This window comes from Engraulis encrasicolus, chromosome 11, assembly GCF_034702125.1.
Source record: "Engraulis encrasicolus isolate BLACKSEA-1 chromosome 11, IST_EnEncr_1.0, whole genome shotgun sequence".
In the NCBI taxonomy this organism is placed as follows: Eukaryota; Metazoa; Chordata; class Actinopteri; order Clupeiformes; family Engraulidae; genus Engraulis; species Engraulis encrasicolus.
Genome location: NC_085867.1, coordinates 47839900 through 47983596, shown reverse-complemented (window position 1 = coordinate 47983596; position 143697 = coordinate 47839900). Strand labels below are relative to the sequence as shown.

Below are 143697 nucleotides of genomic sequence, written 5' to 3'. Positions count from 1 at the left end.
CACATATACACGCACGCAAGCGCACGCACACGCACACACACACACACACACGTTGAAGCTGTGTCTGCATACAAGGTGATTGCCTTGCAGCCTTAAGATTTGAAAACACCTGTCAGAGAAGTAGAACTGCAGCCTTCCTGCGCTACTGTAGTAGGCTAGGTCTTTATGCTATTTCACGACTGCTTCCAGAGTCATCTTTTTAGGACTATTATTTGTGTGTGTGTGTGTGTGTGTGTGTGTGTGTGTGTGTGTGTGTGTGTGTGTGTGTGTGTGTGTGTGTGTGTGTGTGTGTGTGTGTGTGTGTGTGTGTGTGTGTGTGTGTGTGTGTGTGGTGATGTTTCGGTCTTAAAGGCCTTGTTATACCCTACAGAACCGGACAAAATTCACCTTTCCGGTCCACACGTTGCTCCCGGAGCTTGCGTTTATACCTCCGTCCGTAATGCGGACGTTCACAAGAAATCCTCTAGAGGATTCAATAGCGGTATTGAGTCGTATTAAATTGCCGCGGGTTCGACAGACATGGCGTCTATTGTCAGGGCCATCATGGAGTGAAGACCAGACCACAGAGCTGTAACAACTCTCTTACCTCTTCTCTTTCCTCCTCTCTTCTCCTCTCTCCTCTCCTCTCCTCTCCTCTCTCCTCCTCCTCTCCTCTCCAACCTCCTGACCCAATGCTCCCCCTCCAGAAGGTTCTGCTCTGCCGCAGCCTGACTCTCTGATCACTAGCGCTGATTAAATCAGGACTCTGCATTGGAGCTCCGCTGAAAACAGTTGGGGCCTCTATGATGGCAGCGACCCGTGTTCTCTCTCTCTGGCAGCAACTCGTGTCTTCTCTCTCCTTCTCTCTCTGGACTCTGGCCTTGTTTCTTCCTGACTCTTCTCCAAGAGAACTGTGAACATGAAATGACATCCCCTCCCACTCCTCACCCGTGATTGATTGTTAATATTCAGACATAAAACATGCAGATATACGCACATACTTTTACCCCCCTTAATTACTTTTTAACATTGAGTTCTGCCGGTAGTGAGCCATAAGTGCTTCTATTGGACCCGAAGTGAAGTGGATGTGAGGCTTTTAAGCCTTGGGGTGTCAAGTCCGAGACCACCTCTGGCATGAAAAGGGTTAATCTCTTCAGGTCTCGTTCTGTTATTTTTTTAAGCATTGCCTATGTGGTTGTACAAGAAAAAGAAAGAACAATGTTATCAGTTTTCAGTGATGGAAGATTGTGTTTTGTTGTGGAAAAAAAAGGCTTGCAGGTAGGGCTACAACGATTAGTCGACTAATAGTGACTAATCGACTATAAAAAATTGCCGACAAGAATTTTCTTTGTCGACTAATCGCTTCATTCAATTCAATGCTCTCTTACTTACTTTACTAATGCTTTATTACTTTACTGAAACCTAAAATTGCCCAGCATGTATGAATTGGACGTTGTATCTTGGAGTAAATTAGCTACTATCATGATTTAAAGCTCATTGTGAGCAGTAAGAATTTTTTCCTTCCCTCCGCTCAAGGCCGGGAAGGGTTGTCGGAGGTTGGAGCAAGACATTTTTTTCCACGACTAATCGTGACTAATCGTGACTAATCGTGACTAGAGCTATCGATTAGTCTACTATTAAAATAATCATTAGTTGCAGCCCTACTTGCAGGTCATAGATCCCTATCAAATGTTCGAACAGATACATTACCTTCTCTGCATTTCAAAGAATGTTGCCTATTGTCAATCAGTTCTATGTATTTATTTATTTAACCTTCTTCAGTGTCTGGCCCGAGGGTCCTTCCAAACTACAGGTCTGGACTGGAAGCCAGAGCAAACAACTATTTCTAGGGATGCACGATGTATCGGCCTTAACATCGGTATCGGACGATATTTGACATGTTTCAACACATCGGTCCGATGGGTAAAACTGGGCCGATATTAACGCTGATGGTTTTTTTTATATGTTACGGTTCTTAATCTTATTGGTTCTGATATGTTTTTTAACATAAGATTGGACTTGACAGTGACTTTCACTGTTTGTCTTCTAGTTTGTCTCTATTTTTGCATCTATTTTTTTCACAGGGAGTTAAAACGTGCTTTGGAATTAGAAGATGACATTCAAAATTCATTTTTCATTATCTGTCTGAATTAAATTGTATCTTTGTTTCCCCCCAAAATATACAGTATAAAACATTATCGGCCAAAACCGCATTATCAATATCGGATATCGGTATCGGCCAATTTTTTTCACATCGTGCATCCCTAACTCTTTCTTCTCCACCTGGGTCACGACATGAAGTAGACCACAAAGAAAGCCTCACTGTTTTTCATCTGTTCGAGGGCAGCCGCACTGCACGCTCCACCACAAATCTTGTATCTATGGAGTGGAAAAGCGTGACACGCAGACAAATATTTCTGCCTATGCTATCTTCAGTGTCTGTCTGTTTGTCAGGCCTTCCCACTAAATCAATGCAGGATTTTTGGTAGAGAGTGTGTTTTTTTCTCTCTAACAAATGTACCAATTCAGTTGCTCACGCCCACAGTCTTTTCTCTTTTATTAGCTGGAGCTGAGTGCACTTCCTCAAAAAACTGTCATTATTGGTTACCTAGTCCAACCAGTGAACGCAGAGGAGAAATATCTGCTGCAACCTTCAGTGAACAGCTTTTTTAAAAAAATAATATCACCCAAACACCTTGCTTGAATTTAATGTTTTTTCCTTTGATTGTGAAGCCCCCTGCCATCAGTGCTATCTGGCAGGGCAACCGGTGCTAACAAAGATGGATGTCAGTGAATATAAATCTTGCCCCTCCAGTCCCACCCCCTAAATTACGATGTAATGGATGAGCCAATTCTGCTCCCTTCCCCTCTGCTTCAGCACAGGACAACTGACCAGTGGTGTCAAAAGTAAAAGGAAAAGGGAAAAAAAAGAACACAATTTCCTTCCGACATTTGAATATCCAGCAGACCTGTGTAATTGTCTTATGATCAGCTACATTTGTGCTGGTTGGATCAAATTTGTGGTGGGTTCTTGTTAGGTTTGTAGTGCTTATCAGTAACAAGACATTCAATCCACCTCATTAGATATAATTCAAGTGAATGGTGTAACAGCTATGTAATATCATGTGCTAGTTTAGTACTTACACCACAAGTTTACTTTTACTTTTGCTTTTGACAACTCTGTAAAATTGAAAGAAAAATGTCTGCACAATTCAACCCCCTTCGTGTTTTTTTAATAATAGGCCAAGCTTTCGGTCTACTGGCCTTCCTCAGGTCAGTAGACCGAAAGCTTGGCCTATTATTAAAAAGAACACAAAGGGGATTTAAGTGTGCAGACATTTTTCTTTCAATTTTACACAGTTTTTGTTTATGTTTGGCACCTCTTAATCCAAAGTGCGGTGTGATCCGGTTCAACACAGATTGCTTTTGACACCTCTGCAACTTCCCCTTGTTGACCCCCCCCCATCGGCTTCCCTGTACCTCTGGTCCACACGTGTTGGTCTATGTAGGAGGCCACCGTCATGCTGTCCAGTCGCACTGCATCTGGAGTCCTCCATGGCTCCTTCACATCCACCTTCCTCCACAGCCTCTCAATCTGACAACAAAGATGAAGACGCATCTCAGTCAATATGACAATCTGTAGATTACTTCTTTAGTTTACTTGGAAGAAGCCAGATGTTTTCCAAAAGCTTCCTCTGAGACCCTTTCGGGCCGGGATGTCAAACTCAGTAATTTTATTTGACCAGCAAGATCATTTATGTGGATCATGGTTGGCCCACATACTGTATATAGCATAACAAGACTTGAACATGAAATTTGGTGTCACAAGAATATCAGTGGTAGCCTGGCTCTCACGCAGACCCTTCGTGCTTCGTGCATCTTCGTTAAACTTCATGAGATGTGAGAACCAGGTTATATCAGTGGGCCCAGGCCAATGAAACAGCTCATACTCATATGGAAAACAATGTGCAGGCACATTTTACAGTAACTATCAGTGGTGCTCAAACTGTGGTACGCGTACCACTGGTGGTACTTGAGACATCTCTGGTGGTACTTGGAAGAATTCATTTTTTGTGCATTGATTTGAAGGCCAATGAAGTTGTTGCCGTCAAAAATGTCTCTTTGATCTCACATTTTGTAATATTGAACTGTATGAATCTGGAAACATAATGCAGAATAATGCTAGGCAAGCAAGACATTTAAAAACAAACTTGCACTGAATGTGACTGTAGCTGTTGATGCCGTAGTGAACCTCTCCTGTATTGACTGGCAAAAGTGAATATGGAAGGCCTTTGCTGCGATATTCTAATGTTGGTTGTCAAGGTGGTACTCGGAGAGCTCAATATCTTCTCGGGTGGTGCTTCACACAAAAAGTTTGAGAACCACTGACCTAAGCTTATATGATGGGAAAGAGTGTGTGTGAAATTTAACCATGGGTATTAAGTGTATGCATGCACAATTTTAGTCCATTTTTTAAATGAAATATTGAGTTTAGACCGCAACTTCGTTCCAGATTTTGCTTTTGGCCATCACTCAATTTGAGTTTGACACCCCTGCTTTAGGGGCTTCTCCACAGAAACAAACTGAAGAACCCCCAGAGGATATTTGAGTTTTCATAACTAAAGAAGTAAACAACAGCAGCCTCAAATTTCTACTTATTTATTCACACATGAACTTTCGGGCTAAGCGCTCTTCCTTGGTGTGTAATGCCAATTGCCTTTGCATCTTTAATGTATTTCAATGAACAATTTATGTGAGATTTAACACCTGGTAAAAATGGAATAAAATGTTATAATAATAAACAAGTGAGAGCATGTTATTTCCAAACACAATTCAATTGCATAATACTGTGTTAACCCTATCCAGACTGGGGGGGGGGCTAAAAGTGCCCGCACCAACTTTGATGTTGTATAATTCCTTAACGACTTAAGCTATGACTACGAAACTTTGTGACTTTTCCTGACATTTAGTTGGCTACAGTTAGGTACCGAAAGATTAGGTTTATCATTTTTTCTGTTGCCATGGCAACGGTTTTCTGACAGGTATGTCTGACCAAAAATCACTTAACCATATCTATGACGCCATATATTTTCATATTTTTTCGTTGTTTCCATTAGCATCCGACAACTTTGTGAGCATTTAAGTGGTTTGAAGCATAAAATCATTAAAATTTAAGTGCATTACCTAAATTTGTTGGAAAATCCATTATGGCGAGATTTTGGACATAATAACATAATGATGTCATAATGACGTCATAATAATAGATAATTACACAAAAATTATGTCATTCATAGATGTCCATATGTAGATCATCTCCCCCAAGTTTCGTAGTCATACTGTATTCCGTTCATGAGTTATGAGGGGGGGGTCTGAATAGGGTTAAGGTGGTAATAACAGGGTACCCTTTTATCTATGCGTGTAATTAATCATTAATAATGACTCAGGTGTACAGGTTGAAGGATGATGACAAGAGATTGTAAGTTCTTTTGAGTCCATGAAGTCCATGAAGGTCTAATGTCAGGGCCACAGGGGTGTGTGCCTTACTGCGTCCAGAGTTGACTAGTAGAGAGTGTTGAGGGAGTGACTGAGAAAAACCCCAAAGAAGTTCAAACATTGCTGACTATTGCAGGGCTTGACACTGGCACCTGCCAGCCAGCCAAATGCTGGTAAAACTTGGCTGTGGCTAGTAACAATTTGACATATCAGAATAGCATATATTCTGCATTTTACGACTTGTGCATCAATTGTTTCTATTTGAGTTCAAGAAAAAGATCAGTTACTCAGTTTCTATTTGTTTAATTTATTTCCATGTAGAAAGCTATACACTCGTCTGCTTGCTTTAACACCTCATCTTCTGAGCTAAGATAAACAGTGTCATGATGAAGAAAAAAAAAATTCAAATTTGTGGCTAGTAGAATAGCTGGATGGCTAGTGACTCAGGAAAACCACTAGCCACATGGCAGGCAAGCGAAAAAGTTAGTGTAAAGCCCTGCTGACTAGAGACATATCTGCTATCTAACATCCCTTGTTGTCAGTCTAACATAACATCCTGTCAATCTGGCATTAAATCCTGTCAGTCTGATGTCACATCCTGCTATTCTGACATCCGAACCGTTCATTAAGACAATGTGATATGTGACCTCAAAATCCTGCAATCTGAACTCTGAACATCATTCACGGGAGGGCGGCTACTGTGTAAGTTCTGCCAGGAAGATTCACATCAGTTCGGCTGACATCAATGCTCTCACTAACCAATCAGTGTCTCCCTTTCATCAACTGGCATCTCTCACATCATCATCATCATCTCATACATATCGTCATGGCACGCTGGTTGGAAATTCGCTGTACGTCACCAACAAATCCTTTCTCTCTCATCCAATAGATTGTCTCTTAAAAAATATCATGTCTCACTCTGCTTTCTAGCGTAAGCCGACTTTGACGCCACCTCCGCCCCTCCGCTGTCACCAGGTGGTTCCTGTCTGCAAAGTGAGTAGGCTACGTCTGCTAACCTCCCGCCCAGTGGTGTAGTTTACGTAGAACGCAGGTATACGGAGTATACCCACTTCATAATTTTAGGGGCTTCAGTATACCCACTTAAAATTGATTGATCCATTGTTTAGAATAGCATAAATATATACAGTATACCCACTTCAAAAAAATGCTCAAATATACAGTATACCCACTTCAAAAAAGTAGACTACACCACTGCTCCCGTCCAAATACAAATAGAAGTCTCATGGTAGAAGTGAAAGGCACACTAAAGGTCAATCTCGTTGGATATTGTACACCAACATTAAAAATTGCAGTGTTAATTCAACAAATAGCGGGTACTCTTGTATTTACTCAAATATGTTCTACTTTTCTATTTTTGTTCCATTCTTGGAATTATTTTAGTCAAGTTCATTTCTGCATCCTGTCTGTTGTAATGTGATGTGTGCTGCTACCTTGGCCAGGGCTCACTTTAAAAAGGGATACAGTATTTACCTTCATCTCAATGTGATTTTACAGTAAATACAGTATTTACCTTCATCTCAATGTGATTTTGTTTCCCTCTGGTTCAACAAAGGTAAAATAAATATTTTTAAAAAACAACCTCTGGGACAAAATAGACTCTCTAAAAGATGTTAAATTCACTATCTAAATGTTAAATGTATTACTGCATCTTTTACCGTGCCCCATCAGACAGTCTCTGCCTTGAACCCATCCCACACATTCTAAAGAAAATAGTCCTAAAGGCGCCTGGGGAGCAGTGTGAGTAGAGGGGATGGTGTCGTCGTGCACAACACAACTCTGTCAGGGCAGGAAGCAGACCTGCAAACTCATCAAATAAAAAAAGGAGACAGTGTACAGCGGGGGTTCTATTTCTATTCACGTGAATGACCTAATTGGCCGGAAAAAAGGTGACTGTCACCAAAAGGTGACAAGTTTGCAGGAAGTAGGACAGTGTTGACATCAGTCATCACAAATTTTTTCATGCCTCAACCCTTTCTCACGCCCAATACATCAATATATGACGCCAAGTGTATATTAATGATCAGGCATCGATATATATGATGCTTCCCCTTTTGCAAGGTCAGATTGCCTAGACCAAAACCTACCCTTAAACTTAACTATTACTGAAATATATAATTATGCTTGTCACAGTGGCAGCCTTTCGCACCACTTCGACACAAGGAGGGTACCTTTGGCATGATATACTGTATTAAGGCTTGATCAAAGAGGGTGGAGTAATAAAGAGGCTTCGAAACCCGCCCACCCAATGCAAAAGTGTGTGCTCAAGTTGGGTCTCCTAAGGGGGCGTTGTCCCCTCCTTCTTCTTCTATTTTTGAGGTGTTTGCAGGAGAAGTGAGCTACCGCCATCTATAGTGCAAAGGGGACTCCATTAATTCTCAACCTGAGGACTCCGAAGGTCTCCTAACCGAAGGTCTCCTAAAGGGGCGTTCACCCGACAGAAAGTGGATACCAGAAATGAACTAGAATGACTTATCTCTGTCTAGAGTATCTCTGGCTTGATTATGGTGTTGTATTATCCTGGTTCTTCACCAGACCTCTGTGTGTGTAAGTGTATAGCTCTGGAGCCCCCTGGTGGAGCCACACACACACACACACACACTCACAGCTCGCATTGAGGAGTCACGGGCAGATTAAACTATATTGACTCTTGAGAGATGAACAGAAAACGTTTTTTGAAGGAATTTGTTTGTTCGTTTGAATGACTGATAAAGCCATGCCTTCTGAAAATTGTGTGTGTGCCAAATTGTGTGTCAGACTCGGATTGTGTAGCGAGTCGCGACCTGACACCACCTTGTTGTCAGCTATGGTGTTAAAAAAAAGAATAACACCACATGCCCAAGACCTGACATTCTATTGACTTAATGCAACACCTTACAATCTTTAAGCACGGCTTATTTGAGTCGCTCTCCTTTTGAAACCGTACCCTCTTTGTAACTGTACATCGAATCAGTGTGGCATATGCTGAGGCAACATACAGAGAAGCAGCAGCATATACAAACACTCAATTTTCTCACCAAGAATGGGGCTGTCTCATGTAACATTCACAACATACCTCACCATCCCTGTTAAGGACAGGACATTCAATGGCAACATGGCTATTTGCTCGTGCAAGAGAAAGGCACGATGTACAATTGAATGAAAAGACCCGGCATGTGCATCAAAAAGGGACAGAAAATTACTCCCTTCTGTAGAAAATAGCACAAAGGATGAAAGGATGAAAGATACAATGCTAAGCACTGTGCATTAGGCTGTGCATTCACTTAGGCCAAACCTTGGCAAAGAGTCTCTGTCTTGCTACCATGCATTTTGAAAAATGTTTGCAGTGCATTGAGAGTGCAATTTATCCAAACAGATCAAAGACTCAGAATAATTGAGTAACAAAAGGAATAGTGGTTTCAATTGACACCAATCCAAGATGCAGTTACTGGGGTTAAGTGCAGACAGATCTGAACTATACATTTCTATATAAACAGACTGAAGAGGTTAAGTCCATTTAATTGTCTCTTACAACATTATTCTGTATATCTCGGATATCTACACAATTAATGAGCTCACTTACATGCACTGGGTATTCTGGTTTCAAACTAAACATGTTCAGTATTCCGTTTAAAACAAGTTCCGGAATATTCTGTTCGATGTGTACAACGGTCAGCAACCAGAATATCTCTCCAAACATGGCCACATTCTGAATGAATAAAGGGTTTACATGACTCATACGCAAACCAAATACTGCCACAATTCCGTTCCAAATATATTGTAAATGTGCTCTACTGGCAATATTTTACGAATGTACAGGTGAACATATATTTTTCATTGTGCTGGACAGTGACACGGTCTGCTCTCTTGACCTCATCATCAGTCTGCCAACGCCCCCTTAGTATTAAAAAATAAAATGGGCTAATGCCCCCCAGTGGCAAATAAGCACCACCCCCTCTCAGCTGTATTCCAGGGGTGATGGTGAAAAAAAATCCTGAGCCTGAACTTTTTCCCCTGCTCTAACGACGACAAGATACTGCATAGTGACGTAACGTAGGCCTATTTTGACACATTATTCAAACATTTAATAGCCTGTGTATGACCATTATTCAAGCCTGATAGTAGAAGAAAACCCTGAACCTGCAACACTTTCTGAGATAAGAATAACCTAATGGCTAATTAGTATCAATGTTTTTATTTTTGCAAACTCTGTCAAGCCTGAAATCAGGCATGAAGCGTGAATACTATCAGCCCTGGTATTCTTCTCAACACCGCCTAGGGCTCCCCAACGCCCCCAGGGGGGCTGTAGCACCCCCGTTGAGAAACCCTAATTTAGGCCTTGAAGAAGTCCTTTTTGGCTTAGACAGTTCTGCAGTGAAAAGGAGTGGGATAGACAGGATGGCCCATGTCATTGTGATTGCAAAAATATTACTGCATAATTTCGTGGGAGCCTTGAGAAAAGATGAAGCCCCAGGGTCCTCCTTGGTGATATTAATCCATGCCTGCGTGGGCCTACAGTGAGCAATTTAGGACATTTCCCCCCTCACAAAGCCTTGCCGTTACACACGAGCAAAATCTTTGAGGCTGATTTTCAAAGGTGACAATCCTACTTTCAGAACGTCACAACAACAAGATTTCACACATTTCATCCGAAAAGTATTTCAGCCCGCTGAACGGATTCTCCAAATGAGTTGGGAAATGAGTGCCTACAACTGGTGTTAAGTGTACCTAACTTACTTGCAGGTAGAAAAAAAACACCTTTTTTCACTTTTTGAAGCAATTCTGATGGTTGTGGAGCTCTGTAGACCATTAGTGAATCTTCCTCCCAACATCTTAAAAAAACATGTATTTGGCTGAGCCTATGACGAGGCTTTTAGTCACTTGGTAACCCGACCGGCTCCAGATCAGTGCTCACAGATGCACACAGATCAGGGGTGCATTTCTAAAAAGTGTAGCTTCACATCTCCACTTCAACTCCATGAACTGTAACCAATAACCTGTCTAAATAAAGTAAAATAAATTAATAATAAATAACTGTCGCTTTGGATAAAAAACATCAGCTAAGTGTAATGTAATGTAATGAAAGTAACCGTGTCCACTTTACCCTGATGTCCTGTTGGGCATAGTACAGTGGTTCCCAAACTTGTTTCCCTGCGCACTCCCTTTTACATTTCAGTGTGCTTCGCGCACCCCCTAAGCGAATGTTGCACAACCGCACATTTTGACCAAAGTCATTTCCAATAGACCTTTGATTTTTTCTACCATCATGGAATTTGTTGCATGACAAGTCTATGAGTTATACATTACACTTAAAGATGGATCCTTCAAGCATATAATTCACCAAACAACATGTAATGTTCATTAATTCTGTATAAAAACACACATCTCAGCCAGTACTCTATTCAGCTTGCGCACCCCCTTGTGCACGCACCCCAGTTTGGGAAACCCTGGCATACTGTATCTACTGTATGCAACCTACTACCAAATCACCAGTGCAATTAGAGATAGAAGTGGAGAACTGCATGTTAGTAACAGAACACGTGGGCGAACTCTACATACAGAGGTTGGGTTGGGGTGATGCAGCATGCTACACAGCAAGTCCTTCCACTCATCATTCAATATATAGCAACTGCTACATTGCACAACACTGTGTTATAACAAAGTATCCTTTTATCTACACGCAACTAATCATTTAGATCTCAGGTTGAAGGATGAGGACGAGTGTTTGTAGGTTCTTTTGAGTGAAGTCCATAGAGGTCTGATGTCAGGGCCATGGGAGATTGTGATTTACCATGCACAGAGTTAAATAGGGAGAGTCCTCCACAATGAGTGCGTTTATATGTAGTTCAGTATCTCGAATATGAGGCATATCCTGGTTATGATCATATTCGGGATAAGGTGTTTATATGAGCACAGAACGTTATATCCCAGTCTACATTCTTGGCCGTTATAGAATTCTCTTCAAATGTGTGTAGCCTGGATACCAGCAACAGCGTTCTATGGGAAGCCCCTGTATTCGGGATAAGGTGTGTACATGCGTCAGTATCCCGGCTTCTTTCGGGAATACTCCACCGGTCCTAGCATATCCCGATTTGTTTATAATATGCTGAAACGCAAATTCGGGATACTGAACTGCATGTACCCACTCAATGGCAACATATACTTAAGTCAAGTAACTGAGGAAAAACTGCAAATAAGTTCAAACTCTGTTGACTAGAAAGATGTCTACTTTCTATGGAACTGTCCTACTTGTTGACAATTGGGAGCTGTTCGCATGGCACAGAGCAGCTTAAGTTACAAGGGTTACTCTGCAGGGAATCAGATACATATGGAACTTATCAGCACAGGTTTTAGAATAGAATAGAATAGAATAGAATAGAATATCAGAATCAGTCATGGGTAAGCGATCAAGTGTAGCGTGAGGTTTGCCAGTTTGATTCCCGACCCGCCCATCCTCTTCCATGACTGAGGTGGGTGAGCATAGTAATCTGAGCATGACCCATGGTATGTGGGTACTGTGGGTGAGCATGATAACCTGGTAGGTACCGTGAATGGTAACATGGTACCGTCCCACCGCACTGATCCTTTGGAGTGCCACTTGGGCATGCCCCCTTGACGGTGAGGCCAGGGCCGGATCAAGATGGGCTGGGGCCCCTAGGCTACGGGTTACCAGAGGCCCCAGCAAAAGGCAAATCTAGTATCAAAATTACATAGGCAGCGTCATAATTCCAAGATAGGAATTTTAAGAATAACAAATTTGCAGCTGGGGGATGGGATTGGCTGGCAGGTTGGCTGGCTAGCCAGTGTGTTAATGGATGAGGCATACATGCCATTTCGTTCTGTGAGTTTTAGAGTGCTGTGCCACAATAAATGGGAGCTTCCCAGATGGTGAATATAATAGAATAAAACAGAATAGATGGCATTCATTAGAGTATTCACATTTTAAAATCCTCCATTGACTTTCCATGGTAAATTAGTCATACGAGATAACCACTAACTCAAAAATCACTAGTTTTATATTTCCCACAATATTGACTCAAAGCATGCACAGTCTGATTTCACACTGAGTGACCCACATGTTGCTGTCCATGCTTTGTAGGCTACACTCTGTCTGCTTTCGTGATAGTTTCTTTCCCCCCCACGCAGCAGTTTGCATAATTATGTTACCTTCCATGTGGACTGCAGGAAGTCTAGCAAAACCAGCGGGGAGTATGATGGGAGACTGGTGGTGTAGGTGCTTATCTTGGCGTTGGGACCCCCCATATGGTGCACCTTCTTGCCAAGGGTGTATTGTGGGTATGCAACCAATCCGAGCTCCTCAATGAGTTGCATCACGTGGGTTTGTGAACTGGAAAAGAGCATTAGAGGAGGGAGTGCAAACTGTGAAGGTAGCCTACACAACTAAGGTAGGCCTAAGTGTTCGGTTAACACTAGACGAAGATATCTATGGTAACATTCTGAGCAATTCAGACTTTACAACACTGATGATGCTTGATTTGTAGCATAAACTGTGAGATGCGGTCACTGACGGACAACTAGGCTATTTTTGTTGTGTATCAACATTTGTTAGGCTACGCAATTTGTCAGCTCCTCCTCTTCGACTTTCCAAGAACAAACAAGTCTGAACTTCAGGTTCAATTAAAACCAGGGTGTCTACAGGTTTGACCAGTTGAAAATTAAGACATTATAAGACTTTTCCATGCCATTTTCCCCCAAAAATTAAGACCAGATTACAAGATCATGCACAAGAAAATCCAATTGGTTATTTTACATCACTGGTTAACACCCCATAAAAACGTCAAAGTCTAATCGGGGCAGTCATGAGTAATCAGTTAGGGCAGCAGAATTGTATCACAAAGGTTGCCGGTTCGACTCCTGACACGCCAGGTTGGTGGGGGGAGTAATTAACCAGTGCTCTCCCCCATCCTCCTCCATGACTGAGGTACCCTGAGCATGGTACCGTCCCGCCGCGCTGCTGGGCGCCATTGCGGGGGTGAGGCATAAATGCAATATCGTTGTGTGCAGTGAACTCTTCTGTACTGAGGAGTGCTGTGTCACAATGACAATGGGAGTTGGAGTTTCCCTGTTGAGGTTTCACTAATTGGCCTTGATTATGAAGATGATTACATTACATATCAGATGCTTTGTCCAAGTCTGCTTTGGTCTGTTTGCTTGGTTGGGTTCATTTTGCATGCTTTGCTCCTACCAAGCAGGGCTAACACAGAGCCCTTATGAAAAAAATATATAATTGCATTATAAAAAAACAGTTTCACTGTACTGATATTGCAGTTTTAACTTAGACAGTGAATGCAATGGTTTTGACACAAAAACACTGCAATTCTTTGCATAAGGGGAGTGACACTTGTAGGCTCGTAACTTTCATTTTGCATAACTGATTGATCAATTTAGCAAGCTTAGGAAGGTTGCAAAAGTCATGTGATATTTAAGGTAATGGTCTCATCCAGATCACCAAAGGAGCCAAAACTCACTATGAACGTTCGTGAAGACTTTACGAAAGGCGTGAGATCGGGCGTGAGATCGAGATCGACCAGCCATTGTTATTTAGCAATCTATCAGCACTTAAGAAACAGGGGGTACCTAGAGGTGTGAATGTAGATTAAAACATGCCATTGCTGGTAGCCATGTCAAATTTGTAGCCAAAGTTAACATTTGAATGGAATTGGAATGAATATGTGACAACATTTTGTGCTCGGCGCCAACAGTTAGCTAAAAAACTAACATTGCATAAACAGCTCTAGCAGTTCGCTAAAATTATTATGTCAGCAAACACTTGAGTTTGCCTACTCAGACCTGAACTCATTTAGTCAAAATCCAAAATGTATAACACGTTATTATCTTACTCTTAGCGTAATCTCAGGTACTTGTGGATTGAAGCACATAGTTCCAGAAACTCTTCAACAATGTCAGAAAGTAATGAGATGATGTTTTGTTTACTAAGCAATTATTTTGAACGGGACAAGGCTCTGCGCTAGAGCTCTATCTATGCGGACTGAAGGAGACTGCCTTGCCGCTGCGCGAGTCTCCTCCTTGGGGAGATGGAACACAGATGAGCCACGCACGCGACTTTATCAGTCATGGAAAAATACTGTGACAACACGGGTGACGAAATTATTCCTCCCTAAATTAAGCCCCGCAAATTTAAGACATTTGGTTTGAAATTTTAAGGCAAAATAAGACTGTTCAAGGACCCGCGGGCAAAACGCACGTTGTCTATTTCATGGCTTAATTTAAAACTGGATTGTCATCCATAACATCAATACCTGGCAACCCACTGCCCTCCTAAATCCCAGCGATCAACTCCTCCAGACGCCGGGACGTCCTGCGTCAAAGTGCGTCCTCCAACTCGATCTAGACACAGAAATTGAATTACAATATAGGCTACCGTAGCGAACATAATAAATACGCGATGTGAAACGAAATCGACGCTGTAAGACAAAGAGTGAAACAAAGGGACAAAGAATAACCTTTTCCTTCCAGTATCAAAAGTTTCAAGTTCGCATCTCTCTTCAAAAGGTGGTTGGCTGCACTAAGTCCTGATAGTCCAGCACCAACGATTATAATGTCATATGCCATGTCTTGAATTTGCTATTAAAATGTCAAGAAAACGGCAAAAGAGCGCCACAACCAGAAGAGAGTTTACAGTAAGTTGATCACCAACGAATACACAGATTTCCCGGCCGTCACTATGGTAACAACTGAGCATGGAAGGGGCAGGAAGCCGCGCAGTTCACTATGTTTTCTATTGACGCTGTGGATAATTTGTCTGAAAAGTGGAATTATGCTTGGCTTGATTATAGGCTTGATTGTAGGGTTGTATTAGCCTGGTTCTTCACCAGACCTCTCTGTGTGTAAGTGTAGCTCTAGAGCCCCCTGGTGGAGCTACACACGCACACGGTCTGGAACACTGGAGGAATGCATGTCTCTCCAGCCAGAATTGACAGAACATTTATTGCAGGGCTATTCAATTGGAGGCCCGAGGGCCACATGCGGCCCAGATGCACATGCGGCCCAGGCATGGCCCCCAAGTGAAGCAGTATACATTTCAGTTTTGCTAAGGCAGTAGCCTACTACACATTATTTGCTTGTGAATCTTCTGCTTGTTCTGCTTCTGCTTAACATTCACATTCAGGTTAGAGGAACATGTTTAAAATGTGTTTGTGGACTACTGATTTTAAGTGTCATTTCAGTGGTCGTAATGTTTGAAAATGTGTGGCCCGAGTGCAGTTCTTGGTTTCGAAATATGGCCCAGATGAAATTCTAATTGAATAGCCCTGATTTATTGCTTCAATATCAATGGCAGCTAGCTGGCATTGAGGAGTCACAGGACAGATTATAGACTACTGTATTTTGACTGTTGAGAGATCAACAGAAAAATTTTTGAAGGAATTTGTTTGTTTGGGTGAATGATAAAGCCATGCATTGCCTTCTGAAAAGTATGTGTGCCATAGGCCTATTGTGTCAGACTCAGACTGTGTAGCAAGTCACGACCTGACACCACCTTGTTGTCAGCTATGGCGTTAGAAACTGTACAACACCACATAAGACCTGCCATTTAATGCAACACCTTACAATCTTTAAGCACAGCTTATTTGAGTCGCTCTCCTTTTGAAACCGTACCCTCATTGTAACTCTACATCGGATCAGTGTGGTATATGCTGAGGCAACATACAGAGAAGCAGCAGCATATACAAAGACTCAATTTTCTCACCAAGAATGGGGCTTTCTCATGTAACATTCACAACATACCTCACCATCCCTGTTAAGGACAGGACATTCAATTTCAACATGTCTATTTGCTCGTGCAAGAGAAAGGCACAATGTGCAATTGAATGAAAAGGTCCATGTGAATCAAAAAGGGAAAATTACTCACTTTTGTAGAAAATAGCAGAAAGGATGAAGGGAAATATACAATCAGGGGTGAATTAATGAACGGGCCTACCGGGCCCAGGCCCAGGCCCAGGGGGCCAGAGGCCCCAAGGGGCCAGACCAACTTGGCCCGGTAGCCACGACACAAAACCAGCCTTCAAAACTACCTTCGCAATAATAATCTTTCCAAGGTGCTTCATGTGCCAGCCAATATACAATGAACTGGGATAGTCCCATAGGGATGGCACAATGGGGGCAAAGGGCCAGATGCCCCAAGGGGCCAGGCCAACTTGGCCCCGCAGCCACAACCCAAACTGGCCTTCAAAACCACCTTCAAAAGCACCATAATCTTTCCAAGTTGCTTCATGTGCCAACCAATATAGTGTACAATGAACTGTTATAGTCCCATAGGCCAAGTCAGGTCCGAGGGTGGAGGGGCCCAAGGGGGCCAAGTTGAGAAACCCTAATTTAGGCCTTGAAGAAGTCCTTTTTGGCTTAGACAGTTGTGCTGTGAAAAGGAATGGGATAGACAGGATGGTCCATGTCATTGTGATTGCAAAAATATTACTGCATAATTTCGTGGGAGCATTGAGAAAAGATGTAGCCCCAGGGTCCTCCTTGGTGATATTAATCCATGCCTGCGTGGGCCTACAGTGAGCAATTTAGCATATTTCCCCCCTCACAAAGCCTTGCCGTTCCACACGAGCAAAATCTTTGAGGCTGATTTTCAAAGGTGACAATCCTACCTTCAGAACGTCACAACAACAAGATTTCACATATTTCATCCGAAAAGTATTTCAGCCTGCTGAACTGATTCTCCAAATGAGTTAGGAAATTAGTGCCTACAACTGGTGTTAAGTGTACCTACTTGCAGGTAGAATAAAAAAAAACTTTGAAGCAATTCTGATGGTTTTCAGGTCGTGAAGCTCTGTATAAGACCATTAATGAATCTTCCTCCCAACATATTAAAAAAAAAAACCTGTATTTGGCTGAGCCAATGACGAGGCCTTTAGTCACTTGGTAACACCACCGGCTCCAGATCAGAGCTGACAGATTCACACAGATCAGGGGTGCATTTCTCAAAAGAGTAGCTGTTAGCCAGTTAGCAACTTGGGTAGTTGCCAAAGGGAAATCGCATTGTAAACAACAATTAGGTAAGGAAGTAGGTAAGGAAGTTAGCAACTACGCTTTTGAGAAATGCACCCCAGATCACAGGTTTCAGTCTGTGGGTGGACTGCACAGGCAGATGTCAGTTACAGCAGGATAGTTTGGTGAATTCACCCAAGGGCCTGACTACGTCTGAGTATGATGAGTCAATGAGGGTTTTTTTTCCTATGTTGGTTCATTGTTTAACAACCTCAACTCAAAAGGGTAAATAGAATAATTTTAACAAAATCAGCGGGATGGGTCTGGGAAATGTACGTATAAGAGGTAGTAAATGAGGCAAACCCTAATCTGGCCCTAATATGGACAGACGCTCAGCTCTACGAAGGCACGGTTTTCCTCACATGTCATTTTATGGCAGTCATGGGTGAGCGGTTAGGGCGTCAGACTTGCATCCCAGAGGTTGCTGGTTCGACTCCCGACCCGCCAGGTTGGTGGGGGGAGTAATCAACCAGTGCTCTCCCCCATCCTCCTCCATGACTGAGGTACCCTAAGCATGGTACCGTCCCACCGCACTACTCCCCATGGGGCGCCACTGAGGGCTGCCCCCTTGCACGGGTGAGGCATAAATGCAATTTCGTTGTGTGCAGTGTGCAGTGTTCACTTGTGTGCTGTGGAGTGCTGTGTCACAATGACAATGGGAGTTGGAGTTTCCCAATGGGCTTTCACTTTTTTTTCTTTCACTTTGGAGAAACCACTTGTTTGACATTGCTAATATCAACTCAGAGATTTGCAAATACAGTTGAAATTGCAAAATTTCTGCAAAACAACTGTCGCGTTCCATTTTTTTTCCTCTTCTATACTACAATTTGACTATAGTATCACTGGAAATGCCGCAACCCTGATTGGTTCAGCTGACTGGCAGTTCGGGAGCAGGGCAAATCTAAAAATCCACCAAGATCCACGGGTAGCTCGTGAAGCTGAACGAAAACACGCAGATATGGTGAGAGCCATGTTAGTTTAGTACTGCACCATTGGGGATCATTACCTCCGCCAAGGACGTTATGTTTTCGCTTGCGTTGGATTGTCTGTTTGTTTGTTTGTATGTCTGTTTGTCCGTCAGCAGGATAACTAAAAAAAATCACAGATTTGTTTGAAACTTTGTGGAGTTGCTGGAAATGACAAAAAGAACAAGTGATTAAATTTTATCCAGATCCAGGATTTTTTAAAAGATTCTTCACCATTGCGGGATAGGGCGAATTTTTACGCTCTAGTTTCTAACTCCACAGAAAGAAGGCAGAAAGACTTAAAAACACTTTCTGAGTTCATTTCTAGTTCAAAATAGGACAGAGTCTATCCTCAAATCTAGAGTTCTCAACATGAGAGTCTTTTATTCCTGTTTGAATAGATGGGGAGTTGGCCGATGTTGAAGAGGCAGTTTGAACGACAGCAGTTTGGTCCCACCTGAAGCCCTCAGCTATCTGAACTGTGTGATGGCAGACTAAACTTTCCATTCAACTTTCCGTTCAAGTCTGGCTTTCCAGGCTATAAATTGGCTCTGTCTTGTCATCACTTTTCATCATGCAGCCATGGGGCAGCCGTGGCCAAATGGTTACAGGGGTGCTCTTAAGATAAGAGGGTTGCAGGTTCGATTCCCATGCTTACCTCTGTCTACACATCTAGCCATAGCTGACGAACCATTGAGCAAGGCACCTAACTTCACATCTCCACTTGAACTCCATGGACTGTAACCAATAACCTGTCTAAATAAAATAAAATAAATGAATAATATAAATAACTGTTGCTTTGGATAAAAAAAACATCTGTTAAGCGTAATGCAATGCAAGTAACTGTGTCCACTTTACAACTGATGTCCTGTTGGGCGTTTTATATATATGCTGTACCTACTGTATGTAACCTACTACCAAATCACCAGTGAAATTAGAGATAGAAGTGGAGAACTACACATTAGGGCTGCACAGTTAATCGAAAATAATCGAAAATCGTGATAAATTAGGGAAATCGAAATAAAATTTTAATCGTGATTTAATCGTGACGCGTCCTTGAAGACAGAACATACTGACAGGCTGGTGTTTCTGACCAGAAATCTGTCCACCTAAGTTTCATACCATTGCCTTTACATAATTATTACAAATCATTTTATTTTGCTCATCCCGTATATAGTTCATTCTTGGTTATATTTCATCTTGTTCTAATGTTAAAAAAAAATCTGCAAAAAAATAAATTATCGTGATTAATAATCGTGATTACGATTTTGACCAAAATAATCGTGATTATGATTTTTTCCATAATCCTGCAGCCCTACTACACGTTGGTAAAACACATGGGTGAAATGGTGGGGGTGATGCAGCATGCTATAGTAAGTCCTTCCACTCATCATTCAATATATAACAACTGCTACATTGCGTAACATTGTGTTATAACCAAGTACCCTTTTATCTACACGCAACTAATCATGTACGTCTCAGGTCTGTGGGTTGAAGGATGAGGATGAGTGTTTGTAAGTTCTTTTGAGTAAAGTCCACAGAGGTCTGATGTCAGGGCCCCGGTAGATTGTGATTTACCATGCACAGAGTTGAATAGGGAGGGTCCACAATGACCACATATTGAAGTCAAGTCAGTGTAATGTGTGGAGCCACATCTATACTTATTTTCCATCACTGTCCACACAACACGAGGCCATTCCACATTTGTAGGGGCACGAAATCGGTCAGTGTCATGATTTGTGCAGGCTTTATGAAGTTGTGTGAAGCGGTGGGAGCTGAGAGAGAAAGTGGAATGTTATCGACCAACACAGCACTATACGTCCATGTGTGCGGTGTGTGCCTGAGGGCACTCATCACTAAAGCCTCCAAAAAGAGATGGGTTTTAAGGTGTTGTTGTCAAGGCATACTTTGCACTGCCTGCCATAGGCTCTGATACTCAATTGTGAATCTGAGGAAGACCGAATGCCGTTGAATGAATGAATAAAAAGAAGAAAATAACTTAAAGAGGAAAAAATACAAAGGAGTGTGCGAACCTTTTTTCCAAAATATAAGCGGTTAGGGTGTCTTGTAGGCCAAAGGTTGCCGGTTCGAGTCCCAAGGGTTGGTTGGTGGGGGGAGTAAGCAACCAGTGCTCACCCCCATCCTCCTCCATGACTGAGGTACCCTGAGCTTGGTACCGTCCCGCCGCACTGCTCCCTAGGGGCGCCATTGAGGGCTGCCCCCTTGCACGGGTGAGGCATAAATGCTAATTCGTTCTGTGCAGTGTTCACTTGTGTGCTGTGGAGTGCTGTGTCATAACTAGACTGCCTGTGCAGTCGCCTTCGACTGCTTAAGGTATATCCCCGAAACGCGACGCTTCCAGTCCCCCATCATTCCTACCACTCCCGTCCACCATTTCGTAAACGTATATACAGACGTGACATGACGCGCATAGGCTTAAAACCAAACGACTATTGTGAAAATGAAGCAAAAAATGGGGCAAATGGTAATACTGTTTTAATGGTTCAGTGGATATACCACATTAGGTACAGTGTAATAACCAGTGTAACAATATTTAATACAATGTAATTTTTTTACTTACATCATATGTTTGTGCGTAAGTGGTATTACATGGTATTGCATATTGTTACACTGGTATTACACTATATTACATGGTATTGCATACTGTTACACTCGTTACTACACTGTACCTGATATTGCATATTGTTACACTGGTATTACACTAGTATTAAATGGTATTAAATATTGTTACATTGGTTATTACACTGTACCTAATATGGTAGATTCACTGAAATGGTGAACCATTAAAATAATGTGTTACCGGGCAAATCAATCCACCCAGTCAGAAGTTATGTGCCAAATGAAAATTCCGCCATTTTGAAAGTGTTGTCTTCCAAACTCGAATCAGTTCATGAACCTACCCTAGAGCATTCACACACAAAATCTGGGACAAATCCATCCAACCGGTCAGTAGTTATGGGCCAAACAATAATTCGGCCATCTTGAATTCAGCCATCTTGAAAGTGTTGACCTCCAAACTCGAATCAGTTCATGAACCTACCCTAGAGCATTCACACACCAAATCTGGGACAAATCCATCCACCAGGTCAGAAGTTATGGACCAAACAAAAATTCGGCCATCTTGAATTCAGCCATCTTGAAAGTGTTGACCTCCCAACTCGACTCAGTTCATGAACCTACCCTAGAGCATTCACACACCAAATCTGGGACAAATCCATCCACCCGGTCAGAAGTTATGGACCAAACAAAAATTCGGCCATCTTGAATTCAGCCATTTTGAAAGTGTTGACCTCCAAACTCGAATCAGTTCATGAACCTGTCCTGGAGCATTCACCCAAAAAATCTGGGACAAATCCAAACATCCGTTCAAAAGTTATCGCGTTAACACGAAAGACCTTACGCGGCGGACGCGGCGGCGGACGCGGCGGACGCGGACGCGGCGGCGGCGCACGCAAAACCATTACATCCCCGACGCTCCGCGTTTCGGGGATATAATGACAATGGGAGTTGGGGTTTCCCAGTTGGGCTTTCACAAAATAAGAGTGCTGTGCCACAATAAATGGGAGCTTCCCGAGTGGTGAATATAACAGAACAAAACAGAATAGAATAGTAGCCTTCATTATAGGAAGGAGTATGTTGACATTTAAATCTCCATTAACTTTCCATGGTGAATTAGTCATACGAGAAAAGCACTAACTCAAAAATCAGTTTTGTATTTCCCACAATATTGACTCAAAAGCTTGCACAGAAGTCTGCTTGCACACTGAGTGACCCATATTTTGCTATTCATGCTTTGTAGGCTAGACTCTGTCTGCTTTCGTGATTTTCCCCACACAGTTTTTAGCAAGGCGTCATAGGCCTACTGTGCATATGTTACCTTCCATAGGAACTGCAGGAAGTCTAGCAGAATCAGCGGTGAGTATAATGGGGTACTGGTGGTGTAGGTGCTTATCTTGGCGTTGGGACCCCCCATATGGTGCACCTTCTTGCCAAGGGTGTACTGTGGGTATGCAACCAATCCCAGCTCCTCAATGAGTTGCATCACGTGGGTTTGTGAACTGGAAAAGAGCATTAGAGGAGGGAGCAAACTGTGAATGTATAGGCCTACACAACTAAGGTAGACCTTCAGTAAACACTAGTCGAAGAGAGCTATGGTAACATTCTGAGCAATTCAAACTTCACAACACTGATGATGCTTGATTTGTAGCATAGTTCTAAACTGTGAGATGCGGTCACTGACGGACCACTGTTTTTGTTGTGCAACAACACATTTGTTACGCAATTTGTCGGCTCCACCTCTTTGACTTTCCAAGAACAAACAAGTCTGAACGTCAGGTTCAATTAAAACACACGTAGCCTACCTAATGGCTTAAAATAAAGCTGGGCTGTCAATAACATAAATACCTGGCAACCCACTGCCCTCCGAAATCCCAGCGATCAACTCCTCCAGACGCCGGGACGTCCTGCGTCAAAGTGCGTCCTCCAACTCGATCTACACGCAGAATTACAATTTACTGTAGCGAACATAATGAATACGCGATGCGAAACAAAATCGATGCATTAGACAAAGAGTGAAACAAAGGCACAAACGACTAACCCTTTCCTTCTAGTATCAAAAGTTTCAAGTTCGCATCTCTCTTCAATAGGTGGTTGGCTGCACTTAGTCCTGATAGTCCAGCACCAACGATGATAATGTCATACGCCATGTCTTGAAAATTCAAGAAAATTGCAACATGCGTCAACAGAGCGCCACAAATGTTTAGCCACAGAACTGAACTGAACCTTTATGGTTTTAAATAGGCCTACCCAAACACCTGGACTATCAACACTGTTGTGCTGGACTTTGGAGTGGCCAGCGCGATAACCGGAAGAGTTTATAGTTGATTACCAACGAATAGGCTACGGAGACATTTCCTCCGTAGACCCCGGTGTGATGTGTGATCAGGGGGGTGTCGTGCAGGAGGGTATGTCACCAGGGCACCATGTAGGTCTAAATAGGGGGCCCACATACAGTCCAATTTACGAAGATAAAAGGCTCCTTGGGGGTCCATTGGAGCTGATTGTACATGGGCCCAAAATGTGCTGCTAGGCTACGCCCCTGTTTAATACTGTAAAATAGGACCTACTGAAAAAAAGGTTGAGATGTAGGCCTAGCCGGTGTTCATTCAATCTATGCAATTATTAATTTCTCTTGACAATTCAAAAACAGTAGGCCTACGAATTAATACTCATAGGCCTACCACAATCCATATAGCCTACATCAGAAAAGTTTTATATTATTAATGGCTTCCGAAAAACACATCTTAGAGCTGAATGGACTCTTTGAAATTCGAAGTTTGAATTCTGGGCAGTACAGTAAATGCAAATGTTGTACTGTGTGCAAAGGATATGATGAACAGTCTCTGATCCTGATGTCCTTGGATATTAGAACTGGTTGTGTCTGACATCTACTGGACTGCTATTGCAACCACTCATATTTTTTTTTTTAATAATCTAATCTGTAATGTATGAACCCCTTTGCGCAGAACCTCAGTTAGGCTATAATCTAATTGACACCAAAATTGTAATGATCAAGTCATAGCAATGTTGTTATGCTGTAGTTGAGTCTTTTCGAGGAAGAGCGAATAGGCCCGCAGACTATTTCAGAACGTGTGTTGTGTGTGGGTGTGAGCACGTATGGACACTTCTGCGTGCTCACAGTCAGAGACGATTGTAGGGTCAGGTGGCGCCCCAAGTGAAAATGCAAAAGAATGAACGTTTGAACCAAAATCGCTACTACTGTGGTAAAGTATGGCCTGCTATTCACTATCTAGGGGCTTGGGGGCCCCAAGCAGCTGCCTGCCTTGCCTAGTGGCCAAGATGCACCTCTGCTCACAGTAGGCCTACGTGTATTGCAGCATTAACTACGATGCTGTTGATGCAATCTTGAGTTACAACTTTGTATCTTCGAACACACACCCAGGGCCGCTGCTAATGTTTTGGAGGCCCTAAGCATAACTGGTCAGGAGCCACACACACACACTGATATGAGGGGGAGGGTACATTTGAGTACACTTTAAAGGCCTACATTTAAGATGTCTGTATCCCAGAAACAACAGAAACATTTATGTGGTTGTCATGCAACTTTGTCCTGATGGTTTCCCGACATCTGTGCAGGTGTGTGCCCCCAATGAACAGTCACTTTCATTGGCACTGACTGACACACAGCCAAAAGTCCCCTTCAAGTCGCCATGAACACACTTTAACCAGCATACGTCATGAACGCAGGTCGTTAAAAACTACCATCCTGTAATGCCATGTAGGGTGGATTGCCCTAATGTGGGCCATTTTTGGGTTTTCGGACTTCTGAAGACTATTACAATGTCAAGACAACACATTAAATCCACATCCAATACATTTTTGGAATCCTCCAGGGGTGCCCTCATAAAATCAAGAGAAAAAAATGCAGATATTGTTTTCATAAAAGAAATTATACAGGTATTAGTGCTCTTAGTGCCCAAGCATCTCAGAGCATGAGCGACTTCCTAATGTGGGACAGTCATTGTCCTAAAGTGGGACAGTGAAATGTAATGTTAAATTTAATGCAAGACACTGTAAAGTCAATGTTAAATGTTTTAAACCATGGTGTACCTTCACAAATAATGGTAAACAACTAAACAAGTAGCATAATTCTCTCAAAACTATTTATTTTTGACATCAGCCATCGTTTCATTGAAAACTGTGCAATTCATCAACAAAATGGGATTACAAGTTAAGGTAGTCTTTTAAAGGTATATTGTCTTTCTAAAGTTTAGAAAATGTTTTTTTTTTACTTCAAGCTTAATGTTTTGTGTTTGCACGCGCGTGCGCGTGCGTGTGTCATATTGAGACATCCCCCTTACACACACACACACACACACACACACACACACACACACACACACACACACACACACACACACACACACACACACACAAAACCTAGGGATGCACCGATACCACTTTTTTGAAACCGATACAAGTACGAGTACATTAATGTGTGTACTTGCCGATACTGAGTACCGATACCGATACCTTTTACCACCAAAATACAATGAAAATAAATGCATGGCCTTGTTTTTTTCCACCTGTGATATTTTTATTGTTCATTTCCATGTAGATTTAAATGTTAGTAAATGTATGAGGTGGCACTTTTTTCCCATGCTGCTTTCAATTCCACAGAACATGACAAGATTTTGCATTGTTTTGAGTAATAGTAGTACTCGTAGCTGGTATCGGCAAGTGCTTGACGAGTACGAGTATAATGAGCAGTATCAGGTGCCGACACCGATACCAGTATCGGTATCGGTGCATCCCTAACAAAACCTTAGAGATATCCCTTGCCCTCAACTTTAATCCTTTCAAATATCACTTGACCTTAAATATATGCAACTATAATACAGTTTAACACTGTAAAACATCATTTTCACCATGTAAATTACCACTGTTATTGCATAAACCAGTGTCCCACATTAGGCAAATCATGCCGTCCCACATTAGGACACCACCTGTCCTAAAGTGGGACAGTAAGAAAATCAATCTAAAACCAAATATAAAGTGTAAATATCCAACATTTTACATTATTTTATAATGAACAAACATTTCATAAATACATCAGAATCAAAAGTTGCATGGATGTATTGATATTAATGATTTTATACCCTTAACACTAATTTAGTCAAAACTCTATGTCATTGGCCTTTTGGATGGTTTCACAGCAGGTGCTTCTTGTTTGATGATTGCCCCACCCTAATTTTTTATTGGATAGTTAAAATGTAAACTTATTTTGGTCACATGGTAGTAGAGCTTTGCTTTTACCATAGTTTCACTGACATTCATTAGTTTAGGGAGGAGCCAGAGCCCCTGAAGCTTAGGTGTCCCACATTAGGCAGTGGCCCACATGAGGGCAATCCACCCTATGTGGGTGGTGGGCTGTGGTGGATATGCACTTGTATGTATGTATGTATGTATGTATGTATGTATGTATGTATGTATGTGTTTATTGTTGTTTTTGTTTTTTGTTTTTTTGGCGTCATGTGTATCAGTGTTGTGTGTATGTGGCAGCTATGTATGTCCAAGACAAATTTCCTTCGGGACCATTAAAAGAATCTTGAATCTTGAATCTTGACTTGTCAACCCTGTGGAGCCTTGGACATTACTCCATGTAATGGGCTCCTCCAATTTACCTGATAAAGAAGACTGTGCTGTGTGATGTGTAGGCATGCAGCAGGCCTATAAAATACACCAAGTTCACCACCAGATGGCGGTAAATCACTAGTCTTTGCAGAGCCGTGGACGTAAACACGAAATCGTCATCCTTCCGGATGTGACGTTTGTTATTTCACAATGTGGTGGTGGAGGTTTGCTTCGTCTTGCTAACGTTTGGACAGTTTGAGACGGACAGAGCATTCGACGGGAATATTAACCGCTGGAATCATTTCATATTTTAATAGTTAAGTTTAGACAGATAGGTTTGAGGTAAAACTTAAGTTTCCCAGCATTTACAACGCTGGTCTTTGGCCTTGTGTTGTTAGCTTGCCAAGCGCAACAATGGAGGGAGCTCTGGTGAAGACTGACAAATCCGACTCCTCACTAGCTCTGGCAATCAGAAAACCCACAGAGGAAGAGAAGAAATCAAAAAGAAAAGTTCTTGATGAAGAGCAGTACATTGATGTAAGATGTCAAGTTTTAATTGTTTTATGACGTTGTGGTATCTGTACTGAACGACAGGAAACTATTCGTTTGTCCGCTAAGCTTATGAAGTTGACATGCGTCATAGGCTACGCTAGTTATTTCCACGCAGTCTCGTCCTTGATGATCATCATTACCAATATCAATTGTAGTTTGTGAGATGGTATTAAATTGTGCTTCACTGCCACATGCCATAGGGTGTGATTCTAAGAGTTCTGAACATGATTCTAAACGTAATCTATTCAATGCTTGTGAACCTACTTGGATGATGGAGAGAAGTAGAGTATAGATGCCTCTTATTTCATCCCTACGGGAAGCAGGCCGTTCAGCAGCACACATACACCACCCGTTTCACCAATCCCATACTCATAACATTTACACACATGTGCATACATGCATTCACAACTATCAAGGTAGAGGGCCCTTCAAGTTCAAGAATCTTAATAGGCGTGAGATTGAGTACACAGTTATCAAGTAAAGTAATGTGATTCTCAGTTCAGTTAGTGCTAAAGTGTGTACGGTGTTCTGCTAGATGTCAGAAATGTGCCTTAATCTAAACAAATTGGCGTATGCATGTTCAATTGGTTTTGCTTCTTTGGCGTCCAGGGTTTGGAGAAGATCATCACGCGAGACTTCTTTCCAGATGTGTCGAAGCTGCAAGCTCAAAAGGACTACCTCGAAGCTGAGGAACATGGGGATTTGGAGAAGATGCGAGAAATTGCCATCAAATACGGATCGGTTTCAAACCGATCTACCCCGCGCGTCAATATGCCATGTAAGTTCCAGAAAAGAAGGGCTGGTTTGTTTACATTAAGTTCAACCATAGGTGCCAGTGTTGTGCTCAAAATCGACTGCCTGCCAGAAAACGACTGACTTCAGACTGCCCCCTTGTAACTCTGGACTAGAGTTAGCTATACCAAAGTCACTGTACATACACCTGGCACCCTCCACTATCACCCCATACATTTTGGCGAGTATTGCCCTTTGCAATCCTGGCTTACAGGGCACAGTCACATTCTCGCAACGCCTTGCAAGAATGTGACTGCCCCCTGTATGTCAGGATTGCGAAGGGCAATACTCTCCAACATTTCTGAGATGACAGTGGGGGTTGGCAGGTGTATGTATAGTGAATTTGAAGCAGCTGACCCTCTGTAGTCCAGAGTTACAGGGGGACAGTCTATGAAGTCAGTCGTTTTTCTGGCAGGCAGTCGCTTTTGCACACAAAGGTGGATGCAATGGTGCATTTGCATCCCCACTTTTGGGCTCCCTAAAGAAGGCTTTCTCGACTTTTACTACAAACAAACAAATGAATGAGTGCAGCATCAGTAGCATTGTAAAGGAATAAAGAATTCAGAAAAAAATGCACCACCACTTGTTCCGGCGTCCTTGAATACAACGCATGGCTTGTTCAGCAAGACCATGTTTCTCATCGTCTGAGGAAGATCCCACTAGTGTATCGAAACAATGCAGTTTAAAAAGCAATTAAAGGTACACTGTGCAGGAATTGGCAAAAAAGGTACTGCAACTATGCTGCTCATTGAAACTGCAGCTTACTGCCAAATTTGATCTTTTCATGAAAGTTTACGAAGTAATAAACTAATATTTTCTAGTATGGCCCAAGTGCAGTCATGTTTGCATCTAAAAATGGCTATTTTTGGAAATTCAAAATGGCGGACCATGGAGAAGATCCCCCTTTTCATGTAAGAACAGTGCAATTTTTCCAGTCATAATGAATACTTAGAATTTGGTGGTGGTGGTGGTGAGTATCCATGAAAAAGGTAACATTAGTGAATGGTTAGCATGAATTCTTGAAATAAACAACTAAAAATCTTGCACAGTGTCCCTTTAAGTATATTTTTTCGAGGTTATGGACAGTGTGCCATCCACTCTCTCACACTAGCTTATTCTATACATCATTAGAAAATTCATGAAAATACACCCTGGAGATCCATTTATTTTCCTGAGTAGAGGAACGTATTGATGTCAAATCTGTAGAGAACTGATAGTCATCCGTTGTCATGCGATGTCCGTTTGCTTATGTCTTCTTGGTTGTTTGATTGGCTGATTGTTGGCTGTTGTGGTTCTTTCCAGATGTGACGCCTTCCTCATTTGAAACTCCAGTGGGCGGGCCTTCATCCCCGTCATCCTCTGTTGGCAAAGGCAGATCTGGAATGAAAGGAGATTATGGTGAGATAGTAGGCTAGGTCTTGGTGTAAAGGAATCAGGCTATATTACGGTCGCTTCCAGCAAAATCTTTTTTTTTGTGGTACTATTAGGGTCAAAGACGTGCAAAATGAAATTGTCATTCAGTGTAACGGATACCTTCTGCTGACTGTAACTGTAAAAAACATGACTCTTTTTATTTATTTATTTTTTCCAGTGAATTCATGAAAGCCTCGGCTGTCATCCATTCACTTGAAACAATTTAAAAATCATGGGTTTTTTTTACCGTTGCAGTCAGCAGAAGGTATCCGTTACACTGAATGGCAATTCCATTTTGCACGTCTTTGACCCATTATTACTGTCTTTTGTGTGCGGGTGTGTGTGCACTTTCTCACATGAGCCCCGGGCATGTGGTGCCGTGTGGCAATCTCCAGAGCTGGTGTGGGAATGTGTATGTATGTGTATTTGGAAAGCGCTTTGAGACAACTTCATTGTTGTGATGCTGTGCTATGTAAATACATGTTGTATTGTATTGTATTGTAAGATGTTTCAGAATTAAGGTGCCACATAGTTCATCAAGGTTTACCTAATGCATGCACGTAATAATTGTGATTGGTCCAATGGTGATGTCCCAAGTTTGTTTTATGTGGTTTGTCGTGTTTGAGGTGACATTTTTTAACAGCATCCTTTCTGTCAATGTCGCATTAACCCATTTTAGCCTAAGCCCTTTTTGGGAAAAGGTGCCCTCTGTCTATTAAAACCTAACTATCTCAGTCTCTGAAGCACAGAAAAACATGAAATAAGTTGCATTTCATTTTTCACTAGAATGTGTTCAATCAGCTCTAACATACCCACATTTATAATAAAACAGCTCAAATCTCAAGAACTTGAATGCAGCGTATATGTCGCTCCAGGACACAATGGGTTAATGAATAATGCTAATTAAAATGACAAATAAAAGTAACAACGATTTTATTGTCATGTTCAGGAGCGCTATATAAAACCAATCTATTATTATTATTATTATTATTATTATTATTATTATTATTATTATTTAACTATGGCTTGTGTTTGACCTTAATGAATAATGCTAATTAAAATGACAAATAACAGTAATAAGGATTTCATTGTCGTGCTCAGGGCTGAAGGACGGCGAGAAAGAGGAGGAGAAGGAGCTGCCGTCCCTGGACCGCTTCCTAGCCAAGAACACCAGCGAAGACAACGCCTCCTTCGAGCAGATCATGGAGCTGGCCAGGGACAAGGAGAAGCTGCGGCACGCCTGGCTCTACGAGGCGGAGGAGGAGTTCCAACAGGTGCCTATTAGACCGCCCACCTAGCCCAGTCCCTCAAGGCTATAGTTTTGGTAGCCAGGCTGTGCCCTCCCTAGTGACTAAACACTTTCAGCGTTGCAACTAGTCAGGTCAAGAGCAATGCACGTAGAATTCTAAGTTCCACAAAAATACGGGAACTCCTCCCACTTTGTCGGTAAGCAAACAACCGTAAGCAAACCAAGGGAGACGGGTCAACCATGCCGTTTGGGAAATGTTAATTGTTATGCTCTTGGTCAGACCAAGTCTCGAAGAGATTTGAACGTTGATGATAATCAGGCTAATAGTTTGGTTCCATTTGCCCTGGAGCGCTTTCCAATAGGCCGACTCCCGTCCTCAGCCTGTGCTTGTGGCCTCGCGTTTTGCTGACGCCTCGTCTCTGCGGAGAAAGCAATAAAGTTTCCCCGCTGTCGGCCTAGCCTCAACAACTTTTGGGAGACAACTTTTGCTAATGAGAAAATGACACTAGAATTACACTTTTGCATGATATGGAATTAAACATCTGTCGTCTGTGATGTCATCACGAGGCCACAAGCAGGCGAGGGAGGACGGGAGTCTGCATATTAGAAGAACCCCAGGAGTGCGTTCCAATATGCGACCTTGCCTCCTCCACTTGTGCTTGTCTCCTCGTCCTGCCTCCTGGCCCCTCCTCCGTGGAGAAAACGATAAAGTTCCCCAGCTGTCAGCCCAGCCACAACAACTTTTGAGGGACTGTTTTTCATTTACCATCCCAATTGCAAATGAGAAAAAGACTATACAATTGAGCTTTTGCAAGATATTGAAATATAATGCTGTTGTCAGTGATGTCATCATTACTTCCTGGTATCAGGAGACAAGCACAAGTGGAGGAGGCAAGGTCGCATATTGTAACGCACTCCTCGTGTATGTGAATCTCATGATGAGGTATACCTGACTGTGAGACAGGGGAGCAGTTCCAACAGGTGCTCATTGGACTGCCTACCTATTCCAATCCCTCAAGGCTATACATACAGTAGGTTTCTTGGATACAAACATTCTAGCAACTTCCTGTGTGCGTACGCAGCTGAGCATCCTTCTGCAGTCTCTGATTGTTTGGAAACGGATGTCACTCAAAAAAGGCTCTAATGTGACTGGCTGCTTAGCGTCTTGCACCCTCCTCACAGCGCAAATGTCTGAAGATGGGGAAGCCTATCTATAGGTTGCAATTTTGTCCAGATGTTACAATATATCACACTTTATAAAAAGATTCACTATTGCATTTCACTGTCAGTTGTCAGAGGGACACAGGCATGTCTTTCGGTTTCTGTCTCAAAAACTGTCGGCATGTGTTAGTCCGTGTCTTCCAAAAGTAGTGTAGGTGATGCGCGCACATCCAGTAAAACTGGATCAAACAAACGTGCGTAAAAAAATGTATTGAACACAACGTTTCGACCTCAAGTGGTCTTCGTCGAAACGTTGTGTTCAATAAATCGGTGAGCAGCAACAGTGTGCAGATTTTTCTTTCTTCTGTTAATCCGTGTTTCCACCCACTCCTTACTGTAAACCCTTCAGTATATTTCTGTACCGTACAGATTCAGTAGTAGAATGCTTTTCTTCTTATTTGCGCCTTGCATTCTGTTATGGTTGGAAGTGCAGAGAAATTTGATTCCAGAAGTGACTGTAGCCTCACATCATGGTATTGTTATCCTTCAAAGCGCCATGAAGAGAACCTGGCACTACCTTCATCGGAGCAACAGGCCATCGAGTGCACCAAGGCAGGACTCGAAACATGGGTCTACAAGGCCAAGAACGCCCTCATGTATTATCCTGAAGGTAAGCATTCATTTGACGCATGCATACTTTTTTTTGTCTTGTTAATTTTCTATACTCCGTGGCCTAGCGGTTAGAGAGTTGGTCTTTCAATCAAGGGGTTGCAGGTTCGAATCCCCCCTGACCTCTCCCTACATCTCCACCCATGGCTGAAGTGCCCTTGAGCAAGGCACCTAACCCCACACTGCTCCAGGGACTGTAATCAATACCCTCACAAATAATAACTAAGTCGCTTTGAAAAACTGAAAGCGTTAGCTAAGTGCAATGTAATATAATGTAATGTAATGTAATACTGTATCATTGGGGTCTACTCACGTCAGTCCTCCATAACATAAGCTTTGTAACACAACAATACAAGGTAGTAAATGTACCAGGTAGTAGTTACAAGGTAATAGTAATCATACTTTTGTGTAATAAAAAGTGTATAATGTATGACTGTTGCCCATGTAATTACAACACTAGAACATGATCTTATTTTATATTTATACTTGTACTTAAAGCTCTTCTAGGGACAGGCATTGGAAATTATTTTTTTGGCTATAAACGCTATGGTGCTTGCTGTTTGGCTGTTATACTACATGCTATATATTTGTCCCTACCAAATAAAACTTGACTAACTTATCTTTATATTTTGTATTTACCGGTATACACAAGTTTTATACACAAGTGTTTCCAATGTAGTTGCCCAGGTAGATTCCCTCTAATAGTGTTTCTACTTCTACTTCGTACATCTCAGTGAAAACAGTAGGGATATGGAATAGTATCCCTGTAAATATTAGGCAAAGCAATACGCTTAGTAGTTTTAAATCAGGTCTTAAGAAATGGCTCAAAGCGGGGCAGCACTGTGGACATTTTTAGTCATTGAGCTTGTGTTTTGTGTCTTGTTGTTTATTTTATCATATATCTGGTGTGTTTTGTTGTAGTACTTGGTTTTTTTAACTATGTACTTGGCCTATTTGCAAATAGTGCACCCATTGTATTATTGTCACATTTTTGTATCATTATTAATTTTAATCCCTTTTTATCTTAACACCTTCCTGTCCAGGGACTGCAGATGAAAATTAGCCTTAGGACTATAATCTGGCTCAATTTTATGTTGTGCACTGTCCCTGTTAAATAAACAGTAAATGAAATGAAAATCTCTGCTTGTATAATAGGTGTGAAAGAGGACGATTCTGTCTTCAAGAAGCCGCGGGAGGTGGTCCACAAGAACACCCGGTTCCTGGGAGACCCCTTCAGTAAAACCCTCAACAAGACCCAGATTCAGCAGGCTGCTGCTCTCAACGCACAGGTACACAACAGTGTTGCCAGATTGGGCTGTTTCCCGCCCAATTGGGCTGCTTAGGATGGCCGTGTGCGGGTAAAAATGGCATTTAGCAGAAAAACCGGAGTATGTATGAGTGAATTAGGAGTTGTTCATCAAGCATGGTCTAAACTACCTGTCAGTACATAGCTACATGGCGTCCCTGTGTGTGCATTGAGTACAGTGTACCTGTCTGTGCCGTGAGCACAACACACTTGAATGGAATTGAAAATAACATCCTTTCAATGAATCCAAAATCTACAAGAATCCCGCCCAATTCTATTGAAGTCTATGGCAAAAATTGGGTTTTCAATTTTCAATTTTTCAATTCCATTCAAGTGTGTTGTACTCAATGCACAGACGGGTACACTGTACTCAATGCACACACAGGGACGCCATGTAGCTATGTACTGACAGGTAGTTTAGACCATGCTTGATGAACAACTCCTAATTCACTCATGCATACTAGTTACGTTTTTTTTCTAGATTCAACCCATGTTAGCCTGATCACTCATATATGTTGTTTGACCTTTGGTGCCTGGAGACACATATACGCTGCATTCAGGTCTCTTGAGATTTTCGCTTTTTTAATAAAAATGTGGGTATGTTACAGCTGAGTCAGAGGCATCAGAGGCTAAGATATTTAGTGTTTTTATAGGCTGAGGGCAACTTTCCCAAGGCATTCAGCAGGTGTTTTTTGCAGGTGCTTCAGGCACCAATGGGTTAAGTCTGCATCACTTGGATGACTAATTGGCGTATAATATTTGTCCATGTTGTGTTTTTCTCATCCCAGTACAAACAAGGCAAGGTTGGGCCTGATGGGAAAGACCTGCTTCCACATGAGTCTCCTCAAATGAATGGCTATAGCTACGTTGGAACTCCCTCACCAGCACCTGGTATGGACTGTAGTTTTTTATTCTAATTATAACAAATGGTCTGTTTTAATGTCTTCTGTTTTGTTTTTTGGGGTGGTGGGAGGGGGGTTAATATGTTTTTTTCTTTTTATTCTAATTATTTAATGTTTTGTTTTTCTCTGACTTATTTATTTCATGTGAAGGAAGCACATTGAATTGCATTGGTGTCTGAAATGTGCTATGCTATACAAATACAATTTTAACTTGACTTGACTTGTATTCTCATCCACACACTTATGCCTGATGCCCCCATCCCTTATTCCTTAGCCTCATGTCCATGCATGGAAATTGAGACCTGGCTGTGGTATATAAAAATGTTCAAATTCAGAATAATCTTTATTGTGAAGGTGCTTCTAAAGTAGCGCTTGTTTGTGTGGCTGGAATTAAGCAGACACATCATTACATGGCATTTACGAGATACTTTTGTACTATTTGAGCAGCTTACAAAGAGCACAAACATGGCAAAATACAGAGGGTGGTATAATATACTGCTGTCCTCTACATGCCCCACCCTCTGTATTTTGGACATTGGTACTCTTTGTTTTGTTTGGTACCGCCTATATTGGTACAAAGAATACCAATGTCCAAATCGTGGGAGGCCTACACAATATTCAGGCATGACGAGTTTGTGCATTGGGCTATGGATGAGCAGAGTTCATTTTGTGCATATGAATTTCTGCTGTGCAGAACACCTCTGCTGTTATCCCTTGATTTAGATGTCATGCTGACTAGTATTAAGACCCCTGTAACACAGGTCGCTGTATACCTACCTACTGTATGTGACCTCGGTCTACGTTTTGCTCTAGGTGTGGCCGACTCTCCACTCATGACATGGGGTGAGATTGAGAGTACACCGTTTCGTCTGGAAGGTTCTGACACTCCTTACATAGAAAGAAATCACGGCCCTTCCTTCAAGGTAAGATACATCTTCTTTCTGCTGGTCTGGTTGATGTCAACCCTTGCACTATAGCATGTTTGACTCTCTAATATCAAATTGTAGTTGGCATCAACACATACTAGCTTTTGCATGTGTATGTCATTTAAATGTCTGCTTCAAAAAAGTAATTAGAAATATACTTAAAATGGGGTGCTGTACCTATAGCCCCTTTAAAGAAGCCTGTACATGGTAAACCAATAGATTAAAGCAGGACATCAATAAATATCTCACTATGATAAATAAGATGCAACGACATTAATTTGTCCATGTACAGCAGACAGGGCCATTTCAGATGGTGGGGTAGGCTTTTTAAGTGGTGATATTCAAAAAGCAACTTAACCGGCCCGATGCCGGCGACCCAGGTTCGATTCCGGCCTGGGTCCTTTGCTGACCCTTCCCTGTCTGTCTCTCCCAAAAAAAAGGTGTCCTGTCTCTCTCTCTCTACTGTCATGTCACTAGGAAAGTCTAAAAAGACCCCCCAAAAAGTTTTGTTTTTTTTTTTATTTTAAAAAAAGAAAAGAAAAAAAATAACTTAACCAATATGCACACCCACAGATTCCAGAGCCAGGAAGAAGAGAGCGTCTGGGGTTGAAAATGGCCAACGAGGCAGCAGCCAAGAACCGATTAAAGAAACAAGAGGCACTGCGCAAGGTCACCGAAAACCTGGCTAGGTGAGACATGCTCACTGTCAGTTTGTCAACTGGTATTTGTTCCAAGTACAGATAACATGCCCTGCCCCTACACATCTGTGTTTGTGTACACAATCAGCCATTGATGATTTCCCTGCCTGCCTGGTAGTGACCACTGCCACAGACTGGGTTTCTCTGCTTCCACAATATATAACTCAGAAGGTGAAAAAGTGGATCGCACTCGGGTTCGTTTGTCTACACTTCTGCTGCTATGTAAATAATAAAAAAGAAGAAAAGAAGAACCAGAGTGCGATACACTTTTTCACCTTCCAAGTTATTCAACTGGAGACGCACCACACGGAAGAGCGCGGTGTATCTGAACTACTACAATATATAACTCACCAAACAATCCATGTGCAACTAGGGACATTCAATTTGACTTACTATTGCATTATAGACAAATAAAAAAGGAACAATTAGCCTAGCATGATATTGACACTTTTACACGTTTTCCAGCATGCTTTTGCAGGGCTTTTTGTGTAAACCAGGAGAGGGGAACCTTTTTCATTCGAGGGGCCACTTCAAATTCCTTGAAAGGGCCATAAAACTCCTCAGAGGGCCGTACAACGAACACAAGCTAGGATTTCCCCCTGCACTTTTGGCCTATATTGAATGAAGGCAGCCACCTTTAAAATAGAACCCACCTTCTCTAGGTCCCCTGCATACAGTGCCCTCCATAATTATTGGCACCCCTGGTTGAGATGTGTTAAAAGCCTTAAAATAAATTCAGTGTTTATTGCAGAAGAATACTGTCTCACTGAAAATTGTAGGAAAATGTAGCCTTCAACTCAAATGAATTGTAAGAAAATAAAAAAATCCCTGACTGAAAAATAATTATTTTTCATTAAATCACCTGTTCCACAATTATTGGCACCCTTAACAATTCCCAGGAAATACATATAATTGAAGCATTTCTGTCATTTCTACAGTAGTTTACAAAGTTTACCAGAGTATGTAGGAACATTTAATTAGTAATTCATCACTTCCTGTTTCCCTGGGGTATAAATATGACGTGACACCGAGGCCATTTCTCTTATCCACTCTTAAACATGGGAAAGACAAAGGAACACAGCATACAAGTGAGGCAGATGTGCGTCGACCTTCACAGGTCAGGCAGAGGCTACAAGAAGATTGCCACTCAACTGCAGCTGCCCATATCCACTGTGAGAGGAATAATTAAGAAGTTCAAAACAACTGGAACAGTGGTAAACAAGCCTGGACGAGGACCCAAGTTTATTTTGCCACCACGCACAGTGAGGAGGATGGTAAGAGAAATCAAAAGATCTCCAAAGCTCACTGTTACAGAATTACAACAAATGGTAGCATCCTGGGGTCACAAAGTCTCCAAATCAACCATCAGGCGCTGTCTACATGCCAACAAGCTGTTTGGGAGGCATGCACGGAGAAAACCTTTCCTCACTCACAATCATAAACGCAAGCGTCTGGAGTTCGCCAAGCGGTATTGGGGCTTCAACTGGGACCGTGTGCTTTGGTCAGATGAGACCAAGATTGAGATTTTTGGCAAAAAACACTCTAAGTGGGTCTGGCGTACCACGAAAGATGCGCATGCTGAAAAGCACCTCATACCCACTGTGAAGTATGGGGGTGGGTCAGTGATGCTGTGGGGCTGTTTCGCTTCCAAAGGCCCTGGGAACCTTGTTAGGGTGCATGGCATCATGAATGCTTTGAAATACCAGGACATTTTAAATCAAAATCTGTTGCCCTCTGCCCGAAAGCTGAAGATGGGTCGTCACTGGGTCTTTCAGCAAGACAATGACCCTAAACATATGGCCAAATCTACACAGAAATGGTTCACCAGACACAAAATCAAGCTCCTCCCATGGCCATCTCAGTCCCCAGACCTCAACCCCATTGAGAACCTGTGGGGTGAGCTGAAGAGGAGAGTACAGAGGAGAGGACCCAGGTCTCTGGATGATTTAGAGAGATTCTGCAAAGAGGAATGGCTGAAGATCCCTCTTTCTGTCTTTTCCCATCTTGTGAAACATTATAGGAGAAGATTAGGCAGTCCCTCCAGTTTTTCGCGATTCAGCGATCGCGTGGATTCATGCAAATTCAATGATATTCCGCATAATTTCACGATGCCGCGTAATTCCTGTAAAGCCGCATTTTTCCCGCAAAATTTCAACATTCTGTGCAGTTTATTGATTTATATTTTCGTCAAAAAAAAATAAAAATGTGACTACAATACCACCGGAGACGGAAACCAATACGAAGCATTTTTGTTAATATGTCACTGAAACATTGAAAAAGAATTGCCTGCTATTTCGGAAGTCGCGACCCTCATCTCAGCTGTTCCGCGTCTCTCCTCCCCTCCCTCACACATAGGCTACACGCAGGCGTCGGTGCTGCACACTCATGACCTTTTTTTTTAACAGCAGTAGCCTACTTTTCAGTGCAATCCTGGGTGGACAAAGTATTGTTGCCCATTTATCCATGACGAAGAAGTGTATGCAGTCATGAAATAGTGGCGGTACTGTCGCACAGTAGCAAACATCTTACGTTAGGCTACATTTTTGCGGAACTTCTCCACTCTCCCCTGTCGCTTTCATGAGAATGCTACCCGACGGTCGTTGTCTGATCTTTTTTCAATGTTCGCTAATGTTTGTAATTTAAGGGTCTATGTCTATGCGTAGGCACAAGCCTTCTGATAACAATCACTGTAGTGCCGATCGCAAAGGTTTCGTAAGTGTGGAGTTTTGCAACTTGTTTCAGTCAAGGACACCGAGATAGGAAGTGAACGGCCCTTCCACGCTTTCACTGTGTTATTGCAATAAAGTCTTGCGAATCCATGCAACCATGCACACAACCATGTCAACGAGAGCGTGTATGCCATCACAACTTTGCATCAAGCAAATAATATGCAACAGCTTGCAATACGAGCACGAGAGAGAGAGAGAGAGAGAGAGAGAGAGAGAGAGAGAGAGAGAGAGAGAGAGAGAGAGAGAGACGCGTCTTCCAACAGGTGACATTGTAACGCTTCCATACAGCCTGGCTACTGTACCCCGCGACGCTCTTCATTAGGCCTAGTGGTAGGCTATACCCACAAGTATTTTTTCATAACGCGCTGTCCCGTTTTCCCCCGAAGTCGTTCTAAAATATCGACAGAGATTTATGAGTGTCGCGGCCATGATTTTTTTTTTACACATTGGACGCACTGGCTAATAAGACGCTCTGACAGTTTTTGACAATATTTTATTATTCTATTATATAGGAAGTGTGTTTCTGAATCAATCTCTCTCTTTTGTCTTAAGCCTGCTTAGACTGATTGTGGTTTTCAGTTACCAAAAAAACCCAGAAAGGGATGCAAAATCTTTGCAAAAAATGAGAGAATGCCGCAAAATCTTTGCAAAAAATGAGAAAATGCCGCCACAAAATCAGGCATTTTGACCGCAAAAATCACAAAATCCCAGTGCAAAATCCTGGAGGGACTGATTAGGTGCTGTTTTGTTGGCAAAAGGGGGTTGTACAAAATATTAACACCAGGGGTGCTAATAATTGTGACACACATTATTTGATGTCAAACAATTATTTCTTTATGTGGGATTTTTTCCCACTGAATAAATGCACTTGTATTGAAGGTTGGATTTTTCTCTTTTTTTCCATTAAGGTCCCATATTATTTAGAAAAAAAAAAAAATAATTGGAAGCTAAAAAACACATCTCAACCAGGGGTGCCAATAATTATGGAGGGCACTGTATAATGTAATTGTATTGAAAATGTAATTTCTAAGATTCCTTTACAAAATATTTCATAATTCATGTGAAGCTGCATAACATTCAAATTAAATTGGGAGCCGGATAGAACAGCTTTACGGCCCTTGAGACATAGGTTCCACACCTTTGGTGTAAACAGTATCAGATAAGTAACCCTGATGTTTTTCTTATTACCCTCCTTACAGTCTAACACCAAAGGGCTTGACCCCGGCCGCCCTGTCGCCGGCCCTGCAGAAGCTGGTCAACCGCTCCTCCAGCAAGTACACGGACAAAGCCCTCCGCGCCAGCTACACGCCCTCCCCTTCACACCGGGGCTCCGGCTCCAAGACACCACTGGGTGGACCCCTTACCCCACACGGCACCCCGACACCTTCCAAGGCCCGCACTCCGGCATCGCAAGATCCCGCCTCCATCACAGACGACCTTCTGCAGCTGCCTAAGAGGAGGAAAGCTGCTTCTGACTTCTTTTAAAAGAGCAGTATGTGACGTCTGTCTGTACTACTGCCCAGGCAATGAGAGACTAAAGCCAAAACTGGACTCTGAGCAAGCGATTTGTCTAAAACATTGCTGGAATGTGGCGTTGTGGCAATGTAGAACGAGACCTGATGGTCTTATCTGGAAGGCAGCCTCACTTGCCATGTGTGGCAAATGTCTCAACAGAACTGTCTGAGGAACAATGTTGTCCGCAGCAACCGATTGGATAGAAACTGTGGTTTGAGTGAACAGACTCCTTCTCCTCCTCTGAAACTGTAGAACACCTGAATGTCTTGGTGGATAGAGGTGTCCACTGAGTTCAGATTAAGAAAAATAAGTTGCAACGTGTTATGGGCAAAACCCTTCTGTATGTATGTTATTTTAGTGGGATATTTACGGAAAATATCTCTTTGAAAGGTTTTTTGTTTAATATGTACTTCGAGTACTTTCTACACATAAGTGTTTTTAAGTACTTGAGTACTTTAAGTAATTTATATTCCTTTGTTTTAAGATTTTATTTCATTTAGTTATTTTATCATTTTTGCTCAGCATATACAGTATATTTGACAAGAACTTGTTTTGACTATTGTAAAAGATGACTTATCTTTACAGTAGAGTGATTTTCATTAAATGGATGATTGTCTGTAACATTGTATGAGTGAAAGCTGTGTGTCTTTTTTTTACCATCACGTCACATTGCCAGCAGCATCGGTCTTAGTGGAGGTGGAAGGTCCATCATGGTTCTCATGGTCCTTGGCTGAGGAAGAGGCAGGAGCGGCATCGGCTGGAGTGGCATTGGCTGGAGGAGAGGCCGTAGAGGCGGCGTCTGCCTCCGTCTTCTTCTCGTGTTTGCCTCCCTTGGACGTGGACGGCCTGTCCTGATGTCTGCCGTGCTCGCCGTGCTTCCCCAGCCACTGGTGCTCCATGATGGAGCAGATGTCCAGTCTCCGCTTGACATCCGGGTGCAGGATCTTGTAGATCATGTCCTTGCATTCGCCAGGGACGTGCCTCGATCGAGGGAAGTCCACCCGGTGCTCCTTCTGAATCCGAAGCATCCTTTTGATGTTGGAGTCGTCGTAGGGCATGGAGCCGCAGACCATGACAAACAAGATCACGCCCATGCTCCAGATGTCGTACATCTTGGGGTTGTATGGTATGCCCTGTAAGACCTCAGGGGCAGCATAGGCTGCAGATCCACAAAATGTTTTGCTCAGTTCCATCTTCCCAGTGTCGTCGTAGACAATGCGCCTTGTGAAGCCAAAGTCTGATACTTTCAAATTGAAGTCTTTGTCCAGGAGCAAGTTCTCGCACTTCAGATCTCGGTGCACGATGTCTTGGTCGTGCATGTATTTGATTGCAGCCGTCAGCTGTTTGAAAAGTTTCCTCGCAAAATCTTCAGGTAATGCGCCCCTGCTCTTGACGAACTCCAGCAAGTCTCCCTGCACGCCGAGCTCCATGACGATGAATACTTTTCCATCTGACGTTTCGAAAATTTTGAAAATTTTAATGATGCTTGGGTGGCTTAGGGCTGCCTGGATTTCCAGTTCTCTTGGCAAGAATTTTTCCAAGAAATCGGGTGCTGCCTTTTTCCTGTTGATTATCTTAACCGCCACATTCGTCTTTAGACGTTCTGAATAAGCGGACTTCACTTTTCCATAGGACCCGTCCCCTAATACATTGCCCAATACGTAGCCGCACTTCTTCAGAACCACAGACTCGTCCATCGCTGAGCACCTGCGTTGATGGGCAGGCTGGGTTTTACTTGCCATGCATTGTGCGCGCCGTTTTACCTGACAAAATGTTTAGATTGTGGTGATGGTATTACATGTCTGTTACGGCTTCAATTAATTTCCCCGCAGGGCAATATTTGACGTGACGCTCTCCGCACCAAGTTTAGGCCTACTTGCCTACCCGACGTCATAAAAGATAATACCAGAGATGGTCCATTATGAATTAAAAGAATCTTTGATAATACTATTCCAAGCGTCATAATATTCGCTGCAGAATGTGTAGAATCCGAATGTGCAGAGCCTAAACAAATGCAAAGTCTTTTTTATAAAGTATTTATCAGTTTAAGTGTTGTGGATGTGTGTTTTTAATTTTGTTTTCATCTTTCTGTAGGCCCTTCTGTTCTATTCTCAAAAGGAATGCAAACGTTGGCCAAATATTGTATATTAGCCTGATGTGCGTAAACAGCGGGTTTAAATTGCATTGAATGGTTGACAACAGCAGTTGAACGTTAGACAGCTTTTGACACTCCTGAATAACAGTCAATTCCACACCATGTGTAAGAAAGTTGTTTTACCGGATAGTGGTTGTATGTGTGTGTGTGTGGGGGGGGAGTTCTTCAACATCTATTTGCTTTACATTGGGCGGTAGCCAGTCGCTCAGCTATGCGGTCGAAGAACATAGGGTTTAAGTTATTGTAGGCTGTCATAAAACTGCCATTGTCCAGTGTAAAAAAGTGTGTCATATAATAAGCTGTGCCAGAGAGTAGTACAGTATGACAAGATAGAGGAGCGCAGCAGCACATTGTATTTACATTTGATCTAAGTTCCATTCACATTTCCAATCATCACACACTGTTTTAGTGACCAATGAGCATCCTTAGTTAACCCACCTCGGAGAAAAATCACAAACTCACAATTGAGAAATCAGAATTCTGACCTAAAAGTTAAAATATGTATTTATTTACATTAAGTTCACGTGTTTCATAGAACACATTGCTCCACATATCATAGAACCTCTCTGCTACATCACTTCCACTCTGAAAAAGCAACAATGTATCACAAAATATCGAAACGATAGCATGAATCTGTAACCCCGCCCTGTCTGTACACTGATTGGTTGCCCAGCGTGTTTGGGATTGTTGTGATGAGGGAACGGAGCCATCTTGTTTTATTTCTGTTCGTGGGTATGTTAGGCAGGTTAGTTCTCTCACATGAGCTTCGCGGGTATCAAATTATGTAGTAGTCTAGTAGTTCGTTTGTACCTATATGTGTTTACAGTTGTAGTAGTTGCACTATGAGCCACGTTTTCTGTCTACGAGGAAATCGTGTATATAGCTAGCTAGCTAGGCCTCCCGTTGCTCGATCTAGGCGAGGGTGTGCTAGCTCCGTATTCTCGGTTTATTTTCTTTCTATGTGGGTTAACTACTATGAATGGAGGATAAATGTGGCCGAAGGCTGACAGCAGCAGTTTCGTCCTTGTCCTGTCTCTCCTGTTTGTTTTGACCCTAACGGATCCACCACGGACAGGTAAGCGCGTCTGGATATAACACTATTTTGACTGTTGGTGTGAGCTGTGGGCAAGTGAACGAACAAGGATCCAGACAACAACAGCTTGCTGGGTTTGCTACTTAGCTAGCTGGCTAGCGATTATCTGCGCTCCAAACATTGTTTTGTTGTTGTGCATACACCATAAGGGCAAATAGCAAGTGCAATGCTGCCTATTAATAAGACAAACCTAAACAGTTTAATAAGTCAAGTATTGGGACTCCGTCAAGTTGTAAGCTATTGTTGCTGGTAGGGGGGCATAGGCCTTGAATGGGACTTGGCCTGCTCTGGTTTCCCCTTTGAACACTGCCTCGGCCGAGATTTACTCGCGCGCCCATGCAAAGGAGCGCCGAATCTAAACGCATAGACCAAAAGTACAGATGTTTTAACATTTTATTTTTTTACTAAGATGGCATTCATGTATATCACACGGTCATAATAATGAACAGAACGACTCGTCTAGATCAAGCAGCCTAGAGCTCTAGCCTGATTTTTAGCCGCTCGGTTTTTAATCCTTTCGTAGGCTGCGCAGTAAATGCACTTGGAAGGGGATCGTGGCAGGCAGCACAGCAGTTGGAAGGCAAGGAGTCCGGTGTCTGCTCTGTTGCGCTTGGAGAAATGAGATGATCTCAGGAATAACATGCTTCTGCCCAAATTCCATGTAGAGCAGAATAAGTTGTTTGCATTTTATCTAAATTTAATAGACACACATCCTAGGCAATAAGTTACGTCGTTGCATGATTGCCAAGCTTCCTCTATTCTCAGAACTATGCAATTACCACTCAAAGTTAAGATAGGACCATTGCGTGTAGGCTGACTGAAAAGAAGACCCTGTTTTGCATTGCTTTGTTTAGAGAAGTGATTGAGTGTTTTGATCTCCTTCACTGAAAGGCGGTTGTTCATTCCGAGATTAGACCTGTCTGTAGAGTAGCAGGTGGTAGTAGCACGGGTGAAGCTTAGTCTGTGTGGCTTTGGGGTCTGCACCACCAGTTAGTGGGGTTAAACAACCATTGGTAATCTGAACACTGCGACGCCGTGCTAAATTTAAACCTGGGCGCATGGCGACACGGGGTAGCCCTGTTTGCGCTGTCAAGTTACGGAGGCTGCAGCCCCTCTCTGAGTGACAGCTCTGGAGAGGTGTTCACGAGCGAGGGCAGCTCGAGTTCCCCAAACGATTTGGGATGCCTTTCCACCCAGCACTTTCTGTTTGAAAGTTGTGATTCAAGGTTTCGAATTTGTTTTGATTTAGTATTTTAATGCATACACAGATTTCATGTGGTGGCAACTGTTGAAAAGTGCAGTGGGAAAAAAACACAATTTTAGAAGCTCTCGGTTAGTTTTAAAAGTAATCAGTTGCAACATGTCCCAACCAGAACAGCAACAAACCGGGTTGAAGTGTTTGACTAACTCACTATTGAATGTTTTACACATAATGACACACTACCTAAGCCTGACCCCAAAAAAAGCTGTCAATATAATGAGGCCTGTAGGTTGGCCACTGGGGCTGTCCGAGACTTTGTAGCTGGTTCGTCCTGGAAAATGAGAGTCATGGGACATGCAGTACGTAATTGGCCCTCAGCAGCACCCTGCCAAGCCGAAGCAGGCCAGGCCAGGCCAGTGCAAGGCAGCGTAGTGGCCTTTGCTTGGCCCGTGTTTATGAAGTGGCAGTGGCACAGTGTCATGTGATGTGAATGACACACAAAAGTAGCAGAGATGTCAACTTCGATTCCCAGGGCCTTGAGAACGGTGGCAGGCTATGAGGGCTGTCTTCCTGTTTCTGTTACACTGAAGAATCATCTAGCCATGTCTAAAACTAAAGGCAGGCTTTGTGGAGGTGGCAGTTGTGGTGCTATGTAATTCTCCATAATTGACGAAGGTCTTTAATGCATTAGCACACGAAATAAAGGCTTGTTTTCACTGTTTAAAACACCTGAATGCCTGAACCTGGGTTGTTTTCCTTCTTGTTTGTTCAACATGACTAGCAGTAATATCAGTAGTGCTCTACCACCTTTTCTTTTCATCCACGAGAAGTGTTTCAAAGCAGAGAGAAGTGTTTTAGAGCAGAGAGAAGCGTTTCAGAGCAGAGAGAAGTGTTTCAGAGCAGAGAGAAGTGTTTCAGAGCAGAGAGAAGTGTTTCAGAGCAGAGAGAAGTGTTTCAGAGCAGAGAGAAGGGTTTCAAAGCAGCCGGGTCAGCGCGGTGGCCCAGCAGCCACTTGCTTCCTCCACCGGCTCGACTGGGTGCGAGTGTAGGGCTGCTGGGTTGCAGCAACGGGTGTCTTAAACCGTGGGTGGTCTCTCACAGACGTGATGGAGTTTGTGATGAGATGGTACTGGACAGGTGGTGGCCTGAACAGGGCCTTCAAGGGAACCCCCCTCGAGTCACCCCATCCCATCCCACCCTACACCCCACCCATGCTGAGCGGACCCCCTGCATGGCTAAGCTTTAAGGCAAATGGGACAGACACCCAAATAAATACCCGCCCGCCTGCCACTACACATTAACAACTCCCTAGGTGGCCAGGGATTTTGTCAAAGGCTGCATTCCAATACTAGGCAGTCGTGTGTGTGTGTGTGTGTGTGTGTGTGTGTGTGTGTGTGTGTGTGTGTGTGTGTGTGTGTGTGTGTGTGTGTGTGTGTGTGTGTGTGTGTGTGTGTGTGTGTGTGTGTGTGTGTGTGTGTGTGTGTGTGTGTGTGGTCTGTGTGCGCGCGGGTGTTTTGGGGTTTTGGCTTCTAGTTAAGGCTTCACCTGTTTGTGTGCTTCATTGCAGGCCCTCGGCTAGCGTTGGCCAGGCTACTGTCAGGTAAGCTGCTCTCCCTCTAAACCCAACCCCACCTAACCTTCCCTTCCCTTACCTCTCCTTCCCCATCCTAGTGTAGAGAGTGTTGGGACCTGCATGCCTTTAAAGTGATGGTTCGGAGTAGATTCACCCTAATGCCATTTGAACCGTGACATCTATCCAGTAGTCCATTACCGCTTGTACTAAGCTATTCGGAATAACTCGGTAACTCGGCTAATGTTCTCCCAAGGTAGAAATCACTTCGGGTGGACTACTGGATGGATGTCACGGTTCAAATGGCATTAGGGTGAATCTACTCTGAACCATCACTTTTAGATCGACTGTCAAAAAGTGTGCTGTTCACTTCATATAGAAGCATGTTTTGCGATGTGAACTCTACCAACGATTTTCTCCTACAGCACAAGCCTTAAAGGTGCACTGTGTAATATTTTTAGTAGTTTATTTCAGGAATGAATGCTGCCCATTCACAAATGTTAAGCTTAGCTTACCTATTTTTTTACGAATACTTACTACCATCATCAGATTCTAAGTATTCATTATGACATTATGGGAAAATTGCACTTTTCATATATGAAAAGGGGGATCTCCATGTCCGCCATTTTGGATTTCCACAAGTAGACTTTTTTTTTTATGCTGCAAGACGTACGGTACTTGTCATACTACTAAAATATTACTTTGTTAATAGTTTATTACTTTGTAAATATTCATGAAAAGATTCCATTGGGTAATAGGCAGCACAGTGTCAATGAACAGCTTAGAACAGTGATTCCCAACCTATGGGCCGGGGACCACTGGTGGGCCCTGAATGTATTCCAAGTGGGCCTCGAAATCATTTTCCAAAAATATGAATCATATTTTTTTGGTATGTGTTGTTGTTGATTTATTTGAGTTTTATTCTTAATTGGGTCAGAGGTGGGCCCCGAACATTTTTGACAATTTCGAGTGGGCCCCAAGTTGAAAAAGGTTGGGAATCCCTGGCATAGAAGATACAGTGCACCTTCAAGGTGGGGTTGTTGAAAAGCATGCAGTCCCCCACCCTCATTGAGGGTGGCTGCACGCTTTTCAATATAGAGAAGCATGTTGTGTGAGTGTGAAATGAACTCTACCCGCCGCACAACCACATTGTTAAGTGTTTTGTGTCCTACTTGTCCCACCTCATCACAGTCTAGAGTTAATAGGCATGGCGAAGTGAAACAGACCAATAACATACCTGTGACCTTCTTCAATGGGAAAACTCATTCTAGGTGTTCAGTTCACTTTACTACTAGCGCCCTGTTACTCATTGCGCTGCTCGCGAGCCGACGGCTGACTTGGCGGCTCGCAAGGTTATAGCAAAAAATAGCATAAAATATTATATTATATTATAGCTGCCGCTCCATGCAGCTCTCCTCCTGATTTTTTTCTTCTAATGTGGCTCTTGACGAAAAAAATAGTGAGTATCACTGTACTAGCATATTGTGTGTCAAGACAACGCCACCTGTCCGCCTTGATTAGACTAGATTAGATTCATTATTGTCCCCATTGGGGTATTTTTTTTCACATCAGACGGTCAGTTCCATCAGGTTAGATCTTTGTGGTGCAGATCTAATTTACAACACATGTAGACAGCATCCTCAGACAACTCCTCAGACATCCATATACAGTACAGATACACAAATATCCATATACACTCCTATACGCTTCTCCCTTCTTCCTTGCGTGTTGTGGGTGTGGCTCGTGTCCTAAGGTGGGCTGTCAAAAACTCTGCATGCCATTTAACCCATTGTGTCCTGGAGTGACATATACGCTGCATTCAGGTATTTGAGATTTTAGCTGTTTTATTAAAATGTGGGTAAGTTAGAGCTGAATGAACACATTCTAGTGCAAAATTAAGGTTCTAAAGCTTTTAAATGCAACTTATTTCATGTTTGTATGTGCTTCGGAGCATATTTAGGATTTAATAGGCAGAGGGCACCCTTTCCCAAAAAGGGCTTAGGACAAAATGGGTTAACAGGCATGAGCACATAGACACGGGAAGAGAGCTCCACTGACGACCACATTCTGCTTTCATAGTCATGTTACATTTTATAGCGTTTGGAGGTTGGGGTTGGGGTACATCCACAAAGCAGTTATCCAGGTGCCAGACAAAAAAGTGGTAAACAGTGTGATGAAGTGGTTAGCACACTGGGTATTAGGTCCAAAAATATCAACTTATAAACTTTAAAATATAAACAGGCGTTTGTAAAAAAATGAAATAAAGTTTAGAAGTTAATATTTTTGGCGCTAATACCCAGTGTTGCGGACCACTTCATCACACATATTACATTTTATAGAAATTAAAGACACCTGGCGGCTCGTTGACTGACTGACGGACTTTAGGCTTGCGCGTTGCAGGAAAGTGGCTCAGTGGGGAAGCAGCACTTTCAAAGCGTTTAACTAAATGCACTCAGACAGGTGCTCCTCTCAGCCCCCTCGAGTCTACTGAGCATCTTGGTTAATTTTGCATGAATGTCTTGGCCAGGCAGCCCTCAGCAGAGCAGAGCAGAGCAGAACACACACACACACACACACACACACACACACACACACACACACACACACACACACACACACACACACACACACACACACACACACATCAGAGCAGACACACACACACACAGCAGAGCAGAGCAGAGCCGAGCAGGGACTACACGTGTTGTTTGTCAAGTAGGATCGAGCCGCCAGAACAGCATGTGATTAAAACTCTCCATTCCGCTGTGTGTGTGTGTGTGTGTGTGTGCGCGTGTGTGTGTGTGTGTGTGTGTGTGTGTGTGTGTGTGTGTGTGTGTGTGTGTGTGTGTGTGTGCGTGTGTGTGTGAGACTATGAGAGAGAGAGAGAGAGAGAGAGAGGTGTGTGTATGTGTGAGAGAGAGAGTTCTTTTTTCCTTCTTTTTACTCTTCACACTCTCCGCATTTCTCCGCCTGCTTGATATCTAACTGGAAGAGCATGATCTGTTCCCAGTCTAATATCCAGCTCTGCACCCTCGCCCATTAGCTGATCAAAGGGCCCTGCAGCAGCGTGTCATTAATGAGATGTGTTGGGTACGGGCAGAGAAGCTGAAAGTGAGGGGTAAAGGGGTCAGTTGTCTAGGGCCCAGGTTAGAGAGAGACACAGCCCAGAATTGGGTCCTCATAACATTGTATGTATTGAGTTCAGGGCCCTTAAACATGTCGTAACTGGACCTGGCCAAAACTATCAGTGGCCCTAGTTATAGTCTCGCCAGAGAATCGTATATGAGAGTGAGATAAAGCAGGCGGGTTCTTTTCTGGTATCCACTTTACGTCGGGTGAACGCCCCTTTAGGAGACCTTCGATTAGGAGACCTTCGGAGTCTTGAGGTAGAGAATAAATGGAGTCCCCTTAGTGCTGTAGATGGCGGTAGCGCACGTCTTGTGCAAAAATCACGAAAAGAGAAGAAGAAGGAGGGACAACGCCCCCTTAGGAGACCAAATTTTGAGCACACGATTTTGCATTGAGTGGGCGTGTTTCGATTCCTCTTATTATATCCAACCTCTTTGGTCTCGCTCTCTCTCACTAATAGGAGTGAAAGGCCTGTGCGATAACCGAATTCCCGCTACCCAGACGTGTTCAGTAGGGTAGGTCTCATCACCAGGAATTTCTCTGTGGTAGGCCTGGGCTATGCGATAACATTCCCCAAATGGGTGCAGCTGACAATAGGCTGAGAGACCTGAGATAAATTGCAAATACAGGAAAAGTGCAATGAAAAAAAATGTGTAGTGAAAGTGAAAAGGATATAGGGTTATTCCATGTTAATTCCTGACTGCTTACAATGGGCCAAGACCAAAGATAAATGAACAAACGCTAGCAATGCACAGTGAAATGTCATTCAGCTTGGTCTTCATCATTAGACCCAAGGTAGTGGGTTTTTACGCCAAATGATGCATTCATGAATAAAGTCCCAAAATAGCCCCTGAAGTCTACATTTTTAAGAAAATTGCCATTTTTCCAACCCTGGTGCTCATTTCTGTCTGTGTGTACCGTTATCAAGTACACCAGGTTATTCCTTTTGATCAATGTGGGTCGGAGGGCTGTGAAGGCCATCATTTGTTGCCTCTCCAGACAGAAATGCTTAGCCGTCTGAGGCAGCGGAGTGGAGCGGAGTCGTCTAGAGTGTGTGCTGTCTTTTGAGGACAGGTGGTGGCATAGATCACAGTTGATGACTGCTGGTGTTTCCCAAGCTGCTGTGTGTCTGTGTCTGTCTGTGTGTCTGTGTCTGTGTCTGTGTCTGTGTTTGTGTTTGCGCGCGCGTGTCCTTACGGCGAAGGTCGATGCTGGCTTGTCACCAAGTCCATGCTGCTCTCTGCTCGAGGAATTCCACCCCCCTGACAGGGGTCACGTCAGACTGATACACATGGGCGCACGTGCACGCACACACACACACACACACACACACACACACACACACACACACACACACACACACACACAGACTGTACTGAGGCATTAACCCTCACAGATGCACTACACACACACACAGACATGCACACAGCTTTAATAATACTAATCAATCTCAGTCTTGTCTGCTAGCCTGTGCTGTGACCATATCTGGTGGTGGGCTACAGGAGGCCCATGCTTGCTTCCAGTCTGACCCCTGGCAGTATGGGGCACCTAAGTCACGCCCTCTACTTCCTGGTTCATGGGGCAGACAGTTGCAATAAAATGAATGGAAGTGAATGAGGCGAGTGGTGGTGGACTTCTGGTGCATAAGTGAAGGTCCAAGGTTTGGATTGTTGTCGAAAAACCACTCATTTCAAGCCCAGTAATTATTTTTTGACTCCCTCTGCCCCATGAACCAGGAAGTAGAGGGCGTGACTTAGGTGCCCCATACCCAGTCTCTTTCCCCAAGGATCGGGTCACACCTGCAGCCCCAAACCAAACGTAGCCTTAGCATGCAGCACCACACTGGCTTTCCTTCCACATGACCGAGCCTGTCAGGGTAGCTGGTGATTTTATAAATCATATTCCCCCCCCCCTCCAGTCTTCATTATCAAAGCAGCAGGGAGGGAGGGACGGAGGAAGAGAAGGAAACTGGGAAGGAAGGAAAAAGAAAGGAAGGAAGGAAGGAAGGAAGAAAGAAGAAGATGAAAGAGAAGAGGGAGAGAGAAGATGAAAGAGAAGAGGGAGAGAGAAAAAGAAAAATAGGTAGAGAGAAAATGAATGAATGATGTGAAGAAAGAAGATAGGCCAGGATGGAATGAGAGAGAGACAGACAGACAGACAGACAAGGAAGGAGAGAGACACAGAGACAGAGTGAACTGGAGGCGAGGAGGCGAGGGGGGGCGTGTTGCAGACATGGCTTTAGCTGAGCTGTGGGCTTTCATGTGCTTGATTACACCCTGCTGCGCCCTGAAGCAGCCTGCAGAATACTAGGCCTTGATCAGTCACTCTAGCAGGCTTCAAACCATTCGCTTCGTAGTAAGTTCATTTCAGCCTTAAACTGTTTCCAAAATTATTTCCACTGTCTGTGAACTTTCAACAGGCTGAACAGCATTTCTGAATTCCCTTGGCAATGCCTGCACAGGTTATGAGATTACTGAGGTTATTATGACTGCGAGGGGCTAGCCCCATACAGCGCCCCAAGGGAAAGCAGTGCGGCAGGACTAGGGATGCAAATTATCGATGAATTAATTAATCATTAGTTGATAGCCTTATTGATCGACTTAAGATTAATTGATAAGTGGCGTTTTCCCTCAGAAATCTTAATGTTTCTCGAAAAAAAAAATCTAAATCTAAACATTTTAATTAAAAATTGAGATACAATACCACATTTACATTAGTTCAATTTCAATTCTTCAATCCAAATGTGTTTTAAATATTCCCACTATTCACACCCCTCTTCACACACACTCTTCACATGCCCATTTCACCTGGGTCTCTTGTAGGTTGAATTGTCGATTTATTGCGATTAATGTTTTTTAATTGATTAACGCATTGATCGATTAAAGTCGATTAATGGATTAATCATTTGCATCCCTAGGCAGGACTGTACCATGCTCAGGTAACCTCAGTCTTGGAGGAGGATGTACCCATCCCCCCGATGTCCCCGTCTTAGAAAGAAGGAGAAAAGAGGCCTTAACCTACATATTGTCTTTCTTTCTTAAACTAACTGACCCACTTCTGAAACATCTAAAAACTCCTTTAGTTAGTTAGTCAGAGGTGCCCTGATGACTTGGTATTGTCTCTCATGGTGAAGCAACTTTTGGGTTCGAGATGAGAACTAGACGTGTTATAAATGTATGCCTTTTCAGTCATGACACTAGGGCAGCACGATTATGGAAAAAATCATAACACGATTATTTTGGTCAAAATCGTTATCACGATTATTGAATTTCGCAGATTTTTTGGGAAATTATTACAAGATGAAATATAACCAAGAATGAATTATATACGGGATGAGCAAAATAAAATGAGTTGTAATAATTATGTAAAGGCAATAGCATGAAACTTAGGTGGACAGATTTCTGGCCAGAAACACCAGCCTGTCAATATGTTCTGGCTTCAAGGACGCTCTCAAAGGTAGGTCACTATTGCCACGATTAAATCACGATTAAAATTTCGACTTCGATTTCACTAATTTATCACAATTTTCGATTATTTTCGATTAATTGTGCAGCCCTACACGATTATTATTAGATCATTTCGCTGTTTTTCTTTAATAAGCGGCGTTTCGGTACTAGACCTTCATCAGGCAATCTCCCCTTGCTGAGTGACCCCTGGGCCATCGCCGACGCACCTGCCAGTTGAGGTGTGCGGGGGGAAAAAACCAAGTATGACACTGTAGATGGAATTGAGTAGAATAATAGTGATGTATGAACAATACCACCCCCAAAATCTAATCACAAAACGAGAACCGTCTTCTGACGGTTGAATGTTGTCATGAAGTAAAGTGTAATTACATGGTTTCATGACAGCTGTAAAATAATTGACTTCTTAGTACAGTTATTTAGTTTATTTAATTTTTGTAATCCCACCCTAATTATTTTCCCTCTCCCTGTTTTCCCATGCTCATTATAGAAACCACAACATTGCACTTAGCTGACGCTTTCATTTTATTCAAAGCGACTTACAACTATTATTTTTTAGGGCATTGGTTACAGTCCCTGGAGCAATGTGGGGTTAGGTGCCTAGCCTAGCCATGGATGGAGATGTAGGGAAAGGTCAGGGGGGATTCGAACCGGGAACCACTAGATTGGAAGACCAACTCTCTAACCACTAGGCCACGGCTGCCTCAACATGCTCTACTGTCGGCTTTGATTGTCTTTTTCTGCTTGACATATGTAAGGTATATTTGGAGTGCAAAATGGCTACATTAAAAACTTTCTTTTGGTATTTTTTTATTTCCTATGACAGAAAACTAGAGGCAAACACAAGAAATGTGCGTCTGGGTGTGAGTGAAATGAGAGAATCTGTTGACGGTGGTTGGCTAGCTACAACCCTAGGCCACACCAATTTAATTTGTTGGTTCTCGGATTCGCCTCTTGTATTTTGTAACAAAATGGAAAAAAAAAATCAGTTTCAATACCCCAAAAAATGAAATCGCTAAAAAAAAAACCGAAGACTGCATGTTTTCATGAACGGGGAGGTGTCTCTTTAGTAGTTGGAGGTCATGTGACATAGAGAACCAATAAAACCACTCCTTTCAACATGCCGATTACGACTAGCGAATCAGGAAACGTGTTACATTCAAACATTTACAGACAAACATGCAATGGCAAGTTGAAGCCCCTGTGGCTTAGCAGTAGCAGCGGTGAAACACAGTATTGCTCTTAGTGGAATTAGTAGAGTGGGATAGCAGTTTTAAAAAAGAAAAACAACAACTATTCAACTGTTCATCATCTCAGTTTATTCAAACCAGATTAATATAATAATTGCCCTGTGAGCTAATTTTGTGCCTGGTCTATTTGGCTGCCTTAATTCCCTTCTACACTGTCCTTCTCCATGTCCAGGTGTTTGCCTGTCTTGCACCTTCCTTTGGAGGTCCATGTGAGGCTGATATACAGGTGGTATAACCACACGACTAATTTTTTTTTTTTTTTCGCCCTCTCGCTTCAACTTTTTCCTGAAAAAATCAGAGAACCAACAAATTAAATTGGTGTGGCCCTAGTATTAGACATCCTTCTGCAACCTAAACAGTGTTTCCCACAGAAATTTTGAAAACTATGGGGGCAGCCGGGATTTTTTTTGTCGGGGGGAGGGGGGGGGGGGGGGGGGGTCTTTTCACGGGCCTTTTAGGGGGGTGGGGGTATATGTAGATGCAAAATGGCAAAACAATGAGTACAGTATGACGTTGGCGCATGGAGAAACTATAGGCCTAGGCCTACATTTCAGCCATTTATATTTTGAGAAATAAGGCACATGCAAGGGTCTATGTAATGAAAAAAATAATAAAACAAAATAGGAGCAGAGATAAGAATTTAAGATTGCTGTGAAATTGTTAACGCATAAACAAAAAGGGTCTAAGAGGGTAGCTATGCCTTTTCCCCACACACACATTCTACATGAGGGGTGCTGGTCACAGGGCCAGTTTTTCAAAATTCCTCCCATTAAAAGGGCTGAACAACATATTACACATTTATGTCTATATTCACATTCATTACACATTCATTTCTATATGCAGCCCGATGTCTCCTCTGCCTTGTCAATGAAGGCCTGTCACCACCTAACTCATTACAACTGTAAAACAAAGCCTGGGGAGTGTTAGTAAACTCATCCCAACTGTCCCTTCTCGGAAGGTTTTTTTTTTATTGCTCCCAAACCCAAGTTAACTACGACTTGACAAGGCTTTTGATCCCTCTCTCTTTCAAGCACTTGTGGTTTTCTCTATAGGATGTATTTACTCCAGGAGGAAAATGCGAAGGAAATCGTAATTGAAATCGCTTTTAACAAACACGGAAATCGTTAAAAAAAAAAAGATAAAAAAAATAAATAATTTTTTTTATTTTTTTTTTTTTTTTAATTTTTTTTACATTTTCGGAAACTATGGCGGTCAAATTTAAACTATGGCGGTGCGCCATAGTTCCCTCAATGTATGGGAAACACTGCTAAATATGATCAATTTGAATGCAATTGAATGTTTAGGATGCCGTCTGAGTTGAAATAAGTTTATACATTATTATACTGTCTTGCATTGATTAGGTTCAGTGTATGTAATAACATGTAACTATGTAATTGCACAGTATCATACAGTTATGTGTACAGTGTACATTACATATTGATACCTTTAATTACACTGAAATACACTGTGGCCTGTGATAAAGTGTTGCCTAAAATAATAATACATGTTATTTATTAGATGTTCTCCAATATACTAACAACATCTTTGTTTGTTGTTATTGTTGTGTGTGTGCGTGTTTGCACGCGTGATTGTGTGTGTCTGTGTCTGTGTGTGTGCGCGCGCGCGTGTGTGTGTGCGCGCGTGCGTGCGCGCGTGTGTGTGTGTGTGTGTGTGTGTGTGTGTGTGTGTGTGTGTGTGTGTGTGTAGAGCTGCGCTGCAGCCCTGGGCAGTTCGCCTGCCGCAGTGGGAAGATGCAGTGCATCCCGCTCGCCTGGCAATGCGACGGCTGGACCGCCTGCGACGACAAGAGCGACGAGATGGACTGCCCTCGTAAGTAGAAGCACGCGCACGCACGCACACACACACACACACACACACACACACACACACAAGCCAAGTCAAGCAACGAGATGGACTGCCCTAGGTAGACCGAAACATACATACATACACACACACACACACACACACACACACATGCGCACGCACACACACACGCACACATACACGCACACGCAAGTCAAGCAACGAGATGGACTGCCCTCGTAAGTAGAAACACACACACACATACAAGCCAAGCAACAAGATGGACTGCCCTAAGTAGCCCGAAACATACATACATACACACACACTCACACACACGAGCGCACACACACACATACAAGCCAAGCAACAAGATGGACTGCCCTAAGTAGCCCGAAACATACATACATACATACACACACACACACACACACACACACGAGCGCACACACACACACATACAAGCCAAGCAACAAGATGGACTGCCCTAAGTAGCCCGAAACATACACACACACACACACACACACATACAAGCCAAGCAACAAGATGGACTGCCCTAAGTAGCCCGAAACATACACACACACACAAGCGCACACACACGCACGCAAGCCAAGCGACGAGATGGACTGCCCCTGAAAGTAGCTTGCCGCAACACATCAAGGTGGCCCACTGCTACGACATATGGACACTCTGTTTCAGACACACACAAACACGGGCAAGCATATACATATGCATACACAGGCGTGCGGGCGCGCACACACACACACACACACACACACACACACACACACACACACACACACACACACACACACACACACATACATTCACACCCACACAATCACACACACACCAAGTTAATACATGCCCATTCGCGTTGCCCTATCTAAAAAAGCCCCCACTTGATACAGGCAGCCTCATAGTGTGTTGCTTCTCACATGCGCATGCAACATGTTTGCGTGCTGACAAACAAATGCATAACAGAGACCTCTTCTGAGTTTAAACAGATACACACACACACACGCTAATCAGGAACCTACACACACACACACACACACACACACACACACACACACACACACACACACACACACACACACACACACACACACACACACACACACACACACACACACACACACACACACACACACACACACACACACAAATCCACTGTGTAGAAGGGCCTCATTGGCTTCAAGCTTGCTTGTTGATGTGCAGGTTGACAAATGCTGACTGTGCCATTTTGTGATTCGCCAACATGTCTCCAAAAGGCCAAAACAGATCTTTCCTGTTAAACCTTGCCATTTCCAACTAAACATAGCCAACACAGAAGCACAGAATGTTATTTTTGAGTCCGGGTAGCACAATGTGTCGCTTCCCCCTTTTTACAAACAGTTCACTTCCCCAGTACACTGTGACCTCCTGGCCTACAATCTCTTGTTTTCCCTAACCTGCTCCTGCATATATACCAGACAGGCAGTCTTCCTACACAATTATTGAAGGTGTGTGTGTGCGTGCGTGCGTGCGTGCGTGCGTGCGTGCGTGCGTGCGTGCGTGCGTGCGTGCGTGCGTGCGTGCGTGTGTGTGTGTCAGGTAACCTCAATCCAGAAGTAAATATATGCACCTGATTTCTACTGGAGTATTGAGAAAGCGATTTGATTTCTTCGCTCCTAAAAATATAGGGTAATCAATGATCTGTTTGCAAGGTCTTACTGGCACATATTTTCTTCTCTGAGCAGTTCTTCTCACCGTAAAGTGGGTGACAACAAAAACAGTTCTCATGTGGACCACAACCAATCAAACAGTTCTCATGAGGACTCACCACAACCAATCAAACCTCAACACAAAAAGGAGGCCTAGCATGCCAAAATCACACAAGACAACCACACACGGTCATGTGCGCACACACACACACACACACACACACACACACACACACACACACACACACACACACACACACACACACACACACACACACACACTCCTGGTCTGACCCCTTGGCTGTGGAGTGTGGTCTGATTAGGCAAATTAAGCCACCCGATTTACTCGCCATGTGATGCATGTTGTCTCGCAGCCGCGTTCTTGTGACCGAGCTTACACACACACACACACACACACACACACACACACACACACACACACACACACACACACACACACACACACACACAGAGGCCGTCCATGGGGATGAAACATTAAAGCTTCTCCTGAGCCCCAGTCAATTGAAAAAGTGTTTTTTGTTTGTTTGTTTTTTTGTATCTTTTCAGTAGCCCCAGTCTCAGACAGCTCTTTAGCTTGTGAGAAATACACACCAAACACAAACTGAGCAACACTCCATAGCTCTCTGCAGTCTAGACTGTAGTGAAGTCCTTGAAGGTCTCATGGTGAAACTACCTCACCGAAGTGCCAAGATGAAGTAGCAGTCTGGCAACTCGGCCAGCTCTCAGCTCCCAAGTCTTGTTTTCTATTATATATGGTGTCATTTGCCTACTCCTCTGCTCTTTTCCTGAGCCCTTGGCATTATCTTTGGCCAAAAATGTTGAAAGGAAAAAAAAGTTGTGAATATTGTCCAGACTTTTTAAGACGGGCTCAAACTACACGACTAGAGATTATGTGTCCGATTTTGACGTCGGGGTGCACCGCACACTAGAAGAGAATCGCAACTGTCAATCTTATCGCTGCTCGCAGCCACAGAGGGGTGGGAGACGTGACGCCTTGTTTTTTCGTAACATTGGTTAAAAACCTACAAAACTGTTATTTTCCTTTAAAAAACAAATGTCAATGAAAGAAGATGTGGTACATTATGTTTCATATTAGTCTTAGATGAGAAGAAACATTTTTGTTAAGATTTATGTAAAGGTTTATATGTCAAATTTCCTGCGGTGTGACTGTAACATTAATGAAACAATATATAATAATATATATATAAATTAACCAACAACATTTTGAATAATGTATGAAGCATTTGGCATGATTGCATAAATCTTAACTTTAGATTAAGATATGTGAATGTGGAAAAAAACTCAAGACAGTAATATTAACTACAAGTTCAATTTCGTAACACAAATTGCGTCCTGTGGGGTGACATGTATGTCAATGTTTGTGAATGGGCAGCTGCAAGGCCAACTACAAGGGTCTTAAAGACTGGCTCCTAACCAGTCAGTACCTCAGTTATTGGAGAGTGCTGTAGAAGTTTAAGGTGACTCTTAACCTCTTAATATGTCTTCATATTGCAATCTTTCTGTCACGCAATGCTTAGGTTCATTTTATGGTGTCCTGTGGTGTGACTGCTCTTATAGGAGGAAAACAAGTTTTTTTATTAATGAAAACACATATTAAGATTAAACACAATATCATTATCAAGTTAGCATGAGCTCAGATGTCAGTCATGTATACAAAAGGATTAAAATGACCATAATGCAGTGAATTCCCTGTGGTGTGACTCCATTTTCCTGCGGTGTGACATGCCTATGCTATGTGTTGATGCAGGACACATTTTCCCAAAAATGGCAAAAATAAGGTGAAATTCCACAGACCACTAAGTGCTTTATTTTTTTCTATTTTTTTCCAATTTTTATCCATCATTTTTTTCAGGAATTTGAAAAACTTTTTTTTTTTTTTGCGTTACGCCCTTAAACGTCAACCACCCAGAGACAATGCCCGACGTTCTATTTCCAGTCGCAAATATCAAACAGTGTTTGATTTCTACGACTTGCGATCGGCGACTCTTTGAGCTGCTAAAGTTCTATCTTAGAACGTCGCACACGACGAGGAAATCTTCCCCGACAATGGCTTGCGATGGTCCTGGGGGGTAACGTTCCAGCGATGGTCGTAAGGGCGGTTTTCAGCCGAGAATCGGGCCGATAGTCGCATAGTTTGAGCCTGGCTTTACGAATTTGTCTTTTTTTTTTCTAGTTTTCCAGTTTCCTAAACTTGTTTGACCCAGGTGTGTACACACACACACACACAAACACACACACACACATACACACACGGAGAGAAGCCATATTAACTATTAACCACTCTCCACTCCTCCCTTTCTCTCCGCAGCTGTGAAGGAGGAGCGCTATCGCTATGGTAACGGCTATGAGCAGGTGGAAGACGTGATGGGGGTGGCCCAGCCGGTACGCTTCAACAGTGAGTATCATCTTCCTCCTATTCCTCTCTTCCTCCTCATCCTCCTCTTCCTCCTCATCCTCCTCTTATTCCTCCTCATCCTCCTCCTCTTCCTCCTCATCCTCCTCCTTTTCCTCCTCTCATCCTCCTCTTCCTCCACATCCTCCTCCTCTTCCTCCTATTCCTCCTCTCTTTTCTGCTCTTCCTCCTCATCCTCCTCCTCTTCCTCCTCTCTTTTCTGCTCTTCCTCCTCATCCTCCTCCTATTCCTCCTCTCTTTTCTGCTCTTCCTCCCCCTCTTCCTTGTCATCCTCCTCCCCTTTCCCCTTCTCTTGTGCGCCTCGTCTCCCTCTCCCTCCTACTCTTTGTTGTCGCCTTCCTCTTCCCCATCCTCTTACCCCCTCCTCATCTTGCTCTTCCACCTCTTCCTTCTTGTCCTCCTCTATCATCTTCCTCCTATTCCTCCTCTCTTTTCTGCTCTTCCTCCTCGTCCTCCTCCCCTTTAGCCTTCTGTTGTCTGCCTCATCCTCCTCCTCCTCTTCACCCTCCTCATCTTGCTCTTCCACCTCTTCCTTCTTGTCCTACTCTTCGTCCTCCTATTTCTTGTCCTCCTTCTCTTCCTCCTCTCATCCTCATGTTCATCTTTTCCTTCTTTCTTTTCCTCTTCCCCCCCTTTACCCTTCTCTTGTGCGCCTCATCTTCCTCTCCCTCCTACTCTTCGCTATCCTTCCTCCTCCTATTTCTTGTCCTCCCTCTCATCCTCCTTTTCCTCTTCTTTCCTCTTCCTCCACCTCTTTCTTCTTCTCCTACCCTTAAGGTGCCGGTATGCTTGCTGTGAGCTGTAAATTACGCGCGTCACCGCGAGCAACCGGCATCACATGCTTGTTTCAAAAGCAGTTGACCAAGACGCAAAATACTGGCGGACAATGAGACGCTCTTAAAAGTTGATGCCATTGTCGTTTTCATATCAAGCACACGCGTGGAACTGCGCAGTCTATCTTACGATCGCCCCCAGCGAGTTTGAAGATAGCCTATTGCACCTGACGCACGCATTTGGCTGCCGTGTCCAACGCGCGCGAAATTGACATTAAATACGCATGTTAACGCGTTCATGAACGAATCGTGCACGCGCTCGCGTATCTTGCAGCAAGCATACCGGCACCTTAACTCCTCTCTTCAATTGCAGTGCATGCTGCTATTTAATAGGCTTGGATTAAAGTTTCAGAAAACTCTCAGATTAACTGAACGGTAGCAAAACAGGAAGAGAGCCAAGCCAATGTTATTGTGACCCTGGCGATTTGTGTTCTCGGAAATGTGCTAAGCCGACCGTATTTATGGGCCCTTGTTTTTCCCAGGCTGAGCCAATTTATTGAGCGATTATATCTGGAAAGGCCAATAACTCCTTTTGAGTGGCAAAGCCTGGGCTGACTGTTTGTGTCCCACAGAAGTGTGTCAGGTGGTGCCCCCAGATGTCCTCACTTGGTGTTGTAAACATGGGAGAGAAAGGCAGGAATTGAATTCAGTACATGTCCTGTCTTCACCGAAGTTTTGTGTTGTGGTCTCAGACTATAGGGCTCATGTTACATGATGTACGACTCAATAAGACATATTTAGCTGATTGAATAAAAAAAAAGTTGTGCGTGTCTTTTTGTATGCGCCTTTCTTTCTTTCTTTCTCTCTTACTTAAACACCATTTTTCTTACTTTTGCATTTTATTTTTGGAAATGACTGATATTATGAATGATATTTTGGGAACAAACTTTTAAACCTACATGTATATAAAATACATTTTGCCATGCAATGCCCAATACATCCATGGATTTGGAACTTTCGGGGAATTTTTTCTAAGTCATTTTGCAACGTCTTCCGGTTTCAGTAAACGCACACCGTTTGAGGTGCGTACGGCAGACAATTAGACTCAACTTGAAAAAGAATGGTCGTCACACACTCAGAACTTCATGCAGTTACATTTAATAAGCAGTTACATTTAATAAGACCAACATCTTCAAGATGACCCTGATGAAGGCGTAAGCCGAAACGTTGGTTTTATTAAATATAACTGCATGAAGTTCTGAGTGTGCGACGACCATTCTTTTCCAAGCTAACTCATTTTGTAACCGAGCTCTTCAATGTTGTGTGTGTGTGTGTGTGTGTGTGTGTGTGTGTGTGTGTGTGTGTGTGTGTGTGTGTGTGTGTGTGTGTGTGTGTGTGTGTGTGTGTGTGTGTGTGTGTGTGTGTTCTCCACCTCCAGAGAAGTGTCCGAGCGGCTGGCACCACTACGAGAAGACGGCCAGCTGCTACAAGGTGTACCTGCGCAACGAGAACTACTGGCAGGCCGTGGACACCTGCCAGAAGGTGAACGGCTCGCTGGCCACCTTCGTCACCAACGAGGAGCTGCAGTTCATCCTCAAGATCGAGGTGGACTTCGACGACAAGGTCTGCGGACGCAAGGACCAGTGCAAGTGAGTCATTTTTATTATTTTATTAAAGGATCCCCATTAGCTTATGCCGTAGCAATTGGCTAGTCTTCCTGGGGTCCTAATTCCAAACACATGTATCACATGTCAGATTAATACCCATACAAATAGACATGCCTTGCAAAATGTGGTTGTTCGTTCATTTACTCGTTTTTGGAGGAGAAAACCAACGCACACCAGAGATTTCGGGGAGCAGGTAGCTTGCAGGTACTTGTTCACCTCAGAGGGGAAGATACCGCATGCTCTTGTCCATCCAATGCAGAATTTTATTAACCCATTTTGTCCTAAGCCCTTTTTGGGAAAGGGTGCCCACTGCCTATTAAATCCTAAATATCTCAGCCTCCAAAGCACATACAAACATGAAATAAGTTCAATATAAAAGCTAGGACCCTCGTTTTGCCTTAGAATGTGTTCATTCAGCTCTAACTTACCCACATTTTTAATAAAACAGCTCAAATCTCAAAATCCTGAATGCAGCGTATATGTGTTTCCAGGACACAATGAGTTAAACAAGTAACGTTTCGGACACTGTGGCCTTTCTTAAGTTTAAACTGCCCCTCTGAGATCATTCATTTACTCAGCCAGTTTTGACTGACTGACTGACTGCCACAGAACTGGGTCATTTCCAATCCTGCGTCTTGAGCTGGACAATGTTTTGCACAAACTGTAGGGAACAAACAATTTCTTTGGTAAAGTTAACGCACCCTGAAAAGTTCTCATCTCTGTGAAAGGCCAGTTACATTTTTATTAAGTGTGTGTGCGTGTGTGTGCTTGCGTGCGTGTGCGTGCGTGCGCGTGTGTGTGTGCGTATGTGGTGTTGTCTCCAGGTTCTGGGTGGGCTACCAGTATGTCATCACCAATCAGAACCACTCCATCGAGGGACGATGGGAAGTGGCTTTGGCTTACAAAGGTGAGTGACCCCCTAGTTAACATGTAGTCTGACATAGCTCAAGTACACAGTATCATGTGGAAGAGGCCATATGTAGGTCATTGACATATTTTTGGAGCAGACGTCAAGGTAGTGTAATCACAACTGTACAATCCACTACTATACGAACTAAATTATTTTTTGGTTTTGTTACTGGATTATCTAAAAAGCATATTCATTGATTTTATATTAATTACCAATTATTTATTTAAAAAGTATATTCATTGATTGTATATTAACTACCAATGATTTATTTCCTAATTATAAATTATTATTTTATTTTATTTATTCAGTAAGGACATTAGTTGCGGTTGCTTGGCCAGATGTGGTGGCATCACCTGACCTATTTATTTGATGTATTGTATTACCTTAGAGCAGGGGTGGGCAACTTTCATGATAAGCAGGGCCACATTTTTTCATCGTCACCATCGGAGGGCCACATGACCAGGGATCAGACTGTAACTTGCAGAGTTCGAGGAAATTACAAGGGACCACGGACAGTAGTGTTCTGGAAAATCTAGTCATTATTTATTTATTTCTTTAATTATGTTTTATCTAAGGGCCACACTGAGTGAGGAGGCGGGCCGCATGTGGCCCCCGGGCCTCCAGTTGCCCATCCCTGGCCTATAGGCTAGCAGAAATATGATGTCTCGGTAACACTTTATTTTAGGGATACATCTATTAGCACCAATACATACAATGTATCTATATAAGTAACTTTTAAGGCATGTACAAAGCAAAATCAAACATTTGTTAGGCATGTATTCGCAAATGTCTTGTTCATGCACAATAAGGGATTTATTACCAATTTAACCTTAGTAAGGACCTAGAAGGCCTTAGCGTTTGCTTAGTACATGCCTTACAAGTTACTTATGCAGGCATTAACATTGTATGTATTAGTGCTAATAGATGTATCCCTAAAATAAAGTGTTACAGATGTCTCTTATAAAATGTCATGTATACATGTATTCTAATGGCGTTTCGTTGTTGTTCTTCTTCCCTGCGTGTCGTGTGTGTGTGTGTGTGTGTGTGTGTGTGTGTGTGTGTGTGCGTGTGTGCGTGTGTGTGTGTGTGTGTGTGTGTGTGTGTGTGTGTGTGCGTGTGCGTGTGCGTGTGCGTGTGCGTGTGCGTGTGCGTGTGCGTGTGCGCGTGCGCGTGCGCGTGCGTGTGCGTGTGCGCGTGCGCGTGTGCGCGCGTGTGTGTGTGTGCGCAGTGAGTGAGCGCGGTGGTCCTCCAGTGCCGCCGGGCTCCATGCAGGTGTTCCTGCCCCCCGAGGGCCTCGCCAGCCTGGGGGGAGAGGAGGCGCTGCCCCCCCAGGACAACGTCTTCTGTGCCCAGCTGCAGCGCTTCCAGATGAAGAGCATGAACGAGCGCGGCCTGCACAGCTGGCACGCCGAGAACTGCTACAAGAAGTTCCCCTTCCTCTGCAAGCGGAGTACGTTGTGGTTGTTGAATATGTTGTTGATGATGATGATGTTGATGTTGATGTTATTGGTGGTGGTGGTGGTGGTGGTTCTTTGCCTTTCGATTGAAATCCTGCGCCTACTCCTCATTCCATCTTTTCATCTCTCTGTCTCTGTCTCTCTTTCTCTCATGTCTCGCTCCATCTCTCACCATCACTTGCTCCCCATACTCTCTCTCACTCTCTCTCTCTCTCTCTCTCTCTCTCTCTCTCTCTCTCTCTGGCGCTCTACCCCCCCATACTTGATCCTTTCCCAGAAATCTTATTGCGTCCTCTAATCTTTCATCGTCATCTCTCCTCTGTGCTTGTCCTGCGTGTTTGTCTTTTTAAACCCCTCCTCCTCCTCCTCATCCACTAACATCCACATCATTTCCTGTTGTGTTTTTGCCTGCGTTTGCTTTCTCCACTCCCCTTTGTGCCCAGAGTGTTATCTCGCCTCACAAAGTGCAAAGAAACAAAACAAATAAAAGCCACTGTGAGTGTGGTGTGATGTGGTAATCGCTCTGAATGACACAGCCAAGTACAGTATTGGTTTTGTACAAATTCCTGGTGCATGTTGTTGTTCTTCTTCTTAGATTGTCCCAGTTAGGGCTGTAACGATACACTCAACTCACGATTCGGTTCGTATCATGATTTTTGACCTACGGTTCGATACACCCCATGATTTCAGAATTGAAAAAGTTATGAAATAAAATTATGAATAAAAACTATGATACTTTGTAAGTAGAACAGGTTACAAGAGGCTACTAATAATTTTAAAAAGTGTAAATATAATAATGATAATGATTTGAAGCTTGGAAACATTATCACATCACATCATGTGGTTGTTTTCTGGACTGATTTGTAACAAAACTTTGAATGGGTGTATCGTAGGGCTGCACAATTAATCGAAAAATAATCAAAATCGTGATAAAATAGTGAAATCGAACTCATGATTTTAATCGTGATTTAATCGTGGCAATAGTGACCTACTTTTGATAGCGTCCTTGAAGTCAGAACATACTGACAGGCTGGTGTTTCTGGCCAGAAATCTGTCCATCTAAGTTTCATGCTATTGCCTTTATATAATTATTACAATTCATTTTATTTTTCTCATATCGTATATAATTAATTCTTGGTTATATTTCATCTTGTTATAATTCTCAAAAAAATCTGCAAAAATCAATAATCGTGATTAATAATCGTGATTATGATTTTGACCAAAATAATCGTGATTATGATTTTTTCCATAATCGTGCAGCCCTAGAGTATCGCGATATTGCCTCTTTGTATCACGATACAGTATCATGACTCTGTGTATCACGATTTCTCTGTTCGATAGAATATCGTTACAGCCCTAGTAACCAGTCCATGGGCGGTTCTAGACGGGGGCCAGGGTAGCCAGGCAGTGCCCTCCTCCTAGTGACGCAACAGCTTCAGCTTGGCAATTTATGTGTCCCACCCCCAATAATTTTGGTCTAGAACCGGCCCTGTCCAAGTCTACAGTGTGTGTGTAAAAGATGCCAAGGGAGGCATTGTTGTCTTTAGTGTTTTGTGGCTATGTGCCAGCCTCCTAACCCTCTGCTGTGTGTGTGTGTGTGTGTGTGTGCGCGTGTGTGTGTGTGTGTGTGTGTGTGTGTGTGTGTGCGTGTGCGTGCGCGTGTGTGTGTGTATGTGTGTGTGTGTGTGTGCGTGTGCGTGCGCGTGTGTGTGTGTATACCTGTGTGTGTGTGTGTGTGTGCGCGCGTGTCTGTGCGTGCACGTATGTGTGCTTGTGTGTGTGTGTCTGTGCGTGCGTGTGCGTGCTCGTCTGTGCCCCCCCACTCCAGGGCAGACGTGCGTGGACATCAAGGACCAGGTGGTGAACGAATTTTGGTCTAGAACCGGCCCTGTCCAAGTCTACAGTGTGTGTGTGTAAAAGATGCCAAGGGAGGCATTGTTGTCTTTAGTGTTTTGTGGCTATGTGCCAGCCTCCTAACCCTCTGCTGTGTGCGTGTGCGTGTGCGTGTGTGTGTGTGTGTATACTGTGTGTGTGTGTGTGTGTGTGTGCGTGTGCGTGCGCGTGTGTGTGTGTATGCGTGCGTGTGTGTGTGTGTGTGTGTGTGTGTGTGTGTGTGTGTGCGTGTGCGTGCGCGTGCGCGTGTGTGTGTGTATACCGGCGTGTGTGTGTGTGTGTGTGTGTGTGTGTGTGTGTGTGTGTCTGTGCGTGCGTGTGCGTGCTCGTCTGTGCCCCCCCACTCCAGGGCAGACGTGCGTGGACATCAAGGACCAGGTGGTGAACGAGGGCTACTACTTCACCCCCAAAGGGGACGACCCCTGCCTGAGCTGCACCTGCCACGACGGGGAGCCCGAGATGTGCGTGGCGGCCCTGTGCGAGCGCCCCCAGGGGTGCCAACACTTCCGCAAGGACCCCAAGGAGTGCTGCAAGTTCACCTGCCTTGACCCTGGTACGGACAAACACACACACACACACACACACACACACACACACACACACACACACACACACACACACACACATACACATACGCATACACATACGCAAGGGCCCAAAGGAGTGCTGCAAGTTCACCTGCCTCGACCCCGGTATGGACAACTCTTTACTGTACAATACACACACACACACACACACACACACACACACAGACCCCAAGGAGTGCTGCAAGTTCACCTGCCTCGACCCCGGTATGGACAACTCTTTACTGTACAATACACACACACACACACACACACACACACACAGACCCCAAGGAGTGCTGCAAGTTCACCTGCCTCGACCCCGGTATGGACTGGCTTGCACGCACACACTGTGATCGAAACACACACGCAAAAGAAAACAGAAATGCTCTCATGCATAGAGCAGAACACAAATTTCCGTGCACACCAACACACACACACACACACACACACACACACACACACACACACACACACACACACACACACACACACACACACACACACACACACACACACACACACACACACACACACACAACAACACGCCTGAAAAATAAATTATTTATAATCAGACCAAAACATGAAAAACACGCACACGTCATACCATGCATCCACAGACGTCATCAATGCAGTGACTCATCATCATCTCTCTCTCTCTCTCTCTCTCTCTCTCTCTCTCTCTCTCTCTCTCTCTCTCTCTCTCTCTCTCTCTCTCTCTCTCTCTCTCTCTCTCTCTCTCTCTCTCTCTCCCTGCACAAGAGGTCTTTCAGAACTAGATAAGTGTTTAATATGTGTGTTGTCATTTTTAACCTGTGTCTCCTTATTTCACCCCCTCTATCAATCTGACTCTCTCTCTCCTTCTCTCCTTCTCTCTCTCTCCTTCTCTCTCTCTCTCTCTCTCTCTCTCTCTCTCTCTCTCTCTCTCTCTCTCTCTCTCTCTCTCTCTCTCTCTCTCTCTCTCTCTCTCTCCATCATGTTCCCCTTTCATTCTCTTTCTGTCCATCTCACCCCCCTTTCTTAATAGACGTAGTGTCTTGTATGAATGTGGTGAACTGGTGAGGCTATTCATGAAATGACTGTTCAAATTGATCTCCCCCTTAGTGGTGTGGATCGGCACTGCCCTCACGATCCGATTCGATCATGATTCGGGAGGTAGCAATTCGATTCGATTCTATGCGTTCCGATCCGATTCAATTCTACAATGCATTGCAATGCATTACATTTCTACTGAAAGCAAAGCAAATGTTTAATCAGTCATGATGAGGCAATACAAGTAGTCAGATACTGAGCAACAATGTATTGGCTGTTTTCTGTATCAGTCTGTATCAGTCTTGCAATGTTTTGACGTGCTTTTATTTAATTTAACATTCATTTGCTCCCGAAATATCCTTAAACAAGTATTATATTTGGTGATCAAAAATGTGCAGAAACCCCTGGGGATATGTCTGATATCACTCATTAATATTTCTTCCATTTCTTTCTCTCTCTCCGCTCTCTCTTCCTCCCTCCCTCCCGGCCTGTAGATGGCAGTAGTCTGTTTGACTCCATGGCCAGTGGGATGCGTCTGATCGTGAGCTGCATCTCCTCCTTCCTCATCCTCTCCCTGCTGCTCTTCATGGTGCACCGGCTCCGGCAGAGGCGCCGCGAGCGCATCGAGACCCTCATCGGAGGCAACCGTAAGACACACACACACACACACACGCACACGCACACGCACACGCACAAGCACAACAGCGCATCGAGACCCTCATCGTAGGCAACCGTAAGACACACACACACACACACTTCTGAGGACGGTTTTTTCCCACAGCACTAAGACCCTTGAACCATATACGGGCTGTTGACCCAGTTTTGACTCTGGCCTGGGTCTCTCTCTCCACCCCCCCCCCCCCCCTTTATCGTCCCCTGGAGGGCAGTCGTTCATATCGAGAAGATTGGAATGGCTGTAATGTGAATATGGCTCAGTAAAGTTTGAAGTTCGTTTAAAAACTTGTGTTGTCTTTGTACTCTAACGTTAGCCACAGCTCGTTGTGTTATTGTTTTTTAACCCTTTCCTTCCTGCTTCTCTCCACCACGTCAACCCGGGCGTGTGTGTGTGTGTGTGTGTGTGTGTGTGTGTGTGTGTGTGTGTGTGTGTGTGTGTGTGTGTGTGTGTGTGTGTGTGTGTGTGTGTGTGTGTGTGTGTGTGTGTGTGTGTGTGTGTGTGTGTGTGTGTGTGTTAATTAATTAACCCTTATTCCCTCCTTTTCTCTCTCTCGCTCTAGTCCACCACTTCAACCTGGGCCGGCGCGTGCCCGGGTTCGACTACGGCCCGGACGCCTTCGGCACGGGCCTGACGCCGCTGCACCTGTCGGACGACGGCGAGGGCGGGGCCTTCCACTTCCAGGAGCCGCCACCCCCCTACGCGGCCTACAAGTACCCAGACATCCAGCACCCCGACGACCCCCCGCCCCCCTACGAGGCCTCCATCAACCCCGACTCACTGCTCTACGTCGACCTGGGTGAGGACACACACACACACGCATACAGTATACACATATACATCCAGCACTCCGACGACCCCCCCGCCCCCCTACGAGGCCTCGATTAACCCCGACTCACTGCTCTACGTCGACCTGGGTGAGTACCAGGGCTTGACACTGGCACCTGCAAACCGGCCAAATGCTGGTAAAACTTGGCTGTGGCTGGTAACAATTTCAGTGTCACTAGCCAATTTGGCAGTTAGCTTATCCTATGATATGACATATCAGAATAGCGTATATTCTGCACTTTGCCCCTTGTGTATCAATTGTTTGACTTAAAGGTCAAGAAGAAGCTCAGTTACTCAGTTTCTATTTGTTTGCTTTATTTCCATGCACTCATCTTCTTGCTTTAAAGATGGCCTCTCAACGTCATTTAATTAATATTGCCGTGTTCCCCATTGTTATTGAATGTGTTACGCGTTGGTCCTGTTTTAAAAAACGTTCTGGTTGCTTTGTTTCAAGACGTTTTTGCAAGCTGGCAAGGTGGCTTGTGGAGAAACGAGAGAGTGTTCCGTGTTTCTCGTGGAAATGCGTCTCTGATTGGCTCACTCCTCCTGCTCTCGAAGAAACGCGTCTCTGATTGGCTCAGTCCTCCAGTTCTTGGAGAGAATGTAATGGGAAACAGAGTCGCCACTTCCCCGGGTGGTACTGCACTATAGGGGCGCCAGCGGAGGCGTGCAGGCTCCATTCAGGGCTGTGCTCTTTCGACAGCGACCCCTAGGCTTGCTGCAGGCACGGAGCAACCAGAGTGAGCTGGCTTTATGTATGAGGCTTTGCGCTGTGTGTGTACCTGAGAGTAGCAACCAGCTGATAGCTAAGCTAAGCTATGTTTCGGGCCACCAGACGTTGCTTGTTTTGAAAACAAGCAGAAAAAAATTACTCGACATGTTTTTAGATAAATGGGTCGATATAATCCTTTGTGGGCAACGCCTGCTTTCGACGTCACGAAGCACAGAAAGGCTTTCGTGATTCGCTCGTTTCTCTGCATTATTTATGTAAATTGGGAAACACCGGGAAACACAGCCAGGAGAGTTGACGCACCGCTATGAGAGCCTTGCAAGTGAGTTTAACTTGGGGTGACCGTCCGATCTTCGAAAGGAGTGAGTAAAACTGAGTTTTATCGGAAGTTGGCCTTTAAGCACCTCATCTTCTGAGGTGTCAAGATTTAAAAAAAAAAAAAAAAATCAAATTTGTGGCTAGTACAATAGCTGGATGGCTAGTGACTCGGTAAAACCACTAGCCACAGTGGCCAGCAAGCGAAAAAGTTAATGTCAAGCCCTGGTGAGTACACACACACACACACACACACACACACACACACACACACACACACACACACACACACACACACACACACACACACACACGCATACAGTATACACATATACATCCAGCACCCCAACGACCCCCCCACTCGTCGACCTGGGTAAACGATCACATACTGTACATACACATACACATACACATACACATACACATACACATACACATACACCCCCCTACGAGGCATCTGTTAACCCCCACTCACTGCTATACGTCGACCTGGGTGAGTGCACACAGACACAGGCAACCTGCAGTGTTGCCAGGTTGGGTGGTTTCCGGCCCAATGGGGCTGCTTAGGATGACCGTCTGCGGGTAAAAAGGGCTTTTCCTGCAGATCTATGGCCATAGAAATCAGTAAAATTTATTAGAATAGAATTGGGCAGGATTTAGTGCCTTCAGACGGGTTTTGAACATTTTTTTGTGCTGGAAATCATCAGTCTCATCTGGCAACCTCCTCTATGTGAACATAGATCAGTGCATGTGGACTTACACTAGCATGTGTATTGATGAAGAGTACACACACACAAAGAGCCTTGTCCATATTGACTGTGTGAGCCATGTCCTGTGGTTAGTCGATACTTATGTCAATACAGGTGAACTAGAGACTTACTCTCTCTCTCTCTCTCTCTCTTTCTCTCTTTCTCTCTTTCTCTCTCTCTCTCTCTCTCTCTCTCTCTCTCTCTCTCTCTCTCTCTCTCTCGTTCTTTCTTTCTTTTTCTCTCTCTCTCTCTCTCTCTCTCTCTCTCTCTCTCTCTCTCTCTCTCTCTCTCTCTCTCTCTCTCTCTCTCCCTCTCCCCCTCTCCCTTCCTCTCTCTCTCTCTCTCTCTCTCTCTCTCTCTCTCTCTCTCTCTCTCTCTCTCTCTCCCCCTCTCCCTTCGTCTCTCTCTCTCTATATCTCTCTCCATCTCTATCTCTCCCCTCTCCAGCGAGGAACGGTATGCCGGTGAGCATGGTGGCTATGGGCATGACTGATCCAGTCGATGACCATCACCACCACCACCACCATCACATGGCCATGTCCCCCCCTCCCCCGCCGCTGCCCCCTCCTCCGCCCCCCCAGGAGCGAGAGGACTCCATCGACAGCAGCACCTTCCTGGTGGGGCCCGACACCCCCACCGAGGGCCAGCCACCCCACCCCGACCACGACCCCCATAACCACCACCACCACCAGCAGCATCACCACCACAACCAGGGCCCCCCAGGGGACGACACCCCCGACAGCCCGGACTGCAGCAGTGCCCCCACCCTCAGCACGGTGGTATAGACCCCACCACCACCACCCAACAACCACCGCCACCCAACTACCACCACCCTCCCCAGGAGCGAAGGAGTGAGAGGACGAGTGATGGAGAGAGGTGGGGGATGGGGTGGATGGGGGGAGCAACAGACAAGAGCAACACGAGTGATGAGAGAAGATGAATTGAAAACAAAGGAAAAGGGTGATGGGAGGACGGGAGGGTGGGATTGAAGAATGAAAGGAGGAGAGGAAGAGGCTTTATTAAGAAAATAAGATGATGTGAAATTTTCAAAAAGGATAACACGATGAAGATCATGTGAAGAAATAAGCACCATTTTTTTTGCTCTCGTCATCCAGAATTCAGATGGAAAACTTGAGCCAACGGTGCGAAAAGGAGACCCTGGAATCTTTAGAGACACTAAAAGAGGAGAGATGGTGATGTGCCATTGGACGAAAACGAGCTGTGGGTGGAGCCTGGCATCAAGGGCACACTGGAATGAAAGGACCCAGAGTGTGTATGTGTGTCTTTGTGTGTATGCAATTCTGTGTGTGTGTGTGTGTGTGAATATGAGTTAGTGTGGGTGTGTGTGTGTGTATGTGAAAATGAGTTAGTGTGGGTGTGTGGGTGTGTATGCAAGTTTGTGTGTGTGTGTATATGCAAGTTTGTGTGTGTATGTGAATGGGTTTGTGTGTGTGCTCTGCGCGTTTGCCCCAGGCACGGCAGAAGGCGTGTGTTTTAATTCCTCTTGTACAGAGCACAGGGACTTTTGTGAACAGACTAACTGGCGAGATCGAGACGGTATCTGGCCGCCACCACAGCAGAACAGAGGAGGGCCGCGCGCGCGTCATGCTTCTCCGCTTTTTCTGCGCGACTCTTTTTGACCTTTTGTCATCTCGCTAACGCAACAACAGCAGCTTGTGCTGGACATGGTTCTGGTTTTGTTTGTGCTACGGCAGTGATTCTCAAAGTGTGGTCCGGGGACCACTGGTGGTCCGCGACAGAGCTCAGGTGGTCCGCGAGGGGATTTCTGCTTTTCCAAGACACACTAGCAGAAGGCTATATTTGTAACATTATTACAAAGCCAAACATGTCTGAAGTCATATGTTCACCACAATAAGACAGGCTTGTAAATGTAAATAAAAACGAAGTGATCTGCATCAAATTTAGCGATGTCGAATTGGCACTTGTCAACTGTCAATTCAGTTGACACGTGGTCCCTGAACATTTTTGTTGGGACAAAGTGGTCCTCGGTCTAAGAAAGTTTGAGAATCACTGTGCTACAGTCTCCCTTCAGCGTCCCGGGACCTGTACTTAGAAACTGGTTGAGGAGTAAATCAGGTTAAATTAGGAGGTAAATCATCTAATAGAAGAGCCTGGAGTCCTGCAGGCTCTTCTATTAGATGATTTACCTCTGAACTTGACCTGGTTTACTCCTCAACCAGCTTCTTAGTACATCTCTCTGCTCCACTGAAAAGAAGGAAACTCAAAAACACAAAAAAAAACTTTTTCCTGTAAATATTGGACTCCAAAACTTCCCTGTCTTGTTTTTTTGTGGCTCACTTTTTATTTTTTGTTTTGTCTTTTTTTTTAATTGTTTTTTTTTCTTCCTGTTCAGCTTATTTCACCAACGCAGAGATGGCTGGAAGGCGTACTTTTTACAGTGTGTGGAGATTTTAATGAGGACAGCGACTGTTGGTCGTCACAGCATCAGCTGACACACACACATGCATACACACACGCACACGCACACACACACACACAGACAGATGACCCGCTTCGCAGCTGTTGTGACCTTTTGACCTTGATCCATTATCTCAGGTCACCACGTTGTCACCCGCTGTGGCATAGTGTGACATCGTCATCGTCATGACGCGAGGACCCTAATGACAGTTTTGTTGTCACATTTGGAAGCCCACCTGGTGTGACATCATTATAGTGAGTTCTGCAGATGAGATCAGCAGACGTTGAGGACAGTCTTTTGTCACACGTTTTTTTTCTGTGTTGCGTTAAACGTGTGACACAAATGATAACGGTACTACAGATGACCCCCCCCACACACACACACACACACACACACACACACACACACACACACACACACACACACACACACACACACACACACAGTCACACACCACTAGCCCCCCCCCCCTTCTCAAACATGCTCCCCTGGATTGCTGTCTGTCTTTGAGTTTTCCTCGCTTATTTTTTGTGTTTTGCTTTAAAAAAAAAATTCTTGCATATATACTATATTGCCATTTTGGACTCTTAACGGTACTACAAGCACCCCTTGTGGTGAGCCATGTCTGTCTGTCTGTCTGTCTGTCTGTCTGTCTGTGCGTCTGTCTGTCTGTCTGTCTGTGCGTCTGTCTGTCTGTCTGCCAGGCCATATTCATGGACCTGGAGTTCTGGTATGGAGCAGTGCCTCTCTCACACATACCCTGTCTCACCCTCTCTCTCTCTCTCTTTCTCTCTCTCACACATACCCTGTCTCACCCCCTCTCTTTATCTCTCTCTCTCTCTCTCTCTCTCTCTCTCTCTCTCTCTCTCTCTCTCTCGCTCTCTCTCTCTCTCTCACACAGACCTCTCTCTTGCTCTCAAAACATCACAGAACACACAAACATTTTTTTTCATATTCACTGCAGTTAAAAAACAAAACAAAACAAAACAAGAAACTCAGTGCTACGGAGACTAATGCTCACATCAGCCAACCAGTCAGAGCTCTCCCGTGCCAGGATGGGCTGGCGTGATTGGTCAGCACAGACGAGAGGCGTTTTTTTGTGACATAACGGCGTCATCAGCCATTGAAGGACTGGTGCCATAAAGCTCACATTTAAAGAAATAATAATGTACGCACGGGTGTCCGAATGAGTGAGCCTGTGTGTTTGTTTTTGTGCGTTTGTTGTTAATGTATCATGTTTTTCTTTTTAGTGTTTTTCACGTGTTTTGTGTTTTATTCTTTTTAGTTTTTAATTATTCTTTTTTTTTTTTAGTTCGACTTCATCAAACGTATGCAGACATGCAGCAATGACCTCTTCGACTCTCCTTTCCTTTTTGACTGTATGCATTTTGACAAGAGCATGTATTTGCAAAACATTAAAAAAAGGCTATAGTGGGTTACTATTTTTTCTTTGTTCCTTCCTTTTTTCCTCTTCTGTGTTTTTTTTTTTTGCACATGCCTCATTCGCGATGCTTTTTTTTTCTTTTAGCTTTCAGCTATTTGCTTGCTAGCCGCTAAGGCTAGGGCTCAGTCAACGGCTCTGAGGAATGATTGAGGAAGTTGCTTTCTCTGCCTCTTCAAAATAAAAGCCATTGATTGGCACTGCAGCTTTTAAATATGGGTTGATTATTACCTGCATGTATATTGGTCATCAAGCAAGCTGAAATTGCTTTCACCCCCTTTCTGGCCCATCCCAACAGCTTGGATAAGCTGAAAAGCCAGATCCAGAGCCGTCTAATAAGAGAGTTGTGTCAACCGGGGACCAGGAAGTCAGTTGCTGATGTGATTCGCGTAGATTAAAATGTTTCTAAACGTAACTTTCTGTTCGCTGGGGACTAACACAACCATTACATACCAAGCAAAGATTAAGTGCAAATGAATTACATTTACCTTTGCCACATTTTCTGTGTTCTACTGCCACCTCCTGGAACTAAGTAACTACTTCTATTGGAGCTAAAGTCAATGGTGATTTACTGTACATGTAAAACGCTCCGTGAGGTTCCATGGGAGCTGCCATTGCTGTGGAAAGATGGGACCATTGAGGTCTATGGGAGTGACGCGACGCTCTTATTAGACGGCTCTAGCCCAATCCTACTCCAATGGGAACGGATGCCGGCAAACACAAGGTTGGCATGGAATGTTCTGCAAGCCTCCCTCCCTTGTAGGGTTACCACCCGTCCCTTGAAATACAGAATCGTCCCTTATTTGGAAGTCAAGCCCCTTACTTTTTCCTATTTTTTCCTTAAAGTTCCTTATTTTCATGAACAGCTAAGGCTGAAATGTGCCACAATTTGGTTAAAATGCAGGAAATTGCATATTTAAAAATACGTTCTTTTCTGGGGGAGGACCCCCAGACCCCCGCAACAATCAAGTGTCCCTTCTTTTCATTTCTGAAAGGTGGCAACTCTACTCCCTTACATCTCAAAGAGATACACACGTATTGACTGAACTGAGCCAGTTGCCCTGAATTCAGCTCACTGAGTGCGTCTTAATATGCAACCTTGCCTCCTCCACTTGCCTCCTCCACTTGCTTCTCGTCATGATGACATCACTGACAACAGCATTATATTTCAATATCTTGCAAAAGCTCAATTGTAGAGTCTTTTTCTCTTTTGCAATTGGGATGGTGAATGAAAAACAGTCCCTCAAAAGTTGTTGTGGCTAGGCTGACAGCTGGGAAACTTTATCGTTTTCTCCACGGAGGAGGGGCCAGGAGGCGGGACGAGGAGACAAGCGCAAGTGGAGGAGGCAAGGTCGCATATTAAGACGCACTCACTGAGTAGCAACTTCTTACTCCCATAGCGGAGTTCTGATGTCAGTGAAAGCAAGCCCACCTGGGAAACTCCAACTCCCATTGTCATTGTGACACAGCACTCCACAGCACACACGTGTTCACTGCACACTGCACACAACGATGGCAGTGGGGGGCAGCCCCCAATGGCGCCCCAAGGGAGCAGTGCGGTAGGACGATACCATGCTCAGGGTACCCTCGGTCATGGAGGAGGATGGGGGAGAGCACTGACTCAGATTTCTCTCTCTCTCTCTCTCTCTCTCTCTCTCTCTCTCTCTCTCTCTCTCTCTCTCTCTCTCTCTCTCTCTCTCTCTCCCTCTTTCTCCCTCTTCCCCTGCACTCTGGCACCTGAATGCCAGGTTTTTGGGCCTATACCAGGAGTTCCCAACCTTTTTCAACTTGGGGCCCACTTAAAATTGTCAAAAATGTTCGGGGCCCACCTCTGACCCAATTAAGAATAAAACTCAAATAAATCAACAGCAACATACGCCAAAATATGATTATTATTTTTAGAAAATGATTTCAAGGCCCACTTGGAATACCTTCCACCAGTGGGCCCCGACCCATAGTTTGAGAATCACTGGCCTATACGATAGGATGATGAGGGGGTGGTTGAAGCTGCCGTGTCAAGATCATGAACTTGTAACTGGGTGTGAAAAGCACCCCTGAATGGACTTTGCTGCCCTCTATGGGCTGTGTGCAGTATGTTTGGGAAAACAGACTGTCCCTCTAGTCCAAATCAGAGCCGCGGGATCTTTCTAATGTGCGAACTCCTGTTCCCTCCCGTGCTCACTTGCCTCCTTGTGGCCTTGTGATGACGTCACCGACAGAATTGTATTTCAATATCTCGTAAAAGCTCAACTCTAATGTCATTTTCTCATTTGCTAAGGGGATGGTGAATGAAGAGTTGTCCCAAAAGATGTTGTTGTAGCCAGGCTGACAGTGGGGAAACTTTATTGTTTTCTCCACGGAGGTGAGAACACGAGGCCACAAGCACAGACCAAGGATGGGAGTCTGCATATTAGAAATAACCCCAAGTGTGTTTTCTATAGAGTGGCTCAAGGAAACCATGTGTCTTGAAGTCACCAACCTGCATTGGTCATAAAAAACAAGGATGAAATGAGAGGACCTCTAAACAAAAGGCTAACTAAACTGAATACTGTCTTCTAATTTTTTGTATTATTATTATTTTCCCTACCAGCAACATTCTGTGACTTCAAATAATATGGCACTGACTTGATGGCAGGGAAAGTCTTATTGAACTACACCAGAATTATGACATTACCACCTTGTTAAGTGTATCACCCCATGGACACCCAACCCACCTTCCCTGGCTTACACTCCCCACAGAGGAGGCCTCATTTCTGGGCTTGGTCTGTGTCATGCCCTGGCACTCTCAGAACTGACTTGGTCCCCTAATGCAGTGGTTCTTAACCTGGGGTGCGGGCACCGCCTGGGGGTGCGCCAGAGATTTCAGGGGGTGCGCAGAATTTTGTTTGTGTTGAGGTTATGACCAAAATTCTGCTTGCAAACATTATAATTAGGCCAACTCAAGACCAAATTAAAACATGGTTTGGTCCCCATGTAAAGTCATTGAAGTATTGATTAATGTATCAAACAAGAGTCATTGTACTTAATCACTTAAATCTTTTTTTTTTAGTGCGTACACGTGTAGAAGTTTTGGTTGAGGGTGCGCAGCTTGTCTTGGGCACAGGTAAGGGGGTGCTTTAAAGGTACACTGTGCAGGAAATGATCAAGAAGGGTATTGCAACTATGCTGTGAATTGAAACTGTGTTGCCTATTGCCAAATTTGATCTTTTCATAAAAGTTTACGAAGTAATAAACAAATATTTATGTCCCAAGTACAGTGATTTTTGCAGCTAAAAATGGCTATTTCTGGAAATTCAAAATGGCGGACCATGGAGAAGATCCCGGTTTTCATGTAAGAAAAGTGCATTTTTTTAAGTCAAAATGAATACTTAGAATTTTACGGTGGTGGTAAGTATTCATGAGAAAGGTAACATTAGTGAATGAGAAGCATGAATTCTGGAAATAAGCAACTAAAAATCTCACACAGTGTCCCTTTAAGAAAACAAAGGCTAAGAACCACTGCCCTAATGCACACCAGTCCAGAGACAGAACCCAATGGACCCCTCTCTTCTCTTCCTTTGGCTGCATATGCAAAAGCTTCGTCGAGTAGTTAATTCATTTTTCATTTGTTTTTGATAAGACTATGGTGGCGCAAGATACTTTCAAGGGGGGCGGGGGGATGAGTTTTTAAAAATCGTTTTCATGTAGAATGCAGGCAGTAACTGGATTTTTTTTATGTTGATTTTACATTAGGCATTTTTTAAATGGTGGGTTTTTTTTGTTTGTTTGTTTGCTTTTGCTTTTTTGCAGGGAGGCTTTTCAGTTTTGTTTTGAAGTAGATGTAAATCTAATCAAATGCCAAATAAATTGTATCATGAATAATGTTGTGGCTGATGTTTTCTATTTAACACGCATGCAAGAACGAGATAAAATGAAACTGTCGGAAACTGCATTAGTATTAACTTTGACAGCCAATATGCCTGCGGGTTTGTGCCGCACAGCATGGACATTGTGCGGCTGATGAGAGAGCATCTTTGGTCCACACACTGGTAGGTTGCCCACATCAGATGTGTTATTTTCTGTCAACAGGGGGCGCTAAATCTCTGGCACTGACCTCTCGACAAGTTCGTCCAAATGCCAAGGAACGTGCCCAACTTGCCTTGACCAGGCTATATTGTGGGGTAACACTACCCCAGAGATTCAGTAACCTCTCAGACTTAAACTGGATTGTTTTAAAAGAGCCGTCCTATACCGCATCCAAATGTCAACGTGCCCAAATGCATCAGGGGGGAATCCCACACAGGAGAAAGTTAAAGGTCAGTCCCTTCAATCCTAAAGGATTTCCCTTCGGACCTCCGTGTAGATTACAATCATAACAGAAAGTTTAATCCTCTTTTGAAAGTCTGCCCACAAACCCCGAATTATGTCTCGAAATTTAAGCGCTAGGCGGCGGCCTATGGTGGCCTGATAATGAAAGGCTCCAAGTTTACATATGGGTCAGTGAACGCTCCAAACAGGCTTTGTTAGTGGCTCAGCCTGAGAAAGGGTACCGGGAGTATCACATGAAAACGGGTAGCGTGAATAACTTGGACCGGAGCCAGAGCGCGTTCCGAGTTGGAGTGGCACGACCCCCTCTTCTCTCGGTGTGTAGGGGCCGCTGGCACCAGCACGCACAAGTGCCCATGGAGGGGGGACACAGCATCCTCTCCATCGCTCTATCCAGCAGCAGCTGCAACTCTATTTAAACACGTTTGCCTGCTGTACAGTACTTCCATGCGTTCATTTGCTTATTTACAAGAGAGGAAGAGGATTTAGCGCTTAATTATAATGAGTGTTTCAGTCACTGCGCTTTTAATTATTTGTCTGGCTGCGTCAACGACCTCGGGTGAGTGATGGCAAATAATGGACATGGTGTGGATACAGTGATTTGTGTTTGAAATGCGAACAGAACATTTCCTCGAGAATGACTTCTTGAAATAGGCCACGTGTTTTTTTAATTGGCTTGTCCGTTACATAACAATTGAATGTAATCTCATGTTCTTCTTCAGAATATTGCTATGATGAAGGACACTGTGGTAAGTAACCAATTGGACAACAGTTTGTGTTTTTCTTGCTTCATTTTTTTCCATTCAAGATGTATTTAAATTACATTTTAATTGGGCAATTAATTAATTAATGAAAGTGTATGACTGTTATCTGTGCAGAGGCGCATCTTGCCACCAGGCAAGGTAGGCAGCCGCTTGGGGCCCCCAAGCCCCTAGGTAGTGGATAACAGCCCACACTTTACCACAGTAGTTGGTTCAAATGTTCATTATTTTGCATTTTCGCTTGGGGCCCCACCTGACCCTAAAATCAATGGTTTGGTGAGACAGACTCCTACGCCTGGGGGGACAACTACCCCGCCTGCCACCCCCTCCTGGAGGCGCACCACTCGCCCATCAACCTGGACTACGAGGTGACCCGGGACGAGGAGCTGGAGCAGCTGGAGCTGGAGGGCTTCGACTTGGTGCAGAAGGGCCAGTGGAAATTACGCAACGATGGACACTCAGGTAAACTGGGACCAAACTGATGGGAATAATCAGTTCCCAATCTGGGCTAGACCCGAAACGTTTGTCACCTGTCTGTCGGTTGTATTTACTTTTTTCGGCTTTGTTTAATACAGTTAAAGCATTCAGCTCCAGTGTGCGACTCCTTTCTTCCTTTTCACTCAGGTAAAAAGGACAGTCAGGGCAGGGGCAGACAAGACTGGAATAATCATTATGTTAAAGTCCTACCAAATATATTCCTTCTGCCCAGGGGTCTCCTACTCTTACAGGGGGTAACGTGTGACTGAGTCAACAGGGGGGGGGGGGGGGGGGGGGGGGGGGGGGGGGGGGGGGGGGGGGAGGGGGGGGGGGGGGGGGGGGGGGGGGGGGGGGGNGGGGGGGGGGGGGGGGGGGGGGGGGGGGTGGGCATGTATGTAGGGGGGTCCATTGGGGTCCATTGGAGCGGGTATACAGTACAATTTTCTGCTACGCTTCTGCTTCTGCCTGTGCTGAGAACATATCCCTACAGTCTACTTGCCCGCCCATAGGGCCCTATAGTGAACCCGGAAATGTTTGGTACCCCAAAGTTTTTTGATGGAAATGTGTAGTAGGCCTATAGGTCCCCAGTACATAGAAAATGCCGGATGCTACTTTGTAGATGTTGAGCATTTTTTTTTATTAGCATAAATTAGCGTAATCGCTAATTAGGGTTGAAGTGCAGGACTGTCCTGCACCTTTCCATGGGGTGGACACCATCCTCCTCCTCCTCAACTGGACATCACTAATAATAACTGTAAGTCATCAACCTGTCTGAAGGGATGTGGTGATCGGTATCAGTTGGTTCGTTAGACTGGCTGGAGCGAGTACAGCATGAGGTTTTTACTTTCTGAATCCCGAGATGCCTCTCCCTGTGAACGGACAGCATTCATAAAATGCTTTTCCACGCCGTTGAACAATCAGAGCGCTTTACAATGTAGGCTATGTATTCACCCACTCACTCACATTCACACACCAATGGCAGATTTGGAGATTGCATTGGGGGGCTGCCCCCTTGCACGGGTGAGGCATAAATGCAATTTCCGTTGTGTGCAGTGTGCAGTGTGAACACTTGTGTACTGTGGAGTGTTGTGTCACAATGACAATGGGAGTTGGGAGTTCCCAGTTGGGCTTTCTTTTTTATTACCACTTGGAGCAATTTGGGGTTATTTTGCTTGCTCAGGGACACTTTGATGAGGTCAGGTAGGCAGAGTGGGGCTCGAACCAGCAACCTTCTGCTAGCCAAGCAGGCTCATCTCCTCTACCACCTGAATCTGATGGGAGCTGTGCAGTGGGGGTGCTGTGACTGGTGACTGGCACCATACCCCAACAAGGGAGGACAAATGCCAGTCATTCATACTTGCATACAGAGACATACTCATACTGTACTACAATGGCATATATTTGTTTTCATTCATTTGTTTGTTCATTCGTTCATTCTCTCTCTCTCTCTCTCTCTCTCTCTCTCTCTCTCTCTCTCTCTCTCTCTCTCTCTCTCTCTCTCTCCGTTTTGTCTCTTCTCTCTCTTTCTCTGTGGAAGGCAAGCAGAGCTACCAGTATCCCTGTAAATTGCCCACCGTTACTCTACTTTTGCACTTTAGTTACTTTTGCCAAAATAAATATGGATTTGGCGATTTACAGTGTAAATGAAGCTTTTGAGTCATGACTCTTTCACCTGCCATCCGAGGTGTTTCAGCAGCATGCAGACTAAAAACTAACAGTATTGTATTGTACAGTAAGGTATTGTAACTTAAGTTGCTAGCACTATACAGTACAGGCCAAAAGTATGGACTCACCTTCTCATTTAATTAATTCTCTTTGTTTTTGTGGCTTTTTAAATTATTTCTGTGCATGAACACATGCATATTTTTTTGCTTAACAAAAAAATGAAAATATATAAAAAATAAAAACAATTATTTAAAAAATATCATAAAATGCCAAACAGTGACTTCAACACAGCAAAACTGAGGGCCCCACATGTTTCAACAAGCTTATTTTTCTGTCTATTTTCAAGTAAAAATACCCAGTCATTCGAGTCCATTTTAATTTATACAAGCAATACAAGACAGATTTTCTTGATCTGATAATAGGTCACTTGGTCAGCATAGCTGGTTATCTAGGTGAAACAGTGATACAAAAAGTAACAGTAAAAGTGAAAAACCTTGCCACATATTCCCTCCTACACAGTTTTGACCTCTCCAAGTAACTGGCTCCATATCATATCAAGAAAATGTCTGAAAAATGTTTGTATTGGCAAGTGTTTAAAACTAGGTTTTATGTCTAAAAAATCCAGTTCTACAAATTCTAGTGAGTTATTGGAGGACTTTAATGTTCAATAAGGATTGACATTACTGTCTGGGCATTTTTATTTGAAAATAGACCAAAAAAAAGCTTATCGAAATGTGTGGGGCAATCAGTTGTGCCGTGTCGACGTCAGGTGGCTGTCATTGCTGTTGGACAACAGCTAGAATTATATTTTTTGGTAAGTACGTAATTCTCCATGTGTTCATGCACAGTTTTGATGCCCTGCATGAAAATACACAATGAAAATCCACGAAAATAAAGAGAATGCATAAATGAGAAGGTGAGTCCATACTTTTGGCCTGTACTGTATATATGCTGTAATGTAAGGCGTTACATTGGGGGAAAGCTGTACTATAATATTAGGCCTACAGGTGCTACAGGTGTAGTGGGTGCGGTGCGCAGGGATACGCAGTCCACCCACTTCTCCTCAAGTGAGATTAAAAACAAATCTTCTGCCCATGTTTGCATACAAAAAGGAATGATCACATAGCAGTATTGCAGGTAATTGACCAAACAGATGAAAACGGAGAAGCAATGACGGTAGATTAAGGACAGTTGGGGGGCTTGACATGATAAGTTGCCTAATTATTTGATGACGTTAAAAATCGCGTACCCCTACTACACCACTGTGCATTACAGCAAAAAGTAATGCACTACAGTAATAAATTACTTTTGTAATGTGTTACTCCCAACACTGATACTGGATGGATGTGTGTGTTTCCTGCTGTGGTGTGATGCTAGTGATTCTGGATGTGGGCAGGGGCATGACGGTGAGTGGAGGAGGCCTGCCAGGCACCTACATCACCCAGCAGCTGCACTTCCACTGGGGGAGCCTGGCCAACAACGGCTCCGAACACACCATACACACACACAGGTTCCCAATGGAGGTGAGTATACTACACACACACATACACACACACACACACACACACACACACACACACACACACACACACACACACACACACACACACACACACAGGTTCCCAATGGAGGTGAGTATACTGCACACACACACACACACACACACACACACACACACACACACACACACACACACACACACACACACACACACACACACACACACACACACACACACATACACACACACACACACACACACACACACACCATACACACTCACAGGTTCCCAATGGAGGTGAGTATACTACACACACACACACACACACACACACACACACATACACACACACACACACACACACACACACACACACCATACACACTCACAGGTTCCCAATGGAGGTGAGTATACTACACACACACACACACACACACACACACACACACACACACACACACACACACACACACACACACACACACACACACACACACACACACACACACACACACACACACACACAGGTTCCCAATGGAGGTGAGTCAGTGTATATTGTGAAAAGCACAGGCAGGTAGACAGACAAAACAGATACGTACATAGATTGGCTACACCTGACACTGCCGGAGGATTTAAAAAAGAGAATGCACAACATATGAAGCCTGAAATAGCAATGAAAACACACACACACACACACACACACACACACACACACACACACACACACACACACACACAGTGAGAGAGAGAGAGAGATTGTGATTTGTGGAAGATATCGCCTCGTTATTCTTAGGTTTTTTAACATTCCCACTCAAATCGCATGTAAACTGAAGAGGTACACTGTGTAAGATTTTGAGTTGTTTATTTCCAGAATTCATGCTGCCCATTCACTAATGTTGCCATTTTTTATGAATACTTCCCACCACCATCAATTCTAAGTATTCATTATGACTGGAAAAATTGCATTTTTCGCACATGAAAAGGGGGATCTTCTCCATGGTCCGCCATTTTGAATTTCCAGAAATAGCCATTTTTAGCTGCAATAAATGACTGTACTTGGGCCATACTAGAAAATATTAGTTTATTACTCAGTAAACCTTCATGAAAAGATCAAATTTGACAATAGGCACAGTATAATAGCCCAGTTTCAATGAGCAGCATAGTTGCAGTATCTCTCTTGACCATTTCCTGCACAGTGTCCCTTTAAGGACAGCGCTCTCAGATTTTTACTTACTTTTACACCAAAAGTGTTTCAGGCACCAGGGCCGTGACCCCTCTTCATTTTGTATTTCTGTGACTCTCATTCATGTACCATTATCATTTAGCCTGATAAACCAGCCTAAATGTGAGACCGGAGTAATTTAGTCTGACCCCGATGAACGATACCTCCGAAGATTGTTGATGAGAACAATCTGTTTTTTTTTTCAAACCGTGCCCGCGCACTGACCAATCGGCGATCTTTGCCGTTGATGTGCTTTCCCAACGGTGTTGCGAGATTCGTCGTCACTCCCTCAAAACCCTGCCCGCTTTGATTCAAAACAAATCTCTGCGTTGTGATTGGGTTTGCCAGACTCAGGGCACAGTGTTCAAAACGTTCTCAGATCCGAGGCCAGACCCACTCGCAGCTGAAAAAATTTCATCGTCCCAGCGGGTGGCGCTGGTTTACCAGGCTAATTATCATTCATCATGTACCAACATGTGGTTTGTATCTCCAGATGCACATAGTGAATATGAAGTCCAACCACCCCAACATGAGCAGCGCCATGGAGGACCCATCAGGCCTGGCCGTCCTGGCTGTCTTTATTGATGTAAGCTGGAGTAGTGGAACAAGTGTGTATGTGTGTGTGTATGTGTGTGTGTCTGTGTCTGTGTGTGTGTGTGTGTGTGTGTGTGTGTGTGTGTGTGTGTGTGTGTGTGTGTGTTGTTTTGATGTCTGGGGATCAATCGACATGGAATATTTCTTGGGACATACATTTTGTCTTTGGACTACATAACGTAGACCTATCATCTTCAAAGGACTAATATATCTTTGTATAGTTACTTCCACAAAGCTGGTGGGCCATGTTCATTCTTTTATGAGATTATCTCTGTGTGTGCCTTGGAATTTGTATTTTTGTGTTTGTAAATGAGCAAAAAACGTCTTTTTTTTTTTTTTTACTTCGGGTGTAACAGTCAGGAGTGGGGAGTTAGGATTATTTTATGGGTCTGGCACTGACAGCTAATCCTTTGAGGGTTATTGGATTGATGTTGCCTTGCTAAAGTTGTAATCTTTCATGAGTTTTGGTGTGGTGTGTACCTTGCAAGCTTAATAAACATGTTTAATAAACTGGGAGCAGCAACAGTGTGCGGACCTTCTTTCTTTTCTTGTTTCATCGTGTTTAAGTCCGGCACCTGTTTTATCTGGATGTGCGCGGTCTCCAAAACGCTACTGTACCCTGCAAGCTTACCATCAATACATCAGACTTAGTATAGTTTAGAGCACAATACATTTCTTTACTAAATGCTGTCCTGTTTTGCTCTTTAATGTCTGACCTATCTACAGTATGTCTGCACATGGGACAGTGAGATATGTCATTTGGATTCCTTTGTATGTATGTCTAGCACCTGCGAAAAAAAAAATGACCAACAAAGCTGACTTTGACTCTTGTCTGTTTCCAGGTAACAGATGATGGGAAATACATGGAGAATACCAACTTCATCCCTATCATCAAGGCTCTGTCATCAGTAGCCCATAAAGGTATGTAGACAGCACGCCGGTAGCAGGAACGCAGCCGTTCAAAGTAGAGGTGCACCGAAATAAAAATTTGTGGCCGAAACTGAAACGGAATAATAATTCATCTCTTGGCCGAATACCGAATACCGAAACCGAAACCAAAACCAAAACCGAATGTTAAAATTCAGTCAAAATTTATCAAAAGTAAGATTTTTCACTATTTTTATATATTACGGGTTGTAGGGAATGGATCGCACTCAATTTTTCTTCTTTCTTGTGGTTTTATTTTATTTTAACTTTGCAGGGACTGACATTGTCATGTCAGTCCCTGCAAAGTTAAAATAAAATAAAACCACAAGAAAGAAGAAAAATTGAGTGCGATCCATTCCCTACTACTAGATTACTTCAGAGACGCACCAACAAGACGGAAGAGCGCGGTGTGTGAAAGATAACCATATATTACGGGTTACAATAAATCTGCTGACATGATTTAGAAAGAAAATAAATGTGTATTTGAAGTCTTCAAATGTTAGAGTAGAACTGAAAATAGCTTAGTTCCTGCCCATTTTCATTCAGCCACTCAATTGAGTTTCGGCCGAAAAACCGAAAGTGTCTTTTTTTGCGTTTTCGGCCGTTTTTTTTCTGCGGCCGAATTTTCGGTGCACCTCTACTTCAAAGCTGTCACGATAACCAGGAAGTACTATGTTGTAGTTGAAGTAGTAGTATTAAGGGCGTTCTTGACGGCCTCTTTTCGACGAGGTTGAAAATTTGCTAGGCAGCGAGCATGCTCAGTGTGTCCGCGTGAAGCATCCTGGTTAGAATTTGCCGTTCACGACGCAGTTGAAGGGAGTGACCTCTGCGCGGCAGTCGTGTCACATGGCGTTGAACCATCGCGGGAACAAAAGTTTTGTCAAGCAGCCACGCAGTAACAAAAACCTACTGCGCTGGGCAGAAGACCTCCTCCATGATGTGAGGAATCTGCCGTGATTGGTGTTCATAGCTCATGTGATTCATGTGTGTGTAGTTGAACGTGCTTCATTTTCTACATTTTGAAATGCATTTCATGCTCAAATACAGCATACTCAGAGTGGTATCATCCATATGTATGGTCGCACAACCCACTTACAACAGTAAAAATGAGAAACCACCCTGTCGTCAGATGCTCCATCTTCGCCGGAGTGTATGCCAAAGGTTACAAAACCAGTACTATTCCGCGGGCCGCCTGCTCGACGGTTAGAGTAGTGGTTGCGTGCCTGACTTCCAATCGTGAGGTCCCCGGTTCGAAACTGCATCGAAACACAGGAAGTCTTTAGTTGCTGATGGTTAATGTGGAAACAGACCCGTTGCGAGAGACTTATCTTGTCTTTTATGTATGAAAGTGCACGAAACAGAGTGGCCTTTGTGGTTGGCGCGCCATGGTAAAGCTACATATTGAACACCTGGGTTCAATCCTCGCAGGATGGGTTAGCGCTGTTAAGTAATTTTAAAACGGTCCTATCTGAATGACGACTTTGGTCCCAAAACACAAAATGAATAGCCTAAAGTGAGTACTAATTAACTGAATTATTACATGGAAGTGAAGCCAAATCATCACAAATTTAACTAAGACTTGTACCATGATTCACTGAGTGGTAACCTGTATCTCTACCACAAGACCACCCGATTTCTCTCCGAGACGCAGAGAGAGTCTCGGATTTCACAAGCATGTGCCGACGATGGTAAGCGCGTCATGGAATTAGCGCCATGATTATTTAATTCCACGAGAGGGCGCCCTGGTACACCCGCTGTCAAAATAGGTAGATCCACCCACAGACCACCTTCTTTGCCGCTGTTGAAATCTCGTCGTCCTGATGTGTCCAGCTTGGTTGCGACGCAGTTATCCCCTCCTTTTTATGACCAAGCAAATCACGTTTTGATCAAATCTTTTGCTGCGTGGTTGCAAACGAGCCTATTGGAGATAGTGATGGGGAGGGGCAGTATGAATACTAAAAGTGCCAATATTAGTACATGCTAAGTTTTGTGATTTGCTTGCCTGAGGTTCATGCCAAGGGGACAGTCTCTTTGTTGCAGAGGAGGTCACACTGCCTAATACGCAGTGTTGAGGGAATTTAATGTAAGAAGTCCAGTATTGAATGATGTTGATTTTAACTACAGTAAGTGATTACACACAACAATGACCTGTTGATCGCAGTAGCTCAATAGTCCAACATTAAAGGATGCTGTCTTGTCCTTATCTGTGGTCAATAGTAAAAGTAAACATTATAAAAAAGAAACAGTTATATGAGTAACCAGTAGGCCTGTGCACTTGTCTTACAATCTGCCAACTCTGCACTGGTTGGATTAGGTTTGAGATGGGCTCTTTTTAGGTTTTAAGTTAGCCTGGTGAACCAGCGCCACCCGCTGGACGGCAAAATGTTTTGTCTGCGGGTGGGTCTGGCCTAGCCTGACGAGTCTGGCCTCGCATAATGATTCAATGAAGCCAGAATGCCATGAATCTGGCAAACCAATTACAACGCAAAGATGTGTTTTGAATCAATGCGGGCAGGGTTTTGAGGGAAGGTTGTTCTCATCAACAATCTTCGGATGTATTATGCATCGAGGCCAGACTAAATTAGACATCCACATTTAGTCTGGTTTATCAGGCTAGTTTTAAGTGGCTTTTTTTCAGTAACAACACAGTGTTTTGACCTCATTGGGTGTGATGCACTAACAGGTGTAACTGCTATGTGATATCCCGTGCTAGTGTTGTACTAACTCCATGATTTTACTTTTAAATAACACTTTTATTTTGACACCACCGCTCCCTCTTCACCCCAGGCCAGAGTACCAACGTGAGGCCGTTTTAAATAACACTTTTATTTTGACACCAACCGCTCCCCCTCCACCCCAGGCCAGAGTACCAACGTGAGGCCGTTTTAAATATGACTTTTATTTTGACGCCACCGCCCCCTCTCCACCCCAGGCCAGAGTACCAACGTGAGGCCGTTTGCCCTGGCCAATCTCCTGCCTCTGGAACACCTGGCCCTCTACTACCGTTACCATGGCAGCCTGACCACGCCCCCCTGTTCCCAGGTGGTGGAGTGGACCATCTACGAAGTTCCCGTGGAGATCTCCTGGTCCCAGGTAGAGCCACACGCACGCACGCAAGCACGCACGCACGCACGCACACACACACACACACACACACACACACACACACACACACACACACGCCTATCTACCACAGTGGAACACTAGGAAGATTGGTGCATTAGGCCTACCACATTGTGGATGTGGCAATACTGATGGCTGTGAAGATTTTCATTCACCAAGGTTATGGGGGAGCTAAGTTGTAAGTTGTAAAATGCGTAATGGACATAATATGAATCTGCAATGTATAGTATAGTCAATGTCAAATGCTTTCTGTTTAAAGCCTTCTGTACACCTATGTATACTGCCCATGTATGGTGTATGCATAAGAAAAGCAGCTACCAGAAGTTGACAGTAGCATATAATGGCACTATGAGATTGTTGATGAAGTTACCAAGATGGTCCAGTGCGAGTGGAGTGTACACTCCAATGTGTCTGGGTGTGATGCAGTATTGAGAAACGTTATGTATAAGTTCATGTGCAGACTGGACTGCTCTCAAAACAGCATTATTGAAACCTTTGTGAGTCCAAGAAAGAGCTCTGTGAGGTTCTCCTCCAAGCTCAGACGACACTGGAGAGACTGCCTTTATGTCTGATGGGGTGTGTACCCATCTTTTATTTATTTATTTATTTATTTATTTTTCTCCTATTTTTCTTTTCTTAACTTCTTAACTTCTCTTGCTATGTAATTTTATACTGTTGTTTACCTTGATATGGACCATGCATATGTGTCTGATATAAATAAAGAATGTATAGTTCTTGTATACAGGGCTCTAAATTAACAGCAGCCATCCAGCCAAATGCTGGTGAAATTTCAGTTTTGCTGGTAGAAAAGACCAACTTACTATGACCCATTCGAGAGTGTGTGTTTGGTTGGTAAAATTAACATCTACTAGCCATTTTGGCTGGTGATGAAGAAAGATAATTTAGAGCCCTGCTTGTATATATACTGGACATATGAATCTGCTTATTCTGTTTATTCAAAATCAGATTAGATCTTGACCTGAGCTAGGAGAGGCAGGTCCACATTACTGAGCGTAGTAGAGTTAGTAAATAAGGAAGTAAGTACACAGTACAGAGACATACTCATACTGTACTACAATGGCATATACTGTATTTGTTTTCATTCATTTGTTCATTTGTTCTCTCTCTCTCTCTCTCTCTCTCTCTCTCTCTCTCTCTCTCTCTCTCTCTCTCTCTCTCTCTCTCTCTCTCTCCCTCTCTCTCTCTATTTCTCCCTCTATTTGTCTCTCTCTATTTCTCCCCCCCTCTCTCTCTCCCTCCCTCTTTCCCTCTCTCTCCCTCCCTCTCTCTCTCTCTCTCTCTCTCTCTCTCTCTCTCTCTCTCTCTCTCTCTCTCTCTCTCTCTCTCTCTCTCTCTCTCTCTCTCTCTCTCTCCTCTCTCTCTCCCTCCCTCCCTCCTTCCTTCTGTCTCTCTCCCTCCCCCCCCTCTCTCCCTCCCTCTCTCCCTCTCTCTCCCCCTTCTCTCTCCCTCCTTCCCTCTCTCCTTCCCTCCCTCCCTCATTCCCTCTCTCCTTCCCTCTCTCCTTCCCTCCCTCCCTCCTTCCCTCTCTCCCTCCCTCCTTCCCTCTGTCTCTCTCCATCTCCTCTGTATGTCAGTATGAGCAGTTTGCTTCGCAGCTCTTCTCCACGGAGGAGGAGGACGACCAGGACGTGCTGCTCCAGAACAACTTCCGCCACGTGCACCCCACCTTCAGCCGCGTGGTCTACGCCTCCAGGGAGGCCCAGCTGCTCCTGCCCGCCTCCTGCCCACCGGCGGCACCTCCGCCTGGGCTGCTGCTGCTCTCGCTGCTGCCTCCTCTCTGGACCTTCATCCACACCTACCACCTATATCTGGATCCAAGGTCATGACACTGTGCCGTCCAGTCCACAAATTGCACATGACGCATGGAGAAGGAAACTCATAGAAACACTGGATTTTATATCAATATGGACTACCTGATATTAAAATGGAAACAAAACGTGAATACATGAACTTCACCTATTAAATATGTCTTGAGGTGATTATGTACATGTGCAGTGCAGATTGGATAGGTAGACCATGTTTAGCGCCGACACTGAGCCACAGATTTACACCATAGGATGAGATCCTTCATGTCAAGCCATTTCCTGGATTAAGTAGTCAAAAACTCTCCGATGTACGTAAATCTTATTTAGATCTATTGGGTAGCTTGACAGACAAACATTTCGGCCTAAGCCATCTTCAACATCTTACAGACAATGATGCCAGTCAAGGCAAGTCACTCCCTGTAATTATGAACGAACAACCAGGGGCATTTCCATAGATTTCCATTAAACATCTTTGGCTGAGGTGTGCTCATGGGACATGTTTCAGGTGAATGTGTTTCATGTGAATTTGGAAAACAAATGAAATTCTTTCCTAATCACAAATTGTTTAGTTTTTAGTGATCTCTAGGCTGTGTATTGGCGGTAAGCTCAATTGCAACATCGTCCAAAAACACTCACGAATATTTGAGAAGCTCTTTTCCAAAATGCTATATCCACCATTTTTGACTTTTTGCATTTTAATATTGGAATTGACTGTTAAAAAGTCCTATAATCTATGTGTGAATTCTTGCCATTCAAATGTTTTCATAACATGCCTTTAAACCTCTATCGAAATGCATTTTGCAATGCAATTCAATGGAATGCCCAATACAAAAATGTCAATTTCCCAACATTCTATAAAATGGATATATCTCATTTTGGAAAAGAGCTCTTCATTTGTTTCCTATTCTTTAATCCTTTGCGTACTCTTCTGGCCATGACCTGGGGGAAATTAAAGTTGTGAAGAGAAGAGAAGACACTAAATCCAGTAGTGAACCTCCACATGAATAAACCTCTACAACCTTCACATATCTTTGAAACTAAAGCTATAGGGTTATTCTAATAGGATGTTTGTTTGTGCTAGACAAATAAAGTTATTATGTTATGTTTACAACCAGTGCTGTAGCATAGGCAGACCTCCCATGCTGCAGAAACTCATTTCGGGCTGGACAAACCATAACCAACCATTCACTGAAGTGCACTTCAAAACTATGTGTGTTCCTCAGATAACCTTCAGGTAGATCATGGAGGGAACTTAGAAGTTCTGGGAAGAATCCCAAGGTTCCTTAGTGGTTCTATACCTGGGGTGCGGGAAACCCCTGGGAGTATGACAGAGATTCCAGGGGGTCCGCGGAATTTTGTTTATGTTGAGGTTGCTTGTGACCAAAATTCTGCTCGGGAACATTATAATTACACCAAATCAAAACCAAATTGAAACATGTTTGGCCCCCATTTAAAGTCATTAAATTGTGGGTTAATGTCTCAAACAATAATCATTGTAATGAATCACTTCAGTCATGATTTAGTGTGTATACTGTACACTTGTAGGAGTTTGGGTTGGGGGTGTACTGCTTGTCTAGACTAGCACAAGTAAGGAGGTAAGTAAGGTTAAAGTGACACTGATGTGAGATTTTTAGTTGTTTATTTCCAGAATTCATGCTACCCATTCACTAATGTTACCTTTTTCATGAATACTTACCACCAGCATCAAATTCTAAGTATTCATTATGACTGGAAAAATTGCACTTTTCATACATGAAAAGAGGGCTCTTCTCCATGGTCCGCCATTTTGAATTTCCAAAAGTAGCCATTTTTTAGCTGCAAAAATGATTCTACTTGGACCATACTTGGAAATATTTGTTTATTACTTAGTAAACTTTCATGTAAAATCAAATTTGGCAATAGGCAGCCCAGTTTCATTCAGCAGCATAGTTGCAGTACCTTTTTTGACCATTTCCTGCACAGTGTCCCTTTAAGAACCACCGCCTTAGAGAACTTTTAGTTTGTCACATACAGTAGCTTTCTCTGAGAACTCTTCCACAGAGGCACATAGAAGATTCTTTGGGAAAGTTTTTTTTTTTTTTTTTACTGTGTGGGTGTATCTTGTAGAACAGATGATACATGTTTGTGTGATCCCTCTGATTTCTCTGTAAACCGGTCGTGTGGATTTCAAAGGTGGGGCAGGTGGGTGGATGGCAGCGGTTACAATGTGCGAAGCCTCCTGTGTCTCTGGTTAATTTAATAGAACATTGACTGGGATGGTGATAACACTGTCTCTTTGAAATACGTCCATGGGGTGCGCAGTGCTGCTACCTGATCTGCTTCATCATCAGGTGTGGCCTAGCGCCACCTGACCCCTGACCCTTGTCCCAGGTCAGGGACTGGGAGATAAAGGAGAACACTGTTGTACGAAGAACGTTGTCTATCTCGGTCTGCGAACCCATGGCTGTCTTTGAATCTGGCACAGATTTAAAGATGAAGAGATGATTGACGTCCGTGTCCGGTATGCGTGTGGGGTATTCTAGATCAGTGATTCTCAAAGTGTGGTCCCGGGACCACTAGTGGTCTGCAACAGAGCTCAGGTGGTCCGCGAGAGGATTTCTACTTTTCCAAGACAAGTTAGCAGTAGGCTATAGTTGTAACATTACAAAGCTAAACATAGCTGTAATCTCGTTTTCACCACAATTAGACAGGCTTGTAAATGTGAATAAAGAGTAAGTGATCTGCATCAAAATTAGCAGTCAAATTAGCACCCGTCAACTGTCAATTAAGTTGACAGGTGGTCCCTGAACATTTGTGGGGGGACAAAGTGGTCCTCCATCCGAAAAAGTTTGAGAAACACTGTTCTAGATGGTTTACTTTGGGTCACTTGACGTTGGGGTCACTTGGCAGGGCTTGACGTTGGCACCTGACTGCCAGTGAAATGTAGGGTAAAACTCAGCTGTGGGCATTGATTTCGGTAGTCTGTCTAGCTATACCACGGGTGGTGTGGAACCTATGTCTCGAGGGCCATTTGCGGCCCTTGAAGCCGTTTTATCTGGCCCCCGGCATCATTTTAATGTTATACAGCTCCATATGAAATATGACATATTTTGTAAAGGACTCTTACAAATTCCATTTGCAATACAATGAAGCTATACAGTATTCAGGAGTCCTAGACATGGTGTTTCTGTTGTAATGGTGGCTGCCTTCAATATAGGACTAAAGTTCAGGGGGAAATCCTTCTTTGTGTTCATAATACGTCCCATGGAGGACTTTCACGGCCCTTGGAGCAATTTGATGTCACCCTTTGAATGAAAACGGTTCCCCACTCCTGAGCTATACTATTCTTAATATAGAAAGGTATGTTCGTAGCACTGACTAGCACTTTGGGTTTTTTTTTCAACTTTATGCCACAGAAAGATATGGATGATTGGCTAGTAACAAAAAAAATTCTCCATAATGGTTGGTGAGAAAACACATTCATGTCAAGCTCTACTAGGCATGTTGAGCAGAGCAAGTTGTAGATGTCAGCAGAAGATGCCTCTAAATGTGTTTTTTGTTTGTTTGTTAGTTTGTTTTGTGTATCTTAAGTGAACTAATCCGTAATTTGAGATACGGACCCCAGAGTGAACCACTGCACTATGGAACACTTTGTCAGATGAAATATGTCACCAGTGATTATGATGGTTTTTTTTTATGGTGTTATAAATTGGCTGTTAATTAGAACATTGACTAAATGTTCTAAATTAAACATAATTTCATAAGCAACTATGTGTTTGTCAACAGTTTCAACCCAGAACAGCTATTTGCTGTACATTTGAAACATGCTATCCATCGCTGGAGATGATGTTGCTTGAGTATACAGTATATTCTAGTATACAGATCATTATCTGGGCTCAAAAATGGCTTCATTGTAATACAAGTCCATTATAATGACAGATGTTTGGCCTTGTAAACCAAAAGAGTGTCGGTCTGAGGGCATGGTGGGTTTTTTTTTTAATTATTAGTGAGAAGGTGCTCTTTGATAAGCACAATTTGAAATGAAGTATAAGGACCTCCCACCCCCCCGAAGAAGGTCTACACTGAGGCTGAAAGATATTTTAACCTGTTCAGTCGTGAGCTAGCTCACTGTAATTGAAAATCTTTTTTTTATTACTATCTAAGAAGACTAAGATTGCCTTGGATGTTCAATCAAGCACAGGTGTTGGGGGTGGTGAGCTGATATCGAGCTGGGCTGGGCAGATCAGGTAATTCTACACAATGAAGAGAGAGGGTCCTCTCAGGCCGGTGCAGCTAACTGGTCAGTCACCCATCATCTGATGTGTGTGTGGGGGTTCATGGAATCATCTGTCTATAATAACTCTTCCTCGTTGTGGGTTTCTGAGTGTGTGTGTGTGTGTGTGTGTGTGTGTGTGTGTGTGTGTGTGTGTGTGTGTGTGTGTGTGTGTGTGTGTGTGTGTGTGTGTGTGTGTGTGTGTGGCATGGAATAATATCTTTCTATAACAACTCTTTCTCGTTGTGGCTTACTCCATAGACATAGAGAGGAAACCTTAACCCTTTCCATGTGTGTGTGTGTGTGTGTGTGTGTGTGTGTGTGTGTGTGTGTGTGTGTGTGTGTGTGTGTGTGTGGAGATCTAAAGAGTAAAGACACATTATACTATACAGAAATGTGTACACACACACAGTACATGCACTACATGTACATGTGCATAACCCCATGACAGGATGTCCCGTCCCTGACAAAATATCTCTCTGATGTACACACACGCATTCACATACATTCAGTACACACACACACACACACACACACAGGCCTTCTCTTTCACAAAGCAGCCTTTTGTCTCCTGCCGTAGTCACCGGGTGAGCTGAGCTCACACACTACTGGCGTTGGGGAGTCCGTACAGGACATTCACCCACTTTCTTTTCTCTCCATCTCTCCCTTTCTCTGTCTCTCTCTCCCTTTCTCTCTCTCTCCCTTTCTCTCTCTCTCTCTTTCTCTCTCTCTGCAGTAGGGGCGACATTCACCCACTTTCTTTTCTCTCCATCTCTCCATTTCTCTCTCTCTCTCTCTCTTTCTGCAGTAGGGGCCACTCTTTCTCCCTCTCTCCTTCCAGAAATTCCTCCCCTAATCTCTCTCTCTCTCTCTCTCTCCCCCCATCCGTCACTTTCTCTCTCTCTATCTCTCTCTGCAGTAGTGGCGACAGTCACCTACTTTCTTTTCTCTCCATCTCTCCCTTTCTCTCTCTCTCTGCAGTAGGGGCCACTCTTTCTCCCTCTCTCCTTCCAGCATTCATCCCCCTTTCTCTCTCTGGTCACATGCGATGCTGAAGCGCGCCACAGTGCCTGCTTGTGTGTTCTCCAAAGGGGGGGCCTCAGTTCCACAGAGGCCTATTGTACTAGTGATCAGGCCCCACAGCACGGGGACGGGGATGCACTACTCTACACATGGCATTGTGTTAACGAGCCAAATGACTCCCCTCGTTATGAACACCACGCCTTCATAGGATGCCTTCATTAACCCATCACATTAAAACAGAATTTTAAAAGATATTGATATCACAGCTGGCTACTCTAGATTTTTGCTGGCACTGTTATATCTGGGTCAGACGTCTCAGGCCCGGCCCTGACTTCTCCTTGAAGGGTAGATCGTTAAACTTACAACCTAAGTGTTTTTGGTAACACTTTATTTTAGGGATACATCTATTAGCACTAATACATACAATGTGCCTGTATAAGTAACTTGTAAGGCATGTACAAAGCAAAATCAAACGTTTGTTAGGCATGTATTCACAAATGTCTTGTTCATGCACAATAAGGGATTTATTACCGATTTAAACTTAGTAAGGACCTAGTAGGCCTTAGCGTTTGCTTAGTACATGCCTTACAAGTTACTTATGCAGGCATTAACATTGTATGTATTAGTGCTAATAGATGTATCCCTAAAATAAAGTGTTACCGTGTTTTTTTTATATGTTTTAAATAATCTGTGTTGCTTGAATCTCTCCTTATTTACCAAGTATCCCCAGAGAAGAAAAAAAGCGTACCCATTTGTCTGGAAAAATGACTTTATTTTTCAGGATTTTCCTTTTCTCTCGCGATAAACATGATGGTGTAATAAATAGTCAGAGGGGGGGCGAGCGGGCTCGTTCCCACCCATTATCCCCCCCTCTCCTCTCGCCGCTTTCTGCATCGTAATGCTCTTGTTATCCCCCAACACACTGCAAACAAGTCTTCATAGAATTTACAACCCAAAATGATAAAAAATAAAGCTTGACACAAGCTGAAAATGACTGCCCTCAGCTCCGTGCCGTTTCGTATCATCTTCCAACTCTCCATCATACACACAGGCACGCATCTTTGAGCTGGATATTTGCAGCAAAATCTTCAAGAACAAAAATATATATATATTTATATATTCACAGTTACAGTATTTACACTTTTTTCAAGATTAGAAAGAAAAACAAAAAAGATGACGGGGCCGAAAGAAGACGTTTCCACAAGAAACAATCTTTCAAAAAGGGGAAGGTTTTTTTTTCCAAATCGGGTGTTCTGTACACAAGATGAATCTTTTTTTTTATAGAGAGAAATGTTCTATGAGTACACCCCGTGTTGTTATCCTTGAAGTGATCCCTGAAAATATGATTTCTTTATATTTTGTTTTTCTTTAAATACACCATCTCTCTTTTTTTTTCATTTTCTTCATAAAAAGGAAGGCTGTCCATTGTCTGCATTCCCTGCATTTAAAAAAGAAAAAAAACAGAAAACCAAAATTCTGTACAAACATTCCTATCCTGTACAATATAAACATTATACTGGTCTTTTTTAATGTGAGCTTAACACAATCGCCCCTAGCTTGCCCCGTCCCTATACCACCCGGTGAGGTATAACCTATGGGTTGGGATGGGGTGTGTGGTGGGGGTGTTCGGGGTAACATAAGCAGACTCAGGATTGACAAGTGCCGTCCGTGGGCCCCTAGTGCAATCTTGGGAGGTTTTTTTTTTGGGACTGGTGCAGGTTTGGAGCAGTGAGGAGCAACTTGGACTCATTACTGGGGTGGATTTCTCGAAACCAAAGTTGCTTACTACATTAGCTACTTAGTTGTTTTCAATGCATTTTCCCATTGGCAACTACCGAAGTTGCTAACAGGCTAGCAACTTCTCTTTTGAGAAACTCACCCCACTGCTACATATTCCAAATGACCTGCTTTGTGACTTGTCCAATTCAACCAGGTGATTGAATTGGACAAGTAAAAGAAGGTGATTTGGAATATGTAGTACTGGGGTGTAACCTACTGAGTCCAGGTTGTCCATCACGGGACGGGGAGCAGGGGAAGACAGAAGTGATATTACCAAGTGGAGTGAGTCAAACAGCTTTCAAAGATCAAGGATTTCTCTCACACACACACACGACACACACACACACACACACAGCCCCTCTGAACAATTGAGAACATTTTAAACACCAAAGTGTGTGCATGTGTGTATGTGCAACAACAGTGGAGGGCTTCTTGCCTTTTTTCTTTGTTTGTTTTTTGAAGGAACAGGCCCTACAGGAATGGGACAAGACAGGACAGTACAACAGACCGTACTGCCACCAGGTGACAGACAGACAGACAGACAGACAGACAGACACACGCACACAACTGCAGTCCAGTCTAATATCTGTGGGGCATATTTGGCACTCCTGTAACACTGGTGTGTGTTGCAAGCTCGCCCACACACACACACACACGTGAGACCTCTCACTGGCTGCAGAACAGTCGAGCCTGTCAACTCTGAATTCTTCTTCTGAAGCAAGGGGAGCCAGAAACACCCTCTGTGGCACAGACAATGAACTTGGATAACACTTGAGGCACGGGAGAGAAAGTAAAGAGCACCCTGCAGTGCCAGCTTCAAATGGGGCATTACTCGCCTTTCGTGGCCATGATGGGGGTGGGCCAGTGGTGTAGTCTACTTTTTTATGGTGGGTATACTGTATATTTGAGCATTTTTTGAAGTGGGTATACTGTATATATTTGTGCTATTCAAAACAATAGATCAATCAATTTTAAGTGGGTATACTGAAATCCCTGAAATTTAGAAGTGGGTATACTCCGTATACCCGCGTTCTACGTAGACTACACCACTGGGGTGGGCTGTGCACTACTATGTGGGGTGGGCTTCATCTTGCTGTTGCTAAAATATCAATGTGGGGCTGGGCTGGCTAGAGCAGACTGGCGAGGCTACACATAGAGGATGTAGTAGTGACAACACTGTTGATGAGCATAGGACTCTGGCATGGACAACACACGCACACACGCACGCACACACACACACGCACACACAGGTTTTTAGCAGCTTAGGTCCTCAGTGAAAAATTGGTCTGACTGTGCTTGCCGGCAGGTACGACATACAGTATGTATACGGGGGGAGAGTTCTGCGTCTGCATTGGTTGAGTTTTGCAATGCACTTCGAGAATACAGGTGGTTAAGACCTCTCTCTGGTGATGATCCTGCAGCAACAAAGCTAAGCCGTCATTACCACAGCCAACCCACAGAGGGCAGCATACACACACGTTCAACAGGGGCCCAAGACTTCAGCCAGGACTACCAATGGAACCATCTGGATATTACCTAACACTCAGAGAGATACGCAGGGAGGGATAGAGAGAGCGAGAGAGGGAGGGAGGGAGGGCGAGACAGAGAGAATACTAAAGTAGTGCAGTGCCGCTAATAGAAGAATACCTCACTGTAGAGTTGTAGAGATACACAATGACAGCTCGCGCTGCTTTGGGTACATTTGCTTCAGCAATGGGGTCATTTGCTGCACATTTGTATAATGACTTCGGCAGCTGTGTTTCATGTTGATGATGGCAGGTCACAGTGTGTGTGTGTGTGTGTGTGTGTGTGTGTGTGTGTGTGTGTGTGTGTGTGTGTGTGTGTGCGAATCACAAACAGATAATTGACTTACTTAGCTGTGTGTTGTGTTTGAGTCAGAGAGATCAACTCTACCTACGGGTGGCATTTGTGCAGCACTGTGAATGCAAAACCGAACACTGTGGCCTGGGGAGGGAGTATTGCAAGAACCTGGTTTGATAGTAGATGAACCATGCGGTGGTGGTAACTCATCTAGTAGAAGAGCTGTGCTCCAGGACTTTCTTGACTGAAGGGAGGACTGCAGCCTGTATATTAGCAGGTTTACCGCTTGCCGTAGGTCAACTTAGGGCCTCCGCACACTGGCTCCCACAAAGTTCGATTCCATTGTTGTCAATACATTCACCCCGCACACCGGCGCCTAGTATGTCCGCGGACATTTGCGGATGTCGGCAAGCGATTAGAGACGAGTTCTATTTTGTCGGAGCCGCCCATGGACTATCCATGCTATGTTGGTGTGAAATTGGGTTTGGGGGTCAGAACTGTTTCGGAAGCGAAAGTGTTCCGCAGTGCTGTCGGAGCCGATGTCCGGAGGTCAACTTAGCCAGGTGTAGCACTTAACCATGATCTCGGAATACTAGTACCCAGGTAAAGACATAACAAGCGACCAACAGAGACATTCACACACACATTAACACACACACACACCTCTCCTCTGTGGCTGTGGCACTGGGAACATTGTGCGTGTGGGGGGTAGATACTGAGCAGCTTGAAGGTGTTCCACAGTGACTGTAGCGACAGACCACAGGCCATCTGGAGAGAGAGAGAGAGAGAGAGAGAGAGAGAGAGAGAGAGAGAGAGAGAGAGAGAGAGAGAGAGAGAGAGAGAGAGAGAGAGAGAGAGAGAGAGATAGAGATCCACCACTCCGCTAACTCGGCAAGGGAAGGGAGGATGTGAGGGGGTGCAGACAGACAGAAAGGGGAGTACGAGAGTGACCACTTGCTCCCTCAACCTCTATTTGCCCCAATTGCCTCCGAAAAAAAGAGGTCAGAATGAAGCATATAGGCAGACAAGATGCTTTGAGGCGTTAGATGGCAGAGTTGTGGTTGCACTAAGGAGGGTAGAGGGGGAGGTGAGGCGAGGTGTGGTGAGGTGAGGTGAGGTGAGTGGTACAAAGTCATCTGGGTCACATCTGTACACAATAGGAAGAAAAGCACCTGGAATCGTAAACAATCATCTTGTGGTTTTTTTTTTTTAGTTTACGTTTTTTTGTCGTTTGTCTTTTTTTCGTTTTTGTCCGTCTGGTCAGTTGTTTTGTCTTCTGTGTCGTTTGAGAACAACAGCTAGCTGCACATTTGTAATAGGAGAATGACACGATTGACAGGCCAACTCCTCTTCTCTTCTCTTCTTTTCTCTCCTCCTCCCTCCCTCCTTCTTCTTATCCTCTCTGATGTCCACGTTCTTCTCATGACGTTCTTCTCAGGTCGCCACTCTCCAGGTTCCTGTAGAGCGCTGGCCTTGGGTGTCTGGGCTGGGAGGGAGGGAGGGAGGGAGATGGTTCCAGATGGTTCCCCCCTCTAGTTCCTCCTCCAGGCTTAGTTGAGGGTTCCTCTGCAGTTCTCGGCGCCGCACAGACAGGGGATCTTGACGTCCTCGATGGGGAACTTGTAGTCGTAGGTGATCTCCTCGTTGACGCTGATGGGCTGCTTGGAGTAGATGACGATCTTCTTCTGGGACTCCACCGAGATCACCTTGGCATAGCAGTTCGGCTGCATCGCAGAGAAAATACAAAAACACACGATGACTTGTCAATGTTCAGCTTTTGTTTGTTGACAACGGTTGAAGCAATACTAAGTAATGTTCCCCTTAAAGCTTCAAATGATGTTTCCAAAGTCATCTGAGTGGATTATTCACTGCAGCGGTTCTCAAAGTGGTCTGAAAGGGGGTTTCTACAAAGGTACTCAGCTTCTACAAATTGTGTTAACTATATTTGCATCATTATTGGAGGGCATCTAATATCTAACCTTTTTGCATCAAAGCAAGACGAGTTTGTAATGAATATAAATAAATACGTGAGCAATAGCGAAGAATATTTGTATTTAAATAAATAAATATATTAATAAATTAATAATAACAAACCATAAAATGCCACTGAATGACTTGAGGCCCAAAAGAGCCTCTGGCGTGGCGTGCATGTGTACTCACGTTGCAGCTGTGGTTGATGAAGCGGGCAAAGTTTCCGCACTTGGTGGCGTCGATGATGGTGTCATGGTCCACGCGGAACATATAGCTGCTGCCGATACCCTCCTCCTCATAGCGCTTCTCTCGCATGTCCGCAATCACCTGGAAACACACACACACACACACACACACACACACACACACACACACACACACACACACACACACACACACACACACACACATAAGAATAGGACATGATGATGATGAGGGAGAAACAGGGAGAGGCAGAGTTCATCAAACTAGGACAAGTACCCTTATGATCGTTTTTAACATTGTAAGTTGCCTAAGCTTGCACTCTAGCAAGAGTGTGTGTATGTGTGTGTATGAGAGAGAGAGAGAGAGAGAGAGAGAGAGAGAGAGAGAGAGAGAGAGAGAGAGAGAGAGAGAGAGAAAGAAAGAAAGAAAGAAAGAGAGAGAGAACGAGAGAGAGAGAGAGAGAGAGAGAACGAGAGAACGAGAGAAAGAGAGAAAGAGAGAGAGCAGGAAGGGCTCACCTGTCTGATGTTCTGGCCTACGTATTCGATGACCATCTCATCCGCAGCAATAGGCTCCAGAGCGAACAGGCCCCAGTCGTGGATACCCGACCTGCAGAAGCGGATCTTCTTCTTACGGAACTGAAGCAAAAGAGGAGGAAGGAGGAACATTAAGGACCTGGTCACGGAAAGCAAAGCAGCATGACGTACCACAGAGAGTGACCTTTGTTGTCCCACACACATACCTGGTAGCTAAGCTTAAAATAAAATTGACAATAGAGAACATCAAGACCTGACACATAAACAAACTTCACACACTTCTTCATTTGGCACAAATTGAATTGTGTGTGAAGAACATGTTCTCTTCAGTGAAGGCGAGCAGACTTCCATCCAAATGGCTGGGTGGCCGTTATCAGGGAGTGTCAAGGTGATACTTATTCCCAAGGTAACAAGGTAAGGGCATTAGTGTTTGCAGTGCATGTGTTTGAGAAAGGCACACACAGCGAGATAGAGGAGATATGCTAAGTAGAGTGAGTGAGAGAGAGAGAGAGAGAGAGAGAGAGAGAGAAAGAGAGAGAGGGAGTTAGAAAGAGCAACTAAAAGAGAGATAGAGAAAGTCAGTCAGTGTGTTTGAGAGATTAGCAGATAGAGAGACCTTGACAACGAAAAAGTAAAAGAAAGAATAAAACCAAAGAAAGACTCAAAAATAGATAAGCGAGAGATGTAGAGGAGAGGCATGGTTAAGGTACTGCAGAGAGAGAGAAAGGGGGGTGTAGACTATGGCAAGGTAAGCTATAGTACCTTCAGCTGGTTGAACTTGAAAAGGGGAGATACAAAGACCAAAACAAAGAAAGAGAGAAAGAAAGACATACAGATAGAAGGGGGGGGGTGTGGAGGGCAAGGTAAGGGTGCGGTAGAGTACCTTGAGCTGGTTGAACTTGAGCAGGTCGCTGTCGCAGCTGAAGGAGGACAGCAGGCGACGCTGTTCTGAGCGCCTCTCCGAGCCCGACCGCGTGGAGCCCTGAGGCTGCGCTGGCTTATGCACACCCTGCGGACACACACACACACACACACACACACACACACACACACACACACACACACACACACACACACACACACACACACACACACACACACACACACACACACACACTTAATATTATTAATACAGTTAACGTGGCTAAAAGTGTTCCATGCTGTACCTGTTTGGTTGTTTTTGGTGTTTAGAGTTCGAGCTAATTACTTGGTTGCACTGCAATTTCCCATCGACAACCTACTAAGTTGCTAACTGGTTAGTGAGGATGCTTTCAGGAAACGGGGCCCTGCCTGTTTCTGAAACTGTATTCAGCAAGCTAATATGACTCTGGCACAAACAAAATATTGCACTGCACCAACACCTTCATAAATTTTAGTCGCATTTGACTTGTCCATTTCCATCTGTGGCCATCATGTTGTTTGCATCTATACAAATCTTTGTATCTGTGTGTCACCTGTACTCTTTCTGTGAGCTCATCGGAGGGCAGGTGTGTGCTGTTGAGGGGTGTGTGTGTGTGTGTGTGTGTGTGTGTGTGTGTGTGTGTACATTACCTGCGATTCCTCTTTAGTGAGCTCGTCAGAGGGCAGGTGTGTGCTGAAGAGGTGTATGTGTGTGTGTGTGTGTGTGTGTGCTGTTGAGGTATGTGTGTGCGCGTGTGTGTGTGTGTACATTACCTGTGATTCCTCTTCGGTGAGCTCGTCGGAGGGCAGGCGCGCGCTGTTGAGGTACTTGAGCTTGTCCTTCTTGTCGATCTTGTAGTATCCCTCGCTGCGGGCGCAACCGGTCACGTGGTCACTCGAGCCCTCGTCACGACGCTTGCGCTTCACGCCTGGCACGTTCAGGTTGGTAGGTGCACAGGAGTTAAGGAAAATACCCGGACACCCACACACAAGGAACGTATGGACGTGCACACACACACGTGCACACACACACACACACAAACACGCTGTGACACACCTCAGCAAGGTTACAGCATTCTCCATTCCCATGTCTACATTCGCTCGCCCCCACAAACAGACACACTCTCACACACAGGGCATGTCTAGTAGTCACAAACAAGCAACTCAGTGCAGGTAGAGAGAGAACTTACAAAACCACACCTCCATTTCATAAAAACACACTCACATTTGTGAATGTATCCAAAACCACACATCCACACACACAAACACGCACAAAGACAAAATCACAGGCTTAAACTTGCACACGCACACGTACACACAGACACACAGAAACGCACAAAGACAAAATCACAGGCTTAAACTTGCACACGCGCACGTGCACACAGACACACAGCAAACACACACATGCACAAAGACAAAATCACAGGCTTAAACTTGCACACGCGCACGTGCACACAGACACACAGCAAACACACACATGCACAAAGACAAAATCACAGGCTTAAACTTGCACACATGCGCAGTCCCGCGCACACACACACACACACACACACACACACACACACACACACACACGCACAGGCACAGGCACAGGCACAGGCACAGACACACACACACACACTCCCCAACCCCTGGCCTCCCCCATGTCATGTGTTTGAGTAGTGCAGTGAAGGATATGGGGGTGGTGCACCCAGAGCGTGTCGTTGAGCCAGTCGTTGGCGCCGCTGTCCTGCTGCAGCAGTCGCTCGTACGTCACCTGCAGGTGCCGGATGTCCTCCTCGTCGATGCCGTCGTTCCAGATGTCGTACAGGATGGTCATCTCCTCGAAGTCCGAGCGCGCCACGAAGGCGGGCCGCGGCGGCGGCGAGTGGCTGACGGGCGAGTGCATGGTGCGCAGCAGCTCCTCCCAGCCCCGCCGGGCGCGCCGCGTCTTGGCCTGCAGCGGCCCGTCCTCCAGGAACAGGTCCATGTCCGACAGGTCGGTCTGGTGGTGGGGCGGCGTCGGAGGGGACGAGGGTAAGGGGAAGGGTGGTGGCGGGGGTGAGGTGGAGGTGGTGAGGTGGTCTCGAGGTGGCGAGGGGGAACGTGGCCGTGGTGGTGGTTTCAGGTCCTCATCCTCCTCCTCCCGCTCTGCTGGTTCCCTGAAGTCCAGGCCCAGTGTGGATGGGTCCCGGCCTGTGTGGATGCCAGCAGCAGCAGCAGCACTGAGGCCGGGTGCCTGGTTTGGGGCTGGCTTTGGCAGGGGCTCCGGGTACGTGGTCCCAGGTGCGGGAGGCTCCGCTGCGGGCGCTGTGAGAGAGGTCTGGAGGTCGTGGGGGTGAGGGGGGTGAGGGGGCTGAGAGGCCAGGAGCAGCTGCTGCTCAGCGTAAGCCTGTGCGGCGGCCATCTTTTTGTTTTTGGGCCGGCCGGCCTTCTTTTTGGTCGGAGTGATGATGGCGGCGGTAGCGCCGTCCGCGGGCAGGGGCACGTCTTTGGGCAGCTCGCCATCAGCAGGGCCCGGGTACGAGCCGAAAGTACCAGCAGCAGCAGCAGCAGCAGCAGCAGGGGGCGTGACGCCTTCCTGGGGCACACCGGGTAACACCGAGGAGGCGGCGTGGGGGGGGATGGGCAGGCAGGGCAGCGAGACCACGGGCTCCTTGAAGACCACCTTGTCGCCCGGGGTCGAGTCCGAGCCCGTTCGGTGTGGCACGGGAAGCCCCGTGGATGATGATGATGATGATGATGCGGCGGCGGCGAGGGCCGAGGAGGGATCAGGCGGCGTGACGGTGGTGAAGACGGGCCCGAAGGTCAGGTCCCGACCCGGCGTGCGCGGGATGCCGGCGCTCAGCACGGGAGACTGGGCCGGGTAGGCGAAGGGGCTGCCGGGGACGTGCGGGGAGCCCAGGCCGAGTGACAGGCTGCCGCGGCCCGACAGCTGGTAGCCCTCGCTGCCCGGCGTGACCGGCACGCTCTCCGTGCTGTGCGACTTGGACAGGCTCCCGCCGCGAACGGGCATCTCTCGTCCCGGCGTGCGGGGGATGTCCTCGTCCGTGGGCAGACGGGGCCGCGAGGTCGTCAGGAGGTCGGCGAGCGGGAGGCCGGGTTGCGGCGGGTGGAGGAGGGAGGACGACGACGGCGGGTGTCCCGTGCGTGAATCTGGGGTGGTGGGTAGCGAGTGCGTGGGGAGGGGGAGCGGGAGGTGGAGAGAGGGCAGGGGGGGAGGGCCGGAGCCAGGGGGGGTGGCGATGGCGTTGGGCAGGGGGGGGAGCGGGTGTTCACGACCTGGGGTGCGGGGGATCTCCTGGTGGGGTGGCTGGGGCTGGGGCTGGGGGCCCCGGGTCTTGCCCTTGGTCTTGGGGCCCCGCGGGGCCTCGTGGTCGCTGTCGGCCAGGGAGCCGGTGGGGGTGGGGGGCCTCAGCACCCCCCCCTCGTCCTCCGCGGGCTCCTTGGGCAGCGGCAGCTCCAGGTCACTCTCAGGCTCCTCGTCTGGAACACACACACACACACACACACACACACACAAATAAAAACATGTACATACACAACATGACATTAACCCATTGATGCCTGATGTTGCGTTGCACAACATTGGCCTTGGTGCCTGGAGCTGCATTATGCAACATTCAGGCACATGAATTGTTTGAGATGAATTAACACATTCTAATGAAAGAGAAGGGTCTTAGCGTTTTAAAGAGCAACTCCTGCCAATTTCAATCTGTTGGATTGATCACGCTTCCCTTGACTTGTCAGTACCCGGTGACGCCGCAGTTTTTGGCTCAGCCCTTTCCGAGATATGAGCCATTGTAATGGAGGCAACTTTTGTTTACATTTCAACATTTTTATTTATTCCCAAAAACATCCAAAAGGTTATGCAACATCAGCAGACAGCTAGCAAACAGCGATACCTTTTGGGAAAATATTTGGAGTAGGCCTATGCTCATTTAAAAAAAAAAATGTAAACAAAAGTTGCCCCCATTAGAATAGCTCATATCTCGGAAAGGGATGAATCGAAAAATGCAGCATCAACGGGTACTGACAAGTCAAGGGTATATGTGCAATACAACAGCATATTGAAATTTGCAGCAGTTATCCTTTAAATGCAACTTAGTGCATATTTGGATGTGCTTCAGAAGCTGAGATACTTAGGTTTTTATAGGCTGAGGGCAGCTTTTCTTTAAAAGGGCTCAGGCATTCAGCACACTTTTTGCAGGTGCCTTAGGCGTCAATGGGTTAACTTGCAGACAACTATTATCTAAGCGTTTCGTTACACTGTATATTACACACTTGCACCCTTGACACCCTGTCAAAGTTCACTCATTATTATTTGGTGTGTGTGTGTGTGTGTGTGTGTGCATTCCATTTATGAATGTGGTCTACATACATTTCATAAGCATACGAGTGTGTAGGCTACCTGCTATTCTTTTGGCCGAGGATGGCCCCAAAAGGTCATTACTTAGTGTTAGAAGCACACAATGATCCATACCTGGCATCCCTTTGGGCGAGGGCGGGCGCGAGGGCGAGCGCAGGGACCCGACGGCCTCCGCGGCCTCTCTGATAGCCCTCTGCTGGGCCTCGGGGTCGGTGCGCAGCCTCTGCCTCTCCAGCTCCAGGGCCTCGTCTCTGGCCTCCGCCACCCGTACAGCAGGGGGCGACGATGGCGCCCCGGCCTTGGGCTCCAGCACCGCCGCCACGGCTGCCGCTGCCGCATCCTCCACCTCCTCTTCCTCCTCCCGCTGCTGCTGCTGCTTTTCTTCCTCCTCTTCCTCCTCCTCCTCGCCAGAGGATGAGGAGGAGGAGGATGAGGAGGTTGAGCTTCGTGTGGCTGCTTCGGCCGGCGCTTCGGTCTCCTCCTTCTCCTGCTCTTCCTCCTCCTCTTCTTCCTCCTCCACCTCCACCTGCATGTCATCCTCCTCCTCTTCCTCCTCTTCGTCGTCTGAGCTGGACTCGTATTCTGACGAGGAGTCGCTGCCGGAGGAAGAGTCCGACGAGGCTTTGGAGGAAGAGGAGCTGCCGGCTTCTGCAGAGCGGGACGGAGCACAAGACAAGCCAGTTTCAGAGACCTGGTCCCTGTTTCTCGAAAGCATCGTTGCTAACTAGTTAGCAACTTAGTAGGTTGCCAATGGGAAATTGCATTGCAAACAAGTAAGTTGCTAACTTAGTTAGCATCGACGTTGTCCAGAAACGCACCCCTGAGCATATGGAACTGAGCGAGATACAACTGAGACTAGCCAGGCCGCGCCCTCCTAGTGAGGAAACATCTGCAGCGTTGCTTCTAGTCAGGCCAGGAGCAATACAAATATTGCTTCCGAGCTCTGAAAAAAAATCGGGAACTCCCACTTTGTCGGGAAGCAAACAACCAGTAGCAAACCAAGGGAGGGGTGTGAAGAACCATGGCGTTTGGGAAAGGTTCATTCTTATGCTGTTGGTCAGACCAAGTCTGGAAGAGATTTGAAAGTTGATGATCATCAGGCTACACTGAGACAGCTGTATACTGCAACTATGTTCAGTGGCTCTATGTAATGTAAACTCTCACTCTATTCTGAACTCAGACTCGTTGGTGTAACAATCAGAGCACAACCACAACCCTAGTGATGGTCACAACTTCACACTTGGTATTGTATGTGAGCCAATCAAATTTTCTTCTAGTGGCAATTCCAAATCAGAGTTTTAAAACATCTTGACACGATGAACAACATCAGAACAGCAGTCCAGCACTGTAAAAGATCGAGGGGCAATTTTCACTGTTATGGGAACACGGGCATCTTGAGAGCAATGATCTGCCAGTGTGTGTCTGTTCTGCCATGACCGATCAACCAAAATATTACTTCCTCATTGCTTACTCAAGTCTGTCGTAAAATATTTGATTGAAGCTTACTATTTCACGCACAACACACACACACACACACACACACACACACGTGCACACACACACACGTGCACACACACGTGCACACACACGTGCACACACACGTGCACACACACGTGCACACACACGTGCACACACACACACACACACACACAGATCCAAAGAATGTCAGTGCGGCAGGCAGGCAAGCAGACAAATGCACGCACGCACGCACGAACGCGCGCGCACACACACACACACACACACACAGGTGTGGTAGACTGACAGAAATACACTTTCCAGAGTGTCACATTCAAACATACAGAATTGCAACAGTTCTGTAAGCTGATAAACACTGTAATTATTTACACAGCACACAAGGGTGATCCCAAACTAGTTGTGATGATCACGTATGCGTTAAAAGCCTGTGCATTGGCATTTGAGTCAGAAGACTGGGAGGGATTTGAAATGCCAGGGCATGGTATGGCATATCAATGCATTGGAGCCACTTGTGACACAGGGGTGAGGTGGAACTTACCCTCATCAGATGAGTCAGAGGACTCGCTACCGCTGGACTCGGAATCTCTGTCCTCCTCCTCTTCCTCCTCCACCTGAAAAGAATGACATTCTCATTTAATTAGTTGCAAGATTAATATGGGTTCAAACATAGGGGCTTCAATCTACTCCAATGTGCCTGTCATTCTCATTGTCTCATCTTTTGTCTGCTGTGATGGCAGAAATGTAATGCTTGCCCTTTGCAGACATAAGTTAAAGTTGAATAGATGTTTGTTTTATAACTTGTTGACTTATTTGTTTATTTATAACCATATTTAGAATTATGACCGTATTTCAAGAAGCTGATGACAGTCTTGGACTTAAGAGCATCCATCTGGGTATTGCATAATACCTAGTGTATGTAATTTTGCTATTACTGCCCACAGAACCACAGCCAGAGATATGCCTTTATAGTTGACCAGTTATAACCACACTAGTTAACCATCTTATTTTAGAACAGTACTCTAAAGTGCACAATTACACAATAATTATCACAATATCGACCAGGAACGAAAGACCTGGGAACAGAAGTAGTCAGAGTCTGATTTCAAGACTTCTCGTTTCCAAAGAAGGTGGATCTAACAGAAAGCGAAACTCAATACAACGCCCCATTGCAACATTCGGCCCCATGATGGCCGCCATTCTGGAATGAATATTGGACAAATTACATTGGAATGTATTGGGAATGTGTACAGGATTTCTACATAATACGGTAAAACTACATCGATAAAACTATCGGAAATTCTTCAGTTATGAATGCTTATACCCTCTCATGTGTTTTTTCAGCACAATCAGTGCAGAACTTGAGTATCTATAAGGCTAAAGTTGCCAAAGTAGCTAGCCATATTGTGCTAACTTTAGCATTAGATCCGCGGTCTTTCCTATGGCCAAAGAACGTTGCTATGGCTACTGGTCATAACAGAGTGGCGTACGTGACTACCTGTTCATTCCAGAATGCCGAGTTTGACTCAAAACTGACTCAAAATGCCCTCTATTGACTGTTTCCCATAAAAGACCTGAGTGTCGCTCCTTGTTAGATCCACCTTCTTTGTCGTTTCCAAGCAACCCCCTGCTCACCTTTGCAGACAGCCTCTCGGAGGCCACTTCGTCACGATCCTCGTCCCGGTCCGATGCCACCTCCTCCTTCTCTGAGGACTCCTCTTCCTCCTCATCTTCCTCCTCCTCTCCCTCGCTGTCCAGCGGCCGCGCCAGTCTTCGGCGGGCAGAGCCGTCTCCTTCCTGCCGCGAGCCGTCCGACGGATCGGCTGTTTCTCGGTCCCGCTCGGACTCTACAAAACACAACAGAGAGAGAGAGAGAGAGAGAGAGAGAGAGAGAGAGAGAGAGAGAGAGAGAGAGAGAGAGAGAGAGAGAGAGAGAGAGAGACACGCACACACACACAGTTAACAGGTAACAAGTAAACAGGGCGCCCTGGAACCATTTACAATAATTTTACACTGCATCACCATGTACAAATAAAAACATTAAAGGTATAGTTTTATGCTCCGAGTGTGTCCGCGTGTGTGTGAGAGATATAGATAGATTGAGAGATGGAGTGTGTGTGTGAGAAAGAGAGAGAGCGAGAGAGACAGACAGAGAGTGAGTGCCTCCCTCACCTTCGTCGTCCATCTCATCGTCGACTGGCGTCGATGGCCTCACCCTCTTGGAGTCTGCTGTCGAGGCGGCATCAGGAGGCTCCTTCCGTTTCACCTGAACACACACCACCACCATCAGTCAAGGTGTACATTATGAAGAATCATCAAGCAGGTTGCCATTCAATCGTTAGTTTGGTGGGTGGGTGAAATAAATGTCATGCGTGTTTGGTGTTACAGTATATCACGAAAGTGAATACACTCCTCACAGTTTTGCAGATTTTTGAGTATATCTTTTCATAGGAAAGCATTACAGAAATGTAACTTTGACACAATGATTAGTGACCTTTTAACAACATATTTAACCGCTTAAATTTCTTGTTCACTCAGAAAAAAACAAAATACAGCCATTAATGTTTGAACATGTACTCACAAAAGTGAGTACACCCCAGATTAAAATCCGGTAGAGAAGGGGCTATGTTGGCTCGAATCGTCTCGAAATGAAAAGGGATGACAAGGGAGGTCATCAGTGTGCGTTTCAACCTTTCTTTGCATTGAACTTTTACATTTTGAGTCTGCATCTGGCTTAAATAGATTGGTGTGAGATTTGAATGCAATCCTATGGAGAATATCATGATCTGCTTCAGTAGTCACAGTGCATGTTGACATACATGTTTCTTTTAGGTGTATTTCAGATTGCCAATGTTGACAGCATTCATGATTCCCCAAACCATGTCAGTCCCACTACCATGCTTGGCTTATGAGAGGATACACCTTTTTTGTAAAACTCACTTGTTTACCACCACACATACTTGACACCATCTAAAGCAAATTTGTTTATCTTGTTCTCTTCAGATCACACAACATGGTTCCAGTGATCCATATCCTTAGTCTGTTCATCTCTCTTGAGACCAAGATAAACAAATGCGCACACTCCTAAGAAGGAGTGCTGTTATACTTGTTAAAATTATAAAAGATATTCAGAGGGACAATTACACTCAAAGATGCCAATAGCCTTCCCTTATCAACTAATGTGTAGGTGCAATGCTGAGTGCACACAGGTGTAATGTGCAGACTGTAAATCTCGGACTAGTCCTACCTTGAAGGATGGTAGTCTGATGGCACCGCGTAGACCGATGCCCAGGCCCATGCTCATGCTTTCATAGCCAAGGCCCTCGCCCTTGTTCCAGTTCTCCAGCAAGCTGGACACCACGGTCTCTTTGGGCTTTGGCTTTTCTTTCTCCTCCTCCTTCCCTTCGCCAGCTTTCACCGGTGTCAGCGAGGCCTGCGAAATGAGCAATACAAAGCAATATTAACGTCGGCAAAACTTATCACACGCACATTTAATATTGCGTGCCGTTGGCGTGAATTAGCTTGCTAAGGTAAGCGATTAGCATACATAAAATAATACCCAAATGCCGAGTCAGTCAGTAAATAAGCAGTCCTGAATATTTATTATTTTGTCCCGTTTCCTTTTTACTTGGCTTATTTTCACTTTAAACCGCACAAACGTGTGCCAACTATCCGCTCAAATAAACGAATTTTAAAAATGTACTTTTCACTGACATTAGCGAAATCGATTTTCTTCACACTGACAGAAATGGACATTAGACACTTTTAAATCACTATCCTTACCAGAGTGTCACTTGTGTTATCCATTACACAGCCCCGTAAAACACCTCCTGCACTTATTTTACGAATGTGTCAAAGATTCCATACCCAAACCAAAAGATTCAAAAGTAGCCTTTTCGGAGGAAGTGTAACCTGGTAACAGAATTATTGACTGCTACAAAATTAAAACGGATGCTACAAAACTAAAATAAATAGCTGCTCCGCCAACAAAAATATCAAGTGCTGAGTGCTGAGATAAGTGTTTGTGTTCAGGATATAAAGAAGGAGAGAATATTTTGATATTTACACAGTAAAAAATAATTTAAAGCCCTCGAAAACATCAACCTCGGGCGTTTTGCAAACAGCGCCTCAAGCTTCTGTTCTGCAGTGCCCAGTTCCCGCCAGTAGAGGGCAAACTCACCTTAGCCGACCGCTCCTTCCTCTCCCACCACTCATCAAAGGCCCTGAAGGCCACCACCTCCACCATCTTGCGGTTCAAGTCCCTCTTCATGATGGCCTTTAGCTCTTTCACGATAACAAGGAGCACGCCGTCCACCGTGGCTTTGTGCGGATCCTCCTTCTTGGGCTCAAACCCAGGCGGCGGCACGGCAGGGTTGAACTTGGGCACCGGCGGTATGGACCATGGCTGCTGCCCGTGACCCACGCTCCCCGAAGGGGCGCTGGCCATGGACAAGGGGGCGTAGGGCCCTCCGAAAGCCATGGACCCTGCGGCGGCAGCGGCCGCAGCAGCAGCGGCAGCCGAGCCGGCCATGTAATGCGGGTAGGAGTAGTGTCTCTGGCTCTGTGCCATGCGGCTGAGCATCTGCGTCTGCATCTGGAAGGACATGCTCACGCCCCACTGGGGCAGGCAGCTGATCAGGTCCACAGGCATCATGGGGATCATGCCCGGCGGGTAGGGGGGCAACGGGGGCATCATGGGCGGGGGCACCCCCGGAGGTCCTGGTAAGTGGTGGTGGGGCGGGAGGCCAAAGCCGGCCTGGGCGTGGGCCAGAGAGGTGTAGCCGGGCGGGGGCATGGGCATGGCCTGAGGGGGTAGGGGGGACACCATGGAGTTGACCACGATGGCCTTGTCGCCCGAGGGGGGCGTGCCTGGCATCTCGTCGTCCGAGATGTCCATGTCCTCGCCTGAGGAGTGGTTACCCTGAGAGGAAGAAAGAGAAGGAAAAAAAGAAAAAGAAAAGATGCCGGACATTTATTTTCACTTTTCGCACCTCTCTCTCTCTTTATCTTTCACTTTCAGTGTACCTGATATCACTTCCTCTTATTCCTTCTCCATTTCTTCCTCTTTTTAACACTCATTATTTCTCCTTTCCTACCCATCTTTCTTACATCAAGAACTGACAGATATAAATCACACTTTGTAGTTCATACATTTCTTTTTTGCTTGCATGCAAACACACAGACACATTGTTTCAGCTTGTTTTTCCCAGTCATAATAATACACAATGATTTACAGTTTATCCAGTTAAACAACCATCTGAACGGAAAAATACATGTAAAGAAAAATGCCTGCAAGTGTACTGTACAGTATGTGTGTGTGTGCATGTTCATGGTATTTCCATATGACAAAGCAAGGGCAGTGGTCTCCTGCTGACCAAGTCCAACAATGGCCTGAACAGAACAATATCTGCAAGTAATATGTGTGTATACATCAGTGTTTCCCAACCTTTTTTGTGTCATGTACCCCATAAGCCTTTTCGTTGAGCCATGAGTACCCCTTAATGTTTTACATCACCCCTTCTATTGCAGTGTGACTATGCTCCATGCATTTGTTAAAATTACATTTTTCCAAGTACCCCCTGCAACGTGCTCGCGTACCCCTAGTGGTACACGTACCCCTGGTTGGGAAACACTGGTATACATGTACAGTATGCATTTTTATGGGCTTGTCATGTTGTAGTGTTTCTCAACGCGGGTGCTAAAGGGGGCGTTGGGGAGCTCTGGGGGGGTATCAAGCAGTACAATCACCTGATCAGAAACACACATAAGAGGAAAAATACCTGCACGTGTATGTATGTATATACTGTTACTGTAATGTATGTATGCAGGTATCTATGTTAGGGTGCATCAGATGCCCCCTATGAAAAAATATTGCCTTGGCCCTATAGTAAAAATGTTCTACACCCAGTAAAAACACTCTGTGTAAAATATTTTGAAATTTGGATGAAGTCTACCGGGGCCACCAGCCCCATGAAAATAGAAAATAATGGTGATAGTCAAAATCTTGGAATAGAAATGGCTATTTCGGTGCATAAAGCTACCCAATAAAAACATATGGCCTCAGCAGTGCGATAAATATGTTCTATGCACAGTAAAAATCAAATGAAAATACAAAATAATGGTGATAGTGATGGGCAACCTTTTACACAGTGCGTTTTTACTGGGTGTGGAACATTTTTACTATAGGGCCAAGGCAAAAAATGTTCATAGGGGGCAATTGATGCACCCTAATCTATGTATGTATTGTATGTGTATGGTGTTGCCATGCTGCCAAGCTGTAAAGCATGGTCTTGGCAGACAGCAAGAGCCCATGAGTCACGTTGGCAGATGGGTTCTGTCTGTCTGCTTTGTTTATAATCGAGTGTTTAGAGTGTTTGGTCTGGCTTTTGCCACCGACTGTATGGAAATATCCACCCTGTTATTATAAACACCATGCACGCACTGAGGCCTCAGGCCATCCATCATCAGTCCATCCATCTTCACTTCACTGACTGGAAATGTGAGAAGTCTCAGTCTGTCTGTCAGAGTGTGTCTGTGTGTGTGTGTCTGTGTGTGCGTGTGCGCGCGCGCGTGCTCTCGCGTGTGCGTGTACTCTGCACACTCAGTCGGAGTTCAAGCCAACTGTTAATGAGGCAATGACAAAAAAAAACAGAAATGCAGCCCCTGAAGAAACAGGAAGTGAGGTCATAACGGCCCCATAACAGCAGGATGGAATGGCCAGCATAGCCAGGCAGGCACAGTAGTGAGTGTGCATTCCAATATGTGACCTTGCGTCCTCCACTTGCCTCCTCCACTTGCTTCTCTCCTCGTACCAGGAAGTAATATGTCATGATGACATCACTGACAGCAGCATTATATTTCAATATCTTGCAAAAGCTCAATTGTAAAGTCTTTTTCTCATTTGCAATTGGGATGGTGAATGAAAAACAGTTCCTCAAAAGTTGTTGTGGCTAGGCCGACAGCTGGGAAACTTTATCGTTTTCTCCACGGAGGAGGGGCCAGGAGGCGGGACGAGGAGACAAGCGCAAGTGGAGGAGGCAAGGTCGCATATTGCAACGCACTCAATGTCAGCGGCAGCATTGGGAAAGAGGAGGAAGTGAAAGCAATACAGCTCCAGCCAGGGCCGTCGACAGCTATTGCCGGGCCCAGGACAAAGTCATCTGAGAGGGCGCTCTTCTCAATATAAGGAGAAAAGCATGAGCCTATTCTGGGCCTCTCTACCTCTCTCTCCCTCTACCTCTCTTTCTCTCTCTCTCTCTCTCTCTCTCTCTCTCTACCTCTCTCTCTCTACCTCTCTCTCTCTACCTCTCTCTCTCTCTACCCCTCTCTCTCTACCTCTCTCTCTACCTCTCTCTCTCTACCTCTCAACCATGGACAACTGTCCTGTTTGTCCTTCCCAGTCACCATTCCTTGCTCCAGCAAGCTAGCTAGTAGTGATGCATTACATTACATTGCATTACAGGATGCTAGTGATGCCTAAGGCCTCATGTGTGTTGTTGACTGTGGTGGTGGTGGTGGCCATGGCCAGGCCCAGGCCCCCCGACCAGACCTCCCTTGTTAGCTAGGACTCACCTCTCCTCTCCTCTCCTCTCCTCTCCTGTCCACACTCCTCTCCTCTACTCTCCTGTCCACACTCCTCACTGTTGACTGTGTAAATGAAACCACCACAGCTCAAGGTCCATTTAGGCCCCACAAAAGGCGAGCCACGACAAAAGCCTCTATTCAAAACTGGGCACTGGCGGCAACACACACACACACACACACACACACACACACACACACACACACACACACACACACACACACACACACACACACACACACACACAACGGAACCTAGAGGCTTCAATAAACTGGCTGCAGGACAGGTTGCCTTTGATTAGGTCCTACCTGCTGAACTGCCCCAACAGGGCTGCTGGTGACTAACACCTCGGGTCTTAATTACCCCGGCCTTCATTACATTAGCCTGTAGTACTGTAGTAGAAGAGATTCTTTAAGTATATAGAGATATGCCAGTGTAATAGGTTGCTATGGGCAGCTAACATGACCAGGTTCCAGTCTGCCTAAAGGGGCGTGTCATATTACTCATAGCATTGAATAGAACAGTCCTTAGGTCTGCATTAAACAAAGGCGTAGGTCAGAGGGCTTCGATCAGTCCTTAGGTCTGCCTAAAGGGGGACCCCTCTCCCCCTCCCCCTTGCAATAATAGAACCCGGAAATAATGGGCCAGTGGAACCTCTCTCTTATCTACTCACTCTGGTAGTAGTAGTAGTAGTCCTGTCCTGTGTGAACCCAAACGCCAGCTGGTGCATCTCCGGTGTTTGTGTAGTGTAGTGCCATGTGTTGGTGTTTTCACAGTATTAGGCATCAGTCAGTCAGTCAGTGTGTCTTTTGCCATTGAGCTGTGCTGTAATTAGATACAGGAATGTGGCCAAATACAAAAAGGCCCGAGACTGTCGAAACGAGTAGACGTTATCCATTAAAATAAAGGATTTTAAAACTTTTTTTCACTAAGAATGTGCCTCGGATCATTCAGACTACCACTTTCACTTGTTTGGACCTTCAGATTTTGGAGATGTTCACAAGCCAAGTGATCATGTCCTTTCTGAAGAACACCTGATTCTTCTACAAACGATTGACCCCACGCAGCACTCTCCTTTTCCTCTTTTTTAGGCCTGAGACTGTATTTAGTGAGGTCAACACAACAGTTTATGCCACTTATCAATCTCTCTCTCACACTCTCTCTCTCTCTCTCTTAGCCAGTCTGCTTTACATAATCTTTTGATATTGCTATATTAGTAACAGTATGATGACAACCATATAGCACACACCACCCAGAGCTGCAGTGCCACGGCTGGCCAGCTGCAATGCCTGGCTGGTTAAAGGCTGGATAGATAGGTGCTGCTCGCTCGCTGACCCTCTTTGAGCTGCCTGTAAGTGTGGTGTTTTCTGTGTCAAAGCGGAACACACCGTTTCCTTTTGTTTTAGTGGAGTTGAGAGAGTGAGAGAGAGCGAGAGAGAGGCGTGAAGCTCAGGCTAGTCAGAGAGAGGCAGGGGCCCACTTTCACCACCATCGAGCTCCCTAGCTTCCTGTGTTGTGTTGTGCTGTCGGCTCCCCCTGGGTCCTGGCACCCACCAGACTCAAGGCTACTCTACGGGAGCATTCAGGTGCCACGCTTTTACAGGCCAAGAGTAGATGTCATGCCTCAGGTACAGTCATAGACAGTCACTGCATTGAGAAGAGGGCTTAAGACTTGCTGCAACACACAGGCCAGTCTCAACTGCATAAGCCATTATGTTATTGAAGTGTTTATCTTATTACTGTCGTAAAATATTGTTGTTCAATAAACAGAATACAGCAATTACAGAATTGTATGGTTAATGTTAGGACTAGGATTTGGGTTTGGTTTCAAGGTGAGAAACCACTAAAAAAGTCCCTACAGTCGTAACTGCCGGGAAACCATCTGTAAAATCTGCACATAAATCTCGGCAACCTGATTTACTTGTCACTGACCAAAAGTGTGAATGAACGCCTTGGGGTGGTATGAACTCTAAGCAGTATGGCACACATGCAAATGAGTTTCATTTACAGTAGTAGAACATACACCCTGATGAAGGCCACAGCGCCGAAACGCGTTGGTGTTTTTTAATGCATTTGCCCCTTAAATAAAGTTTGTTTTTTTACTACATTAACCAACTGAAGTGCCTGGACCAAGGATTTTTTTTCCTTCTGTCTTTTTTGAACATTGAACCCCTTCCAAGAGCACCAGTTGGTTTTGAGGGACACTAGTAGCGCTCTACCAACTCTTTTGCAGGCATGCCAAGTAGTTGTGTATGTGTACAGCCTGATCACAAAGAATTCCATGTTGGGGTCACAGAAGTGTTTTACGTGATAGACTCATGGAATTCTTCGAGATCGTGTTATGTAAACTGTAATGTAAATATCAGCTCATTTTTTCATTACCCTCAGCAGTCATGTCTAAAAGCAACAGTAGAGAAAATAAATCAACTTCAGCAGATGACATGGAGGCTTAGAAGCTACAACTTACATCTTTGAGGGCTTTGATGTAACCATTGCATTGCCAGTTGTGTTGGTTGTAAGTTATATGGAATTCATTGTGGGAATTTGCACTTAATTGCGCTTCATCATGACCTTTTAGAAGGGATGCTACTGCCGTTTATGATTAATGTTAGGAGCATTCATGTTGGCGGCCCCAGGCAAGCAGGCAAGGGGAAGGAGAGAGTGATCTGATTGATTATGGGTTCAACCAGTAGCATATAGAGCAGGGGTGGGGAACCTATGACTCAAGGGTCGTTTGCGGCCCATTAGGCCATTTTATCCGGCCCCCGATATAATTTCAATGTTATGCAGCTTCACATGAAATATGACATATTTTGTTAAGGAATCTTAGAAAATACATCTGCAATACAATTAAGCTATATCCAGGGGACCTAGAGAAGGTGGGGTTTGTTTTAAAAGGTGGCTGCCTTCAATATAGGCATAAAGTGCAGGGGGAAATCCTGGTTTGTGTTCATAGTACGGCCCTCGGAGGACTTTTACGGCCCTCGGATGAATTTGAAGTGGCCCCTCGAATGAAAAAGGTTCCCCACCTCTGATATAGAGGCATGTCATGGACACTGGTTAGGCATGCCCTCTAACAAATGGATTTACCAGGCCTGTTTGCCAGACCAGCTCTCCCAGAAATAAAAAGCCGAAATCGAAATAGCCAAGATACCAAAATATATAAAACAAAGCAAATACCACAAAAACAAAAATTAGTTAACTGGTGACTCACTGGTTAGTAAATGGAGTGAAACACACATCTATCCATCTGTGTGTGAGGGGAAAACGCATGTGTGTTTTGGTTTCTCTCTCTTACCACATCCATTTTGTCTGTAGGTGTGAGGTGTCTGTCCTGCAGGTCGGTGGTGCCGGTGCCGGTAGCGGTGCCCATGCCCCCCAGGCCTTTGGCCAGGGAGCTGCTGGGCGAGCTGCAGCCGGTCCGGGCGTTATGGAGCAGGGCCGCCACCTTGCTGGCCGTCCCCTGGACCGGGTCCTCGTCGTCGGAGTCGGGCAGCGGCGTGGGGCTAATGTCCTCCAGGCCGGTGCTGGAGGGCCGTGAGGAGGGGGGCTGGTGCGGGAGGAGGGGGTGCGCCGAGGAGGAGGGGGGGATGGGCGAGAGCTGCGAGGAGGAGGAGGAGATGGGGCTGCCCTCCATGCGCACCTCGGTGTCCGAGTCGCCGGCGCTGCTGCGCTCGCTGAGGAAGGGCAGCTTGGTGCGCTTCTCCTTCAGCAGCATCTCGATGCGCGAGTCCAGGCTGTGCCGCTCCGACTCCAGCGGCGGGGAGGAGGCACCGCCAGGCGACGGGCACGGCGAGGGAGTGCGGGCACTACCGGGCGGCGTCGACGGTCCCACCGTCGTGGGCACCGGAGGGGGCTCGGGCATCGGCGGCGTCTCGGGCCGGTCTCGGTCTCGGCCCGCCGCGGGCGGGAACTCGGGGGTGGTGGGCTGTGGCGGGCGCCGGTACTCCCCCTCCCGCTGCACGGGCTGCTGGGGGTATGGGGGCTCGGCCGGGGGGTACGCGGGGGGCATGGGGGGCTGGTACTGCGAGAACGCCGACTTGAAGCCGCCGCCGACCGGAGGGGGAGGGGTGTGGGCGAACGTGGGGGCGGGGCCTGGGACGGGGGCCGGCCCAGGGGGCTCGGGGGGCTGCTGGGGCTTAAACGGCGGCGGCTGGTCGGACGGCGTGTTCAGGTGCACGTAATGCCGCTCGGGCCGGCGGTTGTACGCGTCGTGGAAGCGAGTCTCGTGCCGGCGGGACTTGTAGCCGCTGCCGCCGGACGCGTCCAGCCGGCCACCCGAGCCCGGGGGGTAGGTGGGCGTGGCCTGACGACTGGAGTAGGAGGAGTCTTGGGAGAAGGGCGTGCCCGAGGGGCGGGGCGTGCTGGTGTTCTGGGACTGGGGCGTGTCGGGCTGCTGCTTCAGGCTGCTGTAGGCCGTGTCCTGGGAGAGGGGAGTGCCCGTGCCCGTGCCCGGGGTGGACGTTCCGCCCCCCACCAGGCTGGACAAACTGCTCTCCGACAACCGTCGGATAGGCTCCTGCAAAACACACACACACACACTTCAGATTTTTTCCTTACAACACAAACACACAGTTTTTGCCTTGTCCAATGACAATACTGTACAGTCCATTCTGGGTTCAGAAGGTTGAGATTACAGCTTGAAGAAAAGAATGGTCCTTGCACACTCGGAACTTCATGCAGTTACATTTAAATCAGACCGTTTCAGTTTACGCCTTCATCAGGATCATCATCAAGACAAGACGACCATTCTTTTTCTTCAAGTTGAGTCTAATTTTCCGCCGTACGCACCTCAGACGCAGTGTGCGTTAACTGAAACCCGAAGAAAGAGATTACAGCTAAAAAAAATACTCCAACCACAATACCCCAAAATCCATGTTACAGGTCAGGAGCAAAGACAACTTGACTACCTCTACACTACCTTCACTTCAACCCAACCCAACCACCCCCAATGATGTCTCTCCCCGGGTTGCCAGATAAGACTGGTGATTTCCAGCCAAAATAAATGGTCAAAACCCTGGAACCACTAAATCCCGCCCAATTTCAGGGGAAAAAACAGCCACAGTGCCCTTTTTAGCCCTTTTTTTAACCCGCAGGCGGTCATCCTAGGCAGCCCAATTGAGCGGGAAACAGCCTAATCTGGCAACACTGGTCTCTCCTGCAGAGAGCAGCACCAAAACATGCAAGACCATTTGTGACACTAGTCTGGGACAGATCAGAATAAACACATTCACATGTGCCCGACCCGTGCGGTCTTGAACTTGTGTGTGCATTCCAATATGCCACCTTGCGTCCTCCACTTGGGCTTGTGGCCTTGTACCAGGAAGTAATTAAGTCGCGATGACACTGACAACAGCATTACATTTCAATACCTCGCAAAAGCTCAGTTGTTAAGTCATTTTCTCATTTGCAAACTGGATGGTGAATGACGAATAGTCCCCCAAAAGTTGCTGTGGCTAGGTTGACAGCTGGGAAACGGAATAGTTTTCTGCACGGAGGCGGGGCGAGGCCACGAGTGTGCATATTGGAATGCACCCAGTGAGACTGAAGACTGCCATAGCAATTGTCCAGGCCTGACACACACACACACACACAGGGAGTGTTCTGACCGCAGCTGCAGGGCTGACTGCGGGGGGCAAAGAGCAGGTTGCGACAGCCTTTTGAGCTCTGCTGCGGCCACTGCACTCACTTCAGAGCAACAGCCAGGCAGCCAGGGGTGCATTTCTGGAAAGCGTAGTTGCTAACTATGTTAGCTACTTTGTTGGTTGCAATTTGTTCCCATTGGCAACAACCGAAGTTGCTAACTGCTAACAACTACGCTTTCCAGAAATGCAACCCCAGAGCAGCAGTGATAGCAACAGCAGCAGAGGAGGAGGAGAGGAGTCTCATCGTGCCACATTCCAGTTAGCAATTTATTACATTGTCAGTGGATAACGGTAATAGCAGCAACCAACAAAGTAGCTAACGCAGCTAGCCGAATATGGTTTCTAGAAACTCACTCCAGACTAGGTGGGGGGGGTTCCTCAAAACCATAGTTGCTAACTAGATTAGCTACTTTTGTTGTTTGCAAAAATGCAATTTCCCATTGGCAAATACCGAAGTTCCTAACTGGCTAATAACTACACTTTCGAGAAATGCCCCCCAGCAGTGGCAGTGGCAGTGGCAGGAAGGGTAGTATCAGAGAGAGTAGAGAGAGAGAGGTTCCATTGGCCCATTGTTTCCGGGTTCTACTATTGTAAGGGGGAGGGGGGGGGGGGAATCCCCCTTTAGGCAGACCCAAGGACTGTTTTATTCATTGTAGGAGTATTATGACATGCCCCTTTAGGCAGACCAGAACCTGGTCATGTTAGGTGCACAGCAACCTATTACATTGGCATATCTCTATAATACTTAAAGAATCTCTGGTAGTATAGGGAGGTGGAGAAGAGACTGAGGAGTCCCAGAGTGAGACATTCCAATCTAGGCCCCAGTGTGCCACCTGCTGCCCTGATAAACTGGATTAGAGATACAGGATTCGCCTTCCCCAAGCAAAGGGCCTCTCGTCTCGCTCTGTCTGTCTGCCTGTCTGCCTGCCTGTCTGCCTGCCTGCCTGTCTGTCTGCCTGTCTGTCTGTCTGCCTGTCTGCCTGCCTGCCTGTCTGCCTGCCTATCTGTCTGTCTGTCTGAATGCCTGCCTGCCTGCCTGCCTGCCTGCCTGCTTGCCTGCCTGTGTGCGTGTCTGCCTGCCTGCCTGCCTGCCTGCCTGTCTGTCTGTCTGTGTGCGTGTCTGCCTGCCTGCCTGCCTGCCTGCCTGTCTGTCTGTCTGTCTGTGTCGCTCTGCTTCCCTCAGCAAAGGACCTCTTGTCTGTCTGTCTGTCTGTCTCTTACTCTGTGACTGGATATTTCTCAAAGTGCAATGAAGTGCCCTAGCCTTGCTGGGACGAGTATTTTTGCGGATTTCACCAAAGAGTAGCCAATAGTTCCAAGTGTAATAAACAGTTGAATACTTCTTGGTGAAAATGGGTGTTATTCACACTAGCAAGACTAGAACACTTCACATTGAGAAATGCCCTCTGTCTGTGTCTCCATGTCTATCTCTCCAGCATAATTATGACCCAAACCCAATACCATACATCCTCCCCATCACAACGGCCTATCCATGCCCACCGCACTTCGTCTCTGACGCGATATTTTTTTTCCTAGTACAAGGACGCCACAGGTGGCCTCTGATTGGTCGAACTTCCAGAGCGGCAAGACTGCAACACGTGCCACAGGAGAGTCTTGAAGCCGACAACACGCCAACACTCGCCACACTTTTGATATGTGCCTAAACCTAAACCTTCCCTAAACTTAACCTGTCATGAAAGCAATGTTTATGATTCTTTGCTTTTGCCAAGAAGGACGAAATAAGCAAGGTATTGGAAAATTGGTTGCGAAATTGTGCCCAGACCCAAAACCATGCCTAAACCCTAACCTGTCACAGGAAGTTGTGAAGGTCGACCAATGAGAAGCCGAGTTTGGCCATCTGTGGCGTCCTTGTACTAGGAAAAAAATGTAGCATCTCTGACCAGACAATAGCAGTGAAGACATGCCCGCCTACTGTGATTCTAATACATGTCCTCCGTCACTATGCCAGCCTAGCACAGAGGCACAGATTAATCAGTCGTAATGTGTTAATCTGAGATTTTAGCTTCCAGTGAATTAAACTGATGTGCTTGGCATGATACAACTGTATTACAATATTAATAAACATATTACCTCATCATAATATTAACTGTGCCAGTAAGTAGTGTGTCAAGGCAGGGAGATGCCAATTCGCATTCGCAAATGTATACACACAAACAATTCAAGACAGCGGCACAGACCATAGGGCATTCCCAATGTGCATTTCAACATGAACTTTGTAGCTGTGAAAAACACAAAAACACAAGACACTCAAGACAAGCGTCTTTTCTAAATGGCTCGTGGTTCCAGAAATGTTTGGCATTCCCAGCATGTGTATTCCCATGGGAACAGTTACTGAAGTCTGACTGATCATATGGGGGAAAAAAAACTATTTTGATTCAATACAACATTAGTCAAAATGACAGACTACATACAGTATGCAAACTCAGCATTGTATCAATAAAAGGACTAGTTATGAATCACCACAAGAAATGAGAATTAATACACCGTCCATGAGGCCATGCGAGTCTAGATGTTTTTGTCAAGATGACAAAAAAAAAAACTTTTCAACATTGTCCACACGCTACTCCAAGATTCCCGCACTAAGTACATTCCTGTTACTGTGGTAGCAGTAATAGTAGTAGTGGTGGTGGTGGTAATGATAGTAGTCACTGTCACAGGTGCGTTGACAGACACTTACCAGCAGTGCTTCAGCGATGGCGGTGGGGGACACCCCCCGGTGGTCCCCACCCCCCACTGGAAGGGTGCGAGGCGTGTAAGTGCCATTGATGAGGAGCTGGAAGTACCGCAGGCGATTTTCACCTGGACAAGGAAAACGGGGAGAGAACAGAAGATTGTTATACTAAGAGGCAACACGAAAGATGACACTGCACCTTTCCAAAGTTGATTTGAAATGTTGCAGTTTAACACAACAGCATCTCACAACACATTAGAGTATGCAACCTTTTTCACCCTTTTACCATTACCATCATGTATACTACTTCCAAAACTCACAACTGTTATTGCTAATAGTAAGAATAATACTAATGCAAAGCACTCTCGTTTACTATATTTGGACATGCACAACAAACAGCACAGTAATTTAATCATGCACACGACTCCAGTTCATTTGGAGTCCAGTTCAGGACGAAATTCACAGTAGGCCTATCCAAGTCAAGAGGAATTAGAATGAAGTAAGGTATCATTAAGTTTCGTCGTGGGCAAATCGTGTCATTAGGCTAATAGTGGTGCAAAAACTCTGCATGTTTTTGCTGTAGGGGTATCTCCCTACAGATCACTGTCATTAGGCATGTTGTTGATGTGCTGTCGCTGTCTCTTTAAGAGGGGAGAAAGCGCGTTGGGGTTGTAAATACGATTCCATTCAAGCAAGCCAACGCCATGATAAAGCGGTTTTCCGCTCATCTTACTAAGAATTGCTTTAACAGGCGATTGCACAACACTGACAACGTTTCGATTCGGCTTTTGTCAATTGTTTTTTAACTCCATGTGTAGACAAGGTGATAAAATGCAGGATTGGGGAATAAAAGAGAAGCGGAATACACATGGTATTCATGGTATATTTTTTAAAAATGCATGATGTTTCTAAAACCAAAACCTCCATTACGCATGCTTTTAAATGCCGTTTATCCAAATGCCTTAAGCCAAAATGAACATTGACAAGGGCATGCAATTACTCTGGTTACTAAGCAACCCATGTAAATTAAAGCACGTGTCTTGGACATTAAATCGACAGCCACTTCTAGAGCACAGCGACAGCAAAACAGCAGTGTCTGTTCAGCAAGATAGCCTACTCATGCAGACGCATGGTGTTACCGAATGGTAAAAGGCAGCAGAGACATATCAGTGCTGAGAGAAAGTTTACCTTTTGGGTCCAGCTCCACGTGGATGATGTTGCCCATCACAGTTGTGTTGTGCAGATTGTGCACCGCCTCCTTGGCGGATTTAACAGTTCCGAATACCACTTTAGCGATTCCCAAGTGTTTTTTGTTCTTCGGATTGTATAAAATTTCCACTTCTTCAATGTCTCCAAATTTCTTGCACATGTCGCTAAGAAAACCCTCCCGTATGTTGTCGTTCAGCCTGGCGAAAGTCACCTCCTTTGGAGGCACGGGCCCAATATAGCAGTCGTCAATCTGTGGGAAAAAAACAGCACAATGACTTACACATCATTACCATTTGTTTTTAATTTCCAAGCATTTCATGAGGGTAGCGACTGATTAGTTGCAGGGCCGTTGTTCGGACTATTGACTATTCAGGAACAATGTTGTTTAAACAGTCTGGAGTGAAAACGAATGCCATCTAGACTGTGCGTAACACACAGATTTAGTGGAAAGACTGCGCGTAAAAAGAGCCGTATTTTATGGGGAAATGCTTAAGTGTGGCACGTGAACAGCAACCAAAATAAACTACAGCCCACCGACCGTGTAAAAGAAGAAAATATGGAAGGCCTGAGTGTTGGCACCGATGAAAACGTGCTAAAGTATTAACATTTTGCAATTAAATTGTTGCAACGATTACAAACACATCTTTTGACCCGGTCGACCCCTGGTGCAGCCTATGTGGAGATCAACGAGGGGGGTGTGACAACCTTGAATTTTGGAACCGGGAGATCCGTCTCCTTGTACTTGGTCCAGAGGCGGCCGATTCTCGGATCCCTGACCATGTCCACGGGTGGCATCCCGGAGTTCTGAGGAAATGTCAAAAAAGCAACAATGCATCAGGCTTCACCAACAGAAGGTCTTAGTTTTGACAGACAGACCTGTACTGTGGCCCAAACAGACACCGGCGGCATGTGCGTCGGCCCAAGCATTTCATGGTGCTCCTACTGTTGGTCGACTTCGCCCCAAAGCAAAGCGACCATGCGACACTACATTATTCAAACAAAACTCCAGAGAATATTAGAAGAGGATGGCCAACAATGACACTTTGATGTGCTGTGTCAGGTGCTGTGACGACAGGAGCAAGCGTGTTTACTGTGTACGCTACAATGTATCGTGCAGCGATACGTAGCCTACAGCCAGTTACAAATGTATCCAAATGTACCCAACACCCATCGAACGTATTAATGCACTGGTAACTTTACTTACGGGCATGTTAAAAGTCTGTCCATCATAGCGGTACAGCTTATGCGATCCCTTTTTTAACGCTGGGTCAATAATCAACTTGTAACTTCTCCAATGGTGACTTCGTTTCTCCCCCGAACTGCAAACGGGATGGTTTTTCTCCATGCCGTTCGCCAAACCTGTAAGATATGGTCAGAAGAAATCCCGTTTAACAACGTAAAGATCGACAAAATAAACACAAATGGTTCTGCATACATATCGTACAATGAGGGAAATGGGGGGTTAGACGCGAATCCCAGTTACCGAAACAGACATTACAGAGGAAGAAAAAAAGACCAAGCTTACTTGAACTCTGTCTTCTACCGTGATCTTCATTATCCACGGGTCTGGACATGTTGTGTCCGATCGAATATTTCAGTACCGAAACGGCTATATATTTAACCTCTCTCTGCTTACATTACATGATTTAAAGGATACTGCCTCCTTTTTGCGAGCCAACACATATTGTGTGCCTCTAGTCTGAGGTTTCTGTCGCTCCCACAATACACCACTATAGCGCTCACCAGCCTTGCTCTGCCCCAGCACATTCGCCACTAAGTTCCTTCTACTCGGTCTTATTTCGTCTTCGACGGCAAGCTAATGTTACGCCAACTCGATATGTATCCATTCATCGTATGATTATTTCTTTCACGAACCAATAGCTTCCCGTAATGCGACCTCTGCGTGTATAAACAAGGGGTCCCAAACGCGGTGAATCTGCCGCGTGGATTTACCCGAGCACCGAATACAAGATGGACATTGGAAGCAACCGATAAAGGAGCGAAGGACTAAGTTGAAATGCGCCGTGACATTGCTGTGAACAACAATCATTTCGGAGTATCCGACCTAATTTCATTAATGTCTGATATGGGGTCGTGCTCACCTGAAACCTTGCCAAATATCAGTATATTTACTACTGGTGCTTATTGTCCACATACAAAATGTCTGAACGGCCAGTGTTGTATGTCAGATTTGCCACTTCATTATTGACTGAAATTGCAATCTTGTGCGTAATGCGTAATGTTGCCAAATCCTTACATTTTCCAAGTCACTTATTATAAAATCAAGCAATTTTGAAGGAGCACGTAAGCTTGATCAGTTTGATATTTTGTAGTGCAGGGGCAATTGGCTGGTTAACAGCACAACCCCCTCTGACCAATCAGAGTGAAGCACCATTTTAGCTCCTGCTATTAGAAGCACAGTCGACGACTTCCCTACCAGAGAGCCGAGAGGGGGCTGAGCGCTCAGGCAGCCATCTTTCCTACAGTGGAGCTCAATGGCCAAATGGGTTTCCTTTGTTCCTAAAGGGGATCTTATACTTCATTTCATCAGCTCTTGTTGGACTACATAATATATTACAATGTTTCTGTTTGCAGGATTTGAGAAGATGGAAGAAAATGGTTGGATGTTATCCCTTTGACATTTTTAAAAGCTTTTTTCTCTCTTCCTGGAATCCATTTTTGTCCTAACTAGGTCATGGCACACCCATATAACAATCTCTTTTTTCCTTTATTAAGAAACTTATAGTGAATAAACAGTGTTTTGTCTTTAATTAAATTTGTATTGGTATATAAAACACAGTAGCTGGTGTTAAAGGTAGTCTATTGTATAGTACATGCCCAAGTTTAGTTGTTGGACTAATTACTTTTAGAAGGAAAGCTCAATTGAAATGTCTATTGCTGGACTGCCAGTCTAATGTGGTAGAACTTTGTAAGAAAGGTATTATTTGATGTGATTGAATATAATAGATTGACTGGCATGTAACAATGTAGTGGTAAAGTTGCATGTATTTGTATATCCATTTTGGATCTTAGTGATTTTGCTTCTCTTGTTTCAGAAAGCAAACCAGGCCAGGAGGAAACAATTGGCCCTGGCAGAAAATGCTGAATCACTGGTGTGACTGGTTGATGTGGTTCTAGTCAGGCAGGCTACCCTTAACCCCCTCTCAATGTTTTTCACAAACTACATTTGTTGCCAGTCAGTCACATATCACATTTGGACACCTGACAGGTTATGATAAGGCAAACAGCTCCATATGGTATCCTGGTGAAATATGATTCGGATGAATGAATAGTTAAAACATCTTACATGTACATTGTTCTCTTACAGAGGCATTCCCCTTAATCACATGTAAGTAAAGCTGTATGACCTTGAGACAAGGACATTTTCTCTTCTTAAAAAATACTTCCTTCATGAGCTCTTTCTTAATGTTAAGTTCTTTGTCTCGAGGGTGCACATGACAGTCCTTCACAAAACTGCACACTGAAAAGTACTCTTGATAAAAATATTTACCTTAACATTTTGATGAAATACATTTATCAGGCCTACACGGCGAAGGAAAAGGAACGTTTTCATTTCCATCTTCTGATCCTCTATAACTGTTTTATGAAGGGGTGGGGGTGGAACGCCTAAAAAGGAAGAAAAACAAGTGCAGTGTAACTATTTCTTCTATTCATTTGTTATTTAAAGCACGTAAGGTTCCTCTGACCAACGACTTAAAATACTGAGTATCTGCAAGCAGTTTCAGTGAGCAATATGCAAACCATCTCCCTCTTCCTGGAAACAGGGCAGCTGTAAATGCGAACGTTCTTCATTTAGAAGAAGGAAAACTGTTCAGCATCTGGCACAGGAATCTTTATCAAAGGTAAACGTTTATGGATTCCCCTGCTGAGTTTTATACGTTAAACTACAGTATAATTTGTATGAGGAAAAACAGATGTGACAACATTATTTGTTATTTTACTTTCCTTGACAGAGCAAACATTAAAGCAGTCTGCAAAATACAAAAATAATAATCTGAAGTACTATTTTCCAAACTTACAGGTAATTATAATAACGGTAATCCTTGTAGGGAAGGAGTGGGTTATGTAAATCAAGTTTTTTTATATGTATAAAAGAACTGAGGGATAAAGTTCATCTTCTAGAAATTGCTGTCGCCCAATGTCCAAAACGACCTTTGATATGCACTGTCGTTAAATGGCTTCTCTGCTGTTCTCTTTTCAAAATGGCTTCTTCACTCTCACACTCACACACAAAGGAGATCATTATGTGCTCGAAAATGCTGCTGCGCCATTACTGGGCGAGGTTTTAGGCGTTCAAAACAAGAGCTAAATTCACCCCCTACCCAGACTCTTTCAGAGCAGAAGGAAATATGTCAATGGAGATCAAGATGGCTTCGTGTGTAATATCAGAAAATGTTACAGAGGAGGAGAAATCATGGCGAGGCTTTGCTGAATCCTCTCGCACAGCTATGTAGGTCTGGCAGATCTAAAACTCACTCTGGCGACGAGCTGTAGTGAGCCGGGGAGGTTGGCTGCGCGCCAAGCGTTGGAGACGACTGCACCCACGTAGCCATATAAGGTCGAAAAAACAATTTCAAGCACAGTGCAGCATTTCAATCAGCTTACACAAAGGGGATTCATGCTTTTCTTGTGTTTTCTCAATTGCGTTTCAAGACAATTCGGTGCTGTAATGCAGGGCGTCCGCCATTTACTGAAGATGTTTTTTTTTTTTTTTTTAAATCTTGAGAAGCAAGAAAATCCATTTTGTAGGAAAGAAGGTGGCAGATGGATGGAGGCTTATGCATGTGGGGTGTACTTTACAGCTCTCAGGTGATCTCCTTGGTTACTGTTACTAGACAGTATGTGGTGTCTCATTCCAGCTGCTTTTTATTTTCCTTTTACGCGCGAATTTACGCGCAGAAGAATGATTAGACAGGGCCGGTTAGTTAAGTGTTGCCTGAAAGTAAATATATCAAACATTGGGGGCTGTGACCTTAAAACGGCATTTGTTTCTCGAATGTGTCCATTAAACCAGTATTTCACAAAGGCCATACTAATCCAAGACATTAATTATTCACTGTTAGTGTGGTTCTGAGTGCACAACAGCCGCCACTGAATATTAGCCTGCTGCAGTGGACGAAAGGTCATGATCCAAAAACTGCTCCACAACTATTATCACAAAAGAAAAGATTAAAATGCGTCATTTGGAATCCAGAACAGGGTGTAGGTGTCGATGAGTTCAGCAATGTGCTACACACTGGCTCGTTTACCTGCCTTTTCCTCATCTTCCACCCCTCTCCATGCAGATCAACGACGAGTCTCTACCTCCCTCTGCTTTAGAGGCGGTAAAGGCCGCTTGTGTGGTGGAGCGGACGTCCAGATCGACTGGATGAGCAAGGCTGTCGACCAGACGACATTTTTTTGCTGGGATAGCCTGTAACTCATCCATCAGAAGGGGGGTGGAATCGTGATCGTCAGGCAGTATTTTTCAGTGTCTCTTATTTTACTCAGCTAGACAGAGCAGTAGCCAAACATGCTGCGCAGCTCGAGCAAGGAAAACCCAGTGTTATAGGCATGCAATCAGGGAAAAGGGGGAACTGGATCTCTTGTCAAGAAACAAGATTGTGTTGCTGCAGTGAGTGTTAGTCACAACCTTTTTCAGTCGGTAATCGTGAGTAAATAGCTCCCCTTATGTAATAAACATGTGTGTTTTTGTTTCCATTTGTAATGTAGCCTATGTTTCAGATTTTTGTAGGCTGCGATTTGGACTGCTGTAAACGTGCATTCTAGTGGTTCATTTTCCAAAGGCATTTTTGCAAAGGGCGTGTGAGGGGGTGACTTGCTGAAAAGTGAAGTATAATTGGAATTTAGTTGGATGGAGCAGTAAAAGAGTGAACAGTAACAGTAGATTGGATCAGTTTTAAAGTGAAATGGCCTTTAGTTCAAGTGAAACCACACCATTTGGCTTGGTGAAGTGGAAGCAGTGGATCAAGGGACGTCCTTACTAAGCTGACCTAAACCATCATGTAATGGTCACCAATGTTGGAAATCTACTCAAAATGATTTTTTTTTCTTCAAGGGGAAATATAACAGCCTAAAACATCAAGATCCACACAAGTGTGGAATACTATTACATATATAGGCTGTTAAACAATATTAGAGTGTTATTCTGCGGGTATATTTATGTGGTTCAAGTTTCACTACATCTGTTAATTCTTTCTGTGTGGTAATTCTCTCGTCAAGCTGAGGTCCACACATGGGCGAGGTGTGTGCTTGCTGCTGGCGATTAAGGCCCTGTTGCCATCCAGCCACCCAGCTACAGCACGGCAGAGAGCGGCCATTTTAGCCTCCTCTGAGGAGAGGTTGGCTGTGGGTAGCCCATATATGTTTTTGCATTCAGATATGTAACAACGGAGATAGGAGCCGAGGAGATGTAGTCTTCATGGACGGTCTAGTACATTATTTCGCATTTGTTGTACATTTCGGCGAGGCATGAGTCTGGATTTGGCTGTGCCACACATGCAAATCTATTTATATCAGGCTACAGTAAGTCACTTGAGAACGTCAGCAGGGGATAGGCTTTGCGGATTCAAACACAGGCTATTTTAAGGTAATTGTAATCCCGCACAAAGTTACACATTACTGTGTCATCGGTGGGCTTTGGCGCGTAAACAATAACGTGTGCCAGACTGCCTGCACAGCTCTTTCACAGAGAGAACGGCGAGCCGTGCGCAGCCAGTTCATTTGTTCTGCGCAACAGCATTCTTTCGATTATTGGCAGGTCATTACTGGCTGAGCTATGTATTTCGGGCTGTGGTGGTGGACGGTGTAATTACATGGTCCACACGGTAAGCCAGCCTTGTCACAATGGATGTGTTTTTTTTACAATCGCAGGAGGGACACTGGCACTCTTGGTAAATGTATATTATAGCCTTAATATTCTCTGGGAAAAATAGTAATGACGAGTTAAATATGGTGAGGTTTAACAAACATTTGGTTATGTCTGAGAACATGTCTTGTTTTGTGTAGTTGTGTGAAGACATGTCAAGCTATTCTTGATAACCTTGGTCTCTGTATATGTATATAGTTAAATAGGGGAGCATTCAGCTGATAATTGTTCCTCTAGATGGCAATGAAAGCTCTAGTTGAGCTGTAGAAAGTGGGTCAGGTCTTATGTGATTGCATTTCCCATTCCAGTTTCTCTGGTTGCATGTTGTTTGTGGGGTGTGAAGCAGACAGACATGAGAACACTTCTTTTTTTCTTTTTAAAAAAAAATCTGGGCTATTTTCTGTGAGAATGATGTTTGCATGAAGGGTGTTTTTTTTTCCTTTTTTAAAGTGTAAAATGTATTTTCATGAATATTAAATGTTAAGAACGTGTAAATTTGGTGTGGGCTGGTTTTGTTATAACTTAAACAGAGTTTGGTAATGTCATTCATATCATGATCACTTAACTATACGTGTTCAATTATTCACATTAATTCTATTCAGAATGGATGTTCATCTTTTAAATCAAATTAAAGTGACAACCAAATAAGTCATGCTCCTGACATGAGAAAAAAATGACAATACTGATTCATCCATAAAAATAGGCAGGTTTTTGTTCCTGGGAAAAAGTAGGTGGGATCTCAAATGCATCCAGGCAGTCGCACAGACATTTGACCGAACACCAGCACTTTGCATGTGAATGCTTGCCCGTTAAACTCAAAACCAGATTATGACACTCATGAGTCAAATCATTTTTATTTCTGGTGAAAACTTCCGCCTCTCCAAGCCTTTATCTATTTATGTATGTAATAAAAAAAAAATCTATGGTGCAGGCAGTGTAATAAAGTATTATCTACAGAAAATGATGAGCTGTTCACAGTTTTGTAAGCAATTAAGTGGATAACGGAGAATGAGGAAGCATAACATCAGCATACACTTTAGTTCAACCTTTAACCCTATTGCTGTTTCAGGCAGCGCACATAGATACAGCTACATGTATGATACTCAGTATTGGCCGCTCCCATGTGTCCTTACGGATGTGGTAGCCAGCTGGGGTTGCCATCCTTTCCCAACCAAGTCCTGACACACATCAGGGGGAAATAGGGAAGGAGGATATGGAGAGGATGAGATAGAAAGAAATAGTGAAGGAGAATATGGAGAGGGGGAGAAAGAAAGAAATAGTGAAGGAGAATATGGAGAGGGAGAGAAAGAAAGAAATAGTGAAGGAGAATATGGAGAGGGGGAGATAGAAAGGTGGAGGGAGGAAGAGAGAAGGGGGGGGGGAGTAGAGGAGGCAGCAGAGCTTGCGTCAGACAGTAGTGTGCTGCTCTCACGGTAAAGCTGTGTGTGTGGGTGTGGGTGGTGATGTTGCAGCTGAGCACAGTGCTTGTGTGTGTGTGTGTATGTGTGCGTGTGTGGTGAGAGACTCAGATGGAGAGTCGTGTAGGGTGGGGTGGGGTGGGGTGAAACAGCATGGGGCCGGACGTCCTCCTCTCTCTCTCTCTCTCTCTCTCTCTCTCTCTCTCTCTCTCTCTCTCTCTCTCTCTCTCTCTCTCTCTCTCTCGATGGCTCACCTACACCACACCACAGCAGACATGCCCAGCCCTCCACACGCTGCCTGACACACCAGCACCAGCAACACGCTCGTCTCATAGAGCCCGGCTGACGCCTCACTCATAGGCAGCCGAGACAGCCAGAGGACTCGTGGAGGTAGAAAAGAGCAGACCCAGAGGGAGCAAAGGACATGATCTAAACAAAACAAAACAGAAAAGAGTCAGTGACTCACTGATGGAGAAAAGACCAGAGGACATCAGCTGAACTGAACTAAAAAAAAATGAGGCAGTAACACACTGAGACAGAAGAGAGCAGAGGACATCAGCTGAACTGAACTTAAAAAAATGAGCCAGTGACACTCTCAGTGAGAACAGAGCACAGAAGACAGACCAGCCCAGGAGCTGAATTGAGCCTTGAGCCAGTGGCACACAGGTGGGGTTGTGGTGGTGGACACGGGTGGGTGGGTGAGTGGGCAGGCAGGTGGTTGGTTGGGGGAGTGGAGAGGGCTGAGGGTGCTGCCGCATGCACCCCAAAGGAGCCGGAGCGATGACACAGAATGGAGGGTCGACGCCGGTGCCCAACGGCTCCCCGGCCAAGGCAGACGAGCTGAAGATTGTCATCGTGGGTGACGGGGGCTGTGGCAAGACGTCGCTGCTCATGGTCTATGCCAAAGGAGACTTCCCGGAGGTAAACACTTATGCCGTTATAGCTAAACAAGTTCTTTTGCTTCTCTAAAAACATAAACTTTGGAAGGTTTGAATGTTCAGAGAACAGTCTGTGGGGTGTGTTTTTGTTTTTCCCTTAATGTTCATTCTCTGATTAAGTTTCCTGCCTCATACCTGCTGCGCCTACATTACTGAAGGCTTGTGCACAAGGACGTTTATGGACATAAATTCAAGGGTATTGTTAAGGATATGGCAACTGGTTCACTGTACACACATCTGTGCATGTGAGAAGGATGTGGGGCACTCAGCTCTGGAGACCATCCCCGTCTCCTGTTATTCTGCCATGCCCAGAGGTGAATCTTGCCATCAGGCAAGGTAGGCAGCCGATTGGGGCCCCCAAGCCCCTAGATAGTGAATAACAGCCCATACTGTTGTACAGTAGTGGTGATTTTGGTTCTTTTGCATTGGGGCCCCACCTGACCCTAGAATCGCCTCTGGCTATGCCATGTGGTGGTGGTGGACCTGCTGTGGCTTACCCACCTGTGAGGAAGGTGATGGGCAGTGTTGCCAGATGTGTCTGACCAAATCCCGCCCAAAAGCTTCTCAAAAACCGCCCAAATGCACTAAATTCCGCCCAAATTCAAGAAATTACGTTGACTTCTATGGGCTCAAAACGGCTGGAAAAACCGCCAAATGGCCAAATTTTCCGATTTTTACCCGCAGACGCTCATCCAAAGTAGCCCAATTGGGCGGGCACCCGCCCAATCTGGCAACACTGGTGATGGGCCTCTTGGTGAATCTTGAGACTCAGCTCGTGTATTTGCCTGTTGTGTTTCGCCTTTTATCTATTTGTCTCAATTTTTAATGGTCTGTCTTGGCAAAGTATATATTTTCATGGGTGACACTAAATGAAGGGCACTCTTGCTCACAAGCAGAAGTGTCAATAGGGTTTCTGTCAGACAGGGGTGTTAGCCCTAGGTTCTACACAACTTGAGTGTTAACAGAGCTGAGTCATTAAAATTCCCATGAAATCTTGAGACTGTACAGAGCTTCAGACATTCTTAGTCATCTGAATGTATTCATCAGTTACACAGCTATGTATGTAGTTGATAATGCATCATTATAACACCAAAAACAAGGGGGTGGTATTTCAGTGTAACCAATGGTGAACATGCAGGTTAACAAGCAAGTGCATGTGATACATCCTATAATGGGTTTTTTTGTGTGTAGCCTAATGTTAAGGTCAATATACATTTTTTAGAAGAAGATACCGCACACTCTTGTCCATCGTGCTGCAATTTATTAAGGAAACGTTGTTTTATTAATAAATTGCAGTACGATGGACAAGAGTGTGCGGTATCTTCTTCTAAAAAACTGATCTACCCGCTACCTGCACCTCGAAACCTCTGGTGTGCGTTGGTTTCCTCCTTCAAAAGGTCAATATTAATAACAGTGTTATGACGTATTCGTTAATGGCTGTCTACCACATTTGTTCTAAGTCTCTAGGACTTTAGATGTTGTCAACACCTTTCAGCTGTGTTGTGCTCTGCTCCATGTCCTCCTTTTCGCCCCCCATGAGGCTGCTCCTGTAAAGTTAAACTGTCTTTTGTTCCTGTGCACAATGACGGCTTATTGTGACTTTCTGTCAGGGTCAAGTGGAACCAAATATCCATAGCTGTGGGTTCATTTGACTAGAAAAGAGGTTGTTTCACACACAAAAAAAGGGCTGTGATGGGAGTGGGAAGTGGTGGGCAGTTGCATTCAGTATGTCACATTTGTGATATGCCCCTGTAGTCTTGTAAAAGTACAGTTGTGGATTAAAGTAAGTAGTATGATATTATTTATTTGTAACTATGTAACATCAAACTACTAGTGTTGTAATTCAACCCATAACAGTACCTTTACTTTACACATCTCAACTCTTGGCACAGAGCCTATGTTATCACCTTACTGTCACCAAAATTGTAATGGCTATGTCTATGTCTGTTACTTAAGGCTCTCGGTAATGTCATAGCAATGTTGTTATGATGTAGTTTATAGTTAGAGTATTTACAGCAAATAGTGAATAGGCCCGCCGGCGACCCCATCTGCACTAAGAGGCTACATCAAATAGAAGTGTTTCATTTTTCATTTTTGTATGTGCATGTACTGTAGGTAACCCATGATTGTCTCTTCCTATCTTGTCTGCTTCATTTCAGAAATACGCCCCTTCTGTCTTTGAGAAGTATGTTACAACGGTGTCTCACGGTGGCAAGGAGATTCAGCTGAACCTGTATGACACGGCCGGTACGTACCTACAGCACGCCACGAAGGTGTGCCGACCCGCCCCACCCGCCAGCGCCGTCTCTCCAGACACACCTTAAAAGCAAAAAGGCTTTTGTCTAATCCTCTGCGCCTCAGTTATTAAGAAATCTGGCAGGTATTCAACGTCAAACAGTGTGCTGTGCTGAGAATGGGTGGGTGCCCAGGATGATGGTGGTAAGGCCCTTGGCTTGGGTGGGGTCATTGAGAGTATGTAGAATGGACGCCAAGATTCTATTCCATTATGGAAGCCAAAAGAGGAGCCAGGCTGGACCTGAAAATATCAGAAAATGGCCAATTCCCACTCATGTATACTCTCAATGGGTGGAATGCACAGGATGATGGCAGTAAGGCCGTTGGCTTGGGTGGGGTGGGGAGGACAGAGAAGCTGACTGGGAGTGAATCAGCAGGCAAAGGGGTCTGTGGTACTGGGCCCAGGGAGATGGAGGCCCCACAATTGGGTCCTCATTACATGGCTTTCAGATGACTTTGTCCTGGGCCCAGCCAAAGCTGTCAGCGAGCCTGGGGGTGGGACGGGACATCCATCGCAGTGCCAGGGAGTTGGAAGCAGTGTTGCCAGATTTGGGCGGTTACCCGCCCAATTGGGCTACTTGGGATGGCCGTCTGCCGGTAAAAACAGGAATATTTGCACATTTTTGTGCACATAGAAACCAATGCAATTTGTTGAAATTTGGCAGAATTTAGGGCATTTTGGCGGTTTTTGAGAACCTTTTGGGCGGGATTGAACCAGACACATCTGGCAACACTTGGTTGGAAGCTTTTGAGAGAGGAGAGGCTGGATAACAGGAGGTCAAGGGGCAGTTTCACCTCTCTGCCTGCATGCCATTTGATGAGTGTGGATCAACAAAGAGCTCTGTTGTTGTCGAGAGTGAGGAATGTTAGCCGATTAATCAATGAGGTGCCGTTCCAACCAAAGTAGAAAACCGATCTCGAGGACTTTCAACCTTTGGCTGATCCCAATCACTGACAGAGGATACTGCATTTTCATTTTCACTTGGCTTCGCATAATCTCTCACAGAGGGGAAAAGTACAGAGTGCTTGATGATAGAAAGAAAAGGAAAAAAAGATCCATACATTGTGTATCTCTGAGACAGTAATTCTGCTGAAATCAGTTCTTCTGACAGACTAGTACGGTTTGTGCAGTTGTGTTTCCACCTAACAAGACGTTCGAAGTAAAAACCTCAATATGGCGTCGACCAAGCTCTGCTACTGAGCAGGATGTGGTGGTGGTTGCTAGGATAACCTCATTTGCGATGGCGCTTTAGTAACACGTACTGTAGAGAAAATACACAAAAGCACGTTGAAATTAATTTCCAACAAAGTGTTTACAACCGTAAGTGTGACCACAATGGATGTTTTTTTTTATCCTAACTTCAGACAGTTGAAAACCGTGCCATGTGGGTAGGTTATTGCTTTTGCCTTTGCTAATAAATAACACATGTGAGTGAGCCACTAAGTTAAGCATGGTCCACTCACCAGGATTTACCAGTTCTGATCATTCGATCAAATACTGTATGTTGGAGGGTGTGTAATGTGTAACAGAGATTGACACCTTTAAAACAGAGGGATGGTTTCAACACTGTCTACATGTGGGCTCAGTGTCGTGCACAGACAGGGGCAGGTGCTCGAGGTGGGGGCAGGGGGCATGTGGACCTTACAGCTGCCTCACTAGGATATAGAGGCTGTAGCCTATAGTTCTAGTATTATATCAGGGAATTGTCACATGCTTTTGTTTGTCGAGCATTTGTACCGTAGATGATCATGTCAACACAGACCACAGTACATTGTGAAAGAAAAAAAAATCCAAAAAAGAAACTTTCAAAAAAGGGCCTTTTTTGTCCAATAGTGCAAAGGTGCAAGAGCTTTAGCACCACCACGTAACATATCTGTGCACACCTGGGTCAAAGACGTCCAACATGTCCTTCAGTGCAACGGATACTTTTGCTTACTGTAAATGCAAAAAAAGAGATTTTGGCTTGGCTTTCATGCATTCACTTTTCAAAAAAATGTTTTGAAATTTCAAAGTTCAACACAGTTACAGTAAGCAAAAGCATCTGTTAACACTGAAGGACTGTGTAATGTTGGACGTCTTTGACCCACCTATGTGTGTGGGCTAGCGATCCTTCTGATGACTGGTTCAAGTGCAGATACATTAGTTGTCAAGTACTCTGTTTGCAGTGTGAGTCAGGTAATGCTGACCAGAAAAGGAACCGCCAGTTCAGGTCGCGTTGTGCTTCTTTACCTCAGATCAGGAAACAACGGCTCAATATTTCATTCTCTGTTGTGTGTGTGTGTGTGTGTGTGTGTGTGTGTGTGTGTGTGTGTGTGTGTGTGTGTGTGTGTGTGTGTGTGTGTGTGTGTGTGTGTGTGTGTGTGTGTGTGTGTGTGTGTGTTTGTTTTGCACCTCATAGCATAGCAACCTTCTCTTTTTTTGACCACTCCCTTGAACATATGCGGAACAAATGAAAGAGTTTTAAAGTTTTTGTTTGGTCATTTGCAGGATATGGCTGAAACACTGACTTGATAAGCCGGCGCGAACCATGTCCATCATATCCCCACTTGGAATGAGGAAGTTTCAAACTCTGTAATTTGGGTGGGACCTTTTATCAAAGAGAAGTAGCCTAGGCTAAATACAGCATATGGCCTTTGCCCTTCCTCATTTTTTTGCGGTGTGATACAGGACAGACGTTACAATTTGGTCCGTTTCCCAGGCAGGTCTCGTTTGTTTTTGTCCAGAGATCATTCATCATGACCAGGGGAACTGCAGGGAAACATGGCCATGTTAGCGGACACCACAAGTCGTTAGGCTGCGAACTGTCCCCACACTGTGTAGCTTATCTGTGTGTGTGTATGTGTGTGTGAGTGAGTGAGTCAGAAGAGTCCTAACTAAAACGTATTTGTGCACTGGGTCTGTGCACCACAACTCTTTATTGTGAAATAGTTAGACAGTGACAGTGTGACGCATGGCCATGTTAGTTGGGACCCTGGGCTCTGTGCATATAGTGGGCCCTAATTGTTCTCACATTATGCAGATTTTCCGTAAGGGAGTGAAGGGAGGGAGTCAACAGAATCCTAAATCCTAAAACCCATTTATGCATTTTTCTAAGTACCCCGTAAATGAGTTGTGAAGATTATGAAATTGTTTAACAGTGTGACATGTGGCCATATTAGTTGGCACCCTGGGCCACAAACTGTCCCCACACTATGGTGATTTTCTGTAAAGGAGTGAAGTGTGTGAACAGAATCCTAAAAAAAAACTATTTGTGCGCTTTTCTAAGTTTTCTAAGCTTACTGATTATGAAATTGTGAAATTGTCTAACAGTGTGACATGTGGCCATATTAGCTGGCACCCTGTACCCTGTACCCTGTACCCTGTACCCTGTGTCGTGGCCCCACACGGTGCAGCTTATCTGTGAGGGAGCGAGTGCAGTCCTAGTCATAGTCATAGGCCTCTCTGCTTGCTGTGCTGCACAGGAAAAGGAAGCCGGTGGCAGGATGTGGTTAGGAGCCTTGTCTCTTGCTGCATACACATGTTCTCCAAACACTCTATTTGCTCACTTGCCAAGAACTACTGATGGAGACACACGCACACACACACACACACACACACTCGCGCACACACACACAATCGCGCACACGCGCGCGCACGCACGCACGCACGCACGCACGCACGCACGCACGCACGCACACACACACACACACACACACAGGATGACAGGGTGACAGACACACACACAGACACCCACACACACACACACACACACACACACACACACACACACACACACACAGGATGGCAACTAGACAGACGTACAGCCAACCACAGATACATACACACACACAGAGACACACTGGCATCTACGTACCACATCCTTTTGTAGGATGTTTCAGCCGTGATGTGTTACTGCAATGCGAGAACAAGCACAAGTTAGCCATGAAAGCTGGCAGGATCAGTCGGTCACACCACAGACCAATTAGCATCACACTAAACCATTGAAGCATACAGGCCCAACCTGAATGTGTTTTACCTCTTACAGCAACTAAAACTTCGCATGATGTTTTGATTCAGTGTGTGGGGATGGTGTGTTGTAAGGAGTTCGCATACTCTGGAATGTAAACAGATGATAAGTGAAGCATTTCAGAGCCAAGATCTGTGGAGTTTCATGCTACAGCAGCTACTGGGTTGGTGCTATACATGGTGTCATCACCGACTTATTCATTAGTTTTGAAACTTTTTTTTCTGATCAAATCTTTTTTTTTTTTTCAAATAGATACATAAATGTCCGCAGACTCCCTACACAGCTCCTGTGTTGTTTTTTTTATTTTTCAAGTGAGTGCTTTCGAGCTAGTTGCTCTTCAACAGTCTGAAGAGCGACTAGCTCAAAAACGCTCACATGAAAAATGAAAAAAAAAAAAACAACAGCACAGGAGCAGTGTGCGGACATTCATTTTTATTTTCATAGTACTCTGACCTTTTGTCCTGCA

General features: G+C 44.8%; 7 protein-coding genes and 1 long non-coding RNA gene across 12 annotated transcripts in view; 5 read left to right on the top strand and 3 right to left on the bottom strand.

Moving 5' to 3' along the window:
• Positions 1 to 23380, bottom strand: part of si:ch211-127i16.2 (probable flavin-containing monoamine oxidase A) — a 158216-nt gene extending 134836 nt beyond the window's left edge. The window contains exons 1-5 of one of the 2 annotated variants that reach the window (XM_063211399.1): positions 23295 to 23380; positions 23086 to 23196; positions 22893 to 22980; positions 22366 to 22546; positions 3460 to 3574 (exon numbers count right to left, since the gene is read on the bottom strand). In XM_063211399.1, coding sequence (XP_063067469.1) covers positions 3460 to 3574; positions 22366 to 22546; positions 22893 to 22980; positions 23086 to 23194 — 493 coding nt within the window. In that variant the 5' untranslated portion in view covers positions 23195 to 23196; positions 23295 to 23380. Of the gene's footprint in view, positions 1 to 3459; positions 3575 to 22365; positions 22547 to 22892; positions 22981 to 23085 lie in introns of both variants that reach the window. The other variant, XM_063211398.1, reaches the window with a different exon arrangement.
• A 3476-nt stretch (positions 23381 to 26856) lies between these two features.
• On the top strand, positions 26857 to 41164 carry ess2 (ess-2 splicing factor homolog). Its single transcript, XM_063210804.1, has 10 exons — positions 26857 to 27179; positions 27804 to 27972; positions 29289 to 29384; positions 30501 to 30673; positions 32362 to 32479; positions 33634 to 33767; positions 34573 to 34675; positions 35500 to 35609; positions 36186 to 36301; positions 40239 to 41164. Exons 1-10 carry the CDS (start codon positions 27057 to 27059, stop codon positions 40522 to 40524), a joined length of 1428 nt encoding a protein of 475 aa, XP_063066874.1. The 5' UTR covers positions 26857 to 27056; the 3' UTR covers positions 40525 to 41164.
• On the bottom strand, positions 29132 to 42444 carry LOC134458473 (testis-specific serine/threonine-protein kinase 1-like). Its single transcript, XM_063210803.1, has 2 exons — positions 41212 to 42444; positions 29132 to 29363 (listed from the first exon to the last, which is right to left on the bottom strand). The coding sequence occupies exon 1, from the start codon at positions 42294 to 42296 to the stop codon at positions 41214 to 41216; it is 1083 nt and encodes a 360-aa protein (XP_063066873.1). The 5' UTR covers positions 42297 to 42444; the 3' UTR covers positions 29132 to 29363; positions 41212 to 41213.
• A 976-nt stretch (positions 42445 to 43420) lies between these two features.
• On the top strand, positions 43421 to 74082 carry dgcr2 (DiGeorge syndrome critical region gene 2). Of its 3 annotated transcripts, XM_063210799.1 has the most exons (11): positions 43421 to 43784; positions 46571 to 46603; positions 56124 to 56246; positions 60273 to 60359; positions 62589 to 62799; positions 63642 to 63724; positions 64956 to 65177; positions 67427 to 67630; positions 69167 to 69319; positions 69908 to 70144; positions 72415 to 74082. In XM_063210799.1, exons 1-11 carry the CDS (start codon positions 43700 to 43702, stop codon positions 72750 to 72752), a joined length of 1776 nt encoding a protein of 591 aa, XP_063066869.1. In that variant the 5' UTR covers positions 43421 to 43699; the 3' UTR covers positions 72753 to 74082. The 3 variants fall into 3 exon arrangements, with proteins under 3 accessions (XP_063066869.1, XP_063066870.1, XP_063066872.1); XM_063210800.1 differs by lacking the exon at positions 46571 to 46603; XM_063210802.1 differs by lacking the exons at positions 43421 to 43784; positions 46571 to 46603; positions 56124 to 56246 and adding an exon at positions 56444 to 56458.
• Positions 74083 to 80389: 6307 nt separating this feature from the next.
• On the top strand, positions 80390 to 92831 carry car15 (carbonic anhydrase 15). The gene is made up of 7 exons (XM_063211062.1): positions 80390 to 80558; positions 81200 to 81376; positions 84434 to 84579; positions 86273 to 86365; positions 87216 to 87294; positions 90233 to 90393; positions 92019 to 92831. Exons 1-7 carry the CDS (start codon positions 80390 to 80392, stop codon positions 92268 to 92270), a joined length of 1077 nt encoding a protein of 358 aa, XP_063067132.1. The 3' UTR covers positions 92271 to 92831.
• Positions 92832 to 98266: 5435 nt separating this feature from the next.
• Positions 98267 to 101922, top strand: LOC134458469 (uncharacterized). The gene is made up of 2 exons (XR_010036581.1): positions 98267 to 100398; positions 100462 to 101922. It is a non-coding gene; the product is annotated as an uncharacterized LOC134458469 (long non-coding RNA).
• A 79-nt stretch (positions 101923 to 102001) lies between these two features.
• On the bottom strand, positions 102002 to 132998 carry setd1ba (SET domain containing 1B, histone lysine methyltransferase a). 2 transcript variants are annotated; one of them, XM_063210798.1, is made up of 18 exons: positions 131196 to 132998; positions 128889 to 129043; positions 128390 to 128488; positions 127664 to 127934; positions 126482 to 126603; positions 121437 to 122657; positions 114737 to 115477; positions 113804 to 113989; positions 112729 to 112822; positions 112192 to 112403; positions 111098 to 111170; positions 109198 to 109731; positions 106414 to 108200; positions 105510 to 105686; positions 104719 to 104844; positions 103818 to 103937; positions 103285 to 103422; positions 102002 to 102848 (listed from the first exon to the last, which is right to left on the bottom strand). In XM_063210798.1, exons 2-18 carry the CDS (start codon positions 129027 to 129029, stop codon positions 102675 to 102677), a joined length of 6216 nt encoding a protein of 2071 aa, XP_063066868.1. In that variant the 5' UTR covers positions 129030 to 129043; positions 131196 to 132998; the 3' UTR covers positions 102002 to 102674. The 2 variants fall into 2 exon arrangements, with proteins under 2 accessions (XP_063066868.1, XP_063066867.1); XM_063210797.1 differs by lacking the exon at positions 131196 to 132998 and adding an exon at positions 129210 to 129369.
• Positions 132999 to 136170: 3172 nt separating this feature from the next.
• The window catches only part of rhof (ras homolog family member F), a 17923-nt gene continuing 10396 nt past the window's right edge, over positions 136171 to 143697 (top strand). The window contains exons 1-2 of the mRNA XM_063210796.1: positions 136171 to 136912; positions 139089 to 139176. Of these exons, the coding sequence (XP_063066866.1) occupies positions 136748 to 136912; positions 139089 to 139176 (253 nt within the window). The 5' untranslated portion in view covers positions 136171 to 136747. The remainder of the gene's footprint in view (positions 136913 to 139088; positions 139177 to 143697) is intronic.

Bases quoted from the DNA above. Each gene is read 5' to 3' on its own strand.
- ess2 (XM_063210804.1), top strand. From the start codon at position 27,057: ATGGAGGGAGCTCTGGTGAAGACTGACAAATCCGACTCCTCACTAGCT. The intron at 34,676-35,499 runs GTATGGACTGTA...GTTTTGCTCTAG, and splicing joins AACTCCCTCACCAGCACCTG to GTGTGGCCGACTCTCCACTC. The intron at 35,610-36,185 runs GTAAGATACATC...GCACACCCACAG, and splicing joins ATCACGGCCCTTCCTTCAAG to ATTCCAGAGCCAGGAAGAAG.
- LOC134458473 (XM_063210803.1), bottom strand. From the start codon at position 42,296: ATGGCAAGTAAAACCCAGCCTGCCCATCAACGCAGGTGCTCAGCGATG.
- dgcr2 (XM_063210799.1), top strand. From the start codon at position 43,700: ATGTGGCCGAAGGCTGACAGCAGCAGTTTCGTCCTTGTCCTGTCTCTC. The intron at 65,178-67,426 runs GTACGTTGTGGT...CCCCCACTCCAG, and splicing joins CCCCTTCCTCTGCAAGCGGA to GGCAGACGTGCGTGGACATC. The intron at 69,320-69,907 runs GTAAGACACACA...CTCTCGCTCTAG, and splicing joins GACCCTCATCGGAGGCAACC to TCCACCACTTCAACCTGGGC.
- car15 (XM_063211062.1), top strand. From the start codon at position 80,390: ATGAAAACGGGTAGCGTGAATAACTTGGACCGGAGCCAGAGCGCGTTC. The intron at 80,559-81,199 runs GCAACTCTATTT...TTGGTGAGACAG, and splicing joins CGCTCTATCCAGCAGCAGCT to ACTCCTACGCCTGGGGGGAC. The intron at 90,394-92,018 runs GTAGAGCCACAC...TCTGTATGTCAG, and splicing joins TGGAGATCTCCTGGTCCCAG to TATGAGCAGTTTGCTTCGCA.
- setd1ba (XM_063210797.1), bottom strand. From the start codon at position 129,258: ATGTCCAGACCCGTGGATAATGAAGATCACGGTAGAAGACAGAGTTCA. The intron at 113,990-114,736 runs GTGAGTTTGCCC...CTCATTTCGCAG, and splicing joins GGAAGGAGCGGTCGGCTAAG to GCCTCGCTGACACCGGTGAA. The intron at 102,849-103,284 runs GTGAGTACACAT...TCTGCGATGCAG, and splicing joins TCATCAACCACAGCTGCAAC to CCGAACTGCTATGCCAAGGT.